We start from the raw sequence: 144,179 nt of genomic DNA, 5'->3' as shown, positions 1-144,179 counted from the left end.
ATTATGTGATCCTTACTAGCTGGAAGTAAGGGAGATGGGGCATGAAGTTATTTCTAGGAGTTGGACACATACAACGTTTAGCTCAGTTCTGGGCATCTTTGAAATACCTATACAAACTTGTTCCTACATAGTAACTTGCATCTTTGAATGAGAATGTGCTTGCTTGCAGCAACGTGCTATATGTTCTGAATGCCCGAATAGGGAATCTGTGTCAAAACTTTGTTAGGAATTATGTGATCCTTACTAGCTGGAAGTAAGGGAGATGGGGCATGAAGTTATTTCTAGGAGTTGGACACATACCAAGTTTAGCTCAGTTCTGGGCATCTTTGAAATACCTATACAAACTTGTTCCTACATAGTAACTTGCATCTTTGAATGAGAATGTGCTTGCTTGCAGCAACGTGCTATATGTTCTGAATGCCCGAATTGGCAATCTGTGTCAAAACTTTGTTAGGAATTATGTGATCCTTACTAGCTGGAAGTAAGGGAGATGGGGCATGAAGTTATTTCTAGGAGTTGGACACATACCAAGTTTAGCTCAGTTCTGGGCATCTTTGAAATACCTATACAAACTTGTTCCTACATAGTAACTTGCATCTTTGAATGAGAATGTGCTTGCTTGCAGCAACGTGCTATATGTTCTGAATGCCCGAATTGGCAATCTGTGTCAAAACTTTGTTAGGAATTATGTGATCCTTACTAGCTGGAAGTAAGGGAGATGGGGCATGACGTTATTTCTAGGAGTTGGACACATACCAAGTTTAGCTCAGTTCTGGGCATCTTTGAAATACCTATACAAACTTGTTCCTACATAGTAACTTGCAACTTTGAATGAAAATGTGCTTGCTTACAGCAACGTGCTATATGTTCTGAATGCCCGAATTGGGAATCTGTGTCAAAACTTTGTTAGGAATTATGTGATCCTTACTAGCTGGAAGTAAGGGAGATGGGGCATGAAGTTATTTCTAGGAGTTGGACACATACCAAGTTTAGCTCAGTTCTGGGCATCTTTGAAATACCTATACAAACTAGTTCCTACATAGTAACTTGCAACTTTGAATGAGAATGTGCTTGCTTACAGCAACGTGCTATATGTTCTGAATGCCCGAATTGGGAATCTGTGTCAAAACTTTGTTAGGAATTATGTGATCCTTACTAGCTGGAAGTAAGGGAGATGGGGCATGAAGTTATTTCTTGGAGTTGGAGACATACCAAGTTTAGCTCAGTTCTGGGCATCTTTGAAATACCTATACAAACTTGTTCCTACATAGTACTTGCAACTTTGAATGAGAATGTGCTTGCTTGCAGCAACGTGCTATATGTTCTGAATGCCCGAATAGGGAATCTGTGTCAAAACTTTGTTAGGAATTATGTGATCCTTACTAGCTGGAAGTAAGGGAGATGGGGCATGAAGTTATTTCTAGGAGTTGGACACATACCAAGTTTAGCTCAGTTCTGGGCATCTTTGAAATAGCTATACAAACTTGTTCCTACATAGTAACTTGCAACTTTGAATGAGAATGTCCTTGCTTACAGCAACGTGCTATATGTTCTGAATGCCCGAATTGGGAATCTGTGTCAAAACTTTGTTAGGAATTATGTGATCCTTACTAGCTGGAAGTAAGGGAGATGGGGCATGAAGTTATTTCTAGGAGTTGAACACATACCAAGTTTAGCTCAGTTCTGGGCATCTTTGAAATACCTATACAAACTTGTTCCTACATAGTAACTTGCATCTTTGAATGAGAATGTGCTTGCTTACAGCAACGTGCTATATGTTCTGAATGCCCGAATTGGGAATCTGTGTCAAAACTTTGTTAGGAATTATGTGATGCTTACTAGCTGGAAGTAAGGGAGATGGGGCATGAAGTTATTTCTAGGAGTTGGACACATACCAAGTTTAGCTCAGTTCTGGGCATCTTTGAAATACCTATACAAACTTGTTCCTAAACAGTAACTTGCAACTTTGAATGAGTATGTGCTTGCTTACAGCAACGGGCTATATGTTCTGAATGCCCGAATTGGGAATCTGTGTCAAAACTTTGTTAGGAATTATGTGATCCTTACTAGCTGGAAGTAAGGGAGATGGGGCATGAAGTTATTTCTAGGAGTTGGACACATACCAAGTTTAGCTCAGTTCTGGGCATCTTTGAAATACCTATACAAACTTGTTCCTACACAGTAACTTGCAACTTTGAATGAGAATGTGCTTGCTTACAGCAACGTGCTATATGTTCTGAATGCCCGAATTGGGAATCTGTGTCAAAACTTTGTTAGGAATTATGTGATCCTTACTAGCTGGAAGTAAGGGAGATGGGGCATGAAGTTATTTCTAGGAGTTGGACACATACCAAGTTTAGCTCAGTTCTGGGCATCTTTGAAATACCTATACCAACTTGTTCCTACATAGTAACTTGCAACTTTGAATGAAAATGTGATTGCTTACAGCAACGTGTTATATGTTCTGAATGCCCGAATAGGGAATCTGTGTCAAAACTTTGTTAGGAATTATGTGATCCTTACTAGCTGGAAGTAAGGGAGATGGGGCATGAAGTTATTTCTAGGAGTTGGACACATACCAAGTTTAGCTCAGTTCTGGGCATCTTTGAAATACCTATACAAACTTGTTCCTACCTAGTAACGTGCAACTTTGAATGAGAATCTGCTTGCTTACAGCAACGTGCTATATGTTCTGAATGCCCGAATTGGGAATCTGTGTCAAAACTTTGTTAGGAATTATGTGATCCTTACTAGCTGGAAGTAAGGGAGATGGGGCATGAAGTTATTTCTAGGAGTTGGACACATACCAAGTTTAGCTCAGTTCTGGGCATCTTTGAAATACCTATACAAACTTGTTCCTACATGGTAACTTGCAACTTTGAATGAAAATGTGCTTGCTTACAGCAACGTGCTATATGTTCTGAATGCCCGAATTGGGAATTTGTGTCAAAACATTGTTAGGAATTATGTGATCCTTACTAGCTGGAAGTAAGGGAGATGGGGCATGAAGTTATTTCTAGGAGTTGGACACATACCAAGTTTAGCTCAGTTCTGGGCATCTTTGAAATACCTATACAAACTTGTTCCTACCTAGTAACTTGCATCTTTGAATGAGAATCTGCTTGCTTACAGCAACGTGCTATATGTTCTGAATGCCCGAATTGGGAATCTGTGTCAAAACTTTGTTAGGAATTATGTGATCCTTACTAGCTGGAAGTAAGGGAGATGGGGCATGAAGTTATTTCTAGGAGTTGGACACATACCAAGTTTAGCTCAGTTCTGGGCATCTTTGAAATACCTATACAAACTTGTTCCTACATAGTAACTTGCAACTTTGAATGAGAATGTGCTTGCTTACAGCAACGTGCTATATGTTCTGAATGCCCGAATTGGGAATCTGTGTCAAAACTTTGTTAGGAATTATGTGATCCTTACTAGCTGGAAGTAAGGGAGATGGGGCATGAAGTTATTTCTAGGAGTTGGACACATACCAAGTTTAGCTCAGTTCTGGGCATCTTTGAAATACCTATACAAACTTGTTCCTACATAGTAACTTGCAACTTTGAATGAGAATGTGCTTGCTTACAGCAACGTGCTATATGTTCTGAATGCCCGAATAGGGAAGCTGTGTCAAAACTTTGTTAGGAATTATGTGATCCTTACTAGCTGGAAGTAAGGGAGATGGGGCATGAAGTTATTTCTTGGAGTTGGAGACATACCAAGTTTAGCTCAGTTCTGGGCATCTTTGAAATACTTATACAAACTTGTTCCTACATAGTAACTTGCATCTTTGAATGAGAATGTGCTTGCTTGCAGCAACGTGCTATATGTTCTGAATGCCCGAATAGGGAATCTGTGTCAAAACTTTGTTAGGAATTATGTGATCCTTACTAGCTGGAAGTAAGGGAGATGGGGCATGAAGTTATTTCTAGGAGTTGGACACATACAACGTTTAGCTCAGTTCTGGGCATCTTTGAAATACCTATACAAACTTGTTCCTACATAGTAACTTGCATCTTTGAATGAGAATGTGCTTGCTTGCAGCAACGTGCTATATGTTCTGAATGCCCGAATAGGGAATCTGTGTCAAAACTTTGTTAGGAATTATGTGATCCTTACTAGCTGGAAGTAAGGGAGATGGGGCATGAAGTTATTTCTAGGAGTTGGACACATACCAAGTTTAGCTCAGTTCTGGGCATCTTTGAAATACCTATACAAACTTGTTCCTACATAGTAACTTGCATCTTTGAATGAGAATGTGCTTGCTTGCAGCAACGTGCTATATGTTCTGAATGCCCGAATTGGCAATCTGTGTCAAAACTTTGTTAGGAATTATGTGATCCTTACTAGCTGGAAGTAAGGGAGATGGGGCATGAAGTTATTTCTAGGAGTTGGACACATACCAAGTTTAGCTCAGTTCTGGGCATCTTTGAAATACCTATACAAACTTGTTCCTACATAGTAACTTGCATCTTTGAATGAGAATGTGCTTGCTTGCAGCAACGTGCTATATGTTCTGAATGCCCGAATTGGCAATCTGTGTCAAAACTTTGTTAGGAATTATGTGATCCTTACTAGCTGGAAGTAAGGGAGATGGGGCATGACGTTATTTCTAGGAGTTGGACACATACCAAGTTTAGCTCAGTTCTGGGCATCTTTGAAATACCTATACAAACTTGTTCCTACATAGTAACTTGCAACTTTGAATGAAAATGTGCTTGCTTACAGCAACGTGCTATATGTTCTGAATGCCCGAATTGGGAATCTGTGTCAAAACTTTGTTAGGAATTATGTGATCCTTACTAGCTGGAAGTAAGGGAGATGGGGCATGAAGTTATTTCTAGGAGTTGGACACATACCAAGTTTAGCTCAGTTCTGGGCATCTTTGAAATACCTATACAAACTAGTTCCTACATAGTAACTTGCAACTTTGAATGAGAATGTGCTTGCTTACAGCAACGTGCTATATGTTCTGAATGCCCGAATTGGGAATCTGTGTCAAAACTTTGTTAGGAATTATGTGATCCTTACTAGCTGGAAGTAAGGGAGATGGGGCATGAAGTTATTTCTTGGAGTTGGAGACATACCAAGTTTAGCTCAGTTCTGGGCATCTTTGAAATACCTATACAAACTTGTTCCTACATAGTAACTTGCAACTTTGAATGAGAATGTGCTTGCTTGCAGCAACGTGCTATATGTTCTGAATGCCCGAATTGGCAATCTGTGTCAAAACTGTTAGGAATTATGTGATCCTTACTAGCTGGAAGTAAGGGAGATGTGGCATGAAGTTATTTCTAGGAGTTGGACACATACCAAGTTTAGCTCAGTTCTGGGCATCTTTGAATTACCTATACAAACTTGTTCCTACATAGTAACTTGCATCTTTGAATGGGAATCTGCTTGCTTACAGCAACGTGCTATATGTTCTGAATGCCCGAATTGGGAATCTGTGTCAAAACTTTGCTAGGAATTATGTGATCCTTACTAGCTGGAAGTAAGGGAGATGTGGCATGAAGTTATTTCTAGGAGTTGGACACATACCAAGTTTAGCTCAGTTCTGGGCATCTTTGAAATACCTATACAAACTTGTTCCTACATAGTAACTTGCATCTTTGAATGAGAATGTGCTTGCTTACAGCAACGTGCTATATGTTCTGAATGCCCGAATTGGGAATCTGTGTCAAAACTTTGTTAGGAATTATGTGATCCTTACTAGCTGGAAGTAAGGGAGATGGGGCATGAAGTTATTTCTTGGAGTTGGAGACATACCAAGTTTAGCTCAGTTCTGGGCATCTTTGAAATACCTATACAAACTTGTTCCTACATAGTAACTTGCAACTTTGAATGAGAATGTGCTTGCTTGCAGCAACGTGCTATATGTTCTGAATGCCCGAATTGGCCATCTGTGTCAAAACTGTTAGGAATTATGTGATCCTTACTAGCTGGAAGTAAGGGAGATGGGGCATGAAGTTATTTCTAGGAGTTGGACACATACCAAGTTTAGCTCAGTTCTGGGCATCTTTGAAATACCTATACAAACTTGTTCCTACATAGTAACTTGCATCTTTGAATGGGAATCTGCTTGCTTACAGCAACGTGCTATATGTTCTGAATGCCCGAATTGGGAATCTGTGTCAAAACTTTGCTAGGAATTATGTGATCCTTACTAGCTGGAAGTAAGGGAGATGGGGCATGAAGTTATTTCTAGGAGTTGGACACATACCAAGTTTAGCTCAGTTCTGGGCATCTTTGAAATACCTATACAAACTTGTTCCTACATAGTAACTTGCATCTTTGAATGAGAATGTGCTTGCTTACAGCAACGTGCTATATGTTCTGAAGGCCCGAATTGGGAATCTGTGTCAAAACTTTGTTAGGAATTATGTCATCCTTACTAGCTGGATGTAAGGGAGATGGGGCATGAAGTTATTTCTAGGAGTTGGACACATACCAAGTTTAGCTCAGTTCTGGGCATCTTTGAAATACCTATACAAACTTGTTCCTACATAGTAACTTGCAACTTTGAATGAGAATGTGCTTGCTTACAGCAACGTGCTATATGTTCTGAATGCCCGAATTGGCAATCTGTGTCAAAACTTTGTTAGGAATTATGTGATCCTTACTAGCTGGAAGTAAGGGAGATGGGGCATGAAGTTATTTCTAGGAGTTGGACACATACCAAGTTTAGCTCAGTTCTGGGCATCTTTGAAATACCTATACAAACTTGTTCCTACATAGTAACATGCAACTTTGAATGAGAATGTGCTTGCTTGCAGCAACGTGCTATATGTTCTGAATGCCCGATTTGGGAATCTGTGTCAAAACTTTGTTAGGAATTATGTGATCCTTACTAGCTGGAAGTAAGGGAGATGGGGCATGAAGTTACTTCTAGGAGTTGGACACATACCAAGTTGAGCTCAGTTCTGGGCATCTTTGAAATACCTATACAAACTTGTTCCTACCTAGTAACTTGCATCCTTGAATGAGAATGTGCTTGCTTGCAGCAACGTGCTATATGTTCTGAATGCCCGAATAGGGAATCTGTGTCAAAACTTTGTTAGAAATTATGTGATCCTTACTAGCTGGAAGTAAGGGAGATGGGGCATGAAGTTACTTCTAGGAGTTGGACACATACCAAGTTGAGCTCAGTTCTGGGCATCTTTGAAATACCTATACAAACTTGTTCCTACCTAGTAACTTGCATCTTTGAATGAGAATCTGCTTGCTTACAGCAACGTGCTATATGTTCTGAATGCCCGAATAGGGAATCTGTGTCAAAACTTTGTTAGGAATTATGTGATCCTTACTAGCTGGAAGTAAGGGAGATGGGGCATGAAGTTACTTCTAGGAGTTGGACACATACCAAGTTGAGCTCAGTTCTGGGCATCTTTGAAATACCTATACAAACTTGTTCCTACCTAGTAACTTGCAACTTTGAATGAAAATGTGCTTGCTTACAGCAACGTGCTATATGTTCTGAATGCCCGAATTGGGAATCTGTGTCAAAACTTTGTTAGGAATTATGTCATCCTTACTAGCTGGAAGTAAGGGAGATGGGGCATGAAGTTATTTCTAGGAGTTGGACACATACCAAGTTTAGCTCAGTTCTGGGCATCTTTGAAATACCTATACAAACTTGTTCCTACATAGTAACTTGCATCTTTGAATGAGAATGTGCTTGCTTACAACAACGTGCTATATGTTCTGAATGCCCGAATTGGCAATCTGTGTCAAAACTTTGTTAGGAATTATGTGATCCTTACTAGCTGGAAGTAATGGAGATGGGGCATGAAGTTATTTCTAGGAGTTGGACACATACCAAGTTTAGCTCAGTTCTGGGCATCTTTGAAATACCTATACAAACTTGTTCCTACATAGTAACTTGCATCTTTGAATGAGAATGTGCTTGCTTGCAGCAACGTGCTATATGTTGTGAATGCCCGAATTGGGAATCTGTGTCAAAACTTTGTTAGGAATTATGTGATCCTTACTAGCTGGAAGTAAGGGAGATGGGGCATGAAGTTATTTCTAGGAGTTGGACAAATACCAAGTTTAGCTCAGTTCTGGGCATCTTTGAAATACCTATACAAACTTGTTCCTACATAGTAACTTGCAACATTGAATGAAAATGTGCTTGCTTACACCAACGTGCTATATGTTCTGAATGCCCGAATTGGGAATCTGTGTGAAAACATTGTTAGGAATTATGTGATCCTTACTAGCTGGAAGTAAGGGAGATGGGGCATGAAGTTATTTCTAGGAGTTGGACACATACCAAGTTTAGCTCAGTTCTGGGCATCTTTGAAATACCTATACAAACTTGTTCCTACATAGTAACTTGCATCTTTGAATGAGAATCTGCTTGCTTACAGCAACGTGCTAGATGTTCTGAATGCCCGAATTGGGAATCTGTGTCAAAACTTTGTTAGGAATTATGTGATCCTTACTAGCTGGAAGTAAGGGAGATGGGGCATGAAGTTATTTCTAGGAGTTGGACACATACCAAGTTTAGCTCAGTTCTGGGCATCTTTGAAATACCTATACAAACTTGTTCCTACATAGTATCTTGCAACTTTGAATGAGAATGTGCTTGCTTATAGCAACGTGCTACATGTTCTGAATGCCCGAATTGGGAATCTGTGTCAAACTTTGTTAGGAATTATGTGATCCTTACTAGCTGGAAGTAAGGGAGATGGGGCATGAAGTTATTTCTAGGAGTTGGACACATACCAAGTTTAGCTCAGTTCTGGGCATCTTTGAAATACCTATACAAACTAGTTCCTACATAGTAACTTGCAACTTTGAATGAGAATGTGCTTGCTTACAGCAACGTGCTATATGTTCTGAATGCCCGAATTGGCAATCTGTGTCAAAACTTTGTTAGGAATTATGTGATCCTTACTAGCTGGAAGTAAGGGAGATGGGGCATGAAGTTATTTCTTGGACTTGGAGACATACCAAGTTTAGCTCAGTTCTGGGCATCTTTGAAATACCTATACAAACTTGTTCCTACATAGTAACTTGCATCTTTGAATGAGAATGTGCTTGCTTACAGCAACGTGCTATATGTTCTGAATGCCCGAATTGGCAATCTGTGTCAAAACTTTGTTAGGAATTATGTGATCCTTACTAGCTGGAAGTAATGGAGATGGGGCATGAAGTTATTTCTAGGAGTTGGACACATACCAAGTTTAGCTCAGTTCTGGGCATCTTTGAAATACCTATACAAACTTGTTCCTACATAGTAACTTGCATCTTTGAATGAGAATGTGCTTGCTTGCAGCAACGTGCTATATGTTCTGAATGCCCGAATTGGGAATCTGTGTCAAAACTTTGTTAGGAATTATGTGATCCTTACTAGCTGGAAGTAAGGGAGATGGGGCATGAAGTTATTTCTAGGAGTTGGACACATACCAAGTTTAGCTCAGTTCTGGGCATCTTTGAAATACCTATACAAACTTGTTCCTACATAGTAACATGCAACTTTGAATGAAAATGTGCTTGCTTACACCAACGTGCTATATGTTCTGAATGCCCGAATTGGGAATCTGTGTGAAAACATTGTTAGGAATTATGTGATCCTTACTAGCTGGAAGTAAGGGAGATGGGGCATGAAGTTATTTCTAGGAGTTGGACACATACCAAGTTTAGCTCAGTTCTGGGCATCTTTGAAATACCTATACAAACTTGTTCCTACATAGTAACTTGCATCTTTGAATGAGAATCTGCTTGCTTACAGCAACCTGCTACATGTTCTGAATGCCCGAATTGGGAATCTGTGTCAAAACTTTGTTAGGAATTATGTGATCCTTACTAGCTGGAAGTAAGGGAGATGGGGCATGAAGTTATTTCTAGGAGTTGGACACATACCAAGTTTAGCTCAGTTCTGGGCATCTTTGAAATACCTATACAAACTTGTTCCTACATAGTATCTTGCAACTTTGAATGAGAATGTGCTTGCTTATAGCAACGTGCTACATGTTCTGAATGCCCGAATTGGGAATCTGTGTCAAAACTTTGTTAGGAATTATGTGATCCTTACTAGCTGGAAGTAAGGGAGATGGGGCATGAAGTTATTTCTAGGAGTTGGACACATACCAAGTTTAGCTCAGTTCTGGGCATCTTTGAAATACCTATACAAACTAGTTCCTACATAGTAACTTGCAACTTTGAATGAGAATGTGCTTGCTTACAGCAACGTGCTATATGTTCTGAATGCCCGAATTGGGAATCTGTGTCAAATCTTTGTTAGGAATTATGTGATCCTTACTAGCTGGAAGTAAGGGAGATGGGGCATGAAATTATTTCTTGGAGTTGGAGACATACCAAGTTTAGCTCAGTTCTGGGCATCTTTGAAATACCTATACAAACTTGTTCCTACATAGTAACTTGCAACTTTGAATGAGAATGTGCTTGCTTGCAGCAACGTGCTATATGTTCTGAATGCCCGAATAGGGAATCTGTGTCAAAACTTTGTTAGGAATTATGTGATCCTTACTAGCTGGAAGTAAGGGAGATGGGGCATGAAGTTATTTCTAGGAGTTGGACACATACCAAGTTTAGCTCAGTTCTGGGCATCTTTGAAATACCTATACAAACTTGTTCCTACATAGTAACTTGCATCTTTGAATGAGAATGTGCTTGCTTACAGCAACGTGCTATATGTTCTGAATGCCCGAATTGGCAATCTGTGTCAAAACTTTGTTAGGAATTATGTGATCCTTACTAGCTGGAAGTAAGGGAGATGGGGCATGAAGTTATTTCTAGGAGTTGGACACATACCAAGTTTAGCTCAGTTCTGGGCATCTTTGAAATACCTATACAAACTTGTTCCTACATAGTAACTTGCAACTTTGAATGAGAATGTGCTTGCTTACAGCAACGTGCTATATGTTCTGAATGCCCGAATTGGGAATCTGTGTCAAAACTTTGTTAGGAATTATGTGATCCTTACTAGCTGGAAGTAAGGGAGCTGGGGCATGAAGTTATTTCTAGGAGTTGGACACATACCAAGTTTAGCTCAGTTCTGGGCATCTTTGAAATGCCTATACAAACTTGTTCCAACATAGTAACTTGCAACTTTGAATGAGAATCTGCTTGCTTGCAGCAACGTGCTATATGTTCTGAATGCACGAATTGGGAATCTGTGTCAAAACTTTGTTAGGAATTATGTGATCCTTACTAGCTGGAAGTAAGGGAGATGGGGCATGAAGTTATTTCTAGGAGTTGGACACATACCAAGTTTAGCTCAGTTCTGGGCATCTTTGAAATACCTATACAAACTTGTTCCTACATAGTAACTTGCATCTTTGAATGAGAATGTGCTTGCTTGCAGCAACGTGCTATATGTTCTGAATGCCCGAATTGGGAATCTGTGTCAAAACTTTGTTAGGAATGATGTGATCCTTACTAGCTGGAAGTAAGGGAGATGGGGCATGAAGTTATTTCTAGGAGTTGGACACATACCAAGTTTAGCTCAGTTCTGGGCATCTTTGAAATACCTATACAAACTTGTTCCTACATAGTAACTTGCATCTTTGAATGAGAATGTGCTTGCTTGCAGCAACGTGCTATATGTTCTGAATGCCCGAATTGGCAATCTGTGTCAAAACTTTGTTAGGAATTATGTGATCCTTACTAGCTGGAAGTAAGGGAGATGGGGCATGAAGTTATTTCTAGGAGTTGGACACATACCAAGTTTAGCTCAGTTCTGGGCATCTTTGAAATACCTATACAAACTTGTTCCTACATAGTAACTTGCAACTTTGAATGAGAATGTGCTTGCTTACAGCAACGTGCTATATGTTCTGAATGCCCGAATTGGGAATCTGTGTCAAAACTTTGTTAGGAATTATGTGATCCTTACTAGCTGGAAGTAAGGGAGATGGGGCATGAAGTTATTTCTAGGAGTTGGACACATACCAAGTTTAGCTCAGTTCTGGGCATCTTTGAAATGCCTATACAAACTTGTTCCTACATAGTAACTTGCAACTTTGAATGAAAATGTGCTTGCTTACAGCAACGTGCTATATGTTCTGAATGCACGAATTGGGAATCTGTGTCAAAACTTTGTTAGGAATTATGTGATCCTTACTAGCTGGAAGTAAGGGAGATGGGGCATGAAGTTATTTCTAGGAGTTGGACACATACCAAGTTTAGCTCAGTTCTGGGCATCTTTGAAATACCTATACAAACTTGTTCCTACATAGTAACTTGCATCTTTGAATGAGAATGTGCTTGCTTGCAGCAACGTGCTATATGTTCTGAATGCCCGAATTGGGAATCTGTGTCAAAACTTTGTTAGGAATTATGTGATCCTTACTAGCTGGAGTTAAGGGAGATGGGGCATGAAGTTATTTCTAGGAGTTGGACACATACCAAGTTTAGCTCAGTTCTGGGCATCTTTGAAATACCTATACAAACTTGTTCCTACATAGTAACTTGCAACTTTGAATGAAAATGTGCTTGCTTACACCAACGTGCTATATGTTCTGAATGCCCGAATTGGGAATCTGTGTGAAAACATTGTTAGGAATTATGTGATCCTTACTAGCTGGAAGTAAGGGAGATGGGGCATGAAGTTATTTCTAGGAGTTGGACACATACCAAGTTTAGCTCAGTTCTGGGCATCTTTGAAATACCTATACAAACTTGTTCCTACATAGTAACTTGCATCTTTGAATGAGAATCTGCTTGCTTACAGCAACGTGCTACATGTTCTGAATGCCCGAATTGGGAATCTGTGTCAAAACTTTGTTAGGAATTATGTGATCCTTACTAGCTGGAAGTAAGGGAGATGGGGCATGAAGTTATTTCTAGGAGTTGGACACATAGCAAGTTTAGCTCAGTTCAGGGCATCTTTGAAATACCTATACAAACTTGTTCCTACATAGTAACTTGCATCTTTGAATGGGAATCTGCTTGCTTACAGCAACGTGCTATATGTTCTGAATGCCCGAATTGGGAATCTGTGTCAAAACTTTGTTAGGAATTATGTCATCCTTACTAGCTGGAAGTAAGGGAGATGGGGCATGAAGTTATTTCTAGGAGTTGGACACATACCAAGTTTAGCTCAGTTCTGGGCATCTTTGAAATACCTATACAAACTTGTTCCTACATAGTAACTTGCAACTTTGAATGAGAATGTGCTTGCTTACAGCAACGTGCTATATGTTCTGAATGCCCGAATTGGGAATCTGTGTCAAAACTTTGTTAGGAATTATGTGATCCTTACTAGCTGGAAGTAAGGGAGATGGGGCATGAAGTTATTTCTAGGAGTTGGACACATAGCAAGTTTAGCTCAGTTCTGGGCATCTTTGAAATACCTATACAAACTTGTTCCTACATAGTAACTTGCATCTTTGAATGAGAATGTGCTTGCTTACAGCAACGTGCTATATGTTCTGAATGCCCGAATTGGAAATCTGTGTCAAAACTTTGCTAGGAATTATGTGATCCTTACTAGCTGGAAGTAAGGGAGATGGGGCATGAAGTTATTTCTAGGAGTTGGACACATACCAAGTTTAGCTCAGTTCTGGGCATCTTTGAAATACCTATACAAACTTGTTCCTACATAGTAACTTGCAACTTTGAATGAGAATGTGCTTGCTTACAGCAACGTGCTATATGTTCTGAATGCCCGAATTGGCAATCTGTGTCAAAACTTTGCTAGGAATTATGTGATCCTTACTAGCTGGAAGTAAGGGAGATGGGGCATGAAGTTATTTCTAGGAGTTGGACACATACCAAGTTTAGCTCAGTTCTGGGCATCTTTGAAATACCTATACAAACTTGTTCCTACATAGTAACTTGCATCTTTGAATGACAATGTGCTTGCTTACAGCAACGTGCTATATGTTCTGAATGCCCGAATTGGCAATCTGTGTCAAAACTTTGTTAGGAATTATGTGATCCTTACTAGCTGGAAGTAAGGGAGATGGGGCATGAAGTTATTTCTAGGAGTTGGACACATAGCAAGTTTAGCTCAGTTCTGGGCATCTTTGAAATACCTATACAAACTTGTTCCTACATAGTAACTTGCATCTTTGAATGAGAATGTGCTTGCTTACAGCAACGTGCTATATGTTCTGAATGCCCGAATAGGGAATCTGTGTCAAAACTGTTAGGAATTATGTGATCCTTACTAGCTGGAGTAAGGGAGATGGGGCATGAAGTTATTTCTAGGAGTTGGACACATACCAAGTTTAGCTCAGTTCTGGGCATCTTTGAAATACCTATACAAACTTGTTCCTACATAGTAACTTGCATCTTTGAATGAGAATGTGCTTGCTTGCAGCAACGTGCTATATGTTCTGAATGCCCGAATAGGGAATCTGTGTCAAAACTTTGTTAGGAATTATGTGATCCTTACTAGCTGGAAGTAAGGGAGATGGGGCATGAAGTTATTTCTAGGAGTTGGACACATACAACGTTTAGCTCAGTTCTGGGCATCTTTGAAATACCTATACAAACTTGTTCCTACATAGTAACTTGCATCTTTGAATGAGAATGTGCTTGCTTGCAGCAACGTGCTATATGTTCTGAATGCCCGAATAGGGAATCTGTGTCAAAACTTTGTTAGGAATTATGTGATCCTTACTAGCTGGAAGTAAGGGAGATGGGGCATGAAGTTATTTCTAGGAGTTGGACACATACCAAGTTTAGCTCAGTTCTGGGCATCTTTGAAATACCTATACAAACTTGTTCCTACATAGTAACTTGCATCTTTGAATGAGAATGTGCTTGCTTGCAGCAACGTGCTATATGTTCTGAATGCCCGAATTGGCAATCTGTGTCAAAACTTTGTTAGGAATTATGTGATCCTTACTAGCTGGAAGTAAGGGAGATGGGGCATGAAGTTATTTCTAGGAGTTGGACACATATCAAGTTTAGCTCAGTTCTGGGCATCTTTGAAATACCTATACAAACTTGTTCCTACATAGAAACTTGCATCTTTGAATGAGAATGTGCTTGCTTGCAGCAACGTGCTATATGTTCTGAATGCCCTAATTGGCAATCTGTGTCAAAACTTTGTTAGGAATTATGTGATCCTTACTAGCTGGAAGTAAGGGAGATGGGGCATGAAGTTATTTCTAGGAGTTGGACACATACCAAGTTTAGCTCAGTTCTGGGCATCTTTGAAATACCTATACAAACTTGTTCCTACATAGTAACTTGCAACTTTGAATGAAAATGTGCTTGCTTACAGCAACGTGCTATATGTTCTGAATGCCCGAATTGGGAATCTGTGTCAAAACTTTGTTAGGAATTATGTGATCCTTACTAGCTGGAAGTAAGGGAGATGGGGCATGAAGTTATTTCTAGGAGTTGGACACATACCAAGTTTAGCTCAGTTCTGGGCATCTTTGAAATACCTATACAAACTTGTTCCTACATAGTAACTTGCAACTTTGAATGAGAATGTGCTTGCTTACAGCAACGTGCTATATGTTCTGAATGCCCGAATTGGGAATCTGTGTCAAAACTTTGTTAGGAATTATGTCATCCTTACTAGCTGAAAGTAACGGAGATGGGGCATGAAGTTATTTCTAGGAGTTGGACACATACCAAGTTTAGCTCAGTTCTGGGCATCTTTGAAATACCTATACAAACTTGTTCCTACATAGTAACTTGCATCTTTGAATGAGAATGTGCTTGCTTACAGCAACGTGCTATATGTTCTGAATGCCCGAATTGGCAATCTGTGTGAAAACTTTGTTAGGAATGATGTGATCCTTACTAGCTGGAAGTAAGGGAGATGGGGCATGAAGTTATTTCTAGGAGTTGGACACATATCAAGTTTAGCTCAGTTCTGGGCATCTTTGAAATACCTATACAAACTTGTTCCTACATAGTAACTTGCATCTTTGAATGAGAATGTGCTTGCTTGCAGCAACGTGCTATATGTTCTGAATGCCCGAATTGGCAATCTGTGTCAAAACTTTGTTAGGAATTATGTGATCCTTACTAGCTGGAAGTAAGGGAGATGTGGCATGAAGTTATTTCTAGGAGTTGGACACATACCAAGTTTAGCTCAGTTCTGGGCATCTTTGAAATACCTATACAAACTTATTCCTACATAGTAACTTGCAACTTTGAATGAGAATGTGCTTGCTTACAGCAACGTGCTATATGTTCTGAATGCCCGAATTGGCAATCTGTGTCAAAACTTTGTTAGGAATTATGTGATCCTTACTAGCTGGAAGTAAGGGAGATGGGGCATGAAGTTATTTCTAGGAGTTGGACACATACCAAGTTTAGCTCAGTTCTGGGCATCTTTGAAATGCCTATACAAACTTGTTCCTACATAGTAACTTGCAACTTTGAATGAAAATGTGCTTGCTTACAGCAACGTGCTATATGTTCTGAATGCCCGAATTGGGAATCTGTGTGAAAACATTGTTAGGAATTATGTGATCCTTACTAGCTGGAAGTAAGGGAGATGGGGCATGAAGTTATTTCTAGGAGTTGGACACATACCAAGTTTAGCTCAGTTCTGGGCATCTTTGAAATACCTATACAAACTTGTTCCTACATAGTAACTTGCATCTTTGAATGAGAATCTGCTTGCTTACAGCAACGTGCTACATGTTCTGAATGCCCGAATTGGGAATCTGTGTCAAAACTTTGTTAGGAATTATGTGATCCTTACTAGCTGGAAGTAAGGGAGATGGGGCATGAAGTTATTTCTAGGAGTTGGACACATAGCAAGTTTAGCTCAGTTCAGGGCATCTTTGAAATACCTATACAAACTTGTTCCTACATAGTAACTTGCATCTTTGAATGGGAATCTGCTTGCTTACAGCAACGTGCTATATGTTCTGAATGCCCGAATTGGGAATCTGTGTCAAAACTTTGTTAGGAATTATGTCATCCTTACTAGCTGGAAGTAAGGGAGATGGGGCATGAAGTTATTTCTAGGAGTTGGACACATACCAAGTTTAGCTCAGTTCTGGGCATCTTTGAAATACCTATACAAACTTGTTCCTACATAGTAACTTGCAACTTTGAATGAGAATGTGCTTGCTTACAGCAACGTGCTATATGTTCTGAATGCCCGAATTGGGAATCTGTGTCAAAACTTTGTTAGGAATTATGTGATCCTTACTAGCTGGAAGTAAGGGAGATGGGGCATGAAGTTATTTCTAGGAGTTGGACACATAGCAAGTTTAGCTCAGTTCTGGGCATCTTTGAAATACCTATACAAACTTGTTCCTACATAGTAACTTGCATCTTTGAATGAGAATGTGCTTGCTTACAGCAACGTGCTATATGTTCTGAATGCCCGAATTGGAAATCTGTGTCAAAACTTTGCTAGGAATTATGTGATCCTTACTAGCTGGAAGTAAGGGAGATGGGGCATGAAGTTATTTCTAGGAGTTGGACACATACCAAGTTTAGCTCAGTTCTGGGCATCTTTGAAATACCTATACAAACTTGTTCCTACATAGTAACTTGCAACTTTGAATGAGAATGTGCTTGCTTACAGCAACGTGCTATATGTTCTGAATGCCCGAATTGGCAATCTGTGTCAAAACTTTGCTAGGAATTATGTGATCCTTACTAGCTGGAAGTAAGGGAGATGGGGCATGAAGTTATTTCTAGGAGTTGGACACATACCAAGTTTAGCTCAGTTCTGGGCATCTTTGAAATACCTATACAAACTTGTTCCTACATAGTAACTTGCATCTTTGAATGACAATGTGCTTGCTTACAGCAACGTGCTATATGTTCTGAATGCCCGAATTGGCAATCTGTGTCAAAACTTTGTTAGGAATTATGTGATCCTTACTAGCTGGAAGTAAGGGAGATGGGGCATGAAGTTATTTCTAGGAGTTGGACACATAGCAAGTTTAGCTCAGTTCTGGGCATCTTTGAAATACCTATACAAACTTGTTCCTACATAGTAACTTGCATCTTTGAATGAGAATGTGCTTGCTTACAGCAACGTGCTATATGTTCTGAATGCCCGAATAGGGAATCTGTGTCAAAACTGTTAGGAATTATGTGATCCTTACTAGCTGGAGTAAGGGAGATGGGGCATGAAGTTATTTCTAGGAGTTGGACACATACCAAGTTTAGCTCAGTTCTGGGCATCTTTGAAATACCTATACAAACTTGTTCCTACATAGTAACTTGCATCTTTGAATGAGAATGTGCTTGCTTGCAGCAACGTGCTATATGTTCTGAATGCCCGAATAGGGAATCTGTGTCAAAACTTTGTTAGGAATTATGTGATCCTTACTAGCTGGAAGTAAGGGAGATGGGGCATGAAGTTATTTCTAGGAGTTGGACACATACAACGTTTAGCTCAGTTCTGGGCATCTTTGAAATACCTATACAAACTTGTTCCTACATAGTAACTTGCATCTTTGAATGAGAATGTGCTTGCTTGCAGCAACGTGCTATATGTTCTGAATGCCCGAATAGGGAATCTGTGTCAAAACTTTGTTAGGAATTATGTGATCCTTACTAGCTGGAAGTAAGGGAGATGGGGCATGAAGTTATTTCTAGGAGTTGGACACATACCAAGTTTAGCTCAGTTCTGGGCATCTTTGAAATACCTATACAAACTTGTTCCTACATAGTAACTTGCATCTTTGAATGAGAATGTGCTTGCTTGCAGCAACGTGCTATATGTTCTGAATGCCCGAATTGGCAATCTGTGTCAAAACTTTGTTAGGAATTATGTGATCCTTACTAGCTGGAAGTAAGGGAGATGGGGCATGAAGTTATTTCTAGGAGTTGGACACATATCAAGTTTAGCTCAGTTCTGGGCATCTTTGAAATACCTATACAAACTTGTTCCTACATAGAAACTTGCATCTTTGAATGAGAATGTGCTTGCTTGCAGCAACGTGCTATATGTTCTGAATGCCCTAATTGGCAATCTGTGTCAAAACTTTGTTAGGAATTATGTGATCCTTACTAGCTGGAAGTAAGGGAGATGGGGCATGAAGTTATTTCTAGGAGTTGGACACATACCAAGTTTAGCTCAGTTCTGGGCATCTTTGAAATACCTATACAAACTTGTTCCTACATAGTAACTTGCAACTTTGAATGAAAATGTGCTTGCTTACAGCAACGTGCTATATGTTCTGAATGCCCGAATTGGGAATCTGTGTCAAAACTTTGTTAGGAATTATGTGATCCTTACTAGCTGGAAGTAAGGGAGATGGGGCATGAAGTTATTTCTAGGAGTTGGACACATACCAAGTTTAGCTCAGTTCTGGGCATCTTTGAAATACCTATACAAACTTGTTCCTACATAGTAACTTGCAACTTTGAATGAGAATGTGCTTGCTTACAGCAACGTGCTATATGTTCTGAATGCCCGAATTGGGAATCTGTGTCAAAACTTTGTTAGGAATTATGTCATCCTTACTAGCTGAAAGTAACGGAGATGGGGCATGAAGTTATTTCTAGGAGTTGGACACATACCAAGTTTAGCTCAGTTCTGGGCATCTTTGAAATACCTATACAAACTTGTTCCTACATAGTAACTTGCATCTTTGAATGAGAATGTGCTTGCTTACAGCAACGTGCTATATGTTCTGAATGCCCGAATTGGCAATCTGTGTGAAAACTTTGTTAGGAATGATGTGATCCTTACTAGCTGGAAGTAAGGGAGATGGGGCATGAAGTTATTTCTAGGAGTTGGACACATATCAAGTTTAGCTCAGTTCTGGGCATCTTTGAAATACCTATACAAACTTGTTCCTACATAGTAACTTGCATCTTTGAATGAGAATGTGCTTGCTTGCAGCAACGTGCTATATGTTCTGAATGCCCGAATTGGCAATCTGTGTCAAAACTTTGTTAGGAATTATGTGATCCTTACTAGCTGGAAGTAAGGGAGATGTGGCATGAAGTTATTTCTAGGAGTTGGACACATACCAAGTTTAGCTCAGTTCTGGGCATCTTTGAAATACCTATACAAACTTATTCCTACATAGTAACTTGCAACTTTGAATGAGAATGTGCTTGCTTACAGCAACGTGCTATATGTTCTGAATGCCCGAATTGGCAATCTGTGTCAAAACTTTGTTAGGAATTATGTGATGCTTACTAGCTGGAAGTAAGGGAGATGGGGCATGAAGTTATTTCTAGGAGTTGGACACATACCAAGTTTAGCTCAGTTCTGGGCATCTTTGAAATGCCTATACAAACTTGTTCCTACATAGTAACTTGCAACTTTGAATGAAAATGTGCTTGCTTACAGCAACTTGCTATATGTTCTGAATGCACGAATTGGGAATCTGTGTCAAAACTTTGTTAGGAATTATGTGATCCTTACTAGCTGGAAGTAAGGGAGATGGGGCATGAAGTTATTTCTAGGAGTTGGACACATAGCAAGTTTAGCTCAGTTCTGGGCATCTTTGAAATACCTATACAAACTTGTTCCTACATAGTAACTTGCATCTTTTAATGAGAATGTGCTTGCTTACAGCAACGTGCTATATGTTCTGAATGCCCGAATTGGCAATCTGTGTCAAAACTTTGTTAGGAATTATGTGATCCTTACTAGCTTGAAGTAAGGGAGATTGGGCATGAAGTTATTTCTTGGAGTTGGAGACATACCAAGTTTAGCTCAGTTCTGGGCATCTTTGAAATACCTATACAAACTTGTTCCTACATAGTAACTTGCAACTTTGAATGAGAATGTGCTTGCTTGCAGCAACGTGCTATATGTTCTGAATGCCCGAATAGGGAATCTGTGTCAAAACTTTGTTAGGAATTATGTGATCCTTACTAGCTGGAAGTAAGGGAGATGGGGCATGAAGTTATTTCTAGGAGTTGGACACATACCAAGTTTAGCTCAGTTCTGGGCATCTTTGAAATACCTATACAAACTTGTTCCTACATAGTAACTTGCATCTTTGAATGAGAATCTGCTTGCTTACAGCAACGTGCTACATGTTCTGAATGCCCGAATTGGGAATCTGTGTCAAAACTTTGTTAGGAATTATGTGATCCTTACTAGCTGGAAGTAAGGGAGATGGGGCATGAAGTTATTTCTAGGAGTTGGACACATAGCAAGTTTAGCTCAGTTCTGGGCATCTTTGAAATACCTATACAAACTTGTTCCTACATAGTAACTTGCATCTTTGAATGAGAATGTGCTTGCTTACAGCAACGTGCTATATGTTCTGAATGCCCGAATTGGCAATCTGTGTCAAAACTTTGCTAGGAATTATGTGATCCTTACTAGCTGGAAGTAAGGGAGATGGGGCATGAAGTTATTTCTAGGAGTTGGACACATACCAAGTTTAGCTCAGTTCTGGGCATCTTTGAAATACCAATACAAACTTGTTCCTACATAGTAACTTGCAACTTTGAATGAGAATGTGCTTGCTTACAGCAACGTGCTATATGTTCTGAATGCCCGAATTGGGAATCTGTGTCAAAACTTTGTTAGGAATTATGTGATCCTTACTAGCTGGAAGTAAGGGAGATGGGGCATGAAGTTATTTCTAGGAGTTGGACACATACCAAGTTTAGCTCAGTTCTGGGCATCTTTGAAATACCTATACAAACTTGTTCCTACCTAGTAACTTGCATCTTTGAATGAGAATGTGCTTGCTTACAGCAACGCGCTATATGTTCTGAATGCCCGAATTGGCAATCTGTGTCAAAACTTTGTTAGGAATTATGTGATCCTTACTAGCTGGAAGTAAGGGAGATGGGGCATGAAGTTATTTCTAGGAGTTGGACACATAGCAAGTTTAGCTCAGTTCTGGGCATCTTTGAAATACCTATACAAACTTGTTCCTACATAGTAACTTGCAACTTTGAATGAAAATGTGATTGCTTACAGCAACGTGCTATATGTTCTGAATGCCCGAATTGGGAATCTGTGTCAAAACTTTGTTAGGAATTATGTGATCCTTACTAGCTGGAAGTAAGGGAGATGGGGCATGAAGTTATTTCTAGGAGTTGGACACATAGCAAGTTTAGCTCAGTTCTGGGCATCTTTGAAATACCTATACAAACTTGTTCCTACATAGTAACTTGCATCTTTGAATGAGAATGTGCTTGCTTACAGCAACGTGCTATATGTTCTGAATGCCCGAATTGGCAATCTGTGTCAAAACTTTGCTAGGAATTATGTGATCCTTACTAGCTGGAAGTAAGGGAGATGGGGCATGAAGTTATTTCTAGGAGTTGGACACATACCAAGTTTAGCTCAGTTCTGGGCATCTTTGAAATACCAATACAAACTTGTTCCTACATAGTAACTTGCAACTTTGAATGAGAATGTGCTTGCTTACAGCAACGTGCTATATGTTCTGAATGCCCGAATTGGGAATCTGTGTCAAAACTTTGTTAGGAATTATGTGATCCTTACTAGCTGGAAGTAAGGGAGATGGGGCATGAAGTTATTTCTAGGAGTTGGACACATACCAAGTTTAGCTCAGTTCTGGGCATCTTTGAAATACCTATACAAACTTGTTCATACATAGTAACTTGCATCTTTGAATGAGAATGTGCTTGCTTACAGCAACGCGCTATATGTTCTGAATGCCCGAATTGGCAATCTGTGTCAAAACTTTGTTAGGAATTATGTGATCCTTACTAGCTGGAAGTAAGGGAGATGGGGCATGAAGTTATTTCTAGGAGTTGGACACATAGCAAGTTTAGCTCAGTTCTGGGCATCTTTGAAATACCTATACAAACTTGTTCCTACATAGTAACTTGCAACTTTGAATGAAAATGTGATTGCTTACAGCAACGTGCTATATGTTCTGAATGCCCGAATTGGGAATCTGTGTCAAAACTTTGTTAGGAATTATGTGATCCTTACTAGCTGGAAGTAAGGGAGATGGGGCATGAAGTTATTTCTAGGAGTTGGACACATACCTAGTTTAGCTCAGTTCTGGGCATCTTTGAAATACCTATACAAACTTGTTCCTACCTAGTAACGTGCAACTTTGAATGAGAATCTGCTTGCTTACAGCAAAGTGCTATAGGTTCTGAATGCCCGAATTGGGAATCTGTGTCAAAACTTTGTTAGGAATTATGTGATCCTTACTAGCTGGAAGTAAGGGAGATGGGGCATGAAGTTATTTCTAGGAGTTGGACACATACCAAGTTTAGCTCAGTTCTGGGCATCTTTGAAATACCTATACAAACTTGTTCCTACATGGTAACTTGCAACTTTGAATGAAAATGTGCTTGCTTACAGCAACGTGCTATATGTTCTGAATGCCCGAATTGGGAATTTGTGTCAAAACATTGTTAGGAATTATGTGATCCTTACTAGCTGGAAGTAAGGGAGATGGGGCATGAAGTTATTTCTAGGAGTTGGACACATACCAAGTTTAGCTCAGTTCTGGGCATCTTTGAAATACCTATACAAACTTTTTCCTACATAGTAACTTGCAACTTTGAATGAGAATGTGCTTGCTTACAGCAACGTGCTATATGTTCTGAATGCCCGAATAGGGAATCTGTGTCAAAACTTTGTTAGGAATTATGTGATCCTTACTAGCTGGAAGTAAGGGAGATGGGGCATGAAGTTATTTCTAGGAGTTGGACACATACCAAGTTTAGCTCAGTTCTGGGCATCTTTGAAATACCTATACAAACTTGTTCCTACCTAGTAACTTGCAACTTTGAATGAGAATGTGCTTGCTTACAGCAACGTGCTATATGTTCTGAATGCCCGAATAGGGAAGCTGTGTCAAAACTTTGTTAGGAATTATGTGATCCTTACTAGCTGGAAGTAAGGGAGATGGGGCATGAAGTTATTTCTTGGAGTTGGAGACATACCAAGTTTAGCTCAGTTCTGGGCATCTTTGAAATACCTATACAAACTTGTTCCTACATAGTAACTTGCATCTTTGAATGAGAATGTGCTTGCTTGCAGCAACGTGCTATATGTTCTGAATGCCCGAATAGGGAATCTGTGTCAAAACTTTGTTAGGAATTATGTGATCCTTACTAGCTGGAAGTAAGGGAGATGGGGCATGAAGTTATTTCTAGGAGTTGGACACATACAACGTTTAGCTCAGTTCTGGGCATCTTTGAAATACCTATACAAACTTGTTCCTACATAGTAACTTGCATCTTTGAATGAGAATGTGCTTGCTTGCAGCAACGTGCTATATGTTCTGAATGCCCGAATAGGGAATCTGTGTCAAAACTTTGTTAGGAATTATGTCATCCTTACTAGCTGGAAGTAAGGGAGATGGGGCATGAAGTTATTTCTAGGAGTTGGACACATACCAAGTTTAGCTCAGTTCTGGGCATCTTTGAAATACCTATACAAACTTGTTCCTACATAGTAACTTGCATCTTTGAATGAGAATGTGCTTGCTTGCAGCAACGTGCTATATGTTCTGAATGCCCGAATAGGGAATCTGTGTCAAAACTTTGTTAGGAATTATGTGATCCTTACTAGCTGGAAGTGAGGGAGATGGGGCATGAAGTTATTTCTAGGAGTTGGACACATACAACGTTTAGCTCAGTTCTGGGCATCTTTGAAATACCTATACAAACTTGTTCCTACATAGAAACTTGCATCTTTGAATGAGAATGTGCTTGCTTGCAGCAACGTGCTATATGTTCTGAATGCCCGAATTGGCAATCTGTGTCAAAACTTTGTTAGGAATTATGTGATCCTTACTAGCTGGAAGTAAGGGAGATGGGGCATGAAGTTATTTCTAGGAGTTGGACACATACCAAGTTTAGCTCAGTTCTGGGCATCTTTGAAATGCCTATACAAACTTGTTCCTACATAGTAACTTGCAACTTTGAATGAAAATGTGCTTGCTTACAGCAACTTGCTATATGTTCTGAATGCACGAATTGGGAATCTGTGTCAAAACTTTGTTAGGAATAATGTGATCCTTACTAGCTGGAAGTAAGGGAGATGGGGCATGATGTTATTTCTAGGAGTTGGACACATAGCAAGTTTAGCTCAGTTCTGGGCATCTTTGAAATACCTATACAAACTTGTTCCTACATAGTAACTTGCATCTTTGAATGAGAATGTGCTTGCTTACAGCAACGTGCTATATGTTCTGAATGCCCGAATTGGGAATCTGTGTCAAAACTTTGTTAGGAATTATGTGATCCTTACTAGCTGGAAGTAAGGGAGATGGGGCATGAAGTTATTTCTTGGAGTTGGAGACATACCAAGTTTAGCTCAGTTCTGGGCATCTTTGAAATACCTATACAAACTTGTTCCTACATAGTAACTTGCAACTTTGAATGAGAATGTGCTTGCTTGCAGCAACGTGCTATATGTTCTGAATGCCCGAATAGGGAATCTGTGTCAAAACTTTGTTAGGAATTATGTGATCCTTACTAGCTGGAAGTAAGGGAGATGGGGCATGAAGTTATTTCTAGGAGTTGGACACATACCAAGTTTAGCTCAGTTCTGGGCATCTTTGAAATACCTATACAAACTTGTTCCTACATAGGAACTTGCATCTTTGAATGAGAATCTGCTTGCTTACAGCAACGTGCTACATGTTCTGAATGCCCGAATTGGGAATCTGTGTCAAAACTTTGTTAGGAATTATGTGATCCTTACTAGCTGGAAGTAAGGGAGATGGGGCATGAAGTTATTTCTAGGAGTTGGACACATAGCAAGTTTAGCTCAGTTCAGGGCATCTTTGAAATACCTATACAAACTTGTTCCTACATAGTAACTTGCATCTTTGAATGGGAATCTGCTTGCTTACAGCAACGTGCTATATGTTCTGAATGCCCGAATTGGGAATCTGTCTCAAAACTTTGTTAGGAATTATGTGATCTTTACTAGCTGGAAGTAAGGGAGATGGGGCATGAAGTTATTTCTAGGAGTTGGACACATACCAAGTTTAGCTCAGTTCTGGGCATCTTTGAAATACCTATACAAACTTGTTCCTACATAGTAACTTGCAACTTTGAATGAGAATGTGCTTGCTTACAGCAACGTGCTATATGTTCTGAATGCCCGAATAGGGAAGCTGTGTCAAAACTTTGTTAGGAATTATGTGATCCTTACTAGCTGGAAGTAAGGGAGATGGGGCATGAAGTTATTTCTAGGAGTTGGACACATACCAAGTTTAGCTCAGTTCTGGGCATCTTTGAAATACCTATACAAACTTGTTCCTACCTAGTAACTTGCATCTTTGAATGAGAATGTGCTTGCTTACAGCAACGTGCTATATGTTCTGAATGCCCGAATTGGGAATCTGTGTCAAAACATTGTTAGGAATTATGTCATCCTTACTAGCTGGAAGTAAGGGAGATGGGGCATGAAGTTATTTCTAGGAGTTGGACACATACCAAGTTTAGCTCAGTTCTGGGCATCTTTGAAATACCTATACAAACTTTTTCCTACATAGTAACTTGCAACTTTGAATGAGAATGTGCTTGCTTACAGCAACGTGCTATATGTTCTGAATGCCCGAATAGGGAATCTGTGTCAAAACTTTGTTAGGAATTATGTGATCCTTACTAGCTGGAAGTAAGGGAGATGGGGCATGAAGTTATTTCTGGAGTTGGACACATACCAAGTTTAGCTCAGTTCTGGGCATCTTTGAAATACCTATACAAACTTGTTCCTACATAGTAACTTGCAACTTTGAATGAGAATGTGCTTGCTTACAGCAACGTGCTATATGTTCTGAATGCCCGAATAGGGAAGCTGTGTCAAAACTTTGTTAGGAATTATGTGATCCTTACTAGCTGGAAGTAAGGGAGATGGGGCATGAAGTTATTTCTTGGAGTTGGAGACATACCAAGTTTAGCTCAGTTCTGGGCATCTTTGAAATACCTATACAAACTTGTTCCTACATAGTAACTTGCATCTTTGAATGAGAATGTGCTTGCTTGCAGCAACGTGCTATATGTTCTGAATGCCCGAATAGGGAATCTGTGTCAAAACTTTGTTAGGAATTATGTGATCCTTACTAGCTGGAAGTAAGGGAGATGGGGCATGAAGTTATTTCTAGGAGTTGGACACATACAACGTTTAGCTCAGTTCTGGGCATCTTTGAAATACCTATACAAACTTGTTCCTACATAGTAACTTGCATCTTTGAATGAGAATGTGCTTGCTTGCAGCAACGTGCTATATGTTCTGAATGCCCGAATAGGGAATCTGTGTCAAAACTTTGTTAGGAATTATGTCATCCTTACTAGCTGGAAGTAAGGGAGATGGGGCATGAAGTTATTTCTAGGAGTTGGACACATACCAAGTTTAGCTCAGTTCTGGGCATCTTTGAAATACCTATACAAACTTGTTCCTACATAGTAACTTGCATCTTTGAATGAGAATGTGCTTGCTTGCAGCAACGTGCTATATGTTCTGAATGCCCGAATAGGGAATCTGTGTCAAAACTTTGTTAGGAATTATGTGATCCTTAATAGCTGGAAGTAAGGGAGATGGTGCATGAAGTTATTTCTAGGAGTTGGACACATACCAAGTTTAGCTCAGTTCTGGGCATCTTTGAAATACCTATACAAACTTGTTCCTACATAGAAACTTGCATCTTTGAATGAGAATGTGCTTGCTTGCAGCAACGTGCTATATGTTCTGAATGCCCGAATTGGCAATCTGTGTCAAAACTTTGTTAGGAATTATGTGATCCTTACTAGCTGGAAGTAAGGGAGATGAGGCATGAAGTTATTTCTAGGAGTTGGACACATACCAAGTTTAGCTCAGTTCTGGGCATCTTTGAAATACCTATACAAACTTGTTCCTACATAGTAACTTGCAACTTTGAATGAAAATGTGCTTGCTTACAGCAACGTGCTATATGTTCTGAATGCCCGATTGGGAATCTGTGTTAAAACTTTGTTAGGAATTATGTGATCCTTACTAGCTGGAAGTAAGGGAGATGGGTCATGAAGTTATTTCTAGGAGTTGGACACATACCAAGTTTAGCTCAGTTCTGGGCATCTTTGAAATACCTATACAAACTAGTTCCTACATAGTAACTTGCAACTTTGAATGAGAATGTGCTTGCTTACAGCAACGTGCTATATGTTCTGAATGCCCGAGTTGGGAATCTGTGTCAAAACTTTGTTAGGAATTATGTGATCCTTACTAGCTGGAAGTAAGGGAGATGGGGCATGAAGTTATTTCTTGGAGTTGGAGACATACCAAGTTTAGCTCAGTTCTGGGCATCTTTGAAATACCTATACAAACTTGTTCCTACATAGTAACTTGCAACTTTGAATGAGAATGTGCTTGCTTGCAGCAACGTGCTATATGTTCTGAATGCCCGAATAGGGAATCTGTGTCAAAACTTTGTTAGGAATTATGTGATCCTTACTAGCTGGAAGTAAGGGAGATGGGGCATGAAGTTATTTCTAGGAGTTGGACACATACCAAGTTTAGCTCAGTTCTGGGCATATTTGAAATACCTATACAAACTTGTTCCTACATAGTAACTTGCATCTTTGAATGAGAATGTGCTTGCTTGCAGCAACGTGCTATATGTTCTGAATGCCCGAATTGGGAATCTGTGTCAAAACTTTGTTAGGAATTATGTGATCCTTACCAGCTGGAAGTAAGGGAGATGGGGCATGAAGTTATTTCTAGGAGTTGGACACATACCAAGTTTAGCTCAGTTCTGGGCATCTTTGAAATACCTATACAAACTTGTTCCTACCTAGTAACTTGCAACTTTGAATGAAAATGTGCTTGCTTACACCAACGTGCTATATGTTCTGAATGCCCGAATTGGGAATCTGTGTGAAAACATTGTTAGGAATTATGTGATCCTTACTAGCTGGAAGTAAGGGAGATGGGGCATGAAGTTATTTCTAGGAGTTGGACACATACCAAGTTTAGCTCAGTTCTGGGCATCTTTGAAATACCTATACAAACTTGTTCCTACATAGTAACTTGCATCTTTGAATGAGAATCTGCTTGCTTACAGCAACCTGCTACATGTTCTGAATGCCCGAATTGGGAATCTGTGTCAAAACTTTGTTAGGAATTATGTGATCCTTACTAGCTGGAAGTAAGGGAGATGGGGCATGAAGTTATTTCTAGGAGTTGGACACATACCAAGTTTAGCTCAGTTCTGGGCATCTTTGAAATACCTATACAAACTTGTTCCTACATAGTAACTTGCATCTTTGAATGAGAATGTGCTTGCTTGCAGCAACGTGCTATATGTTCTGAATGCCCGAATTGGCAATCTGTGTCAAAACTTTGTTAGGAATTATGTGATCCTTACTAGCTGGAAGTAAGGGAGATGGGGCATGAAGTTATTTCTAGGAGTTGGACACATACCAAGTTTAGCTCAGTTCTGGGCATCTTTGAAATACCTATACAAACTTGTTCCTACATAGTAACTTGCAACTTTGAATGAAAATGTGCTTGCTTACAGCAACGTGCTATATGTTCTGAATGCCCGAATTGGGAATCTGTGTCAAAACTTTGTTAGGAATTATGTGATCCTTACTAGCTGGAAGTAAGGGAGATGGGTCATGAAGTTATTTCTAGGAGTTGGACACATACCAAGTTTAGCTCAGTTCTGGGCATCTTTGAAATACCTATACAAACTAGTTCCTACATAGTAACTTGCAACTTTGAATGAGAATGTGCTTGCTTACAGCAACGTGCTATATGTTCTGAATGCCCGAATTGGGAATCTGTGTCAAAACTTTGTTAGGAATTATGTGATCCTTACTAGCTGGAAGTAAGGGAGATGGGGCATGAAGTTATTTCTTGGAGTTGGACACATACCAAGTTTAGCTCAGTTCTGGGCATCTTTGAAATACCTATACAAACTTGTTCCTACATAGTAACTTGCAACTTTGAATGAGAATGTGCTTGCTTGCAGCAACGTGCTATATGTTCTGAATGCCCGAATAGGGAATCTGTGTCAAAACTTTGTTAGGAATTATGTGATCCTTACCAGCTGGAAGTAAGGGAGATGGGGCATGAAGTTATTTCTAGGAGTTGGACACATACCAAGTTTAGCTCAGTTCTGGGCATCTTTGAAATACCTATACAAACTTGTTCCTACATAGTAACTTGCATCTTTGAATGAGAATGTGCTTGCTTGCAGCAACGTGCTATATGTTCTGAATGCCCGAATTGGGAATCTGTGTCAAAACTTTGTTAGGAATTATGTGATCCTTACCAGCTGGAAGTAAGGGAGATGGGGCATGAAGTTATTTCTAGGAGTTGGACACATACCAAGTTTAGCTCAGTTCTGGGCATCTTTGAAATACCTATACAAACTTGTTCCTACCTAGTAACTTGCAACTTTGAATGAAAATGTGCTTGCTTACACCAACGTGCTATATGTTCTGAATGCCCGAATTGGGAATCTGTGTGAAAACATTGTTAGGAATTATGTGATCCTTACTAGCTGGAAGTAAGGGAGATGGGGCATGAAGTTATTTCTAGGAGTTGGACACATACCAAGTTTAGCTCAGTTCTGGGCATCTTTGAAATACCTATACAAACTTGTTCCTACATAGTAACTTGCATCTTTGAATGAGAATCTGCTTGCTTACAGCAACCTGCTACATGTTCTGAATGCCCGAATTGGGAATCTGTGTCAAAACTTTGTTAGGAATTATGTGATCCTTACTAGCTGGAAGTAAGGGAGATGGGGCATGAAGTTATTTCTAGGAGTTGGACACATACCAAGTTTAGCTCAGTTCTGGGCATCTTTGAAATACCTATACAAACTTGTTCCTACATAGTATCTTGCAACTTTGAATGAGAATGTGCTTGCTTATAGCAACGTGCTACATGTTCTGAATGCCCGAATAGGGAATCTGTGTCAAAACTTTGTTAGGAATTATGTGATCCTTACTAGCTGGAAGTAAGGGAGATGGGTCATGAAGTTATTTCTAGGAGTTGGACACATACCAAGTTTAGCTCAGTTCTGGGCATCTTTGAAATACCTATACAAACTAGTTCCTACATAGTAACTTGCAACTTTGAATGAGAATGTGCTTGCTTACAGCAACGTGCTATATGTTCTGAATGCCCGAATTGGGAATCTGTGTCAAAACTTTGTTAGGAATTATGTGATCCTTACTAGCTGGAAGTAAGGGAGATGGGGCATGAAGTTATTTCTTGGAGTTGGAGACATACCAAGTGTAGCTCAGTTCTGGGCATCTTTGAAATACCTATACAAACTTGTTCCTACATAGTAACTTGCAACTTTGAATGAGAATGTGCTTGCTTGCAGCAACGTGCTATATGTTCTGAATGCCCGAATAGGGAATCTGTGTCAAAACTTTGTTAGGAATTATGTGATCCTTACTAGCTGGAAGTAAGGGAGATGGGGCATGAAGTTATTTCTAGGAGTTGGACACATACCAAGTTTAGCTCAGTTCTGGGCATATTTGAAATACCTATACAAACTTGTTCCTACATAGTAACTTGCATCTTTGAATGAGAATGTGCTTGCTTGCAGCAACGTGCTATATGTTCTGAATGCCCGAATTGGGAATCTGTGTCAAAACTTTGTTAGGAATTATGTGATCCTTACCAGCTGGAAGTAAGGGAGATGGGGCATGAAGTTATTTCTAGGAGTTGGACACATACCAAGTTTAGCTCAGTTCTGGGCATCTTTGAAATACCTATACAAACTTGTTCCTACATAGTAACTTGCATCTTTGAATGAGAATCTGCTTGCTTACAGCAACCTGCTACATGTTCTGAATGCCCGAATTGGGAATCTGTGTCAAAACTTTGTTAGGAATTATGTGATCCTTACTAGCTGGAAGTAAGGGAGATGGGGCATGAAGTTATTTCTAGGAGTTGGACACATACCAAGTTTAGCTCAGTTCTGGGCATCTTTGAAATACCTATACAAACTTGTTCCTACATAGTAACTTGCATCTTTGAATGAGAATGTGCTTGCTTGCAGCAACGTGCTATATGTTCTGAATGCCCGAATTGGCAATCTGTGTCAAAACTTTGTTAGGAATTATGTGATCCTTACTAGCTGGAAGTAAGGGAGATGGGGCATGAAGTTATTTCTAGGAGTTGGACACATACCAAGTTTAGCTCAGTTCTGGGCATCTTTGAAATACCTATACAAACTTGTTCCTACATAGTAACTTGCAACTTTGAATGAAAATGTGCTTGCTTACAGCAACGTGCTATATGTTCTGAATGCCCGAATTGGGAATCTGTGTCAAAACTTTGTTAGGAATTATGTGATCCTTACTAGCTGGAAGTAAGGGAGATGGGTCATGAAGTTATTTCTAGGAGTTGGACACATACCAAGTTTAGCTCAGTTCTGGGCATCTTTGAAATACCTATACAAACTAGTTCCTACATAGTAACTTGCAACTTTGAATGAGAATGTGCTTGCTTACAGCAACGTGCTATATGTTCTGAATGCCCGAATTGGGAATCTGTGTCAAAACTTTGTTAGGAATTATGTGATCCTTACTAGCTGGAAGTAAGGGAGATGGGGCATGAAGTTATTTCTTGGAGTTGGACACATACCAAGTTTAGCTCAGTTCTGGGCATCTTTGAAATACCTATACAAACTTGTTCCTACATAGTAACTTGCAACTTTGAATGAGAATGTGCTTGCTTGCAGCAACGTGCTATATGTTCTGAATGCCCGAATAGGGAATCTGTGTCAAAACTTTGTTAGGAATTATGTGATCCTTACTAGCTGGAAGTAAGGGAGATGGGGCATGAAGTTATTTCTAGGAGTTGGACACATACCAAGTTTAGCTCAGTTCTGGGCATCTTTGAAATACCTATACAAACTTGTTCCTACATAGTAACTTGCATCTTTGAATGAGAATGTGCTTGCTTGCAGCAACGTGCTATATGTTCTGAATGCCCGAATTGGGAATCTGTGTCAAAACTTTGTTAGGAATTATGTGATCCTTACCAGCTGGAAGTAAGGGAGATGGGGCATGAAGTTATTTCTAGGAGTTGGACACATACCAAGTTTAGCTCAGTTCTGGGCATCTTTGAAATACCTATACAAACTTGTTCCTACCTAGTAACTTGCAACTTTGAATGAAAATGTGCTTGCTTACACCAACGTGCTATATGTTCTGAATGCCCGAATTGGGAATCTGTGTGAAAACATTGTTAGGAATTATGTGATCCTTACTAGCTGGAAGTAAGGGAGATGGGGCATGAAGTTATTTCTAGGAGTTGGACACATACCAAGTTTAGCTCAGTTCTGGGCATCTTTGAAATACCTATACAAACTTGTTCCTACATAGTAACTTGCATCTTTGAATGAGAATCTGCTTGCTTACAGCAACCTGCTACATGTTCTGAATGCCCGAATTGGGAATCTGTGTCAAAACTTTGTTAGGAATTATGTGATCCTTACTAGCTGGAAGTAAGGGAGATGGGGCATGAAGTTATTTCTAGGAGTTGGACACATACCAAGTTTAGCTCAGTTCTGGGCATCTTTGAAATACCTATACAAACTTGTTCCTACATAGTATCTTGCAACTTTGAATGAGAATGTGCTTGCTTATAGCAACGTGCTACATGTTCTGAATGCCCGAATTGGGAATCTGTGTCAAAACTTTGTTAGGAATTATGTGATCCTTACTAGCTGGAAGTAAGGGAGATGGGGCATGAAGTTATTTCTAGGAGTTGGACACATACCAAGTTTAGCTCAGTTCTGGGCATCTTTGAAATACCTATACAAACTAGTTCCTACATAGTAACTTGCAACTTTGAATGAGAATGTGCTTGCTTACAGCAACGTGCTATATGTTCTGAATGCCCGAATTGGGAATCTGTGTCAAAACTTTGTTAGGAATTATGTGATCCTTACTAGCTGGAAGTAAGGGAGATGGGGCATGAAGTTATTTCTTGGAGTTGGAGACATACCAAGTGTAGCTCAGTTCTGGGCATCTTTGAAATACCTATACAAACTTGTTCCTACATAGTAACTTGCAACTTTGAATGAGAATGTGCTTGCTTGCAGCAACGTGCTATATGTTCTGAATGCCCGAATAGGGAATCTGTGTCAAAACTTTGTTAGGAATTATGTGATCCTTACTAGCTGGAAGTAAGGGAGATGGGGCATGAAGTTATTTCTAGGAGTTGGACACATACCAAGTTTAGCTCAGTTCTGGGCATCTTTGAAATACCTATACAAACTTGTTCCTACATAGTAACTTGCATCTTTGAATGAGAATGTGCTTGCTTGCAGCAACGTGCTATATGTTCTGAATGCCCGAATTGGCAATCTGTGTCAAAACTTTGTTAGGAATTATGTGATCCTTACTAGCTGGAAGTAAGGGAGATGGGGCATGAAGTTATTTCTAGGAGTTGGACACATACCAAGTTTAGCTCAGTTCTGGGCATCTTTGAAATACCTATACAAACTTGTTCCTACATAGTAACTTGCAACTTTGAATGAGAATGTGCTTGCTTACAGCAACGTGCTATATGTTCTGAATGCCCGAATTGGCAATCTGTGTCAAAACTTTGTTAGGAATTATGTGATCCTTACTAGCTGGAAGTAAGGGAGATGGGGCATGAAGTTATTTCTAGGAGTTGGACACATACCAAGTTTAGCTCAGTTCTGGGCATCTTTGAAATGCCTATACAAACTTGTTCCTACATAGTAACTTGCAACTTTGAATGAAAATGTGCTTGCTTACAGCAACGTGCTATATGTTCTGAATGCACGAATTGGGAATCTGTGTCAAAACTTTGTTAGGAATTATGTGATCCTTACTAGCTGGAAGTAAGGGAGATGGGGCATGATGTTATTTCTAGGAGTTGGACACATAGCAAGTTTAGCTCAGTTCTGGGCATCTTTGAAATACCTATACAAACTTGTTCCTACATAGTAACTTGCAACTTTGAATGAGAATGTGCTTGCTTGCAGCAACGTGCTATATGTTCTGAATGCACGAATTGGGAATCTGTGTCAAAACTTTGTTAGGAATTATGTGATCCTTACTAGCTGGAAGTAAGGGAGATGGGGCATGATGTTATTTCTAGGAGTTGGACACATAGCAAGTTTAGCTCAGTTCTGGGCATCTTTGAAATACCTATACAAACTTGTTCCTACATAGTAACTTGCAACTTTGAATGAAAATGTGCTTGCTTACACCAACGTGCTATATGTTCTGAATGCCCGAATTGGGAATCTGTGTGAAAACATTGTTAGGAATTATGTGATCCTTACTAGCTGGAAGTAAGGGAGATGGGGCATGAAGTTATTTCTAGGAGTTGGACACATACCAAGTTTAGCTCAGTTCTGGGCATCTTTGAAATACCTATACAAACTTGTTCCTACATAGTAACTTGCATCTTTGAATGAGAATCTGCTTGCTTACAGCAACCTGCTACATGTTCTGAATGCCCGAATTGGGAATCTGTGTCAAAACTTTGTTAGGAATTATGTGATCCTTACTAGCTGGAAGTAAGGGAGATGGGGCATGAAGTTATTTCTAGGAGTTGGACACATACCAAGTTTAGCTCAGTTCTGGGCATCTTTGAAATACCTATACAAACTTGTTCCTACATAGTATCTTGCAACTTTGAATGAGAATGTGCTTGCTTATAGCAACGTGCTACATGTTCTGAATGCCCGAATAGGGAATCTGTGTCAAAACTTTGTTAGGAATTATGTGATCCTTACTAGCTGGAAGTAAGGGAGATGGGTCATGAAGTTATTTCTAGGAGTTGGACACATACCAAGTTTAGCTCAGTTCTGGGCATCTTTGAAATACCTATACAAACTAGTTCCTACATAGTAACTTGCAACTTTGAATGAGAATGTGCTTGCTTACAGCAACGTGCTATATGTTCTGAATGCCCGAATTGGGAATCTGTGTCAAAACTTTGTTAGGAATTATGTGATCCTTACTAGCTGGAAGTAAGGGAGATGGGGCATGAAGTTATTTCTTGGAGTTGGAGACATACCAAGTGTAGCTCAGTTCTGGGCATCTTTGAAATACCTATACAAACTTGTTCCTACATAGTAACTTGCAACTTTGAATGAGAATGTGCTTGCTTGCAGCAACGTGCTATATGTTCTGAATGCCCGAATAGGGAATCTGTGTCAAAACTTTGTTAGGAATTATGTGATCCTTACTAGCTGGAAGTAAGGGAGATGGGGCATGAAGTTATTTCTAGGAGTTGGACACATACCAAGTTTAGCTCAGTTCTGGGCATATTTGAAATACCTATACAAACTTGTTCCTACATAGTAACTTGCATCTTTGAATGAGAATGTGCTTGCTTGCAGCAACGTGCTATATGTTCTGAATGCCCGAATTGGGAATCTGTGTCAAAACTTTGTTAGGAATTATGTGATCCTTACCAGCTGGAAGTAAGGGAGATGGGGCATGAAGTTATTTCTAGGAGTTGGACACATACCAAGTTTAGCTCAGTTCTGGGCATCTTTGAAATACCTATACAAACTTGTTCCTACATAGTAACTTGCATCTTTGAATGAGAATCTGCTTGCTTACAGCAACCTGCTACATGTTCTGAATGCCCGAATTGGGAATCTGTGTCAAAACTTTGTTAGGAATTATGTGATCCTTACTAGCTGGAAGTAAGGGAGATGGGGCATGAAGTTATTTCTAGGAGTTGGACACATACCAAGTTTAGCTCAGTTCTGGGCATCTTTGAAATACCTATACAAACTTGTTCCTACATAGTAACTTGCATCTTTGAATGAGAATGTGCTTGCTTGCAGCAACGTGCTATATGTTCTGAATGCCCGAATTGGCAATCTGTGTCAAAACTTTGTTAGGAATTATGTGATCCTTACTAGCTGGAAGTAAGGGAGATGGGGCATGAAGTTATTTCTAGGAGTTGGACACATACCAAGTTTAGCTCAGTTCTGGGCATCTTTGAAATACCTATACAAACTTGTTCCTACATAGTAACTTGCAACTTTGAATGAAAATGTGCTTGCTTACAGCAACGTGCTATATGTTCTGAATGCCCGAATTGGGAATCTGTGTCAAAACTTTGTTAGGAATTATGTGATCCTTACTAGCTGGAAGTAAGGGAGATGGGTCATGAAGTTATTTCTAGGAGTTGGACACATACCAAGTTTAGCTCAGTTCTGGGCATCTTTGAAATACCTATACAAACTAGTTCCTACATAGTAACTTGCAACTTTGAATGAGAATGTGCTTGCTTACAGCAACGTGCTATATGTTCTGAATGCCCGAATTGGGAATCTGTGTCAAAACTTTGTTAGGAATTATGTGATCCTTACTAGCTGGAAGTAAGGGAGATGGGGCATGAAGTTATTTCTTGGAGTTGGACACATACCAAGTTTAGCTCAGTTCTGGGCATCTTTGAAATACCTATACAAACTTGTTCCTACATAGTAACTTGCAACTTTGAATGAGAATGTGCTTGCTTGCAGCAACGTGCTATATGTTCTGAATGCCCGAATAGGGAATCTGTGTCAAAACTTTGTTAGGAATTATGTGATCCTTACTAGCTGGAAGTAAGGGAGATGGGGCATGAAGTTATTTCTAGGAGTTGGACACATACCAAGTTTAGCTCAGTTCTGGGCATCTTTGAAATACCTATACAAACTTGTTCCTACATAGTAACTTGCATCTTTGAATGAGAATGTGCTTGCTTGCAGCAACGTGCTATATGTTCTGAATGCCCGAATTGGGAATCTGTGTCAAAACTTTGTTAGGAATTATGTGATCCTTACCAGCTGGAAGTAAGGGAGATGGGGCATGAAGTTATTTCTAGGAGTTGGACACATACCAAGTTTAGCTCAGTTCTGGGCATCTTTGAAATACCTATACAAACTTGTTCCTACCTAGTAACTTGCAACTTTGAATGAAAATGTGCTTGCTTACACCAACGTGCTATATGTTCTGAATGCCCGAATTGGGAATCTGTGTGAAAACATTGTTAGGAATTATGTGATCCTTACTAGCTGGAAGTAAGGGAGATGGGGCATGAAGTTATTTCTAGGAGTTGGACACATACCAAGTTTAGCTCAGTTCTGGGCATCTTTGAAATACCTATACAAACTTGTTCCTACATAGTAACTTGCATCTTTGAATGAGAATCTGCTTGCTTACAGCAACCTGCTACATGTTCTGAATGCCCGAATTGGGAATCTGTGTCAAAACTTTGTTAGGAATTATGTGATCCTTACTAGCTGGAAGTAAGGGAGATGGGGCATGAAGTTATTTCTAGGAGTTGGACACATACCAAGTTTAGCTCAGTTCTGGGCATCTTTGAAATACCTATACAAACTTGTTCCTACATAGTATCTTGCAACTTTGAATGAGAATGTGCTTGCTTATAGCAACGTGCTACATGTTCTGAATGCCCGAATTGGGAATCTGTGTCAAAACTTTGTTAGGAATTATGTGATCCTTACTAGCTGGAAGTAAGGGAGATGGGGCATGAAGTTATTTCTAGGAGTTGGACACATACCAAGTTTAGCTCAGTTCTGGGCATCTTTGAAATACCTATACAAACTAGTTCCTACATAGTAACTTGCAACTTTGAATGAGAATGTGCTTGCTTACAGCAACGTGCTATATGTTCTGAATGCCCGAATTGGGAATCTGTGTCAAAACTTTGTTAGGAATTATGTGATCCTTACTAGCTGGAAGTAAGGGAGATGGGGCATGAAGTTATTTCTTGGAGTTGGAGACATACCAAGTGTAGCTCAGTTCTGGGCATCTTTGAAATACCTATACAAACTTGTTCCTACATAGTAACTTGCAACTTTGAATGAGAATGTGCTTGCTTGCAGCAACGTGCTATATGTTCTGAATGCCCGAATAGGGAATCTGTGTCAAAACTTTGTTAGGAATTATGTGATCCTTACTAGCTGGAAGTAAGGGAGATGGGGCATGAAGTTATTTCTAGGAGTTGGACACATACCAAGTTTAGCTCAGTTCTGGGCATCTTTGAAATACCTATACAAACTTGTTCCTACATAGTAACTTGCATCTTTGAATGAGAATGTGCTTGCTTGCAGCAACGTGCTATATGTTCTGAATGCCCGAATTGGCAATCTGTGTCAAAACTTTGTTAGGAATTATGTGATCCTTACTAGCTGGAAGTAAGGGAGATGGGGCATGAAGTTATTTCTAGGAGTTGGACACATACCAAGTTTAGCTCAGTTCTGGGCATCTTTGAAATACCTATACAAACTTGTTCCTACATAGTAACTTGCAACTTTGAATGAGAATGTGCTTGCTTACAGCAACGTGCTATATGTTCTGAATGCCCGAATTGGCAATCTGTGTCAAAACTTTGTTAGGAATTATGTGATCCTTACTAGCTGGAAGTAAGGGAGATGGGGCATGAAGTTATTTCTAGGAGTTGGACACATACCAAGTTTAGCTCAGTTCTGGGCATCTTTGAAATGCCTATACAAACTTGTTCCTACATAGTAACTTGCAACTTTGAATGAAAATGTGCTTGCTTACAGCAACGTGCTATATGTTCTGAATGCACGAATTGGGAATCTGTGTCAAAACTTTGTTAGGAATTATGTGATCCTTACTAGCTGGAAGTAAGGGAGATGGGGCATGATGTTATTTCTAGGAGTTGGACACATAGCAAGTTTAGCTCAGTTCTGGGCATCTTTGAAATACCTATACAAACTTGTTCCTACATAGTAACTTGCAACTTTGAATGAGAATGTGCTTGCTTGCAGCAACGTGCTATATGTTCTGAATGCACGAATTGGGAATCTGTGTCAAAACTTTGTTAGGAATTATGTGATCCTTACTAGCTGGAAGTAAGGGAGATGGGGCATGATGTTATTTCTAGGAGTTGGACACATAGCAAGTTTAGCTCAGTTCTGGGCATCTTTGAAATACCTATACAAACTTGTTCCTACATAGTAACTTGCAACTTTGAATGAGAATGTGCTTGCTTGCAGCAACGTGCTATATGTTCTGAATGCCCGAATTGGGAATCTGTGTCAAAACTTTGTTAGGAATTATGTGATCCTTACTAGCTGGAAGTAAGGGAGATGGGGCATGAAGTTATTTCTAGGAGTTGGACACATACCAAGTTTAGCTCAGTTCTGGGCATCTTTGAAATACCTATACAAACTTGTTCCTACATAGTAACTTGCATCTTTGAATGAGAATGTGCTTGCTTGCAGCAACGTGCTATATGTTGTGAATGCCCGAATTGGGAATCTGTGTCAAAACTTTGTTAGGAATTATGTGATCCTTACTAGCTGGAAGTAAGGGAGATGGGGCATGAAGTTATTTCTAGGAGTTGGACACATACCAAGTTTAGCTCAGTTCTGGGCATCTTTGAAATACCTATACAAACTTGTTCCTACATAGTAACTTGCAACTTTGAATGAAAATGTGCTTGCTTACACCAACGTGCTATATGTTCTGAATGCCCGAATTGGGAATCTGTGTGAAAACATTGTTAGGAATTATGTGATCCTTACTAGCTGGAAGTAAGGGAGATGGGGCATGAAGTTATTTCTAGGAGTGGACACATACCAAGTTTAGCTCAGTTCTGGGCATCTTTGAAATACCTATACAAACTTGTTCCTACATAGTAACTTGCATCTTTTAATGAGAATCTGCTTGCTTACAGCAACGTGCTACATGTTCTGAATGCCCGAATTGGGAATCTGTGTCAAAACCTTGTTAGGAATTATGTGATCCTTACTAGCTGGAAGTAAGGGAGATGGGGCATGAAGTTATTTCTAGGAGTTGGACACATACCAAGTTTAGCTCAGTTCTGGGCATCTTTGAAATACCTATACAAACTTGTTCCTACATAGTATCTTGCAACTTTGAATGAGAATGTGCTTGCTTATAGCAACGTGCTACATGTTCTGAATGCCCGAATTGGGAATCTGTGTCAAAACTTTGTTAGGAATTATGTGATCCTTACTAGCTGGAAGTAAGGGAGATGGGGCATGAAGTTATTTCTAGGAGTTGGACACATACCAAGTTTAGCTCAGTTCTGGGCATCTTTGAAATACCTATACAAACTAGTTCTTACATAGTAACTTGCAACTTTGAATGAGAATGTGCTTGCTTACAGCAACGTGCTATATGTTCTGAATGCCCGAATTGGGAATCTGTGTCAAAACTTTGTTAGGAATTATGTGATCCTTACTAGCTGGAAGTAAGGGAGATGGGGCATGAAGTTATTTCTTGGAGTTGGAGACATACCAAGTTTAGCTCAGTTCTGGGCATCTTTGAAATACCTATACAAACTTGTTCCTACATAGTAACTTGCAACTTTGAATGAGAATGTGCTTGCTTGCAGCAACGTGCTATATGTTCTGAATGCCCGAATAGGGAATCTGTGTCAAAACTTTGTTAGGAATTATGTGATCCTTACTAGCTGGAAGTAAGGGAGATGGGGCATGAAGTTATTTCTAGGAGTTGGACACATACCAAGTTTAGCTCAGTTCTGGGCATCTTTGAAATACCTATACAAACTTGTTCCTACATAGTAACTTGCATCTTTGAATGAGAATGTGCTTGCTTGCAGCAACGTGCTATATGTTCTGAATGCCCGAATTGGGAATCTGTGTCAAAACTTTGTTAGGAATTATCTGATCCTTACTAGCTGGAAGTAAGGGAGATGGGGCATGAAGTTATTTCTAGGAGTTGGACACATACCAAGTTTAGCTCAGTTCTGGGCATCTTTGAAATACCTATACAAACTTGTTCCTACATAGTAACTTGCATCTTTGAATGAGAATGTGCTTGCTTACAGCAACGTGCTATATGTTCTGAATGCCCGAATTGGCAATCTGTGTCAAAACTTTGTTAGGAATTATGTGATCCTTACTAGCTGGAAGTAAGGGAGATGGGGCATGAAGTTATTGCTAGGAGTTGGACACATACCAAGTTTAGCTCAGTTCTGGGCATCTTTGAAATACCTATACAAACTTGTTCCTACATAGTAACTTGCAACTTTGAATGAGAATGTGCTTGCTTACAGCAACGTGCTATATGTTCTGAATGCCCGAATTGGGAATCTGTGTCAAAACTTTGTTAGGAATTATGTCATCCTTACTAGCTGGAAGTAACGGAGATGGGGCATGAAGTTATTTCTAGGAGTTGGACACATACCAAGTTTAGCTCAGTTCTGGGCATCTTTGAAATACCTATACAAACTTGTTCCTACATAGTAACTTGCATCTTTGAATGAGAATGTGCTTGCTTACAGCAACGTGCTATATGTTCTGAATGCCCGAATTGGCAATCTGTGTCAAAACTTTGTTAGGAATTATGTGATCCTTACTAGCTGGAAGTAAGGGAGATGGGGCATGAAGTTATTTCTAGGAGTTGGAGACATACCAAGTTTAGCTCAGTTCTGGGCATCTTTGAAATACCTATACAAACTTGTTCCTACATAGTAACTTGCAACTTTGAATGAAAATGTGCTTGCTTACAGCAACGTGCTATATGTTCTGAATGCCCGAATTGGGAATCTGTGTCAAAACTTTGTTAGGAATTATGTGATCCTTACTAGCTGGAAGTAAGGGAGATGGGGCATGAAGTTATTTCTAGGAGTTGGACACATACCAAGTTTAGCTCAGTTCTGGGCCTCTTTGAAATGCCTATACAAACTTGTTCCTACATAGTAACTTGCAACTTTGAATGAGAATCTGCTTGCTTGCAGCAACGTGCTATATGTTCTGAATGCACGAATTGGGAATCTGTGTCAAAACTTTGTTAGGAATTATGTGATCCTTACTAGCTGGAAGTAAGGGAGATGGGGCATGAAGTTATTTCTAGGAGTTGGACACATACCAAGTTTAGCTCAGTTCTGGGCATCTTTGAAATACCTATACAAACTTGTTCCTACATAGTAACTTGCATCTTTGAATGAGAATGTGCTTGTTTGCAGCAACGTGCTATATGTTCTGCATACCCGAATTGGGAATCTTTGTCAAAACTTTGTTAGGAATTATGTGATCCTTACTAGCTGGAAGTAAGGGAGATGGGGCATGAAGTTATTTCTAGGAGTTGGACACATACCAAGTTTAGCTCAGTTCTGGGCATCTTTGAAATACCTATACAAACTTGTTCCTACATAGTAACTTGCATCTTTGAATGAGAATGTGCTTGCTTGCAGCAACGTGCTATATGTTCTGAATGCCCGAATTGGCAATCTGTGTCAAAACTTTGTTAGGAATTATGTGATCCTTACTAGCTGGAAGTAAGGGACATGGGGCATGAAGTTATTTCTAGGAGTTGGACACATAGCAAGTTTAGCTCAGTTCTGGGCATCTTTGAAATACCTATACAAACTTGTTCCTACATAGTAACTTGCATCTTTGAATGAGAATGTGCTTGCTTACAGCAACGTGCTATATGTTCTGAATGCCCGAATTGGCAATCTGTGTCAAAACTTTGTTAGGAATTATGTGATCCTTACTAGCTGGAAGTAAGGGAGATGGGGCATGAAGTTATTTCTAGGAGTTGGACGCATACCAAGTTTAGCTCAGTTCTGGGCATCTTTGAAATACCTATACAAACTTGTTCCTACATAGTAACTTGCATCTTTGAATGAGAATGTGCTTGCTTACAGCCACGTGCTATATGTTCTGAATGCCCGAATTGGGAATCTGTGTCAAAACTGTTAGGAATTATGTGATCCTTACTAGCTGGAAGTAAGGGAGATGGGGCATGATGTTATTTCTAGGAGTTGGACACATACCAAGTTTAGCTCAGTTCTGGGCATCTTTGAAATACCTATACAAACTTGTTCCTACATAGTAACTTGCAACTTTGAATGAAAATGTGATTGCTTACAGCAACGTGCTATATGTTCTGAATGCCCGAATTGGGAATCTGTGTCAAAACTTTGTTAGGAATTATGTGATCCTTACTAGCTGGAAGTAAGGGAGATGGGGCATGAAGTTATTTCTAGGAGTTGGACACATACCAAGTTTAGCTCAGTTCTGGGCATCTTTGAAATACCTATACAAACTTGTTCATACATAGTAACTTACAACTTTGAATGAAAATGTGCTTGCTTACAGCAACGTGCTATATGTTCTGAATGCCCGAATTGGGAATCTGTGTCAAAACTTTGTTAGGAATTATGTCATCCTTACTAGCTGGAAGTAAGGGAGATGGGGCATGAAGTTATTTCTAGGAGTTGGACACATACCAAGTTTAGCTCAGTTCTGGGCATCTTTGAAATACCTATACAAACTTGTTCCTACATAGTAACTTGCAACTTTGAATGAAAATGTGCTTGCTTACAGCAACGTGCTATATGTTCTGAATGCCCGAATTGGGAATCTGTGTCAAAACTTTGTTAGGAATTATGTGATCCTTACTAGCTGGAAGTAAGTGAGATGGGGCATGAAGTTATTTCTAGGAGTTGGACACATAGCAAGTTTAGCTCAGTTCTGGGCATCTTTGAAATACCTATACAAACTTGTTCCTACCTAGTAACTTGCATCTTTGAATGAGAATCTGCTTGCATACAGCAACGTGCTATATGTTCTGAATGCCCGAATTGGGAATCTGTGTCAAAACTTTGTTAGGAATTATGTGATCCTTACTAGCTGGAAGTAAGGGAGATGGGGCATGAAGTTATTTCTAGGAGTTGGACACATACCAAGTTTAGCTCAGTTCTGGGCATCTTTGAAATACCTATACAAACTTGTTCCTACATAGTAACTTGCATCTTTGAATAAGAATGTGCTTGCTTGCAGCAACGTGCTATATGTTCTGAATGCCCGAATAGGGAATCTGTGTCAAAACTTTGTTAGGAATTATGTCATCCTTACTAGCTGGAAGTAAGGGAGATGGGGCATGAATTTATTTCTAGGAGTTGGACACATACCAAGTTTAGCTCAGTTCTGGGCATCTTTGAAATACCTATACAAACTTGTTCCTACATAGTAACTTGCATCTTTGAATGAGAATGTGCTTGCTTACAGCAACGTGCTATATGTTCTGAATGCCCGAATTGGCAATCTGTGTCAAAACTTTGTTAGCAATTCTGTGATCCTTACTAGCTGGAAGTAAGGGAGATGGGGCATGAAGTTATTTCTAGGAGTTGGACACATACCAAGTTTAGCTCAGTTCTGGGCATCTTTGAAATACCTATACAAACTTGTTCCTACATAGTAACTTGCAACTTTGAATGAAAATGTGCTTGCTTACAGCAACGTGCTATATGTTCTGAATGCCCGAATTGGGAATCTGTGTCAAAACTTTGTTAGGAATTATGTGATCCTTACTAGCTGGAAGTAAGGGAGATGGGGCATGAAGTTATTTCTAGGAGTTGGACACATACCAAGTTTAGCTCAGTTCTGGGCATCTTTGAAATACCTATACAAACTTGTTCCTACATAGTAACTTGCATCTTTGAATGAGAATGTGCTTGCTTGCAGCAACGTGCTATATGTTCTGAATGCCCGAATTGGGAATCTGTGTCAAAACTTTGTTAGGAATTATGTGATCCTTACTAGCTGGAAGTAAGGGAGATGGGGCATGAAGTTATTTCTAGGAGTTGGACACATACCAAGTTTAGCTCAGTTCTGGGCATCTTTGAAATACCTATACAAACTTGTTCCTACATAGTAACTTACATCTTTGAATGAGAATGTGCTTGCTTGCAGCAACGTGCTATATGTTCTGAATGCCCGAATAGGGAATCTGTGTCAAAACTTTGTTAGGAATTATGTCATCCTTACTAGCTGGAAGTAAGGGAGATGGGGCATGAAGTTATTTCTAGGAGTTGGACACATACCAAGTTTAGCTCAGTTCTGGGCATCTTTGAAATGCCTATACAAACTTGTTCCTACATAGTAACTTGCAACTTTGAATGAAAATGTGCTTGCTTACAGCAACGTGCTATATGTTCTGAATGCACGAATTGGGAATCTGTGTCAAAACTTTGTTAGGAATTATGTGATCCTTACTAGCTGGACGTAAGGGAGATGGGGCATGATGTTATTTCTAGGAGTTGGACACATACCAAGTTTAGCTCAGTTCTGGGCATCTTTGAAATACCTATACAAACTTGTTCCTACATAGTAACTTGCAACTTTGAATGAGAATGTGCTTGCTTGCAGCAACGTGCTATATGTTCTGAATGCCCGAATAGGGAATCTGTGTCAAAACTTTGTTAGGAATTATGTGATCCTTACTAGCTGGAAGTAAGGGAGATGGGGCATGAAGTTATTTCTAGGAGTTGGACACATACCAAGTTTAGCTCAGTTCTGGGCATCTTTGAAATACCTATACAAACTTGTTCCTACATAGTAACTTGCATCTTTGAATGAGAATGTGCTTGCTTGCAGCAACGTGCTATATGTTGTGAATGCCCGAATTGGGAATCTGTGTCAAAACTTTGTTAGGAATTATGTGATCCTTACTAGCTGGAAGTAAGGGAGATGGGGCATGAAGTTATTTCTAGGAGTTGGACACATACCAAGTTTAGCTCAGTTCTGGGCATCTTTGAAATACCTATACAAACTTGTTCCTACATAGTAACTTGCAACTTTGAATGAAAATGTGCTTGCTTACACCAACGTGCTATATGTTCTGAATCCCCGAATTGGGAATCTGTGTGAAAACATTGTTAGGAATTATGTGATCCTTACTAGCTGGAAGTAAGGGAGATGGGGCATGAAGTTATTTCTAGGAGTGGACACATACCAAGTTTAGCTCAGTTCTGGGCATCTTTGAAATACCTATACAAACTTGTTCCTACATAGTAACTTGCATCTTTTAATGAGAATCTGCTTGCTTACAGCAACGTGCTACATGTTCTGAATGCCCGAATTGGGAATCTGTGTCAAAACTTTGTTAGGAATTATGTGATCCTTACTAGCTGGAAGTAAGGGAGATGGGGCATGAAGTTATTTCTAGGAGTTGGACACATACCAAGTTTAGCTCAGTTCTGGGCATCTTTGAAATACCTATACAAACTTGTTCCTACATAGTATCTTGCAACTTTGAATGAGAATGTGCTTGCTTATAGCAACGTGCTACATGTTCTGAATGCCCGAATTGGGAATCTGTGTCAAAACTTTGTTAGGAATTATGTGATCCTTACTAGCTGGAAGTAAGGGAGATGGGGCATGAAGTTATTTCTAGGAGTTGGACACATACCAAGTTTAGCTCAGTTCTGGGCATCTTTGAAATACCTATACAAACTAGTTCCTACATAGTAACTTGCAACTTTGAATGAGAATGTGCTTGCTTACAGCAACGTGCTATATGTTCTGAATGCCCGAATTGGGAATCTGTGTCAAAACTTTGTTAGGAATTATGTGATCCTTACTAGCTGGAAGTAAGGGAGATGGGGCATGAAGTTATTTCTTGGAGTTGGAGACATACCAAGTTTAGCTCAGTTCTGGGCATCTTTGAAATACCTATACAAACTTGTTCCTACATAGTAACTTGCAACTTTGAATGAGAATGTGCTTGCTTGCAGCAACGTGCTATATGTTCTGAATGCCCGTATAGGGAATCTGTGTCAAAACTTTGTTAGGAATTATGTGATCCTTACTAGCTGGAAGTAAGGGAGATGGGGCATGAAGTTATTTCTAGGAGTTGGACACATACCAAGTTTAGCTCAGTTCTGGGCATCTTTGAAATACCTATACAAACTTGTTCCTACATAGTAACTTGCAACTTTGAATGAGAATGTGCTTGCTTGCAGCAACGTGCTATATGTTCTGAATGCCCGAATAGGGAATCTGTGTCAAAACTTTGTTAGGAATTATGTGATCCTTACTAGCTGGAAGTAAGGGAGATGGGGCATGAAGTTATTTCTAGGAGTTGGACACATACCAAGTTTAGCTCAGTTCTGGGCATCTTTGAAATACCTATACAAACTTGTTCCTACATAGTAACTTGCATCTTTGAATGAGAATGTGCTTGCTTACAGCAACGTGCTATATGTTCTGAATGCCCGAATTGGCAATCTGTGTCAAAACTTTGTTAGGAATTATGTGATCCTTACTAGCTGGAAGTAAGGGAGATGGGGCATGAAGTTATTTCTAGGAGTTGGACACATACCAAGTTTAGCTCAGTTCTGGGCATCTTTGAAATACCTATACAAACTTGTTCCTACATAGTAACTTGCAACTTTGAATGAGAATGTGCTTGCTTACAGCAACGTGCTATATGTTCTGAATGCCCGAATTGGGAATCTGTGTCAAAACTTTGTTAGGAATTATGTCATCCTTACTAGCTGGAAGTAACGGAGATGGGGCATGAAGTTATTTCTAGGAGTTGGACACATACCAAGTTTAGCTCAGTTCTGGGCATCTTTGAAATACCTATACAAACTTGTTCCTACATAGTAACTTGCATCTTTGAATGAGAATGTGCTTGCTTACAGCAACGTGCTATATGTTCTGAATGCCCGAATTGGCAATCTGTGTCAAAACTTTGTTAGGAATTATGTGATCCTTACTAGCTGGAAGTAAGGGAGATGGGGCATGAAGTTATTTCTAGGAGTTGGACACATACCAAGTTTAGCTCAGTTCTGGGCATCTTTGAAATACCTATACAAACTAGTTCCTACATAGTAACTTGCAACTTTGAATGAGAATGTGCTTGCTTACAGCAACGTGCTATATGTTCTGAATGCCCGAATTGGGAATCTGTGTCAAAACTTTGTTAGGAATTATGTGATCCTTACTAGCTGGAAGTAAGGGAGATGGGGCATGAAGTTATTTCTTGGAGTTGGAGACATACCAAGTTTAGCTCAGTTCTGGGCATCTTTGAAATACCTATACAAACTTGTTCCTACATAGTAACTTGCAACTTTGAATGAGAATGTGCTTGCTTGCAGCAACGTGCTATATGTTCTGAATGCCCGTATAGGGAATCTGTGTCAAAACTTTGTTAGGAATTATGTGATCCTTACTAGCTGGAAGTAAGGGAGATGGGGCATGAAGTTATTTCTAGGAGTTGGACACATACCAAGTTTAGCTCAGTTCTGGGCATCTTTGAAATACCTATACAAACTTGTTCCTACATAGTAACTTGCAACTTTGAATGAGAATGTGCTTGCTTGCAGCAACGTGCTATATGTTCTGAATGCCCGAATAGGGAATCTGTGTCAAAACTTTGTTAGGAATTATGTGATCCTTACTAGCTGGAAGTAAGGGAGATGGGGCATGAAGTTATTTCTAGGAGTTGGACACATACCAAGTTTAGCTCAGTTCTGGGCATCTTTGAAATACCTATACAAACTTGTTCCTACATAGTAACTTGCATCTTTGAATGAGAATGTGCTTGCTTACAGCAACGTGCTATATGTTCTGAATGCCCGAATTGGCAATCTGTGTCAAAACTTTGTTAGGAATTATGTGATCCTTACTAGCTGGAAGTAAGGGAGATGGGGCATGAAGTTATTTCTAGGAGTTGGACACATACCAAGTTTAGCTCAGTTCTGGGCATCTTTGAAATACCTATACAAACTTGTTCCTACATAGTAACTTGCAACTTTGAATGAGAATGTGCTTGCTTACAGCAACGTGCTATATGTTCTGAATGCCCGAATTGGGAATCTGTGTCAAAACTTTGTTAGGAATTATGTCATCCTTACTAGCTGGAAGTAACGGAGATGGGGCATGAAGTTATTTCTAGGAGTTGGACACATACCAAGTTTAGCTCAGTTCTGGGCATCTTTGAAATACCTATACAAACTTGTTCCTACATAGTAACTTGCATCTTTGAATGAGAATGTGCTTGCTTACAGCAACGTGCTATATGTTCTGAATGCCCGAATTGGCAATCTGTGTCAAAACTTTGTTAGGAATTATGTGATCCTTACTAGCTGGAAGTAAGGGAGATGGGGCATGAAGTTATTTCTAGGAGTTGGACACATACCAAGTTTAGCTCAGTTCTGGGCATCTTTGAAATACCTATACAAACTTGTTCCTACATAGTAACTTGCAACTTTGAATGAAAATGTGCTTGTTACAGCAACGTGCTATATGTACTGAATGCCCGAATTAGGAATCTGTGTCAAAACTTTGTTAGGAATTATGTGATCCTTACTAGCTGGAAGTAAGGGAGATGGGGCATGAAGTTATTTCTAGGAGTTGGACACATACCAAGTTTAGCTCAGTTCTGGGCCTCTTTGAAATGCCTATACAAACTTGTTCCTACATAGTAACTTGCAACTTTGAATGAGAATCTGCTTGCTTGCAGCAACGTGCTATATGTTCTGAATGCACGAATTGGGAATCTGTGTCAAAACTTTGTTAGGAATTATGTGATCCTTACTAGCTGGAAGTAAGGGAGATGGGGCATGAAGTTATTTCTAGGAGTTGGACACATACCAAGTTTAGCTCAGTTCTGGGCATCTTTGAAATACCTATACAAACTTGTTCCTACATAGTAACTTGCATCTTTGAATGAGAATGTGCTTGCTTGCAGCAACGTGCTATATGTTCTGCATGCCCGAATTGGGAATCTGTGTCAAAACTTTGTTAGGAATTATGTGATCCTTACTAGCTGGAAGTAAGGGAGATGGGGCATGAAGTTATTTCTAGGAGTTGGACACATACCAAGTTTAGCTCAGTTCTGGGCATCTTTGAAATACCTATACAAACTTGTTCCTACATAGTAACTTGCATCTTTGAATGAGAATGTGCTTGCTTGCAGCAACGTGCTATATGTTCTGAATGCCCGAATTGGCAATCTGTGTCAAAACTTTGTTAGGAATTATGTGATCCTTACTCGCTGGAAGTAAGGGAGATGGGGCATGAAGTTATTTCTAGGAGTTGGACACATACCAAGTTTAGCTCAGTTCTGGGCATCTTTGAAATACCTATACAAACTTGTTCCTACATAGTAACTTGCAACTTTGAATGAGAATGTGCTTGCTTACAGCAACGTGCTATATGTTCTGAATGCCCGAATTGGGAATCTTTGTCAAAACTTTGTTAGGAATTATGTGATCCTTACTAGCTGGAAGTAAGGGAGATGGGGCATGAAGTTATTTCTAGGAGTTGGACACATACCAAGTTTAGCTCAGTTCTGGGCATCTTTGAAATGCCTATACAAACTTGTTCCTACATAGTAACTTGCAACTTTGAATGAAAATGTGCTTGCTTACAGCAACGTGCTATATGTTCTGAATGCACGAATTGGGAATCTGTGTCAAAACTTTGTTAGGAATTATGTGATCCTTACTAGCTGGAAGTAAGGGACATGGGGCATGAAGTTATTTCTAGGAGTTGGACACATAGCAAGTTTAGCTCAGTTCTGGGCATCTTTGAAATACCTATACAAACTTGTTCCTACATAGTAACTTGCATCTTTGAATGAGAATGTGCTTGCTTACAGCAACGTGCTATATGTTCTGAATGCCCGAATTGGCAATCTGTGTCAAAACTTTGTTAGGAATTATGTGATCCTTACTAGCTGGAAGTAAGGGAGATGGGGCATGAAGTTATTTCTAGGAGTTGGACGCATACCAAGTTTAGCTCAGTTCTGGGCATCTTTGAAATACCTATACAAACTTGTTCCTACATAGTAACTTGCATCTTTGAATGAGAATGTGCTTGCTTACAGCAACGTGCTATATGTTCTGAATGCCCGAATTGGGAATCTGTGTCAAAACTGTTAGGAATTATGTGATCCTTACTAGCTGGAAGTAAGGGAGATGGTGCATGATGTTATTTCTAGGAGTTGGACACATACCAAGTTTAGCTCAGTTCTGGGCATCTTTGAAATACCTATACAAACTTGTTCCTACATAGTAACTTGCAACTTTGAATGAAAATGTGATTGCTTACAGCAACGTGCTATATGTTCTGAATGCCCGAATTGGGAATCTGTGTCAAAACTTTGTTAGGAATTATGTGATCCTTACTAGCTGCAAGTAAGGGAGATGGGGCATGAAGTTATTTCTAGGAGTTGGACACATACCAAGTTTAGCTCAGTTCTGGGCATCTTTGAAATACCTATACAAACTTGTTCCTGCATAGTAACTTACAACTTTGAATGAAAATGTGCTTGCTTACAGCAACGTGCTATATGTTCTGAATGCCCGAATTGGGAATCTGTGTCAAAACTTTGTTAGGAATTATGTGATCCTTACTAGCTGGAAGTAAGGTAGATGGGGCATGAAGTTATTTCTAGGAGTTGGACACATACCAAGTTTAGCTCAGTTCTGGGCATCTTTGAAATGCCTATACAAACTTGTTCCTACATAGTAACTTGCAACTTTGAATGAGAATCTGCTTGCTTGTAGCAACGTGCTATATGTTCTGAATGCACGAATTGGGAATCTGTGTCAAAACTTTGTTAGGAATTATGTGATCCTTACTAGCTGGAAGTAAGGGAGATGGGGCATGAAGTTATTTCTAGGAGTTGGACACATACCAAGTTTAGCTCAGTTCTGGGCATCTTTGAAATGCCTATACAAACTTGTTCCTACATAGTAACTTGCAACTTTGAATGAGAATCTGCTTGCTTGCAGCAACGTGCTATATGTTCTGAATGCCCGAATTGGGAATCTGTGCCAAACTTTGTTAGGAATTATGTGATCCTTACTAGCTGGAAGTAAGGGAGATGGGGCATGAAGTTATTTCTAGGAGTTGGACACATACCAAGTTTAGCTCAGTTCTGGGCATCTTTGAAATACCTATACAAACTTGTTCCTACATAGTAACTTGCATCTTTGAATGAGAATGTGCTTGCTTGCAGCAACGTGCTATATGTTCTGAATGCCCGAATTGGCAATCTGTGTCAAAACTTTGTTAGGAATTATGTGATCCTTACTAGCTGGAAGTAAAGGAGATGGGGCATGAAGTTATTTCTAGGAGTTGGACACATACCAAGTTTAGCTCAGTTCTGGGCATCTTTGAAATACCTATACAAACTTGTTCCTACATAGTAACTTGCAACTTTGAATGAGAATGTGCTTGCTTACAGCAACGTGCTATATGTTCTGAATGCCCGAATTGGCAATCTGTGTCAAAACTTTGTTAGGAATTATGTGATCCTTACTAGCTGGAAGTAAGGGAGATGGGGCATGAAGTTATTTCTAGGAGTTGGACACATACCAAGTTTAGCTCAGTTCTGGGCATCTTTGAAATGCCTATACAAACTTGTTCCTACATAGTAACTTGCAACTTTGAATGAAAATGTGCTTGCTTACAGCAACGTGCTATATGTTCTGAATGCACGAATTGGGAATCTGTGTCAAAACTTTGTTAGGAATTATGTGATCCTTACTAGCTGGAAGTAAGGGAGATGGGGCATGATGTTATTTCTAGGAGTTGGACACATAGCAAGTTTAGCTCAGTTCTGGGCATCTTTGAAATACCTATACAAACTTGTTCCTACATAGTAACTTGCAACTTTGAATGAGAATGTGCTTGCTTGCAGCAACGTGCTATATGTTCTGAATGCACGAATTGGGAATCTGTGTCAAAACTTTGTTAGGAATTATGTGATCCTTACTAGCTGGAAGTAAGGGAGATGGGGCATGATGTTATTTCTAGGAGTTGGACACATAGCAAGTTTAGCTCAGTTCTGGGCATCTTTGAAATACCTATACAAACTTGTTCCTACATAGTAACTTGCAACTTTGAATGAGAATGTGCTTGCTTGCAGCAACGTGCTATATGTTCTGAATGCCCGAATTGGGAATCTGTGTCAAAACTTTGTTAGGAATTATGTGATCCTTACTAGCTGGAAGTAAGGGAGATGGGGCATGAAGTTATTTCTAGGAGTTGGACACATACCAAGTTTAGCTCAGTTCTGGGCATCTTTGAAATACCTATACAAACTTGTTCCTACATAGTAACTTGCATCTTTGAATGAGAATGTGCTTGCTTGCAGCAACGTGCTATATGTTGTGAATGCCCGAATTGGGAATCTGTGTCAAAACTTTGTTAGGAATTATGTGATCCTTACTAGCTGGAAGTAAGGGAGATGGGGCATGAAGTTATTTCTAGGAGTTGGACACATACCAAGTTTAGCTCAGTTCTGGGCATCTTTGAAATACCTATACAAACTTGTTCCTACATAGTAACTTGCAACTTTGAATGAAAATGTGCTTGCTTACACCAACGTGCTATATGTTCTGAATGCCCGAATTGGGAATCTGTGTGAAAACATTGTTAGGAATTATGTGATCCTTACTAGCTGGAAGTAAGGGAGATGGGGCATGAAGTTATTTCTAGGAGTGGACACATACCAAGTTTAGCTCAGTTCTGGGCATCTTTGAAATACCTATACAAAATTGTTCCTACATAGTAACTTGCATCTTTTAATGAGAATCTGCTTGCTTACAGCAACGTGCTACATGTTCTGAATGCCCGAATTGGGAATCTGTGTCAAAACCTTGTTAGGAATTATGTGATCCTTACTAGCTGGAAGTAAGGGAGATGGGGCATGAAGTTATTTCTAGGAGTTGGACACATACCAAGTTTAGCTCAGTTCTGGGCATCTTTGAAATACCTATACAAACTTGTTCCTACATAGTATCTTGCAACTTTGAATGAGAATGTGCTTGCTTATAGCAACGTGCTACATGTTCTGAATGCCCGAATTGGGAATCTGTGTCAAAACTTTGTTAGGAATTATGTGATCCTTACTAGCTGGAAGTAAGGGAGATGGGGCATGAAGTTATTTCTAGGAGTTGGACACATACCAAGTTTAGCTCAGTTCTGGGCATCTTTGAAATACCTATACAAACTAGTTCCTACATAGTAACTTGCAACTTTGAATGAGAATGTGCTTGCTTACAGCAACGTGCTATATGTTCTGAATGCCCGAATTGGGAATCTGTGTCAAAACTTTGTTAGGAATTATGTGATCCTTACTAGCTGGAAGTAAGGGAGATGGGGCATGAAGTTATTTCTTGGAGTTGGAGACATACCAAGTTTAGCTCAGTTCTGGGCATCTTTGAAATACCTATACAAACTTGTTCCTACATAGTAACTTGCAACTTTGAATGAGAATGTGCTTGCTTGCAGCAACGTGCTATATGTTCTGAATGCCCGAATAGGGAATCTGTGTCAAAACTTTGTTAGGAATTATGTGATCCTTACTAGCTGGAAGTAAGGGAGATGGGGCATGAAGTTATTTCTAGGAGTTGGACACATACCAAGTTTAGCTCAGTTCTGGGCATCTTTGAAATACCTATACAAACTTGTTCCTACATAGTAACTTGCATCTTTGAATGAGAATGTGCTTGCTTGCAGCAACGTGCTATATGTTCTGAATGCCCGAATTGGGAATCTGTGTCAAAACTTTGTTAGGAATTATGTGATCCTTACTAGCTGGAAGTAAGGGAGATGGGGCATGAAGTTATTTCTAGGAGTTGGACACATACCAAGTTTAGCTCAGTTCTGGGCATCTTTGAAATACCTATACAAACTTGTTCCTACATAGTAACTTGCATCTTTGAATGAGAATGTGCTTGCTTACAGCAACGTGCTATATGTTCTGAATGCCCGAATTGGCAATCTGTGTCAAAACTTTGTTAGGAATTATGTGATCCTTACTAGCTGGAAGTAAGGGAGATGGGGCATGAAGTTATTGCTAGGAGTTGGACACATACCAAGTTTAGCTCAGTTCTGGGCATCTTTGAAATACCTATACAAACTTGTTCCTACATAGTAACTTGCAACTTTGAATGAGAATGTGCTTGCTTACAGCAACGTGCTATATGTTCTGAATGCCCGAATTGGGAATCTGTGTCAAAACTTTGTTAGGAATTATGTCATCCTTACTAGCTGGAAGTAACGGAGATGGGGCATGAAGTTATTTCTAGGAGTTGGACACATACCAAGTTTAGCTCAGTTCTGGGCATCTTTGAAATACCTATACAAACTTGTTCCTACATAGTAACTTGCATCTTTGAATGAGAATGTGCTTGCTTGAAGCAACGTGCTATATGTTCTGAATGCCCGAATTGGCAATCTGTGTCAAAACTTTGTTAGGAATTATGTGATCCTTACTAGCTGGAAGTAAGGGACATGGGGCATGAAGTTATTTCTAGGAGTTGGACACATAGCAAGTTTAGCTCAGTTCTGGGCATCTTTGAAATACCTATACAAACTTGTTCCTACATAGTAACTTGCATCTTTGAATGAGAATGTGCTTGCTTACAGCAACGTGCTATATGTTCTGAATGCCCGAATTGGCAATCTGTGTCAAAACTTTGTTAGGAATTATGTGATCCTTACTAGCTGGAAGTAAGGGAGATGAGGCATGAAGTTATTTCTAGGAGTTGGACGCATACCAAGTTTAGCTCAGTTCTGGGCATCTTTGAAATACCTATACAAACTTGTTCCTACATAGTAACTTGCATCTTTGAATGAGAATGTGCTTGCTTACACCCACGTGCTATATGTTCTGAATGCCCGAATTGGGAATCTGTGTCAAAACTGTTAGGAATTATGTGATCCTTACTAGCTGGAAGTAAGGGAGATGGGGCATGATGTTATTTCTAGGAGTTGGACACATACCAAGTTTAGCTCAGTTCTGGGCATCTTTGAAATACCTATACAAACTTGTTCCTACATAGTAACTTGCAACTTTGAATGAAAATGTGATTGCTTACAGCAACGTGCTATATGTTCTGAATGCCCGAATTGGGAATCTGTGTCAAAACTTTGTTAGGAATTATGTGATCCTTACTAGCTGGAAGTAAGGGAGATGGGGCATGAAGTTATTTCTAGGAGTTGGACACATACCAAGTTTAGCTCAGTTCTGGGCATCTTTGAAATACCTATACAAACTTGTTCCTACATAGTAACTTACAACTTTGAATGAAAATGTGCTTGCTTACAGCAACGTGCTATATGTTCTGAATGCCCGAATTGGGAATCTGTGTCAAAACTTTGTTAGGAATTATGTCATCCTTACTAGCTGGAAGTAAGGGAGATGGGGCATGAAGTTATTTCTAGGAGTTGGACACATACCAAGTTTAGCTCAGTTCTGGGCATCTTTGAAATACCTATACAAACTTGTTCCTACATAGTAACTTGCAACTTTGAATGAAAATGTGCTTGCTTACAGCAACGTGCTATATGTTCTGAATGCCCGAATTGGGAATCTGTGTCAAAACTTTGTTAGGAATTATGTGATCCTTACTAGCTGGAAGTAAGTGAGATGGGGCATGAAGTTATTTCTAGGAGTTGGACACATACCAAGTTTAGCTCAGTTCTGGGCATCTTTGAAATACCTATACAAACTTGTTCCTACCTAGTAACTTGCATCTTTGAATGAGAATCTGCTTGCATACAGCAACGTGCTATATGTTCTGAATGCCCGAATTGGGAATCTGTGTCAAAACTTTGTTAGGAATTATGTGATCCTTACTAGCTGGAAGTAAGGGAGATGGGGCATGAAGTTATTTCTAGGAGTTGGACACATACCAAGTTTAGCTCAGTTCTGGGCATCTTTGAAATACCTATACAAACTTGTTCCTACATAGTAACTTGCATCTTTGAATAAGAATGTGCTTGCTTGCAGCAACGTGCTATATGTTCTGAATGCCCGAATAGGGAATCTGTGTCAAAACTTTGTTAGGAATTATGTCATCCTTACTAGCTGGAAGTAAGGGAGATGGGGCATGAAGTTATTTCTAGGAGTTGGACACATACCAAGTTTAGCTCAGTTCTGGGCATCTTTGAAATACCTATACAAACTTGTTCCTACATAGTAACTTGCATCTTTGAATGAGAATGTGCTTGCTTACAGCAACGTGCTATATGTTCTGAATGCCCGAATTGGCAATCTGTGTCAAAACTTTGTTAGGAATTCTGTGATCCTTACTAGCTGGAAGTAAGGGAGATGGGGCATGAAGTTATTTCTAGGAGTTGGACACATACCAAGTTTAGCTCAGTTCTGGGCATCTTTGAAATACCTATACAAACTTGTTCCTACATAGTAACTTGCAACTTTGAATGAGAATGTGCTTGCTTACAGCAACGTGCTATATGTTCTGAATGCCCGAATTGGGAATCTGTGTCAAAACTTTGTTAGGAATTATGTGATCCTTACTAGCTGGAAGTAAGGGAGATGGGGCATGAAGTTATTTCTAGGAGTTGGACACATACCAAGTTTAGCTCAGTTCTGGGCATCTTTGAAATACCTATACAAACTTGTTCCTACATAGTAACTTGCATCTTTGAATGAGAATGTGCTTGCTTGCAGCAACGTGCTATATGTTCTGAATGCCCGAATTGGGAATCTGTGTCAAAACTTTGTTAGGAATTATGTGATCCTTACTAGCTGGAAGTAAGGGAGATGGGGCATGAAGTTATTTCTAGGAGTTGGACACATACCAAGTTTAGCTCAGTTCTGGGCATCTTTGAAATACCTATACAAACTTGTTCCTACATAGTAACTTGCATCTTTGAATGAGAATGTGCTTGCTTGCAGCAACGTGCTATATGTTCTGAATGCCCGAATAGGGAATCTGTGTCAAAACTTTGTTAGGAATTATGTCATCCTTACTAGCTGGAAGTAAGGGAGATGGGGCATGAAGTTATTTCTAGGAGTTGGACACATACCAAGTTTAGCTCAGTTCTGGGCATCTTTGAAATGCCTATACAAACTTGTTCCTACATAGTAACTTGCAACTTTGAATGAAAATGTGCTTGCTTACAGCAACGTGCTATATGTTCTGAATGCACGAATTGGGAATCTGTGTCAAAACTTTGTTAGGAATTATGTGATCCTTACTAGCTGGACGTAAGGGAGATGGGGCATGATGTTATTTCTAGGAGTTGGACACATACCAAGTTTAGCTCAGTTCTGGGCATCTTTGAAATACCTATACAAACTTGTTCCTACATAGTAACTTGCAACTTTGAATGAGAATGTGCTTGCTTGCAGCAACGTGCTATATGTTCTGAATGCCCGAATAGGGAATCTGTGTCAAAACTTTGTTAGGAATTATGTGATCCTTACTAGCTGGAAGTAAGGGAGATGGGGCATGAAGTTATTTCTAGGAGTTGGACACATACCAAGTTTAGCTCAGTTCTGGGCATCTTTGAAATACCTATACAAACTTGTTCCTACATAGTAACTTGCATCTTTGAATGAGAATGTGCTTGCTTGCAGCAACGTGCTATATGTTGTGAATGCCCGAATTGGGAATCTGTGTCAAAACTTTGTTAGGAATTATGTGATCCTTACTAGCTGGAAGTAAGGGAGATGGGGCATGAAGTTATTTCTAGGAGTTGGACACATACCAAGTTTAGCTCAGTTCTGGGCATCTTTGAAATACCTATACAAACTTGTTCCTACATAGTAACTTGCAACTTTGAATGAAAATGTGCTTGCTTACACCAACGTGCTATATGTTCTGAATGCCCGAATTGGGAATCTGTGTGAAAACATTGTTAGGAATTATGTGATCCTTACTAGCTGGAAGTAAGGGAGATGGGGCATGAAGTTATTTCTAGGAGTGGACACATACCAAGTTTAGCTCAGTTCTGGGCATCTTTGAAATACCTATACAAACTTGTTCCTACATAGTAACTTGCATCTTTTAATGAGAATCTGCTTGCTTACAGCAACGTGCTACATGTTCTGAATGCCCGAATTGGGAATCTGTGTCAAAACTTTGTTAGGAATTATGTGATCCTTACTAGCTGGAAGTAAGGGAGATGGGGCATGAAGTTATTTCTAGGAGTTGGACACATACCAAGTTTAGCTCAGTTCTGGGCATCTTTGAAATACCTATACAAACTTGTTCCTACATAGTATCTTGCAACTTTGAATGAGAATGTGCTTGCTTATAGCAACGTGCTACATGTTCTGAATGCCCGAATTGGGAATCTGTGTCAAAACTTTGTTAGGAATTATGTGATCCTTACTAGCTGGAAGTAAGGGAGATGGGGCATGAAGTTATTTCTAGGAGTTGGACACATACCAAGTTTAGCTCAGTTCTGGGCATCTTTGAAATACCTATACAAACTAGTTCCTACATAGTAACTTGCAACTTTGAATGAGAATGTGCTTGCTTACAGCAACGTGCTATATGTTCTGAATGCCCGAATTGGAAATCTGTGTCAAAACTTTGTTAGGAATTATGTGATCCTTACTAGCTGGAAGTAAGGGAGATGGGGCATGAAGTTATTTCTTGGAGTTGGAGACATACCAAGTTTAGCTCAGTTCTGGGCATCTTTGAAATACCTATACAAACTTGTTCCTACATAGTAACTTGCAACTTTGAATGAGAATGTGCTTGCTTGCAGCAACGTGCTATATGTTCTGAATGCCCGTATAGGGAATCTGTGTCAAAACTTTGTTAGGAATTATGTGATCCTTACTAGCTGGAAGTAAGGGAGATGGGGCATGAAGTTATTTCTAGGAGTTGGACACATACCAAGTTTAGCTCAGTTCTGGGCATCTTTGAAATACCTATACAAACTTGTTCCTACATAGTAACTTGCAACTTTGAATGAGAATGTGCTTGCTTGCAGCAACGTGCTATATGTTCTGAATGCCTGAATAGGGAATCTGTGTCAAAACTTTGTTAGGAATTATGTGATCCTTACTAGCTGGAAGTAAGGGAGATGGGGCATGAAGTTATTTCTAGGAGTTGGACACATACCAAGTTTAGCTCAGTTCTGGGCATCTTTGAAATACCTATACAAACTTGTTCCTACATAGTAACTTGCATCTTTGAATGAGAATGTGCTTGCTTACAGCAACGTGCTATATGTTCTGAATGCCCGAATTGGCAATCTGTGTCAAAACTTTGTTAGGAATTATGTGATCCTTACTAGCTGGAAGTAAGGGAGATGGGGCATGAAGTTATTTCTAGGAGTTGGACACATACCAAGTTTAGCTCAGTTCTGGGCATCTTTGAAATACCTATACAAACTTGTTCCTACATTGTAACTTGCAACTTTGAATGAGAATGTGCTTGCTTACAGCAACGTGCTATATGTTCTGAATGCCCGAATTGGGAATCTGTGTCAAAACTTTGTTAGGAATTATGTCATCCTTACTAGCTGGAAGTAACGGAGATGGGGCATGAAGTTATTTCTAGGAGTTGGACACATACCAAGTTTAGCTCAGTTCTGGGCATCTTTGAAATACCTATACAAACTTGTTCCTACATAGTAACTTGCATCTTTGAATGAGAATGTGCTTGCTTACAGCAACGTGCTATATGTTCTGAATGCCCGAATTGGCAATCTGTGTCAAAACTTTGTTAGGAATTATGTGATCCTTACTAGCTGGAAGAAAGGGAGATGGGGCATGAAGTTATTTCTAGGAGTTGGACACATACCAAGTTTAGCTCAGTTCTGGGCATCTTTGAAATACCTATACAAACTTGTTCCTACATAGTAACTTGCAACTTTGAATGAAAATGTGCTTGCTTACAGCAACGTGCTATATGTTCTGAATGCCCGAATTGGGAATCTGTGTCAAAACTTTGTTAGGAATTATGTGATCCTTACTAGCTGGAAGTAAGGGAGATGGGGCATGAAGTTATTTCTAGGAGTTGGACACATACCAAGTTTAGCTCAGTTCTGGGCCTCTTTGAAATGCCTATACAAACTTGTTCCTACATAGTAACTTGCAACTTTGAATGAGAATCTGCTTGCTTGCAGCAACGTGCTATATGTTCTGAATGCACGAATTGGGAATCTGTGTCAAAACTTTGTTAGGAATTATGTGATCCTTACTAGCTGGAAGTAAGGGAGATGGGGCATGAAGTTATTTCTAGGAGTTGGACACATACCAAGTTTAGCTCAGTTCTGGGCATCTTTGAAATACCTATACAAACTTGTTCCTACATAGTAACTTGCATCTTTGAATGAGAATGTGCTTGCTTGCAGCAACGTGCTATATGTTCTGCATGCCCGAATTGGGAATCTGTGTCAAAACTTTGTTAGGAATTATGTGATCCTTACTAGCTGGAAGTAAGGGAGATGGGGCATGAAGTTATTTCTAGGAGTTGGACACATACCAAGTTTAGCTCAGTTCTGGGCATCTTTGAAATACCTATACAAACTTGTTCCTACATAGTAACTTGCATCTTTGAATGAGAATGTGCTTGCTTGCAGCAACGTGCTATATGTTGTGAATGCCCGAATTGGGAATCTGTGTCAAAACTTTGTTAGGAATTATGTGATCCTTACTAGCTGGAAGTAAGGGAGATGGGGCATGAAGTTGTTTCTAGGAGTTGGACACATACCAAGTTTAGCTCAGTTCTGGGCATCTTTGAAATACCTATACAAACTTGTTCCTACATAGTAACTTGCAACTTTGAATGAAAATGTGCTTGCTTACACCAACGTGCTATATGTTCTGAATGCCCGAATTGGGAATCTGTGTGAAAACATTGTTAGGAATTATGTGATCCTTACTAGCTGGAAGTAAGGGAGATGGGGCATGAAGTTATTTCTAGGAGTGGACACATACCAAGTTTAGCTCAGTTCTGGGCATCTTTGAAATACCTATACAAACTTGTTCCTACATAGTAACTTGCATCTTTTAATGAGAATCTGCTTGCTTACAGCAACGTGCTACATGTTCTGAATGCCCGAATTGGGAATCTGTGTCAAAACCTTGTTAGGAATTATGTGATCCTTACTAGCTGGAAGTAAGGGAGATGGGGCATGAAGTTATTTCTAGGAGTTGGACACATACCAAGTTTAGCTCAGTTCTGGGCATCTTTGAAATACCTATACAAACTTGTTCCTACATAGTATCTTGCAACTTTGAATGAGAATGTGCTTGCTTATAGCAACGTGCTACATGTTCTGAATGCCCGAATTGGGAATCTGTGTCAAAACTTTGTTAGGAATTATGTGATCCTTACTAGCTGGAAGTAAGGGAGATGGGGCATGAAGTTATTTCTAGGAGTTGGACACATACCAAGTTTAGCTCAGTTCTGGGCATCTTTGAAATACCTATACAAACTAGTTCCTACATAGTAACTTGCAACTTTGAATGAGAATGTGCTTGCTTACAGCAACGTGCTATATGTTCTGAATGCCCGAATTGGGAATCTGTGTCAAAACTTTGTTAGGAATTATGTGATCCTTACTAGCTGGAAGTAAGGGAGATGGGGCATGAAGTTATTTCTTGGAGTTGGAGACATACCAAGTTTAGCTCAGTTCTGGGCATCTTTGAAATACCTATACAAACTTGTTCCTACATAGTAACTTGCAACTTTGAATGAGAATGTGCTTGCTTGCAGCAACGTGCTATATGTTCTGAATGCCCGAATAGGGAATCTGTGTCAAAACTTTGTTAGGAATTATGTGATCCTTACTAGCTGGAAGTAAGGGAGATGGGGCATGAAGTTATTTCTAGGAGTTGGACACATACCAAGTTTAGCTCAGTTCTGGGCATCTTTGAAATACCTATACAAACTTGTTCCTACATAGTAACTTGCATCTTTGAATGAGAATGTGCTTGCTTGCAGCAACGTGCTATATGTTCTGAATGCCCGAATTGGGAATCTGTGTCAAAACTTTGTTAGGAATTATGTGATCCTTACTAGCTGGAAGTAAGGGAGATGGGGCATGAAGTTATTTCTAGGAGTTGGACACATACCAAGTTTAGCTCAGTTCTGGGCATCTTTGAAATACCTATACAAACTTGTTCCTACATAGTAACTTGCATCTTTGAATGAGAATGTGCTTGCTTACAGCAACGTGCTATATGTTCTGAATGCCCGAATTGGCAATCTGTGTCAAAACTTTGTTAGGAATTATGTGATCCTTACTAGCTGGAAGTAAGGGAGATGGGGCATGAAGTTATTGCTAGGAGTTGGACACATACCAAGTTTAGCTCAGTTCTGGGCATCTTTGAAATACCTATACAAACTTGTTCCTACATAGTAACTTGCAACTTTGAATGAGAATGTGCTTGCTTACAGCAACGTGCTATATGTTCTGAATGCCCGAATTGGGAATCTGTGTCAAAACTTTGTTAGGAATTATGTCATCCTTACTAGCTGGAAGTAACGGAGATGGGGCATGAAGTTATTTCTAGGAGTTGGACACATACCAAGTTTAGCTCAGTTCTGGGCATCTTTGAAATACCTATACAAACTTGTTCCTACATAGTAACTTGCATCTTTGAATGAGAATGTGCTTGCTTACAGCAACGTGCTATATGTTCTGAATGCCCGAATTGGCAATCTGTGTCAAAACTTTGTTAGGAATTATGTGATCCTTACTAGCTGGAAGTAAGGGAGATGGGGCATGAAGTTATTTCTAGGAGTTGGAGACATACCAAGTTTAGCTCAGTTCTGGGCATCTTTGAAATACCTATACAAACTTGTTCCTACATAGTAACTTGCAACTTTGAATGAAAATGTGCTTGCTTACAGCAACGTGCTATATGTTCTGAATGCCCGAATTGGGAATCTGTGTCAAAACTTTGTTAGGAATTATGTGATCCTTACTAGCTGGAAGTAAGGGAGATGGGGCATGAAGTTATTTCTAGGAGTTGGACACATACCAAGTTTAGCTCAGTTCTGGGCCTCTTTGAAATGCCTATACAAACTTGTTCCTACATAGTAACTTGCAACTTTGAATGAGAATCTGCTTGCTTGCAGCAACGTGCTATATGTTCTGAATGCACGAATTGGGAATCTGTGTCAAAACTTTGTTAGGAATTATGTGATCCTTACTAGCTGGAAGTAAGGGAGATGGGGCATGAAGTTATTTCTAGGAGTTGGACACATACCAAGTTTAGCTCAGTTCTGGGCATCTTTGAAATACCTATACAAACTTGTTCCTACATAGTAACTTGCATCTTTGAATGAGAATGTGCTTGTTTGCAGCAACGTGCTATATGTTCTGCATACCCGAATTGGGAATCTTTGTCAAAACTTTGTTAGGAATTATGTGATCCTTACTAGCTGGAAGTAAGGGAGATGGGGCATGAAGTTATTTCTAGGAGTTGGACACATACCAAGTTTAGCTCAGTTCTGGGCATCTTTGAAATACCTATACAAACTTGTTCCTACATAGTAACTTGCATCTTTGAATGAGAATGTGCTTGCTTGCAGCAACGTGCTATATGTTCTGAATGCCCGAATTGGCAATCTGTGTCAAAACTTTGTTAGGAATTATGTGATCCTTACTAGCTGGAAGTAAGGGACATGGGGCATGAAGTTATTTCTAGGAGTTGGACACATAGCAAGTTTAGCTCAGTTCTGGGCATCTTTGAAATACCTATACAAACTTGTTCCTACATAGTAACTTGCATCTTTGAATGAGAATGTGCTTGCTTACAGCAACGTGCTATATGTTCTGAATGCCCGAATTGGCAATCTGTGTCAAAACTTTGTTAGGAATTATGTGATCCTTACTAGCTGGAAGTAAGGGAGATGAGGCATGAAGTTATTTCTAGGAGTTGGACGCATACCAAGTTTAGCTCAGTTCTGGGCATCTTTGAAATACCTATACAAACTTGTTCCTACATAGTAACTTGCATCTTTGAATGAGAATGTGCTTGCTTACAGCCACGTGCTATATGTTCTGAATGCCCGAATTGGGAATCTGTGTCAAAACTGTTAGGAATTATGTGATCCTTACTAGCTGGAAGTAAGGGAGATGGGGCATGATGTTATTTCTAGGAGTTGGACACATACCAAGTTTAGCTCAGTTCTGGGCATCTTTGAAATACCTATACAAACTTGTTCCTACATAGTAACTTGCAACTTTGAATGAAAATGTGATTGCTTACAGCAACGTGCTATATGTTCTGAATGCCCGAATTGGGAATCTGTGTCAAAACTTTGTTAGGAATTATGTGATCCTTACTAGCTGGAAGTAAGGGAGATGGGGCATGAAGTTATTTCTAGGAGTTGGACACATACCAAGTTTAGCTCAGTTCTGGGCATCTTTGAAATACCTATACAAACTTGTTCCTACATAGTAACTTACAACTTTGAATGAAAATGTGCTTGCTTACAGCAACGTGCTATATGTTCTGAATGCCCGAATTGGGAATCTGTGTCAAAACTTTGTTAGGAATTATGTCATCCTTACTAGCTGGAAGTAAGGGAGATGGGGCATGAAGTTATTTCTAGGAGTTGGACACATACCAAGTTTAGCTCAGTTCTGGGCATCTTTGAAATACCTATACAAACTTGTTCCTACATAGTAACTTGCATCTTTGAATAAGAATGTGCTTGCTTGCAGCAACGTGCTATATGTTCTGAATGCCCGAATAGGGAATCTGTGTCAAAACTTTGTTAGGAATTATGTCATCCTTACTAGCTGGAAGTAAGGGAGATGGGGCATGAAGTTATTTCTAGGAGTTGGACACATACCAAGTTTAGCTCAGTTCTGGGCATCTTTGAAATACCTATACAAACTTGTTCCTACATAGTAACTTGCATCTTTGAATGAGAATGTGCTTGCTTACAGCAACGTGCTATATGTTCTGAATGCCCGAATTGGCAATCTGTGTCAAAACTTTGTTAGGAATTCTGTGATCCTTACTAGCTGGAAGTAAGGGAGATGGGGCATGAAGTTATTTCTAGGAGTTGGACACATACCAAGTTTAGCTCAGTTCTGGGCATCTTTGAAATACCTATACAAACTTGTTCCTACATAGTAACTTGCAACTTTGAATGAGAATGTGCTTGCTTACAGCAACGTGCTATATGTTCTGAATGCCCGAATTGGGAATCTGTGTCAAAACTTTGTTAGGAATTATGTGATCCTTACTAGCTGGAAGTAAGGGAGATGGGGCATGAAGTTATTTCTAGGAGTTGGACACATACCAAGTTTAGCTCAGTTCTGGGCATCTTTGAAATACCTATACAAACTTGTTCCTACATAGTAACTTGCATCTTTGAATGAGAATGTGCTTGCTTGCAGCAACGTGCTATATGTTCTGAATGCCCGAATTGGGAATCTGTGTCAAAACTTTGTTAGGAATTATGTGATCCTTACTAGCTGGAAGTAAGGGAGATGGGGCATGAAGTTATTTCTAGGAGTTGGACACATACCAAGTTTAGCTCAGTTCTGGGCATCTTTGAAATACCTATACAAACTTGTTCCTACATAGTAACTTGCATCTTTGAATGAGAATGTGCTTGCTTGCAGCAACGTGCTATATGTTCTGAATGCCCGAATAGGGAATCTGTGTCAAAACTTTGTTAGGAATTATGTCATCCTTACTAGCTGGAAGTAAGGGAGATGGGGCATGAAGTTATTTCTAGGAGTTGGACACATACCAAGTTTAGCTCAGTTCTGGGCATCTTTGAAATGCCTATACAAACTTGTTCCTACATAGTAACTTGCAACTTTGAATGAAAATGTGCTTGCTTACAGCAACGTGCTATATGTTCTGAATGCACGAATTGGGAATCTGTGTCAAAACTTTGTTAGGAATTATGTGATCCTTACTAGCTGGACGTAAGGGAGATGGGGCATGATGTTATTTCTAGGAGTTGGACACATACCAAGTTTAGCTCGGTTCTGGGCATCTTTGAAATACCTATACAAACTTGTTCCTACATAGTAACTTGCAACTTTGAATGAGAATGTGCTTGCTTGCAGCAACGTGCTATATGTTCTGAATGCCCGAATAGGGAATCTGTGTCAAAACTTTGTTAGGAATTATGTGATCCTTACTAGCTGGAAGTAAGGGAGATGGGGCATGAAGTTATTTCTAGGAGTTGGACACATACCAAGTTTAGCTCAGTTCTGGGCATCTTTGAAATACCTATACAAACTTGTTCCTACATAGTAACTTGCATCTTTGAATGAGAATGTGCTTGCTTGCAGCAACGTGCTATATGTTGTGAATGCCCGAATTGGGAATCTGTGTCAAAACTTTGTTAGGAATTATGTGATCCTTACTAGCTGGAAGTAAGGGAGATGGGGCATGAAGTTATTTCTAGGAGTTGGACACATACCAAGTTTAGCTCAGTTCTGGGCATCTTTGAAATACCTATACAAACTTGTTCCTACATAGTAACTTGCAACTTTGAATGAAAATGTGCTTGCTTACACCAACGTGCTATATGTTCTGAATGCCCGAATTGGGAATCTGTGTGAAAACATTGTTAGGAATTATGTGATCCTTACTAGCTGGAAGTAAGGGAGATGGGGCATGAAGTTATTTCTAGGAGTGGACACATACCAAGTTTAGCTCAGTTCTGGGCATCTTTGAAATACCTATACAAACTTGTTCCTACATAGTAACTTGCATCTTTTAATGAGAATGTGCTTGCTTACAGCAACGTGCTACATGTTCTGAATGCCCGAATTGGGAATCTGTGTCAAAACTTTGTTAGGAATTATGTGATCCTTACTAGCTGGAAGTAAGGGAGATGGGGCATGAAGTTATTTCTAGGAGTTGGACACATACCAAGTTTAGCTCAGTTCTGGGCATCTTTGAAATACCTATACAAACTTGTTCCTACATAGTATCTTGCAACTTTGAATGAGAATGTGCTTGCTTATAGCAACGTGCTACATGTTCTGAATGCCCGAATTGGGAATCTGTGTCAAAACTTTGTTAGGAATTATGTGATCCTTACTAGCTGGAAGTAAGGGAGATGGGGCATGAAGTTATTTCTAGGAGTTGGACACATACCAAGTTTAGCTCAGTTCTGGGCATCTTTGAAATACCTATACAAACTAGTTCCTACATAGTAACTTGCAACTTTGAATGAGAATGTGCTTGCTTACAGCAACGTGCTATATGTTCTGAATGCCCGAATTGGGAATCTGTGTCAAAACTTTGTTAGGAATTATGTGATCCTTACTAGCTGGAAGTAAGGGAGATGGGGCATGAAGTTATTTCTTGGAGTTGGAGACATACCAAGTTTAGCTCAGTTCTGGGCATCTTTGAAATACCTATACAAACTTGTTCCTACATAGTAACTTGCAACTTTGAATGAGAATGTGCTTGCTTGCAGCAACGTGCTATATGTTCTGAATGCCCGTATAGGGAATCTGTGTCAAAACTTTGTTAGGAATTATGTGATCCTTACTAGCTGGAAGTAAGGGAGATGGGGCATGAAGTTCTTTCTAGGAGTTGGACACATACCAAGTTTAGCTCAGTTCTGGGCATCTTTGAAATACCTATACAAACTTGTTCCTACATAGTAACTTGCAACTTTGAATGAGAATGTGCTTGCTTGCAGCAACGTGCTATATGTTCTGAATGCCCGAATAGGGAATCTGTGTCAAAACTTTGTTAGGAATTATGTGATCCTTACTAGCTGGAAGTAAGGGAGATGGGGCATGAAGTTATTTCTAGGAGTTGGACACATACCAAGTTTAGCTCAGTTCTGGGCATCTTTGAAATACCTATACAAACTTGTTCCTACATAGTAACTTGCATCTTTGAATGAGAATGTGCTTGCTTACAGCAACGTGCTATATGTTCTGAATGCCCGAATTGGCAATCTGTGTCAAAACTTTGTTAGGAATTATGTGATCCTTACTAGCTGGAAGTAAGGGAGATGGGGCATGAAGTTATTTCTAGGAGTTGGACACATACCAAGTTTAGCTCAGTTCTGGGCATCTTTGAAATACCTATACAAACTTGTTCCTACATAGTAACTTGCAACTTTGAATGAGAATGTGCTTGCTTACAGCAACGTGCTATATGTTCTGAATGCCCGAATTGGGAATCTGTGTCAAAACTTTGTTAGGAATTATGTCATCCTTACTAGCTGGAAGTAACGGAGATGGGGCATGAAGTTATTTCTAGGAGTTGGACACATACCAAGTTTAGCTCAGTTCTGGGCATCTTTGAAATACCTATACAAACTTGTTCCTACATAGTAACTTGCATCTTTGAATGAGAATGTGCTTGCTTACAGCAACGTGCTATATGTTCTGAATGCCCGAATTGGCAATCTGTGTCAAAACTTTGTTAGGAATTATGTGATCCTTACTAGCTGGAAGTAAGGGAGATGGGGCATGAAGTTATTTCTAGGAGTTGGACACATACCAAGTTTAGCTCAGTTCTGGGCATCTTTGAAATACCTATACAAACTTGTTCCTACATAGTAACTTGCAACTTTGAATGAAAATGTGCTTGCTTACAGCAACGTGCTATATGTTCTGAATGCCCGAATTAGGAATCTGTGTCAAAACTTTGTTAGGAATTATGTGATCCTTACTAGCTGGAAGTAAGGGAGATGGGGCATGAAGTTATTTCTAGGAGTTGGACACATACCAAGTTTAGCTCAGTTCTGGGCCTCTTTGAAATGCCTATACAAACTTGTTCCTACATAGTAACTTGCAACTTTGAATGAGAATCTGCTTGCTTGCAGCAACGTGCTATATGTTCTGAATGCACGAATTGGGAATCTGTGTCAAAACTTTGTTAGGAATTATGTGATCCTTACTAGCTGGAAGTAAGGGAGATGGGGCATGAAGTTATTTCTAGGAGTTGGACACATACCAAGTTTAGCTCAGTTCTGGGCATCTTTGAAATACCTATACAAACTTGTTCCTACATAGTAACTTGCATCTTTGAATGAGAATGTGCTTGCTTGCAGCAACGTGCTATATGTTCTGCATGCCCGAATTGGGAATCTGTGTCAAAACTTTGTTAGGAATTATGTGATCCTTACTAGCTGGAAGTAAGGGAGATGGGGCATGAAGTTATTTCTAGGAGTTGGACACATACCAAGTTTAGCTCAGTTCTGGGCATCTTTGAAATACCTATACAAACTTGTTCCTACATAGTAACTTGCATCTTTGAATGAGAATGTGCTTGCTTGCAGCAACGTGCTATATGTTCTGAATGCCCGAATTGGCAATCTGTGTCAAAACTTTGTTAGGAATTATGTGATCCTTACTCGCTGGAAGTAAGGGAGATGGGGCATGAAGTTATTTCTAGGAGTTGGACACATACCAAGTTTAGCTCAGTTCTGGGCATCTTTGAAATACCTATACAAACTTGTTCCTACATAGTAACTTGCAACTTTGAATGAGAATGTGCTTGCTTACAGCAACGTGCTATATGTTCTGAATGCCCGAATTGGGAATCTTTGTCAAAACTTTGTTAGGAATTATGTGATCCTTACTAGCTGGAAGTAAGGGAGATGGGGCATGAAGTTATTTCTAGGAGTTGGACACATACCAAGTTTAGCTCAGTTCTGGGCATCTTTGAAATGCCTATACAAACTTGTTCCTACATAGTAACTTGCAACTTTGAATGAAAATGTGCTTGCTTACAGCAACGTGCTATATGTTCTGAATGCACGAATTGGGAATCTGTGTCAAAACTTTGTTAGGAATTATGTGATCCTTACTAGCTGGAAGTAAGGGACATGGGGCATGAAGTTATTTCTAGGAGTTGGACACATAGCAAGTTTAGCTCAGTTCTGGGCATCTTTGAAATACCTATACAAACTTGTTCCTACATAGTAACTTGCATCTTTGAATGAGAATGTGCTTGCTTACAGCAACGTGCTATATGTTCTGAATGCCCGAATTGGCAATCTGTGTCAAAACTTTGTTAGGAATTATGTGATCCTTACTAGCTGGAAGTAAGGGAGATGGGGCATGAAGTTATTTCTAGGAGTTGGACGCATACCAAGTTTAGCTCAGTTCTGGGCATCTTTGAAATACCTATACAAACTTGTTCCTACATAGTAACTTGCATCTTTGAATGAGAATGTGCTTGCTTACAGCAACGTGCTATATGTTCTGAATGCCCGAATTGGGAATCTGTGTCAAAACTGTTAGGAATTATGTGATCCTTACTAGCTGGAAGTAAGGGAGATGGTGCATGATGTTATTTCTAGGAGTTGGACACATACCAAGTTTAGCTCAGTTCTGGGCATCTTTGAAATACCTATACAAACTTGTTCCTACATAGTAACTTGCAACTTTGAATGAAAATGTGATTGCTTACAGCAACGTGCTATATGTTCTGAATGCCCGAATTGGGAATCTGTGTCAAAACTTTGTTAGGAATTATGTGATCCTTACTAGCTGGAAGTAAGGGAGATGGGGCATGAAGTTATTTCTAGGAGTTGGACACATACCAAGTTTAGCTCAGTTCTGGGCATCTTTGAAATACCTATACAAACTTGTTCCTACATAGTAACTTACAACTTTGAATGAAAATGTGCTTGCTTACAGCAACGTGCTATATGTTCTGAATGCCCGAATTGGGAATCTGTGTCAAAACTTTGTTAGGAATTATGTGATCCTTACTAGCTGGAAGTAAGGGAGATGGGGCATGAAGTTATTTCTAGGAGTTGGACACATACAACATTTAGCTCAGTTCTGGGCATCTTTGAAATACCTATACAAACTTGTTCCTACATAGTAACTTGCATCTTTGAATGAGAATGTGCTTGCTTGCAGCAACGTGCTATATGTTCTGAATGCCCGAATTGGGAATCTGTGTCAAAACTTTGTTAGGAATTATGTGATCCTTACTAGCTGGAAGTAAGGGAGATGGGGCATGAAGTTATTTCTAGGAGTTGGACACATACCAAGTTTAGCTCAGTTCTGGGCATCTTTGAAATACCTATACAAACTTGTTCCTACATAGTAACTTGCATCTTTGAATGAGAATGTGCTTGCTTACAGCAACGTGCTATATGTTCTGAAGGCCCGAATTGGGAATCTGTGTCAAAACTTTGTTGGGAATTATGTGATCCTTACTAGCTGGATGTAAGGGAGATGGGTCATGAAGTTATTTCTAGGAGTTGGACACATAGCAAGTTTAGCTCAGTTCTGGGCATCTTTGAAATACCTATACAAACTTGTTCCTACATAGTAACTTGCAACTTTGAATGAGAATGTGCTTGCTTACAGCAACGTGCTATATGTTCTGAATGCCCGAATTGGGAATCTTTGTCAAAACTTTGTTAGGAATTATGTGATCCTTACTAGCTGGAAGTAAGGGAGATGGGGCATGAAGTTATTTCTAGGAGTTGGACACATACCAAGTTTAGCTCAGTTCTGGGCATCTTTGAAATGCCTATACAAACTTGTTCCTACATAGTAACTTGCAACTTTGAATGAAAATGTGCTTGCTTACAGCAACGTGCTATATGTTCTGAATGCACGAATTGGGAATCTGTGTCAAAACTTTGTTAGGAATTATGTGATCCTTACTAGCTGGAAGTAAGGGACATGGGGCATGAAGTTATTTCTAGGAGTTGGACACATAGCAAGTTTAGCTCAGTTCTGGGCATCTTTGAAATACCTATACAAACTTGTTCCTACATAGTAACTTGCATCTTTGAATGAGAATGTGCTTGCTTACAGCAACGTGCTATATGTTCTGAATGCCCGAATTGGCAATCTGTGTCAAAACTTTGTTAGGAATTATGTGATCCTTACTAGCTGGAAGTAAGGGAGATGGGGCATGAAGTTATTTCTAGGAGTTGGACGCATACCAAGTTTAGCTCAGTTCTGGGCATCTTTGAAATACCTATACAAACTTGTTCCTACATAGTAACTTGCATCTTTGAATGAGAATGTGCTTGCTTACAGCAACGTGCTATATGTTCTGAATGCCCGAATTGGGAATCTGTGTCAAAACTGTTAGGAATTATGTGATCCTTACTAGCTGGAAGTAAGGGAGATGGTGCATGATGTTATTTCTAGGAGTTGGACACATACCAAGTTTAGCTCAGTTCTGGGCATCTTTGAAATACCTATACAAACTTGTTCCTACATAGTAACTTGCAACTTTGAATGAAAATGTGATTGCTTACAGCAACGTGCTATATGTTCTGAATGCCCGAATTGGGAATCTGTGTCAAAACTTTGTTAGGAATTATGTGATCCTTACTAGCTGGAAGTAAGGGAGATGGGGCATGAAGTTATTTCTAGGAGTTGGACACATACCAAGTTTAGCTCAGTTCTGGGCATCTTTGAAATACCTATACAAACTTGTTCCTACATAGTAACTTACAACTTTGAATGAAAATGTGCTTGCTTACAGCAACGTGCTATATGTTCTGAATGCCCGAATTGGGAATCTGTGTCAAAACTTTGTTAGGAATTATGTGATCCTTACTAGCTGGAAGTAAGGGAGATGGGGCATGAAGTTATTTCTAGGAGTTGGACACATACAACATTTAGCTCAGTTCTGGGCATCTTTGAAATACCTATACAAACTTGTTCCTACATAGTAACTTGCATCTTTGAATGAGAATGTGCTTGCTTGCAGCAACGTGCTATATGTTCTGAATGCCCGAATTGGGAATCTGTGTCAAAACTTTGTTAGGAATTATGTGATCCTTACTAGCTGGAAGTAAGGGAGATGGGGCATGAAGTTATTTCTAGGAGTTGGACACATACCAAGTTTAGCTCAGTTCTGGGCATCTTTGAAATACCTATACAAACTTGTTCCTACATAGTAACTTGCATCTTTGAATGAGAATGTGCTTGCTTACAGCAACGTGCTATATGTTCTGAAGGCCCGAATTGGGAATCTGTGTCAAAACTTTGTTGGGAATTATGTGATCCTTACTAGCTGGATGTAAGGGAGATGGGTCATGAAGTTATTTCTAGGAGTTGGACACATAGCAAGTTTAGCTCAGTTCTGGGCATCTTTGAAATACCTATACAAACTTGTTCCTACATAGTAACTTGCAACTTTGAATGAGAATGTGCTTGCTTACAGCAACGTGCTATATGTTCTGAATGCCCGAATTGGGAATTTGTGTCAAAACATTGTTAGGAATTATGTGATCCTTACTAGCTGGAAGTAAGGGAGATGGGGCATGAAGTTATTTCTAGGAGTTGGAGTCATACAACGTTTAGCTCAGTTCTGGGCATCTTTGAAATACCTATACAAACTTGTTCCTACATAGTAACTTGCAACTTTGAATGAGAATGTGCTTGCTTACAGCAACGTGCTATATGTTCTGAATGCCCGAATTGGCAATCTGTGTCAAAACTTTGTTAGGAATTATGTGATCCTTACTAGCTGGAAGTAAGGGAGATGGGGCATGAAGTTATTTCTAGGAGTTGGACGCATACCAAGTTTAGCTGAGTTCTGGGCATCTTTGAAATACCTATACAAACTTGTTCCTACATAGTAACTTGCATCTTTGAATGAGAATGTGCTTGCTTACAGCAACGTGCTATATGTTCTGAATGCCCGAATTGGGAATCTGTGTCAAAACTGTTAGGAATTATGTGATCCTTACTAGCTGGAAGTAAGGGAGATGGTGCATGATGTTATTTCTAGGAGTTGGACACATACCAAGTTTAGCTCAGTTCTGGGCATCTTTGAAATACCTATACAAACTTGTTCCTACATAGTAACTTGCAACTTTGAATGAAAATGTGATTGCTTACAGCAACGTGCTATATGTTCTGAATGCCCGAATTGGGAATCTGTGTCAAAACTTTGTTAGGAATTATGTGATCCTTACTAGCTGGAAGTAAGGGAGATGGGGCATGAAGTTATTTCTAGGAGTTGGACACATACCAAGTTTAGCTCAGTTCTGGGCATCTTTGAAATACCTATACAAACTTGTTCCTACATAGTAACTTACAACTTTGAATGAAAATGTGCTTGCTTACAGCAACGTGCTATATGTTCTGAATGCCCGAATTGGGAATCTGTGTCAAAACTTTGTTAGGAATTATGTGATCCTTACTAGCTGGAAGTAAGGGAGATGGGGCATGAAGTTATTTCTAGGAGTTGGACACATACAACATTTAGCTCAGTTCTGGGCATCTTTGAAATACCTATACAAACTTGTTCCTACATAGTAACTTGCATCTTTGAATGAGAATGTGCTTGCTTGCAGCAACGTGCTATATGTTCTGAATGCCCGAATTGGGAATCTGTGTCAAAACTTTGTTAGGAATTATGTGATCCTTACTAGCTGGAAGTAAGGGAGATGGGGCATGAAGTTATTTCTAGGAGTTGGACACATACCAAGTTTAGCTCAGTTCTGGGCATCTTTGAAATACCTATACAAACTTGTTCCTACATAGTAACTTGCATCTTTGAATGAGAATGTGCTTGCTTACAGCAACGTGCTATATGTTCTGAAGGCCCGAATTGGGAATCTGTGTCAAAACTTTGTTGGGAATTATGTGATCCTTACTAGCTGGATGTAAGGGAGATGGGTCATGAAGTTATTTCTAGGAGTTGGACACATAGCAAGTTTAGCTCAGTTCTGGGCATCTTTGAAATACCTATACAAACTTGTTCCTACATAGTAACTTGCAACTTTGAATGAGAATGTGCTTGCTTACAGCAACGTGCTATATGTTCTGAATGCCCGAATTGGGAATCTTTGTCAAAACTTTGTTAGGAATTATGTGATCCTTACTAGCTGGAAGTAAGGGAGATGGGGCATGAAGTTATTTCTAGGAGTTGGACACATACCAAGTTTAGCTCAGTTCTGGGCATCTTTGAAATGCCTATACAAACTTGTTCCTACATAGTAACTTGCAACTTTGAATGAAAATGTGCTTGCTTACAGCAACGTGCTATATGTTCTGAATGCACGAATTGGGAATCTGTGTCAAAACTTTGTTAGGAATTATGTGATCCTTACTAGCTGGAAGTAAGGGACATGGGGCATGAAGTTATTTCTAGGAGTTGGACACATAGCAAGTTTAGCTCAGTTCTGGGCATCTTTGAAATACCTATACAAACTTGTTCCTACATAGTAACTTGCATCTTTGAATGAGAATGTGCTTGCTTACAGCAACGTGCTATATGTTCTGAATGCCCGAATTGGCAATCTGTGTCAAAACTTTGTTAGGAATTATGTGATCCTTACTAGCTGGAAGTAAGGGAGATGGGGCATGAAGTTATTTCTAGGAGTTGGACGCATACCAAGTTTAGCTCAGTTCTGGGCATCTTTGAAATACCTATACAAACTTGTTCCTACATAGTAACTTGCATCTTTGAATGAGAATGTGCTTGCTTACAGCAACGTGCTATATGTTCTGAATGCCCGAATTGGGAATCTGTGTCAAAACTGTTAGGAATTATGTGATCCTTACTAGCTGGAAGTAAGGGAGATGGTGCATGATGTTATTTCTAGGAGTTGGACACATACCAAGTTTAGCTCAGTTCTGGGCATCTTTGAAATACCTATACAAACTTGTTCCTACATAGTAACTTGCAACTTTGAATGAAAATGTGATTGCTTACAGCAACGTGCTATATGTTCTGAATGCCCGAATTGGGAATCTGTGTCAAAACTTTGTTAGGAATTATGTGATCCTTACTAGCTGGAAGTAAGGGAGATGGGGCATGAAGTTATTTCTAGGAGTTGGACACATACCAAGTTTAGCTCAGTTCTGGGCATCTTTGAAATACCTATACAAACTTGTTCCTACATAGTAACTTACAACTTTGAATGAAAATGTGCTTGCTTACAGCAACGTGCTATATGTTCTGAATGCCCGAATTGGGAATCTGTGTCAAAACTTTGTTAGGAATTATGTGATCCTTACTAGCTGGAAGTAAGGGAGATGGGGCATGAAGTTATTTCTAGGAGTTGGACACATACAACATTTAGCTCAGTTCTGGGCATCTTTGAAATACCTATACAAACTTGTTCCTACATAGTAACTTGCATCTTTGAATGAGAATGTGCTTGCTTGCAGCAACGTGCTATATGTTCTGAATGCCCGAATTGGGAATCTGTGTCAAAACTTTGTTAGGAATTATGTGATCCTTACTAGCTGGAAGTAAGGGAGATGGGGCATGAAGTTATTTCTAGGAGTTGGACACATACCAAGTTTAGCTCAGTTCTGGGCATCTTTGAAATACCTATACAAACTTGTTCCTACATAGTAACTTGCATCTTTGAATGAGAATGTGCTTGCTTACAGCAACGTGCTATATGTTCTGAAGGCCCGAATTGGGAATCTGTGTCAAAACTTTGTTGGGAATTATGTGATCCTTACTAGCTGGATGTAAGGGAGATGGGTCATGAAGTTATTTCTAGGAGTTGGACACATAGCAAGTTTAGCTCAGTTCTGGGCATCTTTGAAATACCTATACAAACTTGTTCCTACATAGTAACTTGCAACTTTGAATGAGAATGTGCTTGCTTACAGCAACGTGCTATATGTTCTGAATGCCCGAATTGGGAATCTTTGTCAAAACTTTGTTAGGAATTATGTGATCCTTACTAGCTGGAAGTAAGGGAGATGGGGCATGAAGTTATTTCTAGGAGTTGGACACATACCAAGTTTAGCTCAGTTCTGGGCATCTTTGAAATGCCTATACAAACTTGTTCCTACATAGTAACTTGCAACTTTGAATGAAAATGTGCTTGCTTACAGCAACGTGCTATATGTTCTGAATGCACGAATTGGGAATCTGTGTCAAAACTTTGTTAGGAATTATGTGATCCTTACTAGCTGGAAGTAAGGGACATGGGGCATGAAGTTATTTCTAGGAGTTGGACACATAGCAAGTTTAGCTCAGTTCTGGGCATCTTTGAAATACCTATACAAACTTGTTCCTACATAGTAACTTGCATCTTTGAATGAGAATGTGCTTGCTTACAGCAACGTGCTATATGTTCTGAATGCCCGAATTGGGAATCTGTGTCAAAACTGTTAGGAATTATGTGATCCTTACTAGCTGGAAGTAAGGGAGATGGTGCATGATGTTATTTCTAGGAGTTGGACACATACCAAGTTTAGCTCAGTTCTGGGCATCTTTGAAATACCTATACAAACTTGTTCCTACATAGTAACTTGCAACTTTGAATGAAAATGTGATTGCTTACAGCAACGTGCTATATGTTCTGAATGCCCGAATTGGGAATCTGTGTCAAAACTTTGTTAGGAATTATGTGATCCTTACTAGCTGGAAGTAAGGGAGATGGGGCATGAAGTTATTTCTAGGAGTTGGACACATACCAAGTTTAGCTCAGTTCTGGGCATCTTTGAAATACCTATACAAACTTGTTCCTACATAGTAACTTGCAACTTTGAATGAAAATGTGCTTGCTTACAGCAACGTGCTATATGTTCTGAATGCCCGAATTGGGAATCTGTGTCAAAACTTTGTTAGGAATTATGTGATCCTTACTAGCTGGAAGTAAGGGAGATGGGGCATGAAGTTATTTCTAGGAGTTGGACACATACAACATTTAGCTCAGTTCTGGGCATCTTTGAAATACCTATACAAACTTGTTCCTACATAGTAACTTGCATCTTTGAATGAGAATGTGCTTGCTTGCAGCAACGTGCTATATGTTCTGAATGCCCGAATTGGGAATCTGTGTCAAAACTTTGTTAGGAATTATGTGATCCTTACTAGCTGGAAGTAAGGGAGATGGGGCATGAAGTTATTTCTAGGAGTTGGACACATACCAAGTTTAGCTCAGTTCTGGGCATCTTTGAAATACCTATACAAACTTGTTCCTACATAGTAACTTGCATCTTTGAATGAGAATGTGCTTGCTTACAGCAACGTGCTATATGTTCTGAAGGCCCGAATTGGGAATCTGTGTCAAAACTTTGTTGGGAATTATGTGATCCTTACTAGCTGGATGTAAGGGAGATGTGTCATGAAGTTATTTCTAGGAGTTGGACACATACCAAGTTTAGCTCAGTTCTGGGCATCTTTGAAATACCTATACAAACTTGTTCCTACATAGTAACTTGCAACTTTGAATGAGAATGTGCTTGCTTACAGCAACGTGCTATATGTTCTGAATGCCCGAATTGGCAATCTGTGTCAAAACTTTGTTAGGAATTATGTGATCCTTACTAGCTGGAAGTAAGGGAGATGGGGCATGAAGTTATTTCTAGGAGTTGGACACATACCAAGTTTAGCTCAGTTCTGGGCATCTTTGAAATACCTATACAAACTTGTTCCTACATAATAACATGCAACTTTGAATGAGAATGTGCTTGCTTGCAGCAACGTGCTATATGTTCTGAATGCCCGATTTGGGAATCTGTGTCAAAACTTTGTTAGGAATTATGTGATCCTTACTAGCTGGAAGTAAGGGAGATGGGGCATGAAGTTACTTCTTGGAGTTGGACACATACCAAGTTTAGCTCAGTTCTGGGCATCTTTGAAATACCTATACAAACTTTTCCTACCTAGTAACTTGCATCTTTGAATGAGAATGTGCTTGCTTGCAGCAACGTGCTATATGTTCTGAATGCCCGAATTGGCAATCTGTGTCAAAACTTTGTTAGGAATTATGTGATCCTTACTAGCTGGAAGTAAGGGAGATGGGGCATGAAGTTACTTCTAGGAGTTGGACACATACCAAGTTGAGCTCAGTTCTGGGCATCTTTGAAATACCTATACAAACTTGTTCCTACCTAGTAACTTGCATCTTTGAATGAGAATCTGCTTGCTTACAGCAACGTGCTATATGTTCTGAATGCCTGAATAGGGAATCTGTGTCAAAACTTTGTTAGGAATTATGTGATCTTTACTAGCTGGAAGTAAGGGAGATGGGGCATGAAGTTACTTCTAGGAGTTGGACACATACCAAGTTGAGCTCAGTTCTGGGCATCTTTGAAATACCTATACAAACTTGTTCCTACATAGTAACTTGCAACTTTGAATGAAAATGTGATTGCTTACAGCAACGTGCTATATGTTCTGAATGCCCGAATTGGGAATCTGTGTCAAAACTTTGTTAGGAATTATGTGATCCTTACTAGCTGGAAGTAAGGGAGATGGGGCATGAAGTTATTTCTAGGAGTTGGACACATACCAAGTTTAGCTCAGTTCTGGGCATCTTTGAAATACCTATACAAACTTGTTCCTACATAGTAACTTACAACTTTGAATGAAAATGTGCTTGCTTACAGCAACGTGCTATATGTTCTGAATGCCCGAATTGGGAATCTGTGTCAAAACATTGTTAGGAATTATGTCATCCTTACTAGCTGGAAGTAAGGGAGATGGGGCATGAAGTTATTTCTAGGAGTTGGACACATACCAAGTTTAGCTCAGTTCTGGGCATCTTTGAAATACCTATACAAACTTGTTCCTACATAGTAACTTGCAACTTTGAATGAAAATGTGCTTGCTTACAGCAACGTGCTATATGTTCTGAATGCCCGAATTGGGAATCTGTGTCAAAACTTTGTTAGGAATTATGTGATCCTTACTAGCTGGAAGTAAGGGAGATGGGGCATGAAGTTATTTCTAGGAGTTGGACAAATACCAAGTTTAGCTCAGTTCTGGGCATCTTTGAAATACCTATACAAACTTGTTCCTACCTAGTAACTTGCATCTTTGAATGAGAATCTGCTTGCATACAGCAACGTGCTATATGTTCTGAATGCCCGAATTGGGATTCTGTGTCAAAACTTTGTTAGGAATTATGTCATCCTTACTAGCTGGAAGTAAGGGAGATGGGGCATGAAGTTATTTCTAGGAGTTGGACACATACCAAGTTTAGCTCAGTTCTGGGCATCTTTGAAATACCTATACAAACTTGTTCCTACATAGTAACTTGCAACTTTGAATGAGAATGTGCTTGCTTACAGCAACGTGCTATATGTTCTGAATGCCCGAATTGGGAATCTGTGTCAAAACTTTGTTAGGAATTATGTGATCCTTACTAGCTGGAAGTAAGGGAGATGGGGCATGAAGTTATTTCTAGGAGTTGGACACATACCAAGTTTAGCTCAGTTCTGGGCATCTTTGAAATACCTATACAAACTTGTTCCTACATAGTAACTTGCAACTTTGAATGAAAATGTGCTTGCTTGCAGCAACGTGCTATATGTTCTGAATGCCCGAATAGGGAAGCTGTGTCAAAACTTTGTTAGGAATTATGTGATCCTTACTAGCTGGAAGTAAGGGAGATGGGGCATGAAGTTATTTCTTGGAGTTGGAGACATACCAAGTTTAGCTCAGTTCTGGGCATCTTTGAAATACCTATGCAAACTTGTTCCTACATAGTAACTTGCATCTTTGAATGAGAATGTGCTTGCTTGCAGCAACGAGCTATATGTTCTGAATGCCCGAATAGGGAATCTGTGTCAAAACTTTGTTAGGAATTATGTGATCCTTACTAGCTGGAAGTAAGGGAGATGGGGCATGAAGTTATTTCTAGGAGTTGGACACATACCAAGTTTAGCTCAGTTCTGGGCATCTTTGAAATACCTATACAAACTTGTTCCTACATAGTAACTTGCATCTTTGAATGAGAATGTGCTTGCTTGCAGCAACGTGCTATATGTTCTGAATGCCCGAATAGGGAATCTGTGTCAAAACTTTGTTAGGAATTATGTGATCCTTACTATCTGGAAGTAAGGGAGATGGGGCATGAAGTTATTTCTAGGAGTTGGACACATACCAAGTTTAGCTCAGTTCTGGGCATCTTTGAAATACCTATACAAACTTGTTCCTACATAGTAACTTGCATCTTTGAATGAGAATGTGCTTGCTTACAGCAACGTGCTATATGTTCTGAAGGCCCGAATTGGGAATCTGTGTCAAATCTTTGTTGGGAATTATGTGATCCTTACTAGCTGGATGTAAGAGAGATGGGTCATGAAGTTATTTCTAGGAGTTGGACACATACCAAGTTTAGCTCAGTTCTGGGCATCTTTGAAATACCTATACAAACTTGTTCCTACATAGTAACTTGCAACTTTGAATGAGAATGTGCTTGCTTACAGCAACGTGCTATATGTTCTGAATGCCCGAATTGGCAATCTGTGTCAAAACTTTGTTAGGAATTATGTGATCCTTACTAGCTGGAAGTAAGGGAGATGGGGCATGAAGTTATTTCTAGGAGTTGGACACATACCAAGTTTAGCTCAGTTCTGGGCATCTTTGAAATACCTATACAAACTTGTTCCTACATAATAACATGCAACTTTGAATGAGAATGTGCTTGCTTGCAGCAACGTGCTATATGTTCTGAATGCCCGATTTGGGAATCTGTGTCAAAACTTTGTTAGGAATTATGTGATCCTTACTAGCTGGAAGTAAGGGAGATGGGGCATGAAGTTACTTCTTGGAGTTGGACACATACCAAGTTTAGCTCAGTTCTGGGCATCTTTGAAATACCTATACAAACTTGTTCCTACCTAGTAACTTGCATCTTTGAATGAGAATGTGCTTGCTTGCAGCAACGTGCTATATGTTCTGAATGCCCGAATAGGGAATCTGTGTCAAAACTTTGTTAGAAATTATGTGATCCTTACTAGCTGGAAGTAAGGGAGATGGGGCATGAAGTTACTTCTAGGAGTTGGACACATACCAAGTTGAGCTCAGTTCTGGGCATCTTTGAAATACCTATACAAACTTGTTCCTACCTAGTAACTTGCATCTTTGAATGAGAATCTGCTTGCTTACAGCAACGTGCTATATGTTCTGAATGCCTGAATAGGGAATCTGTGTCAAAACTTTGTTAGGAATTATATGATCTTTACTAGCTGGAAGTAAGGGAGATGGGGCATGAAGTTACTTCTAGGAGTTGGACACATACCAAGTTGAGCTCAGTTCTGGGCATCTTTGAAATACCTATACAAACTTGTTCCTACCTAGTAACTTGCAACTTTGAATGAAAATGTGCTTGCTTACAGCAACGTGCTATATGTTCTGAATGCCCGAATTGGGAATCTGTGTCAAAACTTTGTTAGGAATTATGTGATCCTTACTAGCTGGAAGTAAGGGAGATGGGGCATGAAGTTATTTCTAGGAGTTGGACACATACCAAGTTTAGCTCAGTTCTGGGCATCTTTTAAATACCTATACAAACTTGTTCCTACATAGTAACTTGCATCTTTGAATGAGAATGTGCTTGCTTACAGCAAAGTGCTATATGTTCTGAATGCCCGAATTGGCAATCTGTGTCAAAACTTTGTTAGGAATTATGTGATCCTTACTAGCTGGAAGTAATGGAGATGGGGCATGAAGTTATTTCTAGGAGTTGGACACATACCAAGTTTAGCTCAGTTCTGGGCATCTTTGAAATACCTATACAAACTTGTTCCTACATAGTAACTTGCATCTTTGAATGAGAATGTGCTTGCTTACAGCAACGTGCTATATGTTCTGAATGCCCGAATTGGGAATCTGTGTCAAAACTGTTAGCAATTATGTGATCCTTACTAGCTGGAAGTAAGGGAGATGGGGCATGAAGTTATTTCTAGGAGTTGGACACATACCAAGTTTAGCTCAGTTCTGGGCATCTTTGAAATACCTATACAAACTTGTTCCTACATAGTAACTTGCAACTTTGAATGAGAATGTGCTTGCTTACAGCAACGTGCTATATGTTCTGAATGCCCGAATTGGCAATCTGTGTCAAAACATTGTTAGGAATTATGTGATCCTTACTAGCTGGAAGTAAGGGAGATTGGGCATGAAGTTATTTCTAGGAGTTGGACACATAGCAAGTTTAGCTCAGTTCTGGGCATCTTTGAAATACCTATACAAACTTGTTCCTACATAGTAACTTGCATCTTTGAATGAGAATGTGCTTGCTTACAACAACGTGCTATATGTTCTGAATGCCCGAATTGGCAATCTGTGTCAAAACTTTGTTAGGAATTATGTGATCCTTACTAGCTGGAAGTAAGGGAGATGGGGCATGAAGTTATTTCTAGGAGTTGGACACATACCAAGTTTAGCTCAGTTCTGGGCATCTTTGAAATACCTATACAAACTTGTTCCTACATAGTAACTTGCATCTTTGAATGAGAATGTGCTTGCTTACAGCAACGTGCTATATGTTCTGAATGCCCGAATTGGCAATCTGTGTCAAAACTTTGTTAGGAATTATGTGATCCTTACTAGCTGGAAGTAAGGGAGATGGGGCATGAAGTTATTTCTAGGAGTTGGACACATATCAAGTTTAGCTCAGTTCTGGGCATCTTTGAAATACCTATACAAACTTGTTCCTACATAGTAACTTGCATCTTTGAATGAGAATGTGCTTGCTTACAGCAACGTGCTATATGTTCTGAATGCCCGAATTGGGAATCTGTGTCAAAACTTTGTTAGGAATTATGTGATCCTTACTAGCTGGAAGTAAGGGAGATGGGGCATGAAGTTATTTCTAGGAGTTGGACACATAGCAAGTTTAGCTCAGTTCAGGGCATCTTTGAAATACCTATACAAACTTGTTCCTACATAGTAACTTGCATCTTTGAATGGGAATCTGCTTGCTTACAGCAACGTGCTATATGTTCTGAATGCCCGAATTGGGAATCTGTGTCAAAACTTTGTTAGGAATTATGTGATCCTTACTAGCTGGAAGTAAGGGAGATGGGGCATGAAGTTATTTCTAGGAGTTGGACACATACCAAGTTTAGCTCAGTTCTGGGCATCTTTGAAATACCTATACAAACTTGTTCCTACATAGTAACTTGCAACTTTGAATGAGAATGTGCTTGCTTACAGCAACGTGCTATATGTTCTGAATGCCCGAATTGGGAATCTGTGTCAAAACTTTGTTAGGAATTATGTGATCCTTACTAGCTGGAAGTAAGGGAGATGGGGCATGAAGTTATTTCTAGGAGTTGGACACATAGCAAGTTTAGCTCAGTTCTGGGCATCTTTGAAATACCTATACAAACTTGTTCCTACATAGTAACTTGCATCTTTGAATGAGAATGTGCTTGCTTACAGCAACGTGCTATATGTTCTGAATGCCCGAATTGGCAATCTGTGTCAAAACTTTGCTAGGAATTATGTGATCCTTACTAGCTGGAAGTAAGGGAGATGGGGCATGAAGTTATTTCTAGGAGTTGGACACATACCAAGTTTAGCTCAGTTCTGGGCATCTTTGAAATACCTATACAAACTTGTTCCTACATAGTAACTTGCAACTTTGAATGAGAATGTGCTTGCTTACAGCAACGTGCTATATGTTCTGAATGCCCGAATTGGGAATCTGTGTCAAAACTTTGTTAGGAATTATGTGATCCTTACTAGCTGGAAGTAAGGGAGATGGGGCATGAAGTTATTTCTAGGAGTTGGACACATACCAAGTTTAGCTCAGTTCTGGGCATCTTTGAAATACCTATACAAAATTGTTCATACATAGTAACTTGCATCTTTGAATGAGAATGTGCTTGCTTACAGCAACGTGCTATATGTTCTGAATGCCCGAATTGGCAATCTGTGTCAAAACTTTGTTAGGAATTATGTGATCCTTACTAGCTGGAAGTAAGGGAGATGGGGCATGAAGTTATTTCTAGGAGTTGGACACATAGCAAGTTTAGCTCAGTTCTGGGCATCTTTGAAATACCTATACAAACTTGTTCCTACATAGTAACTTGCATCTTTGAATGAGAATGTGCTTGCTTACAGCAACGTGCTATATGTTCTGAATGCCCGAATTGGGAATCTGTGTCAAAACTGTTAGGAATTATGTGATCCTTACTAGCTGGAAGTAAGGGAGATGGGGCATGAAGTTATTTCTAGGAGTTGGACACATACCAAGTTTAGCTCAGTTCTGGGCATCTTTGAAATACCTATACAAACTTGTTCCTACATAGTAACTTGCAACTTTGAATGAAAATGTGATTGCTTACAGCAACGTGCTATATGTTCTGAATGCCTGAATTGGGAATCTGTGTCAAAACTTTGTTAGGAATTATGTGATCCTTACTAGCTGGAAGTAAGGGAGATGGGGCATGAAGTTATTTCTAGGAGTTGGACACATACCAAGTTTAGCTCAGTTCTGGGCATCTTTGAAATGCCTATACAAACTTGTTCCTACATAGTAACTTGCATCTTTGAATGAGAATGTGCTTGCTTACAGCAACGTGCTATATGTTCTGAATGCCCGAATTGGCAATCTGTGTCAAAACTTTGCTAGCAATTATGTGATCCTTACTAGCTGGAAGTAAGGGAGATGGGGCATGAAGTTATTTCTAGGAGTTGGACACATACCAAGTTTAGCTCAGTTCTGGGCATCTTTGAAATACCTATACAAACTTGTTCCTACATAGTAACTTGCAACTTTGAATGAGAATGTGCTTGCTTACAGCAACGTGCTATATGTTCTGAATGCCCGAATTGGGAATCTGTGTCAAAACTTTGTTAGGAATTATGTGATCCTTACTAGCTGGAAGTAAGGGAGATGGGGCATGAAGTTATTTCTAGGAGTTGGACACATACCAAGTTTAGCTCAGTTCTGGGCATCTTTGAAATACCTATACAAAATTGTTCATACATAGTAACTTGCATCTTTGAATGAGAATGTGCTTGCTTACAGCAACGTGCTATATGTTCTGAATGCCCGAATTGGCAATCTGTGTCAAAACTTTGTTAGGAATTATGTGATCCTTACTAGCTGGAAGTAAGGGAGATGGGGCATGAAGTTATTTCTAGGAGTTGGACACATAGCAAGTTTAGCTCAGTTCTGGGCATCTTTGAAATACCTATACAAACTTGTTCCTACATAGTAACTTGCATCTTTGAATGAGAATGTGCTTGCTTACAGCAACGTGCTATATGTTCTGAATGCCCGAATTGGGAATCTGTGTCAAAACTGTTAGGAATTATGTGATCCTTACTAGCTGGAAGTAAGGGAGATGGGGCATGAAGTTATTTCTAGGAGTTGGACACATACCAAGTTTAGCTCAGTTCTGGGCATCTTTGAAATACCTATACAAACTTGTTCCTACATAGTAACTTGCAACTTTGAATGAAAATGTGATTGCTTACAGCAACGTGCTATATGTTCTGAATGCCCGAATTGGGAATCTGTGTCAAAACTTTGTTAGGAATTATGTGATCCTTACTAGCTGGAAGTAAGGGAGATGGGGCATGAAGTTATTTCTAGGAGTTGGACACATACCAAGTTTAGCTCAGTTCTGGGCATCTTTGAAATACCTATACAAACTTGTTCCTACCTAGTAACGTGCAACTTTGAATGAGAATCTGCTTGCTTACAGCAACGTGCTATATGTTCTGAATGCCCGAATTGGGAATCTGTGTCAAAACTTTGTTAGGAATTATGTGATCCTTACTAGCTGGAAGTAAGGGAGATGGGGCATGAAGTTATTTCTAGGAGTTGGACACATAGCAAGTTTAGCTCAGTTCTGGGCATCTTTGAAATACCTATACAAACTTGTTCCTACATAGTAACTTGCATCTTTGAATGAGAATGTGCTTGCTTACAGCAACGTGCTATATGTTCTGAATGCCCGAATTGGCAATCTGTGTCAAAACTTTGCTAGGAATTATGTGATCCTTACTAGCTGGAAGTAAGGGAGATGGGACATGAAGTTATTTCTAGGAGTTGGACACATAGCAAGTTTAGCTCAGTTCTGGGCATCTTTGAAATACCTATACAAACTTGTTCCTACATAGTAACTTGCAACTTTGAATGAGAATGTGCTTGCTTACAGCAACGTGCTATATGTTCTGAATGCCCGAATTGGGAATCGGTGTCAAAACTTTGTTAGGAATTATGTGATCCTTACTAGCTGGAAGTAAGGGAGATGGGGCATGAAGTTATTTCTAGGAGTTGGACACATACCAAGTTTAGCTCAGTTCTGGGCATCTTTGAAATACCTATACAAACTTGTTCCTACATAGTAACTTGCATCTTTGAATGAGAATGTGCTTGCTTACAGCAACGTGCTATATGTTCTGAATGCCCGAATTGGCAATCTGTGTCAAAACTTTGTTAGGAATTATGTGATCCTTACTAGCTGGAAGTAAGGGAGATGGGGCATGAAGTTATTTCTAGGAGTTGGACACATAGCAAGTTTAGCTCAGTTCTGGGCATCTTTGAAATACCTATACAAACTTGTTCCTACATAGTAACTTGCATCTTTGAATGAGAATGTGCTTGCTTACAGCAACGTGCTATATGTTCTGAATGCCCGAATTGGGAATCTGTGTCAAAACTGTTAGGAATTATGTGATCCTTACTAGCTGGAAGTAAGGGAGATGGGGCATGAAGTTATTTCCAGGAGTTGGACACATACCAAGTTTAGCTCAGTTCTGGGCATCTTTGAAATACCTATACAAACCTGTTCCTACATAGTAACTTGCAACTTTGAATGAAAATGTGATTGCTTACAGCAACGTGCTATATGTTCTGAATGCCCGAATTGGGAATCTGTGTCAAAACTTTGTTAGGAATTATATGATCCTTACTAGCTGTAAGTAAGGGAGATGGGGCATGAAGTTATTTCTAGGAGTTGGACACATACCAAGTTTAGCTCAGTTCTGGGCATCTTTGAAATACCTATACAAACTTGTTCCTACCTAGTAACGTGCAACTTTGAATGAGAATCTGCTTGCTTACAGCAACGTGCTATATGTTCTGAATGCCCGAATTGGGAATCTGTGTCAAAACTTTGTTAGGAATTATGTGATCCTTACTAGCTGGAAGTAAGGGAGATGGGGCATGAAGTTATTTCTAGGAGTTGGACACATACCAAGTTTAGCTCAGTTCTGGGCATCTTTGAAATACCTATACAAACTTGTTCCTACATGGTAACTTGCAACTTTGAATGAAAATGTGCTTGCTTACAGCAACGTGCTATATGTTCTGAATGCCCGAATTGGGAATTTGTGTCAAAACATTGTTAGGAATTATGTGATCCTTACTAGCTGGAAGTAAGGGAGATGGGGCATGAAGTTATTTCTAGGAGTTAGACACATACCAAGTTTAGCTCAGTTCTGGGCATCTTTGAAATACCTATACAAACTTGTTCCTACCTAGTAACTTGCATCTTTGAATGAGAATCTGCTTGCTTACAGCAACGTGCTATATGTTCTGAATGCCCGAATTGGGAATCTGTGTCAAAACTTTGTTAGGAATTATGTCATCCTTACTAGCTGGAAGTAAGGGAGATGGGGCATGAAGTTATTTCTAGGAGTTGGACACATACCAAGTTTAGCTCAGTTCTGGGCATCTTTGAAATACCTATACAAACTTTTTCCTACATAGTAACTTGCAACTTTGAATGAGAATGTGCTTGCTTACAGCAACGTGCTATATGTTCTGAATGCCCGAATTGGGAATCTGTGTCAAAACTTTGTTAGGAATTATGTGATCCTTACTAGCTGGAAGTAAGGGAGATGGGGCATGAAGTTATTTCTAGGAGTTGGACACATACCAAGTTTAGCTCAGTTCTGGGCATCTTTGAAATACCTATACAAACTTGTTCCTACATAGTAACTTGCAACTTTGAATGAGAATGTGCTTGCTTACAGCAACGTGCTATATGTTCTGAATGCCCGAATAGGGAAGCTGTGTCAAAACTTTGTTAGGAATTATGTGATCCTTACTAGCTGGAAGTAAGGGAGATGGGGCATGAAGTTATTTCTTGGAGTTGGAGACATACCAAGTTTAGCTCAGTTCTGGGCATCTTTGAAATACCTATACAAACTTGTTCCTACATAGTAACTTGCATCTTTGAATGAGAATGTGCTTGCTTGCAGCAACGTGCTATATGTTCTGAATGCCCGAATAGGGAATCTGTGTCAAAACTTTGTTAGGAATTATGTGATCCTTACTAGCTGGATGTAAGGGAGATGGGGCATGAAGTTATTTCTAGGAGTTGGACACATACAACGTTTAGCTCAGTTCTGGGCATCTTTGAAATACCTATACAAACTTGTTCCTACATAGTAACTTGCATCTTTGAATGAGAATGTGCTTGCTTGCAGCAACGTGCTATATGTTCTGAATGCCCGAATAGGGAATCTGTGTCAAAACTTTGTTAGGAATTATGTGATCCTTACTAGCTGGGAGTAAGGGAGATGGGGCATGAAGTTATTTCTAGGAGTTGGACACATACCAAGTTTAGCTCAGTTCTGGGCATCTTTGAAATACCTATACAAACTTGTTCCTACATAGTAACTTGCATCTTTGAATGAGAATGTGCTTGCTTGCAGCAACGTGCTATATGTTCTGAATGCCCGAATTGGGAATCTGTGTCAAAACTTTGTTAGGAATTATGTGATCCTTACTAGCTGGAAGTAAGGGAGATGGGGCATGAAGTTATTTCTAGGAGTTGGACACATACCAAGTTTAGCTCAGTTCTGGGCATCTTTGAAATACCTATACAAACTTGTTCCTACATGGTAACTTGCAACTTTGAATGAGAATGTGCTTGCTTACAGCAGCGTGCTATATGTTCTGAATGCCCGAATTGGGAATCTGTGTCAAAACTTTGTTAGGAATTATGTCATCCTTACTAGCTGGAAGTAAGGGAGATGGGGCATGAAGTTATTTCTAGGAGTTGTACACATACCAAGTTTAGCTCAGTTCTGGGCATCTTTGAAATACCTATACAAACTTGTTCCTACATAGTAACTTGCATCTTTGAATGAGAATGTGCTTGCTTACAGCAACGTGCTATATGTTCTGAATGCCCGAATTGGGAATCTGTGTCAAAACTTTGCTAGGAATTATGTGATCCTTACTAGCTGGAAGTAAGGGAGATGGGGCATGAAGTTATTTCTAGGAGTTGGACACATAGCAAGTTTAGCTCAGTTCAGGGCATCTTTGAAATACCTATACAAACTTGTTCCTACATAGTAACTTGCATCTTTGAATGGGAATCTGCTTGCTTACAGCAACGTGCTATATGTTCTGAATGCCCGAATTGGGAATCTGTGTCAAAACTTTGTTAGGAATTATGTGATCCTTACTAGCTGGAAGTAAGGGAGATGGGGCATGAAGTTATTTCTAGGAGTTGGACACATACCAAGTTTAGCTCTGTTCTGGGCATCTTTGAAATACCTATACAAACTTGTTCCTACATAGTAACTTGCAACTTTGAATGAGAATGTGCTTGCTTACAGCAACGTGCTATATGTTCTGAATGCCCGAATTGGGAATCTGTGTCAAAACTTTGTTAGGAATTATGTGATCCTTACTAGCTGGAAGTAAGGGAGATGGGGCATGAAGTTATTTCTAGGAGTTGGACACATAGCAAGTTTAGCTCAGTTCTGGGCATCTTTGAAATACCTATACAAACTTGTTCCTACATAGTAACTTGCATCTTTGAATGAGAATGTGCTTGCTTACAGCAACGTGCTATATGTTCTGAATGCCCGAATTGGCAATCTGTGTCAAAACTTTGCTAGGAATTATGTGATCCTTACTAGCTGGAAGTAAGGGAGATGGGGCATGAAGTTATTTCTAGGAGTTGGACACATACCAAGTTTAGCTCAGTTCTGGGCATCTTTGAAATACCTATACAAACTTGTTCCTACATAGTAACTTGCAACTTTGAATGAGAATGTGCTTGCTTACAGCAACGTGCTATATGTTCTGAATGCCCGAATTGGGAATCTGTGTCAAAACTTTGTTAGGAATTATGTGATCCTTACTAGCTGGAAGTAAGGGAGATGGGGCATGAAGTTATTTCTAGGAGTTGGACACATACCAAGTTTAGCTCAGTTCTGGGCATCTTTGAAATACCTATACAAACTTGTTCCTACATAGTAACTTGCATCTTTGAATGAGAATGTGCTTGCTTACAGCAACGTGCTATATGTTCTGAATGCACGAATTGGGAATCTGTGTCAAAACTTTGTTAGGAATTATGTGATCCTTACTAGCTGGAAGTAAGGGAGATGGGGCATGAAGTTATTTCTAGGAGTTGGACACATAGCAAGTTTAGCTCAGTTCTGGGCATCTTTGAAATACCTATACAAACTTGTTCCTACATAGTAACTTGCATCTTTGAATGAGAATGTGCTTGCTTACAGCAACGTGCTATATGTTCTGAATGCCCGAATTGGGAATCTGTGTCAAAACTTTGTTAGGAATTATGTGATCCTTACTAGCTGGAAGTAAGGGAGATGGGGCATGAAGTTATTTCTAGGAGTTGGACACATACCAAGTTTAGCTCAGTTCTGGGCATCTTTGAAATACCTATACAAACTTGTTCCTACATAGTAACTTGCAACTTTGAATGAAAATGTGATTGCTTACAGCAACGTGCTATATGTTCTGAATGCCCGAATTGGGAATCTGTGTCAAAACTTTGTTAGGAATTATGTGATCCTTACTAGCTGGAAGTAAGGGAGATGGGGCATGAAGTTATTTCTAGGAGTTGGACACATACCAAGTTTAGCTCAGTTCTGGGCATCTTTGAAATACCTATACAAACTTGTTCCTACCTAGTAACGTGGAACTTTGAATGAGAATCTGCTTGCTTACAGCAACGTGCTATATGTTCTGAATGCCCGAATTGGGAATCTGTGTCAAAACTTTGTTAGGAATTATGTGATCCTTACTAGCTGGAAGTAAGGGAGATGGGGCATGAAGTTATTTCTAGGAGTTGGACACATACCAAGTTTAGCTCAGTTCTGGGCATCTTTGAAATACCTATACAAACTTGTTCCTACATGGTAACTTGCAACTTTGAATGAAAATGTGCTTGCTTACAGCAACGTGCTATATGTTCTGAATGCCCGAATTGGGAATTTGTGTCAAAACATTGTTAGGAATTATGTGATCCTTACTAGCTGGAAGTAAGGGAGATGGGGCATGAAGTTATTTCTAGGAGTTGGACACATACCAAGTTTAGCTCAGTTCTGGGCATCTTTGAAATACCTATACAAACTTGTTCCTACCTAGTAACTTGCATCTTTGATTGAGAATCTGCTTGCTTACAGCAACGTGCTATATGTTCTGAATGCCCGAATTGGGAATCTGTGTCAAAACTTTGTTAGGAATTATGTCATCCTTACTAGCTGGAAGTAAGGGAGATGGGGCATGAAGTTATTTCTAGGAGTTGGACACATACCAAGTTTAGCTCAGTTCTGGGCATCTTTGAAATACCTATACAAACTTTTTCCTACATAGTAACTTGCAACTTTGAATGAGAATGTGCTTGCTTACAGCAACGTGCTATATGTTCTGAATGCCCGAATTGGGAATCTGTGTCAAAACTTTGTTAGGAATTATGTGATCCTTACTAGCTGGAAGTAAGGGAGATGGGGCATGAAGTTATTTCTAGGAGTTGGACACATATCAAGTTTAGCTCAGTTCTGGGCATCTTTGAAATACCTATACAAACTTGTTCCTACATAGTAACTTGCAACTTTGAATGAGAATGTGCTTGCTTACAGCAACGTGCTATATGTTCTGAATGCCCGAATAGGGAAGCTGTGTCAAAACTTTGTTAGGAATAATGTGATCCTTACTAGCTGGAAGTAAGGGAGATGGGGCATGAAGTTATTTCTAGGAGTTGGACACATAGCAAGTTTAGCTCAGTTCTGGGCATCTTTGAAATACCTATACAAACTTGTTCCTACATAGTAACTTGCATCTTTGAATGAGAATGTGCTTGCTTACAGCAACGTGCTATATGTTCTGAATGCCCGAATTGGCAATCTGTGTCAAAACTTTGTTAGGAATTATGTGATCCTTACAAGCTGGAAGTAAGGGAGATGGGGCATGAAGTTATTTCTAGGAGTTGGACACATACCAAGTTTAGCTCAGTTCTGGGCATCTTTGAAATACCTATACAAACTTGTTCCTACATAGTAACTTGCAACTTTGAATGAGAATGTGCTTGCTTACAGCAACGTGCTTTATGTTCTGAATGCCCGAATTGGCAATCTGTGTCAAAACTTTGTTAGGAATTATGTGATCCTTACTAGCTGGAAGTAAGGGAGATGGGGCATGAAGTTATTTCTAGGAGTTGGACACATACCAAGTTTAGCTCAGTTCTGGGCCTCTTTGAAATACCTATACAAACTTGTTCCTACATAGTAACTTGCATCTTTGAATGAGAATGTGCTTGCTTACAGCAACGTGCTATATGTTCTGAATGCCCGAATTGGGAATCTGTGTCAAAACTTTGTTAGGAATTATGTGATCCTTACTAGCTGGAAGTAAGGGAGATGGGGCATGAAGTTATTTCTAGGAGTTGGACACATACCAAGTTTAGCTCAGTTCTGGGCATCTTTGAAATACCTATACAAACTTGTTCCTACATAGTAACTTGCAACTTTGAATGAAAATGTGATTGCTTACAGCAACGTGCTATATGTTCTGAATGCCCGAATTGGGAATCTGTGTCAAAACTTTGTTAGGAATTATGTGATCCTTACTAGCTGGAAGTAAGGGAGATGGGGCATGAAGTTATTTCTAGGAGTTGGACACATACCAAGTTTAGCTCAGTTCTGGGCATCTTTGAAATACCTATACAAACTTGTTCCTACCTAGTAACGTGGAACTTTGAATGAGAATCTGCTTGCTTACAGCAACGTGCTATATGTTCTGAATGCCCGAATTGGGAATCTGTGTCAAAACTTTGTTAGGAATTATGTGATCCTTACTAGCTGGAAGTAAGGGAGATGGGGCATGAAGTTATTTCTAGGAGTTGGACACATAGCAAGTTTAGCTCAGTTCTGGGCATCTTTGAAATACCTATACAAACTTGTTCCTACATGGTAACTTGCAACTTTGAATGAAAATGTGCTTGCTTACAGCAACGTGCTATATGTTCTGAATGCCCGAATTGGGAATTTGTGTCAAAACATTGTTAGGAATTATGTGATCCTTACTAGCTGGAAGTAAGGGAGATGGGGCATGAAGTTATTTCTAGGAGTTGGACACATACCAAGTTTAGCTCAGTTCTGGGCATCTTTGAAATACCTATACAAACTTGTTCCTACCTAGTAACTTGCATATTTGATTGAGAATCTGCTTGCTTACAGCAACGTGCTATATGTTCTGAATGCCCGAATTGGGAATCTGTGTCAAAACTTTGTTAGGAATTATGTCATCCTTACTAGCTGGAAGTAAGGGAGATGGGGCATGAAGTTATTTCTAGGAGTTGGACACATACCAAGTTTAGCTCAGTTCTGGGCATCTTTGAAATACCTATACAAACTTGTTCCTACATAGTAACTTGCAACTTTGAATGAGAATGTGCTTGCTTACAGCAACGTGCTATATGTTCTGAATGCCCGAATTGGGAATCTGTGTCAAAACTTTGTTAGGAATTATGTGATCCTTACTAGCTGGAAGTAAGGGAGATGGGGCATGAAGTTATTTCTAGGAGTTGGACACATACCAAGTTTAGCTCAGTTCTGGGCATCTTTGAAATACCTATACAAACTTGTTCCTACATAGTAACTTGCAACTTTGAATGAGAATGTGCTTGCTTACAGCAACGTGCTATATGTTCTGAATGCCCGAATAGGGAAGCTGTGTCAAAACTTTGTTAGGAATTATGTGATCCTTACTAGCTGGAAGTAAGGGAGATGGGGCATGAAGTTATTTCTTGGAGTTGGAGACATACCAAGTTTAGCTCAGTTCTGGGCATCTTTGAAATACCTATACAAACTTGTTCCTATATAGTAACTTGCATCTTTGAATGAGAATGTGCTTGCTTGCAGCAACGTGCTATATGTTCTGAATGCCCGAATAGGGAATCTGTGTCAAAACTTTGTTAGGAATTATGTGATCCTTACTAGCTGGAAGTAAGGGAGATGGGGCATGAAGTTATTTCTAGGAGTTGGACACATACAACGTTTAGCTCAGTTCTGGGCATCTTTGAAATACCTATACAAACTTGTTCCTACATAGTAACTTGCATCTTTGAAAGAGAATGTGCTTGCTTGCAGCAACGTGCTATATGTTCTGAATGCCCGAATAGGGAATCTGTGTCAAAACTTTGTTAGGAATTATGTGATCCTTACTAGCTGGAAGTAAGGGAGATGGGGCATGAAGTTATTTCTAGGAGTTGGACACATAGCAAGTTTAGCTCAGTTCTGGGCATCTTTGAAATACCTATACAAACTTGTTCCTACATAGTAACTTGCATCTTTGAATGAGAATGTGCTTGCTTGCAGCAACGTGCTATATGTTCTGAATGCCCGAATTGGCAATCTGTGTCAAAACTTTGTTAGGAATTATGTGATCCTTACTAGCTGGAAGTAAGGGAGATGGGGCATGAAGTTATTTCTAGGAGTTGGACACATACCAAGTTTAGCTCAGTTCTGGGCATCTTTGAAATACCTATACAAACTTGTTCCTACATAGAAACTTGCATCTTTGAATGAGAATGTGCTTGCTTGCAGCAACGTGCTATATGTTCTGAATGCCCGAATTGGCAATCTGTGTCAAAACTTTGTTAGGAATTATGTGATCCTTACTAGCTGGAAGTAAGGGAGATGGGGCATGAAGTTATTTCTAGGAGTTGGACACATACCAAGTTTAGCTCAGTTCTGGGCATCTTTGAAATACCTATACAAACTTGTTCCTACATAGTAACTTGCATCTTTGAATGAGAATGTGCTTGCTTACAGCAACGTGCTATATGTTCTGAATGCCCGAATTGGCAATCTGTGTTAAACTGTTAATAATTATGTGATCCTTACTAGCTGGAATTAAGGGAGATGGGGCATGAAGTCATTTCTAGGAGTTGGACACATACCAAGTTTAGCTCAGTTCTGGGCATCTTTGAAATACCTATACAAACTTGTTCCTACATAGTAACTTGCATCTTTGAATGGGAATCTGCTTGCTTACAGCAACGTGCTATATGTTCTGAATGCCCGAATTGGGAATCTGTGTCAAAACTTTGCTAGGAATTATGTGATCCTTACTAGATGGAAGTAAGGGAGATGGGGCATGAAGTTATTTCTAGGAGTTGGACACATACCAAGTTTAGCTCAGTTCTGGGCATCTTTGAAATACCTATACAAACTTGTTCCTACATAGTAACTTGCATCTTTCAATGAGAATGTGCTTGCTTACAGCAACGTGCTATATGTTCTGAAGGAACAAATTGGGAATCTGTGTCAAAACTTTGTTAGGAATTCTGTCATCCTTACTAGCTGGATGTAAGGGAGATGGGGCATGAAGTTATTTCTAGGAGTTGGACACATACCAAGTTTAGCTCAGTTCTGGGCATCTTTGAAATACCTATACAAACTTGTTCCTACATAGTAACTTGCAACTTTGAATGAGAATGTGCTTGCTTGCAGCAACGTGCTATATGTTCTGAATGCCCGAATTGGCAATCTGTGTCAAAACTTTGTTAGGAATGATGTGATCCTTACTAGCTGGAAGTAAGGGAGATGGGGCATGAAGTTATTTCTAGGAGTTGGACACATACCAAGTTTAGCTCAGTTCTGGGCATCTTTGAAATACCTATACAAACTTGTTCCTACATAGTAACATGCAACTTTGAATGAGAATGTGCTTGCTTGCAGCAACGTGCTATATGTTCTGAATGCCCGAATTGGGAATCTGTGTCAAAACTTTGTTAGGAATTATGTGATCCTTACTAGCTGGAAGTAAGGGAGATGGGGCATGAAGTTACTTCTAGGAGTTGGACACATACCAAGTTGAGCTCAGTTCTGGGCATCTTTGAAATACCTATACAAACTTGTTCCTACCTAGTAACTTGCATCTTTGAATGAGAATGTGCTTGCTTGCAGCAACGTGCTATATGTTCTGAATGCCCGAATAGGGAATCTGTGTCAAAACTTTGTTAGAAATTATGTGATCCTTACTAGCTGGAAGTAAGGGAGATGGGGCATGAAGTTACTTCTAGGAGTTGGACACATACCAAGTTGAGCTCAGTTCTGGGCATCTTTGAAATACCTATACAAACTTGTTCCTACCTAGTAACTTGCATCTTTGAATGAGAATCTGCTTGCTTACAGCAACGTGCTATATGTTCTGAATGCCCGAATAGGGAATCTGTGTCAAAACTTTGTTAGGAATTATGTGATACTTACTAGCTGGAAGTAAGGGAGATGGGGCATGAAGTTACTTCTAGGAGTTGGACACATACCAAGTTGAGCTCAGTTCTGGGCATCTTTGAAATACCTATACAAACTTGTTCCTACCTAGTAACTTGCAACTTTGAATGAAAATGTGCTTGCTTACAGCAACGTGCTATATGTTCTGAATGCCCGAATTGGGAATCTGTGTCAAAACTTTGTTAGGAATTATGTGATCCTTACTAGCTGGAAGTAAGGGAGATGGGGCATGAAGTTATTTCTAGGAGTTGGACACATACCAAGTTTAGCTCAGTTCTGGGCATCTTTGAAATACCTATACAAACTTGTTCCTACATAGTAACTTGCATCTTTGAATGAGAATGTGCTTGCTTACAGCAACGTGCTATATGTTCTGAATGCCCGAATTGGCAATCTGTGTCAAAACTTTGTTAGGAATTATGTGATCCTTACTAGCTGGAAGTAATGGAGATGGGGCATGAAGTTATTTCTAGGAGTTGGACACATACCAAGTTTAGCTCAGTTCTGGGCATCTTTGAAATACCTATACAAACTTGTTCCTACATAGTAACTTGCATCTTTGAATGAGAATGTGCTTGCTTACAGCAACGTGCTATATGTTCTGAATGCCCGAATTGGGAATCTGTGTCAAAACTGTTAGGAATTATGTGATCCTTACTAGCTGGAAGTAAGGGAGATGGGGCATGAAGTTTTTTCTAGGAGTTGGACACATACCAAGTTTAGCTCAGTTCTGGGCATCTTTGAAATACCTATACAAACTTGTTCCTACATAGTAACTTGCATCTTTGAATGAAAATGTGATTGCTTACAGCAACGTGCTATATGTTCTGAATGCCCGAATTGGGAATCTGTGTCAAAACTTTGTTAGGAATTATGTGATCCTTACTAGCTGGAAGTAAGGGAGATGGGGCATGAAGTTATTTCTAGGAGTTGGACACATACCAAGTTTAGCTCAGTTCTGGGCATCTTTGAAATACCTATACAAACTTGTTCCTACATAGTAACTTGCAACTTTGAATGAGAATGTGCTTGCTTACAGCAACGTGCTATATGTTCTGAATGCCCTAATTGGCAATCTGTGTCAAAACTTTGTTAGGAATTATGTGATCCTTACTAGCTGGAAGTAAGGGAGATGGGGCATGAAGTTATTTCTAGGAGTTGGACACATAGCAAGTTTAGCTCAGTTCTGGGCATCTTTGAAATACCTATACAAACTTGTTCCTACATAGTAACTTGCATCTTTGAATGAGAATGTGCTTGCTTACAGCAACGTGCTATATGTTCTGAATGCCCGAATTGGCAATCTGTGTCAAAACTTTGTTAGGAATTATGTGATCCTTACTAGCTGGAAGTAAGGGAGATGGGGCATGAAGTTATTTCTAGGAGTTGGACACATACCAAGTTTAGCTCAGTTCTGGTCATCTTTGAAATACCTATACAAACTTGTTCCTACAAAGTAACTTGCAACTTTGAATGAAAATGTGCTTGCTTACAGCAACCTGCTACATGTTCTGAATGCCCGAATTGGGAATCTGTGTCAAAACTTTGTTAGGAATTATGTGATCCTTACTAGCTGGAAGTAAGGGAGATGGGGCATGAAGTTATTTCTAGGAGTTGGACACATACCAAGTTTAGCTCAGTTCTGGGCATCTTTGAAATACCTATACAAACTTGTTCCTACATAGTAACTTGCAACTTTGAATGAGAATGTGCTTGCTTACAGCAACGTGCTATATGTTCTGAATGCCCGAATAGGGAAGCTGTGTCAAAACTTTGTTAGGAATTATGTGATCCTTACTAGCTGGAAGTAAGGGAGATGGGGCATGAAGTTATTTCTTGGAGTTGGAGACATACCAAGTTTAGCTCAGTTCTGGGCATCTTTGAAATACCTATACAAACTTGTTCCTACATAGTAACTTGCATCTTTGAATGAGAATGTGCTTGCTTGCAGCAACGTGCTATATGTTCTGAATGCCCGAATAGGGAATCTGTGTCAAAACTTTGTTAGGAATTATGTGATCCTTACTAGCTGGAAGTAAGGGAGATGGGGCATGAAGTTTTTTCTAGGAGTTGGACACATAGCAAGTTTAGCTCAGTTCTGGGCATCTTTGAAATACCTATACAAACTTGTTCCTACATAGTAACTTGCATCTTTGAATGAGAATGTGCTTGCTTACAGCAACGTGCTATATGTTCTGAATGCCCGAATTGGCAATCTGTGTCAAAACTTTGCTAGGAATTATGTGATCCTTACTAGCTGGAAGTAAGGGAGATGGGGCATGAAGTTATTTCTAGGAGTTGGACACATACCAAGTTTAGCTCAGTTCTGGGCATCTTTGAAATACCTATACAAACTTGTTCCTACATAGTAACTTGCAACTTTGAATGAGAATGTGCTTGCTTACAGCAACGTGCTATATGTTCTGAATGCCCGAATTGGGAATCTGTGTCAAAACTTTGTTAGGAATTATGTGATCCTTACTAGCTGGAAGTAAGGGAGATGGGGCATGAAGTTATTTCTAGGAGTTGGACACATACCAAGTTTAGCTCAGTTCTGGGCATCTTTGAAATACCTATACAAACTTGTTCCTACCTAGTAACTTGCATCTTTGAATGAGAATGTGCTTGCTTACAGCAACGTGCTATATGTTCTGAATGCCCGAATTGGCAATCTGTGTCAAAACTTTGTTAGGAATTATGTGATCCTTACAAGCTGGAAGTAAGGGAGATGGGGCATGAAGTTATTTCTAGGAGTTGGACACATACCAAGTTTAGCTCAGTTCTGGGCATCTTTGAAATACCTATACAAACTTGTTCCTACATAGTAACTTGCAACTTTGAATGAGAATGTGCTTGCTTACAGCAACGTGCTTTATGTTCTGAATGCCCGAATTGGCAATCTGTGTCAAAACTTTGTTAGGAATTATGTGATCCTTACTAGCTGGAAGTAAGGGAGATGGGGCATGAAGTTATTTCTAGGAGTTGGACACATACCAAGTTTAGCTCAGTTCTGGGCATCTTTGAAATACCTATACAAACTTGTTCCTACATAGTAACTTGCAACTTTGAATGAGAATGTGCTTGCTTACAGCAACGTGCTATATGTTCTGAATGCCCGAATTGGGAATCTGTGTCAAAACTTTGTTAGGAATTATGTGATCCTTACTAGCTGGAAGTAAGGGAGATGGGGCATGAAGTTATTTCTAGGAGTTGGACACATACCAAGTTTAGCTCAGTTCTGGGCATCTTTGAAATACCTATACAAACTTCTTCCTACATAGTAACTTGCATCTTTGAATGAGAATCTGCTTGCTTACAGCAACGTGCTATATGTTCTGAATGCCCGAATTGGGAATCTGTGTCAAAACTTTGTTAGGAATTATGTGATCCTTACTAGCTGGAAGTAAGGGACATGGGGAATGATGTTATTTCTAGGAGTTGGACACATACCAAGTTTAGCTCAGTTCTGGGCATCTTTGAAATACCTATACAAACTTGTTCCTACATAGTAACTTGCATCTTTGAATGAGATTGTGCTTGCTTACAGCAACGTGCTATATGCTCTGAATGCCCGAATTGGGAATCTGTGTCAAAACTTTGTTAGGAATTATGTGATCCTTACTAGCTGGAAGTAAGGGAGATGGGGCATGAAGTTATTTCTAGGAGTTGGACACATACCAAGTTTAGCTCAGTTCTGGGCATCTTTGAAATACCTATACAAACTTGTTCCTACATAGTAACTTGCAACTTTGAATGAGAATCTGCTTGCTTACAGAAACGTGCTATATGTTCTGAATGCCCGAATTGGGAATCTGTGTCAAAACTTTGTTAGGAATTATGTGATCCTTACTAGCTGGAAGTAAGGGAGATGGGGCATGAAGTTATTTCTAGGAGTTGGACACATACCAAGTTTAGCTCAGTTCTGGGCCTCTTTGAAATACCTATACAAACTTGTTCCTACATAGTAACTTGCATCTTTGAATGAGAATGTGCTTGCTTGCAGCAACGTGCTATATGTTCTGAAAGCCCGAATTGGGAATCTGTGTCAAAACTTTGTTAGGAATTATGTGATCCTTACTAGCTGGAAGTAAGGGAGATGGGGCATGAAGTTATTTCTAGGAGTTGGACACATACCAAGTTTAGCTCAGTTCTGGGCCTCTTTGAAATACCTATACAAACTTGTTCCTACATAGTAACTTGCATCTTTGAATGAGAATGTGCTTGCTTGCAGCAACGTGCTATATGTTCTGAATGCCCGAATTGGGAATCTGTGTCAAAACTTTGTTAGGAATTATGTGATCCTTACTAGCTGGAAGTAAGGGAGATGGGGCATGAAGTTATTTCTAGGAGTTGGACACATACCAAGTTTAGCTCAGTTCTGGGCCTCTTTGAAATACCTATACAAACTTGTTCCTACATAGCAACTTGCATCTTTGAATGAGAATGTGCTTGCTTACAGCAACGTGCTATATGTTCTGAAAGCCCGAATTGGGAATCTGTGTCAAAACTTTGTTAGGAATTATGTGATCCTTACTAGCTGGAAGTAAGGGAGATGGGGCATGAAGTTATATCTAGGAGTTGGACACATACCAAGTTTAGCTCAGTTCTGGGCATCTTTGAAATACCTATACAAACTTGTTCCTACATAGTAACTTGCATCTTTGAATGAGAATGTGCTTGCTTGCAGCAACGTGCTATATGTTCTGAATGCCCGAATTGGGAATCTGTGTCAAAACTTTGTTAGGAATTATGTGATCCTTACTAGCTGGAAGTAAGGGAGATGGGACATGAAGTTATTTCTAGGAGTTGGACACATACCAAGTTTAGCTCAGTTCTGGGCATCTTTGAAATACCTATACAAACTTGTTCCTACCTAGTAACTTGCATCTTTGAATGAGAATCTGCTTGCTTACAGCACGTGTTATATGTTCTGAATGCCCGAATTGGGAATCTGTGTCAAAACTTTGTTAGGAATTATGTGATCCTTACTAGCTGGAAGTAAGGGAGATGGGGCATGAAGTTATTTCTAGGAGTTGGACACATACCAAGTTTAGCTCAGTTCTGGGCATCTTTGAAATACCTATACAAACTTGTTCCTACATAGTAACTTGCATCTTTGAATGAGAATCTGCTTGCTTACAGCAACGTGCTATATGTTCTGAATGCCCGAATTGGGAATCTGTGTCAAAACTTTGTTAGGAATTATGTGATCCTTACTAGCTGGAAGAAAGGGAGATGGGGCATGAAGTTATTTCTAGGAGTTGGACACATACCAAGTTTAGCTCAGTTCTGGGCATCTTCGAAATACCTATACAAACTTGTTCCTACATAGTAACTTGCAACTTTGAATGAGAATCTGCTTGCTTACAGCAACGTGCTATATGTTCTGAATGCCCGAATTGGGAATCTGTGTCAAAACTTTGTTAGGAATTATGTGATCCTTAGTAGCTGGAAGTAAGGGAGATGGGGCATGAAGTTATTTCTAGGAGTTGGACACATACCAAGTTTAGCTCAGTTCTGGGCATCTTTGAAATACCTATACAAACTTGTTCCTACATAGTAACTTGCATCTTTGAATGAGAATGTGCTTGCTTACAGCAACGTGCTATATGTTCTGAATGCCCGAATTGGGAATCTGTGTCAAAAGTTTGTTAGGAATTATGTGATCCTTACTAGCTGGAAGTAAGGGAGATGGGACATGAAGTTATTTCTAGGAGTTGGACACATACCAAGTTTAGCTCAGTTCTGGGCATCTTTGAAATACCTATACAAACTTGTTCCTACATAGTAACTTGCATCTTTGAATGAGAATGTGCTTGCTTGCAGCAACGTGCTATATGTTCTGAATGCCCGAATTGGGAATCTGTGTCAAAAGTTTGTTAGGAATTATGTGATCCTTACTAGCTGGAAGTAAGGGAGATGGGACATGAAGTTATTTCTAGGAGTTGGACACATACCAAGTTTAGCTCAGTTCTGGGCATCTTTGAAATACCTATACAAACTTGTTCCTACCTAGTAACTTGCATCTTTGAATGAGAATCTGCTTGCTTACAGCACGTGTTATATGTTCTGAATGCCCGAATTGGGAATCTGTGTCAAAACTTTGTTAGGAATTATGTGATCCTTACTAGCTGGAAGTAAGGGAGATGGGGCATGAAGTTATTTCTAGGAGTTGGACACATACCAAGTTTAGCTCAGTTCTGGGCATCTTTGAAATACCTATACAAACTTGTTCCTACATAGTAACTTGCATCTTTGAATGAGAATCTGCTTGCTTACAGCAACGTGCTATATGTTCTGAATGCCCGAATTGGGAATCTGTGTCAAAACTTTGTTAGGAATTATGTGATCCTTACTAGCTGGGAGAAAGGGAGATGGGGCATGAAGTTATTTCTAGGAGTTGGACACATACCAAGTTTAGCTCAGTTCTGGGCATCTTCGAAATACCTATACAAACTTGTTCCTACATAGTAACTTGCAACTTTGAATGAGAATCTGCTTGCTTACAGCAACGTGCTATATGTTCTGAATGCCCGAATTGGGAATCTGTGTCAAAACTTTGTTAGGAATTATGTGATCCTTAGTAGCTGGAAGTAAGGGAGATGGGGCATGAAGTTATTTCTAGGAGTTGGACACATACCAAGTTTAGCTCAGTTCTGGGCATCTTTGAAATACCTATACAAACTTGTTCCTACATAGTAACTTGCATCTTTGAATGAGAATGTGCTTGCTTACAGCAACGTGCTATATGTTCTGAATGCCCGAATTGGGAATCTGTGTCAAAACTTTGTTAGGAATTATGTGATCCTTACTAGCTGGAAGTAAGGGAGATGGGGCATGAAGTTATTTCTTGGAGTTGGACACATACCAAATTTAGCTCAGTTCTGGGCATCTTTGAAATACCTATACAAACTTGTTCCTACATAGTAACTTGCAACTTTGAATGAGAATGTGCTTGCTTGCAGCAACGTGCTATATGTTCTGAATGCCCGAATAGGGAATCTGTGTCAAAACTTTGTTAGGAATTATGTGATCCTTACTAGCTGGAAGTAAGGGAGATGGGGCATGAAGTTATTTCTAGGAGTTGGACACATACCAAGTTTAGCTCAGTTCTGGGCATCTTTGAAATACCTATACAAACTTGTTCCTACATAGTAACTTGCAACTTTGAATGAGAATGTGCTTGCTTACAGCAACGTGCTTTATGTTCTGAATGCCCGAATTGGGAATCTGTGTCAAAACTTTGTTAGGAATTATGTGATCCTTACTAGCTGGAAGTAAGGGAGATGGGGCATGAAGTTATTTCTAGGAGTTGGACACATACCAAGTTTAGCTCAGTTCTGGGCATCTTTGAAATACCTATACAAACTTGTTCCTACATAGTAACTTGCAACTTTGAATGAAAATGTGCTTGCTTACAGCAACGTGCTATATGTTCTGAATGCCCGAATTGGGAATCTGTGTCAAAACTTTGTTAGGAATTATGTGATCCTTACTAGCTGGAAGTAAGGGAGATGGGGCATGAAGTTATTTCTAGGAGTTGGACACATACCAAGTTTAGCTCAGTTCTGGGCATCTTTGAAATACCTATACAAACTTGTTCCTACATAGTAACTTGCATCTTTGAATGAGAATCTGCTTGCTTACAGCAACGTGATATATGTTCTGAATGCCCGAATTGGGAATCTGTGTCAAAACTTTGTTAGGAATTATGTGATCCTTACTAGCTGGAAGTAAGGGAGATGGGGCATGATGTTATTTCTAGGAGTTGGACACATACCAAGTTTAGCTCAGTTCTGGGCATCTTTGAAATACCTATACAAACTTGTTCCTACATAGTAACTTGCATCTTTGAATGAGAATGTGCTTGCTTACAGCAACGTGCTATATGTTCTGAATGCCCGAAGTGGGAATCTGTGTCAAAACTTTGTTAGGAATTATGTGATCCTTACTAGCTGGAAGTAAGGGAGATGGGGCATGAAGTTATTTCTAGGAGTTGGACACATACCAAGTTTAGCTCAGTTCTGGGCATCTTTGAAATACCTATACAAACTTGTTCCTACATAGTAACTTGCAACTTTGAATGAGAATGTGCTTGCTTAGAGCAACGTGCTATATGTTCTGAATGCCCGAATTGGGAATCTGTGTCAAAACTTTGTTAGGAATTATGTGATCCTTACTAGCTGGAAGTAAGGGAGATGGGGCATGAAGTTATTTCTAGGTGTTGGACACATACCAAGTTTAGCTCAGTTCTGGGCATCTTTGAAATACCTATACAAACTTGTTCCTACATAGTAACTTGCATCTTTGAATGAGAATGTGCTTGCTTACAGCAACGTGCTATATGTTCTGAATGCCCGAATTGGGAATCTGTGTCAAAACTTTGTTAGGAATTATGTGATCCTTACTAGCTGGAAGTAAGGGAGATGGGGCATGAAGTTATTTCTAGGAGTTGGAGACATACAACGTTTAGCTCAGTTCTGGGCATCTTTGAAATACCTATACAAACTTGTTCCTACATAGTAACTTGCAACTTTGAATGAGAATGTGCTTGCTTACAGCAACGTGCTATATGTTCTGAATGCCCGAATTGGGAATCTGTGTCAAAACTTTGTTAGGAATTATGTGATCCTTACTAGCTGGAAGTAAGGGAGATGGGGCATGAAGTTATTTCTAGGAGTTGGACACATACCAAGTTTAGCTCAGTTCTGGGCATCTTTGAAATACCTATACAAACTTGTTCCTACCTAGTAACTTGCATCTTTGAATGAGAATGTGCTTGCTTACAGCAACGTGCTATATGTTCTGAATGCCCGAATTGGGAATCTGTGTCAAAACTTTGTTAGGAATTATGTGATCCTTACTAGCTGGAAGTAAGGGAGATGGGGCATGATGTTATTTCTAGGAGTTGGACACATACGAAGTTTAGCTCAGTTCTGGGCCTCTTTGAAATACCTATACAAACTTGTTCCTACATAGTAACTTGCATCTTTGAATGAGAATGTGCTTGCTTACAGCAACGTGCTATATGTTCTGAAAGCCCGAATTGGGAATCTGTGTCAAAACTTTGTTAGAAATTATGTGATCCTTACTAGCTGGAAGTAACGGAGATGGGGCATGAAGTTATTTCTAGGAGTTGGACACATACCAAGTTTAGCTCAGTTCTGGGCATCTTTGAAATACCTATACAAACTTGTTCCTACATAGTAACTTGCATCTTTGAATAAGAATGTGCTTGCTTACAGCAACGTGCTATATGTTCTGAATGCCCGAATTGGGAATCTGTGTCAAAACTTTGTTAGGAATTATGTGATCCTTACTAGCTGGAAGTAAGGGAGATGGGGCATGAAGTTATTTCTAGGAGTTGGACACATACCAAGTTTAGCTCAGTTCTGGGCATCTTTGAAATACCTATACAAACTTGTTCCTACATAGTAACTTGCAACTTTGAATGAGAATGTGCTTGCTTACAGCAACGTGCTATATGTTCTGAATGCCCGAATTGGAAATCTGTGTCAAAACTTTGTTAGGAATTATGTGATCCTTACTAGCTGGAAGTAAGTGAGATGGGGCATGAAGTTATTTCTAGGAGTTGGACACATACCAAGTTTAGCTCAGTTCTGGGCATCTTTGAAATACCTATACAAACTTGTTCCTACATAGTAACTTGCATCTTTGAATGAGAATGTGCTTGCTTAGAGCAACGTGCTATATGTTCTGAATGCCCGAATTGGGAATCTGTGTCAAAACTTTGTTAGGAATTATGTGATCCTTACTAGCTGGAAGTAAGGGAGATGGGGCCTGAATTTATTTCTAGGTGTTGGACACATACCAAGTTTAGCTCAGTTCTGGGCATCTTTGAAATACCTATACAAACTTGTTCCTACATAGTAACTTGCATCTTTGAATGAGAATGTGCTTGCTTACAGCAACGTGCTATATGTTCTGAATGCCCGAATTGGGAATCTGTGTCAAAACTTTGTTAGGAATTATGTGATCCTTACTAGCTGGAAGTAAGGGAGATGGGGCATGAAGTTATTTCTAGGAGTTGGAGACATACAACGTTTAGCTCAGTTCTGGGCATCTTTGAAATACCTATACAAACTTGTTCCTACATAGTAACTTGCAACTTTGAATGAGAATGTGCTTGCTTACAGCAACGTGCTATATGTTCTGAATGCCCGAATTGGGAATCTGTGTCAAAACTTTGTTAGGAATTATGTGATCCTTACTAGCTGGAAGTAAGGGAGATGGGGCATGAAGTTATTTCTAGGAGTTGGACACATACCAAGTTTAGCTCAGTTCTGGGCATCTTTGAAATACCTATACAAACTTGTTCCTACCTAGTAACTTGCATCTTTGAATGAGAATGTGCTTGCTTACAGCAACGTGCTATATGTTCTGAATGCCCGAATTGGCAATCTGTGTCAAAACTTTGTTAGGAATTATGTGATCCTTACAAGCTGGAAGTAAGGGAGATGGGGCATGAAGTTATTTCTAGGAGTTGGACACATACCAAGTTTAGCTCAGTTCTGGGCATCTTTGAAATACCTATACAAACTTGTTCCTACATAGTAACTTGCAACTTTGAATGAGAATGTGCTTGCTTACAGCAACGTGCTTTATGTTCTGAATGCCCGAATTGGCAATCTGTGTCAAAACTTTGTTAGGAATTATGTGATCCTTACTAGCTGGAAGTAAGGGAGATGGGGCATGAAGTTATTTCTAGGAGTTGGACACATACCAAGTTTAGCTCAGTTCTGTGCCTCTTTGAAATACCTATACAAACTTGTTCCTACATAGTAACTTGCATCTTTGAATGAGAATCTGCTTGCTTACAGCACGTGCTATATGTTCTGAATGCCCGAATTGGGAATCTGTGTCAAAACTTTGTTAGGAATTATGTGATCCTTACTAGCTGGAAGTAAGGGAGATGGGGCATGAAGTTATTTCTTGGAGTTGGACACATACCAAGTTTAGCTCAGTTCTGGGCATCTTTGAAATACCTATACAAACTTGTTCCTACATAGTAACTTGCAACTTTGAATGAGAATGTGCTTGCTTGCAGCAACGTGCTATATGTTCTGAATGCCCGAATAGGGAATCTGTGTCAAAACTTTGTTAGGAATTATGTGATCCTTACTAGCTGGAAGTAAGGGAGATGGGGCATGAAGTTATTTCTAGGAGTTGGACACATACCAAGTTTAGCTCAGTTTTGGGCATCTTTGAAATACCTATACAAACTTGTTCCTACTTAGTAACTTGCATCTTTGAATGAGAATCTGCTTGCTTACAGCAACGTGCTATATGTTCTGAATGCCCGAATTGGGAATCTGTGTCAAAACTTTCTTAGGAATTATGTGATCCTTACTAGCTGGAAGTAAGGGAGATGGGGCATGAAGTTATTTCTAGGAGTTGGACACATACCAAGTTTAGCTCAGTTCTGGGCATCTTTGAAATACCTATACAAACTTGTTCCTACATAGTAACTTGCAACTTTGAATGAGAATGTGCTTGCTTACAGCAACGTGCTATATGTTCTGAATGCCCGATTGGGAATCTGTGTCAAAACTTTGTTAGGAATTATGTGATCCTTACTAGCTGGAAGTAAGGGAGATGGGGCATGAAGTTATTTCTAGGAGTTGGACACATACCAAGTTTAGCTCAATTCTGGGCATCTTTGAAATACCAATACAAACTTGTTCCTACATAGTAACTTGCAACTTTGAATGAGAATGTGCTTGCTTACAGCAACGTGCTATATGTTCTGAATGCCCGAATTTGGAATCTGTGTCAAAACTTTGTTAGGAATTATGTGATCCTTACAAGCTGGAAGTTAGGGAGATGGGGCATGAAGTTATTTCTAGGAGTTGGACACATACCAAGTTTAGCTCAGTTCTGGGCATCTTTGAAATACCTATACAAACTTGTTCCTACATAGTAACTTGCAACTTTGAATGAGAATGTGCTTGCTTACAGCAACGTGCTATATGTTCTGAATGCCCGAATTGGGAATCTGTGTCAAAACTTTGTTAGGAATTATGTGATCCTTACTAGCTGGAAGTAAGGGAGATGGGGCATGAAGTTATTTCTAGGAGTTGGACACATACCAAGTTTAGCTCAGTTCTGGGCATCTTTGAAATACCTATACAAACTTGTTCCTACATAGTAACTTGCAACTTTGAATGAGAATGTGCTTGCTTACAGCAACGTGCTATATGTTCTGATTGCCCGAATTGGGAATCTGTGTCAAAACTTTGTTAGGAATTATGTGATCCTTACTAGCTGGAAGTAAGGGAGATGGGGCATGAAGTTATTTCTAGGAGTTGGACACATACCAAGTTTAGCTCAGTTCTGGGCATCTTTGAAATACCTATACAAACTTGTTCCTACATAGTAACTTGCATCTTTGAATGAGAATGTGCTTGCTTACAGCAACGTGCTATATGTTCTGAGTGCCCGAATTGGGAATCTGTGTCAAATCTTTGTTAGGAATTATGTGATCCTTACTAGCTGGAAGTAAGGGAGATGGGGCATGAAGTTATTTCTAGGAGTTGGACACATACCAAGTTTAGCTCAGTTCTGGGCATCTTTGAAATACCTATACAAACTTGTTCCTACATAGTAACTTGCATCTTTGAATGAGAATGTGCTTGCTTACAGCAACGTGCTATATGTTCTGAATGCCCGAATTGGGAATCTGTGTCAAAACTTTGTTAGGAATTATGTGATCCTTACTAGCTGGAAGTAAGGGAGATGGGGCAAGAAGTTATTTCTAGGAGTTGGACACATACCAAGTTTAGCTCAGTTCTGGGCATCTTTGAAATACCTATACAAACTTGTTCCTACATAGTAACTTGCAACTTTGAATGAGAATGTGCTTGCTTACAGCAACGTGCTATATGTTCTGAATGCCCGAATTGGGAATCTGTGTCAGAACTTTGTTAGGAATTATGTGATCCTTACTAGCTGGAAGTAAGTGAGATGGGGCATGAAGTTATTTCTAGGAGTTGGACACATACCAAGTTTAGCTCAGTTCTGGGCATCTTTGAAATACCTATACAAACTTGTTCCTACCTAGTAACTTGCATCTTTGAATGAGAATGTGCTTGCTTACAGCAACGTGCTATATGTTCTGAATGCCCGAATTGGCAATCTGTGTCAAAACTTTGTTAGGAATTATGTGATCCTTACAAGCTGGAAGTAAGGGAGATGGGGCAAGAAGTTATTTCTAGGAGTTGGACACATACCAAGTTTAGCTCAGTTCTGGGCATCTTTGAAATACCTACACAAACTTGTTCCTACATAGTAACATGCAACTTTGAATGAGAATGTGCTTGCTTACAGCAACGTGCTTTATGTTCTGAATGCCCGAATTGGCAATCTGTGTCAAAACTTTGTTAGGAATTATGTGATCCTTACTAGCTGGAAGTAAGGGAGATGGGGCATGAAGTTATTTCTAGGAGTTGGACACATACCAAGTTTAGCTCAGTTCTGGGCATCTTTGAAATACCTATACAAACTTGTTCCTACATAGTAACTTGCAACTTTGAATGAAAATGTGCTTGCTTACAGCAACGTGCTATATGTTCTGAATGCCCGAATTGGGAATCTGTGTCAAAACTTTGTTAGGAATTATGTGATCCTTACTAGCTGGAAGTAAGGGAGATGGGGCATGAAGTTATTTCTAGGAGTTGGACACATACCAAGTTTAGCTCAGTTCTGGGCATCTTTGAAATACCTATACAAACTTGTTCCTACATAGTAACTTGCATCTTTGAATGAGAATCTGCTTGCTTACAGCAACGTGCTATATGTTCTGAATGCCCGAATTGGGAATCTGTGTCAAAACTTTGTTAGGAATTATGTGATGCTTACTAGCTGGAAGTAAGGGAGATGGGGCATGATGTTATTTCTAGGAGTTGGACACATACCAAGTTTAGCTCAGTTCTGGGCATCTTTGAAATACCTATACAAACTTGTTCCTACATAGTAACTTGCAACTTTGAATGAGAATGTGCTTGCTTACAGCAACGTGCTTTATGTTCTGAATGCCCGAATTGGCAATCTGTGTCAGAACTTTGTTAGGAATTATGTGATCCTTACTAGCTGGAAGTAAGGGAGATGGGGCATGAAGTTATTTCTAGGAGTTGGACACATACCAAGTTTAGCTCAGTTCTGGGCATCTTTGAAATACCTATACAAACTTGTTCCTACATAGTAACTTGCATCTTTGAATGAGAATGTGCTTGCTTACAGCAACGTGCTATATGATCTGAATGCCGGAATTGGGAATCTGTGTCAAAACTTTGTTAGGAATTATGTGATCCTTACTAGCTGGAAGTAAGGGAGATGGGGCATGAAGTTATTTCTAGGAGTTGGACACATACCAAGTTTAGCTCAGTTCTGGGCATCTTTGAAATACCTATACAAACTTGTTCCTACATAGTAACTTGCATCTTTGAATGAGAATGTGATTGCTTACAGCAACGTGCGATATGTTCTGAATGCCCGAATTGGGAATCTGTGTCAAAACTTTGTTAGGAATTATGTGATCCTTACTAGCTGGAAGTAAGGGAGATGGGGCAAGAAGTTATTTCTAGGAGTTGGACACATACCAAGTTTAGCTCAGTTCTGGGCATCTTTGAAATACCTATACAAACTTGTTCCTACCTAGTAACTTGCAACTTTGAATGAGAATGTGCTTGCTTACAGCAACGTGCTATATGTTCTGAATGCCCGAATTGGGAATCTGTGTCAAAACTTTGTTAGGAATTATGTGATCCTTACTAGCTGGAAGTAAGGGAGATGGGGCATGAAGTTATTTCTAGGAGTTGGACACATACCAAGTTTAGCTCAGTTCTGGGCATCTTTGAAATACCTATACAAACTTGTTCCTACCTAGTAACTTGCATCTTTGAATGAGAATGTGCTTGCTTACAGCAACGTGCTATATGTTCTGAATGCCCGAATTGGCAATCTGTGTCAAAACTTTGTTAGGAATTATGTGATCCTTACAAGCTGGAAGTAAGGGAGATGGGGCAAGAAGTTATTTCTAGGAGTAGGACACATACCAAGTTTAGCTCAGTTCTGGGCATCTTTGAAATACCTATACAAACTTGTTCCTACATAGTAACTTGCAACTTTGAATGAGAATGTGCTTGCTTACAGCAACGTGCTTTATGTTCTGAATGCCCGAATTGGGAATCTGTGTCAAAACTTTGTTAGGAATTATGTGATCCTTACTAGCTGGAAGTAAGGGAGATGGGGCATGAAGTTATTTCTAGGAGTTGGACACATACCAAGTTTAGCTCAGTTCTGGGCATCTTTGAAATACCTATACAAACTTGTTCCTACATAGTAACTTGCATCTTTGAATGAGAATCTGCTTGCTTACAGCAACGTGCTATATGTTCTGAATGCCCGAATTGGGAATCTGTGTCAAAACTTTGTTAGGAATTATGTGATCCTTACTAGCTGGAAGTAAGGGAGATGGGGCATGATGTTATTTCTAGGAGTTGGACACATACCAAGTTTAGCTCAGTTCTGGGCATCTTTGAAATACCTATACAAACTTGTTCCTACATAGTAACTTGCATCTTTGAATGAGAATGTGCTTGCTTACAGCAACGTGCTATATGTTCTGAATGCCCGAATTGGGAATCTGTGTCAAAACTTTGTTAGGAATTATGTGATCCTTACTAGCTGGAAGTAAGGGAGATGGGGCATGAAGTTATTTCTAGGAGTTGGACACATACCAAGTTTAGCTCAGTTCTGGGCATCTTTGAAATACCTATACAAACTTGTTCCTACATAGTAACTTGCAACTTTGAATGAGAATGTGCTTGCTTACAGCAACGTGCTATATGTTCTGAATGCCCGAATTGGGAATCTGTGTCAAAACTTTGTTAGGAATTATGTGATCCTTACTAGCTGGAAGTAAGGGAGATGGGGCATGAAGTTATTTCTAGGAGTTGGACACATACCAAGTTTAGCTCAGTTCTGGGCATCTTTGAAATACCTATACAAACTTCTTCCTACATAGTAACTTGCATCTTTGAATGAGAATCTGCTTGCTTACAGCAACGTGCTATATGTTCTGAATGCCCGAATTGGGAATCTGTGTCAAAACTTTGTTAGGAATTATGTGATCCTTACTAGCTGGAAGTAAGGGACATGGGGAATGATGTTATTTCTAGGAGTTGGACACATACCAAGTTTAGCTCAGTTCTGGGCATCTTTGAAATACCTATACAAACTTGTTCCTACATAGTAACTTGCATCTTTGAATGAGAATGTGCTTGCTTACAGCAACGTGCTATATGCTCTGAATGCCCGAATTGGGAATCTGTGTCAAAACTTTGTTAGGAATTATGTGATCCTTACTAGCTGGAAGTAAGGGAGATGGGGCATGAAGTTATTTCTAGGAGTTGGACACATACCAAGTTTAGCTCAGTTCTGGGCATCTTTGAAATACCTATACAAACTTGTTCCTACATAGTAACTTGCAACTTTGAATGAGAATCTGCTTGCTTACAGAAACGTGCTATATGTTCTGAATGCCCGAATTGGGAATCTGTGTCAAAACTTTGTTAGGAATTATGTGATCCTTACTAGCTGGAAGTAAGGGAGATGGGGCATGAAGTTATTTCTAGGAGTTGGACACATACCAAGTTTAGCTCAGTTCTGGGCCTCTTTGAAATACCTATACAAACTTGTTCCTACATAGTAACTTGCATCTTTGAATGAGAATGTGCTTGCTTGCAGCAACGTGCTATATGTTCTGAAAGCCCGAATTGGGAATCTGTGTCAAAACTTTGTTAGGAATTATGTGATCCTTACTACCTGGAAGTAAGGGAGATGGGGCATGAAGTTATTTCTAGGAGTTGGACACATACCAAGTTTAGCTCAGTTCTGGGCCTCTTTGAAATACCTATACAAACTTGTTCCTACATAGTAACTTGCATCTTTGAATGAGAATGTGCTTGCTTGCAGCAACGTGCTATATGTTCTGAATGCCCGATTTGGAATCTGTGTCAAAACTTTGTTAGGAATTATGTGATCCTTACTAGCTGGAAGTAAGGGAGATGGGGCATGAAGTTATTTCTAGGAGTTGGACACATACCAAGTTTAGCTCAGTTCTGGGCCTCTTTGAAATACCTATACAAACTTGTTCCTACATAGCAACTTGCATCTTTGAATGAGAATGTGCTTGCTTACAGCAACGTGCTATATGTTCTTAAAGCCCGAATTGGGAATCTGTGTCAAAACTTTGTTAGGAATTATGTGATCCTTACTAGATGGAAGTAAGGGAGATGGGGCATGAAGTTATTTCTAGGAGTTGGACACATACCAAGTTTAGCTCAGTTCTGGGCCTCTTTGAAATACCTATACAAACTTGTTCCTACATAGTAACTTGCATCTTTGAATGAGAATGTGCTTGCTTGCAGCAACGTGCTATATGTTCTGAATGCCCGAATTGGGAATCTGTGTCAAAAGTTTGTTAGGAATTATGTGATCCTTACTAGCTGGAAGTAAGGGAGATGGGGCATGAAGTTATTTCTAGGAGTTGGACACATACCAAGTTTAGCTCAGTTCTGGGCATCTTTGAAATACCTATACAAACTTGTTCCTACATAGTAACTTGCATCTTTGAATGAGAATCTGCTTGCTTACAGCACGTGCTATATGTTCTGAATGCCCGAATTGGGAATCTGTGTCAAAACTTTGTTAGGAATTATGTGATCCTTACTAGCTGGAAGTAAGGGAGATGGGGCATGAAGTTATTTCTAAGAGTTGGACACATACCAAGTTTAGCTCAGTTCTGGGCATCTTTGAAATACCTATACAAACTTGTTCCTACATAGTAACTTGCATCTTTGAATGAGAATCTGCTTGCTTACAGCAACGTGCTATATGTTCTGAATGCCCGAATTGGGAATCTGTGTCAAAACTTTGTTAGGAATTATGTGATCCTTACTAGCTGGAAGAAAGGGAGATGGGGCATGAAGTTATTTCTAGGAGTTGGACACATACCAAGTTTAGCTCAGTTCTGGGCATCTTCGAAATACCTATACAAACTTGTTCCTACATAGTAACTTGCAACTTTGAATGAGAATCTGCTTGCTTACAGCAACGTGCTATATGTTCTGAATGCCCGAATTGGGAATCTGTGTCAAAACTTTGTTAGGAATTATGTGATCCTTAGTAGCTGGAAGTAAGGGAGATGGGGCATGAAGTTATTTCTAGGAGTTGGACACATACCAAGTTTAGCTCAGTTCTGGGCATCTTTGAAATACCTATACAAACTTGTTCCTACATAGTAACTTGCATCTTTGAATGAGAATGTGCTTGCTTACAGCAACGTGCTATATGTTCTGAATGCCCGAATTGGGAATCTGTGTCAAAACTTTGTTAGGAATTATGTGATCCTTACTAGCTGGAAGTAAGGGAGATGGGGCATGAAGTTATTTCTTGGAGTTGGACACATACCAAATTTAGCTCAGTTCTGGGCATCTTTGAAATACCTATACAAACTTGTTCCTACATAGTAACTTGCAACTTTGAATGAGAATGTGCTTGCTTGCAGCAACGTGCTATATGTTCTGAATGCCCGAATAGGGAATCTGTGTCAAAACTTTGTTAGGAATTATGTGATCCTTACTAGCTGGAAGTAAGGGAGATGGGGCATGAAGTTATTTCTAGGAGTTGGACACATACCAAGTTTAGCTCAGTTCTGGGCCTCTTTGAAATACCTATACAAACTTGTTCCTACTTAGTAACTTGCATCTTTGAATGAGAATCTGCTTGCTTACAGCAACGTGCTATATGTTCTGAATGCCCGAGTTGGGAATCTGTGTCAAAACTTTGTTAGGAATTATGTGATCCTTACTAGCTGGAAGTAAGGGAGATGGGGCATGAAGTTATTTCTAGGAGTTGGACACATACCAAGTTTAGCTCAGTTCTGGGCATCTTTGAAATACCTATACAAACTTGTTCCTACATAGTAACTTGCAACTTTGAATGAGAATGTGCTTGCTTACAGCAACGTGCTTTATGTTCTGAATGCCCGAATTGGCAATCTGTGTCAAAACTTTGTTAGGAATTATGTGATCCTTACTAGCTGGAAGTAAGGGAGATGGGGCATGAAGTTATTTCTAGGAGTTGGACACATACCAAGTTTAGCTCAGTTCTGGGCATCTTTGAAATACCTATACAAACTTGTTCCTACATAGTAACTTGCATCTTTGAATGAGAATGTGCTTGCTTACAGCAACGTGCTATATGATCTGAATGCCGGAATTGGGAATCTGTGTCAAAACTTTGTTAGGAATTATGTGATCCTTACTAGCTGGAAGTAAGGGAGATGGGGCATGAAGTTATTTCTAGGAGTTGGACACATACCAAGTTTAGCTCAGTTCTGGGCATCTTTGAAATACCTATACAAACTTGTTCCTACATAGTAACTTGCATCTTTGAATGAGAATGTGATTGCTTACAGCAACGTGCTATATGTTCTGAATGCCCGAATTGGGAATCTGTGTCAAAACTTTGTTAGGAATTATGTGATCCTTACTAGCTGGAAGTAAGGGAGATGGGGCAAGAAGTTATTTCTAGGAGTTGGACACATACCAAGTTTAGCTCAGTTCTGGGCATCTTTGAAATACCTATACAAACTTGTTCCTACATAGTAACTTGCAACTTTGAATGAGAATGTGCTTGCTTACAGCAACGTGCTATATGTTCTGAATGCCCGAATTGGGAATCTGTGTCAAAACTTTGTTAGGAATTATGTGATCCTTACTAGCTGGAAGTAAGGGAGATGGGGCATGAAGTTATTTCTAGGAGTTGGACACATACCAAGTTTAGCTCAGTTCTGGGCCTCTTTGAAATACCTATACAAACTTGTTCCTACATAGTAACTTGCATCTTTGAATGAGAATGTGCTTGCTTGCAGCAACGTGCTATATGTTCTGAAAGCCCGAATTGGGAATCTGTGTCAAAACTTTGTTAGGAATTATGTGATCCTTACTAGCTGGAAGTAAGGGAGATGGGGCATGAAGTTATTTCTAGGAGTTGGACACATACCAAGTTTAGCTCAGTTCTGGGCCTCTTTGAAATACCTATACAAACTTGTTCCTACATAGTAACTTGCATCTTTGAATGAGAATGTGCTTGCTTGCAGCATCGTGCTATATGTTCTGAATGCCCGAATTGGGAATCTGTGGCAAAACTTTGTTAGGAATTATGTGATCCTTACTAGCTGGAAGTAAGGGAGATGGGGCATGAAGTTATTTCTAGGAGTTGGACACATACCAAGTTTAGCTCAGTTCTGGGCCTCTTTGAAATACCTATACAAACTTGTTCCTACATAGCAACTTGCATCTTTGAATGAGAATGTGCTTGCTTACAGCAACGTGCTATATGTTCTGAAAGCCCGAATTGGGAATCTGTGTCAAAACTTTGTTAGGAATTATGTGATCCTTACTAGCTGGAAGTAAGGGAGATGGGGCATGAAGTTATTTCTAGGAGTTGGACACATACCAAGTTTAGCTCAGTTCTGGGCCTCTTTGAAATACCTATACAAACTTGTTCCTACATAGTAACTTGCATCTTTGAATGAGAATGTGCTTGCTTGCAGCAACGTGCTATATGTTCTGAATGCCCGAATTGGGAATCTGTGTCAAAAGTTTGTTAGGAATTATGTGATCCTTACTAGCTGGAAGTAAGGGAGATGGGGCATGAAGTTATTTCTAGGAGTTGGACACATACCAAGTTTAGCTCAGTTCTGGGCATCTTTGAAATACCTATACAAACTTGTTCCTACATAGTAACTTGCATCTTTGAATGAGAATCTGCTTGCTTACAGCACGTGCTATATGTTCTGAATGCCCGAATTGGGAATCTGTGTCAAAACTTTGTTAGGAATTATGTGATCCTTACTAGCTGGAAGTAAGGGAGATGGGGCATGATGTTATTTCTAAGAGTTGGACACATACCAAGTTTAGCTCAGTTCTGGGCATCTTTGAAATACCTATACAAACTTGTTCCTACATAGTAACTTGCATCTTTGAATGAGAATCTGCTTGCTTACAGCAACGTGCTATATGTTCTGAATGCCCGAATTGGGAATCTGTGTCAAAACTTTGTTAGGAATTATGTGATCCTTACTAGCTGGAAGAAAGGGAGATGGGGCATGAAGTTATTTCTAGGAGTTGGACACATACCAAGTTTAGCTCAGTTCTGGGCATCTTCGAAATACCTATACAAACTTGTTCCTACATAGTAACTTGCAACTTTGAATGAGAATCTGCTTGCTTACAGCAACGTGCTATATGTTCTGAATGCCCGAATTGGGAATCTGTGTCAAAACTTTGTTAGGAATTATGTGATCCTTAGTAGCTGGAAGTAAGGGAGACGGGGCATTAAGTTATTTCTAGGAGTTGGACACATACCAAGTTTAGCTCAGTTCTGGGCATCTTTGAAATACCTATACAAACTTGTTCCTACATAGTAACTTGCATCTTTGAATGAGAATGTGCTTGCTTACAGCAACGTGCTATATGTTCTGAATGCCCGAATTGGGAATCTGTGTCAAAACTTTGTTAGGAATTATGTGATCCTTACTAGCTGGAAGTAAGGGAGATGGGGCATGAAGTTATTTCTTGGAGTTGGACACATACCAAATTTAGCTCAGTTCTGGGCATCTTTGAAATACCTATACAAACTTGTTCCTACATAGTAACTTGCAACTTTGAATGAGAATGTGCTTGCTTGCAGCAACGTGCTATATGTTCTGAATGCCCGAATAGGGAATCTGTGTCAAAACTTTGTTAGGAATTATGTGATCCTTACTAGCTGGAAGTAAGGGAGATGGGGCATGAAGTTATTTCTAGGAGTTGGACACATACCAAGTTTAGCTCAGTTCTGGGCATCTTTGAAATACCTATACAAACTTGTTCCTACATAGTAACTTGCAACTTTGAATGAGAATGTGCTTGCTTACAGCAACGTGCTTTATGTTCTGAATGCCCGAATTGGCAATCTGTGTCAAAACTTTGTTAGGAATTATGTGATCCTTACTAGCTGGAAGTAAGGGAGATGGGGCATGAAGTTATTTCTAGGAGTTGGACACATACCAAGTTTAGCTCAGTTCTGGGCATCTTTGAAATACCTATACAAACTTGTTCCTACATAGTAACTTGCATCTTTGAATGAGAATGTGCTTGCTTACAGCAACGTGCTATATGATCTGAATGCCGGAATTGGGAATCTGTGTCAAAACTTTGTTAGGAATTATGTGATCCTTACTAGCTGGAAGTAAGGGAGATGGGGCATGAAGTTATTTCTAGGAGTTGGACACATACCAAGTTTAGCTCAGTTCTGGGCATCTTTGAAATACCTATACAAACTTGTTCCTACATAGTAACTTGCATCTTTGAATGAGAATGTGATTGCTTACAGCAACGTGCTATATGTTCTGAATGCCCGAATTGGGAATCTGTGTCAAAACTTTGTTAGGAATTATGTGATCCTTACTAGCTGGAAGTAAGGGAGATGGGGCAAGAAGTTATTTCTAGGAGTTGGACACATACCAAGTTTAGCTCAGTTCTGGGCATCTTTGAAATACCTATACAAACTTGTTCCTACATAGTAACTTGCAACTTTGAATGAGAATGTGCTTGCTTACAGCAACGTGCTATATGTTCTGAATGCCCGAATTGGGAATCTGTGTCAAAACTTTGTTAGGAATTATGTGATCCTTACTAGCTGGAAGTAAGGGAGATGGGGCATGAAGTTATTTCTAGGAGTTGGACACATACCAAGTTTAGCTCAGTTCTGGGCATCTTTGAAATACCTATACAAACTTGTTCCTACATAGTAACTTGCAACTTTGAATGAGAACCTGCTTGCTTACAGCAACGTGCTATATGTTCTGAATGCCCGAATTGGGAATCTGTGTCAAAACTTTGTTAGGAATTATGTGATCCTTACTAGCTGGAAGTAAGGGAGATGGGGCATGAAGTTATTTCTAGGAGTTGGACACATACCAAGTTTAGCTCAGTTCTGGGCCTCTTTGAAATACCTATACAAACTTGTTCCTACATAGTAACTTGCATCTTTGAATGAGAATGTGCTTGCTTACAGCAACGTGCTATATGTTCTGAAAGCCCGAATTGGGAATCTGTGTCAAAACTTTGTTAGGAATTATGTGATCCTTACTAGCTGGAAGTAACGGAGATGGGGCATGAAGTTATTTCTAGGAGTTGGACACATACCAAGTTTAGCTCAGTTCTGGGCATCTTTGAAATACCTATACAAACTTGTTCCTACATAGTAACTTGCATCTTTGAATGAGAATGTGCTTGCTTACAGCAACGTGCTATATGTTCTGAATGCCCGAATTGGGAATCTGTGTCAAAACTTTGTTAGGAATTATGTGATCCTTACTAGCTGGAAGTAAGGGAGATGGGGCATGAAGTTATTTCTAGGAGTTGGAGACATACAACGTGTAGCTCAGTTCTGGGCATCTTTGAAATACCTATACAAACTTGTTCCTACATAGTAACTTGCAACTTTGAATGAGAATGTGCTTGCTTACAGCAACGTGCTATATGTTCTGAATGCCCGAATTGGGAATCTGTGTCAAAACTTTGTTAGGAATTATGTGATCCTTACTAGCTGGAAGTAAGGGAGATGGGGCATGAAGTTATTTCTAGGAGTTGGACACATACCAAGTTTAGCTCAGTTCTGGGCATCTTTGAAATACCTATACAAACTTGTTCCTACCTAGTAACTTGCATCTTTGAATGAGAATGTGCTTGCTTACAGCAACGTGCTATATGTTCTGAATGCCCGAATTGGCAATCTGTGTCAAAACTTTGTTAGGAATTATGTGATCCTTACAAGCTGGAAGTAAGGGAGATGGGGCATGAAGTTATTTCTAGGAGTTGGACACATACCAAGTTTAGCTCAGTTCTGGGCATCTTTGAAATACCTATACAAACTTGTTCCTACATAGTAACTTGCAACTTTGAATGAGAATGTGCTTGCTTACAGCAACGTGCTTTATGTTCTGAATGCCCGAATTGGCAATCTGTGTCAAAACTTTGTTAGGAAATATGTGATCCTTACTAGCTGGAAGTAAGGGAGATGGGGCATGAAGTTATTTCTAGGAGTTGGACACATACCAAGTTTAGCTCAGTTCTGGGCATCTTTGAAAAACCTATACAAACATGTTCCTACATAGTAACTTGCAACTTTGAATGAAAATGTGCTTGCTTACAGCAACGTGCTATATGTTCTGAATGCCCGAATTGGGAATCTGTGTCAAAACTTTGTTAGGAATTATGTGATCCTTACTAGCTGGAAGTAAGGGAGATGGGGCATGAAGTTATTTCTAGGAGTTGGACACATACCAAGTTTAGCTCAGTTCTGGGCATCTTTGAAATACCTATACAAACTTGTTCCTACATAGTAACTTGCATCTTTGAATGAGAATCTGCTTGCTTACAGCAACGTGCTATATGTTCTGAATGCCCGAATTGGGAATCTGTGTCAAAACTTTGTTAGGAATTATGTGATCCTTACTAGCTGGAAGTAAGGGAGATGGGGCATGATGTTATTTCTAGGAGTTGGACACATACCAAGTTTAGCTCAGTTCTGGGCATCTTTGAAATACCTATACAAACTTGTTCCTACATAGTAACTTGCATCTTTGAATGAGAATGTGCTTGCTTACAGCAACGTGCTATATGTTCTGAATGCCCGAATTGGGAATCTGTGTCAAAACTTTGTTAGGAATTATGTGATCCTTACTAGCTGGAAGTAAGGGAGATGGGGCATGAAGTTATTTCTAGGAGTTGGACACATACCAAGTTTAGCTCAGTTCTGGGCATCTTTGAAATACCTATACAAACTTGTTCCTACATAGTAACTTGCAACTTTGAATGAGAACCTGCTTGCTTACAGCAACGTGCTATATGTTCTGAATGCCCGAATTGGGAATCTGTGTCAAAACTTTGTTAGGAATTATGTGATCCTTACTAGCTGGAAGTAAGGGAGATGGGGCATGAAGTTATTTCTAGGAGTTGGACACATACCAAGTTTAGCTCAGTTCTGGGCCTCTTTGAAATACCTATACAAACTTGTTCCTACATAGTAACTTGCATCTTTGAATGAGAATGTGCTTGCTTACAGCAACGTGCTATATGTTCTGAAAGCCCGAATTGGGAATCTGTGTCAAAACTTTGTTAGGAATTATGTGATCCTTACTAGCTGGAAGTAACGGAGATGGGGCATGAAGTTATTTCTAGGAGTTGGACACATACCAAGTTTAGCTCAGTTCTGGGCATCTTTGAAATACCTATACAAACTTGTTCCTACATAGTAACTTGCATCTTTGAATGAGAATGTGCTTGCTTACAGCAACGTGCTATATGTTCTGAATGCCCGAATTGGGAATCTGTGTCAAAACTTTGTTAGGAATTATGTGATCCTTACTAGCTGGAAGTAAGGGAGATGGGGCATGAAGTTATTTCTAGGAGTTGGACACATACCAAGTTTAGCTCAGTTCTGGGCATCTTTGAAATACCTATACAAACTTGTTCCTACATAGTAACTTGCAACTTTGAATGAGAATGTGCTTGCTTACAGCAACGTGCTATATGTTCTGAATGCCCGAATTGGGAATCTGTGTCAAAACTTTGTTAGGAATTATGTGATCCTTACTAGCTGGAAGTAAGGGAGATGGGGCATGAAGTTATTTCTAGGAGTTGGACACATACCAAGTTTAGCTCAGTTCTGGGCATCTTTGAAATACCTATACAAACTTGTTCCTACATAGTAACTTGCATCTTTGAATGAGAATGTGCTTGCTTAGAGCAACGTGCTATATGTTCTGAATGCCCGAATTGGGAATCTGTGTCAAAACTTTGTTAGGAATTATGTGATCCTTACTAGCTGGAAGTAAGGGAGATGGGGCATGAAGTTATTTCTAGGTGTTGGACACATACCAAGTTTAGCTCAGTTCTGGGCATCTTTGAAATACCTATACAAACTTGTTCCTACATAGTAACTTGCATCTTTGAATGAGAATGTGCTTGCTTACAGCAACGTGCTATATGTTCTGAATGCCCGAATTGGCAATCTGTGTCAAAACTTTGTTAGGAATTATGTGATCCTTACTAGCTGGAAGTAAGGGAGATGGGGCATGAAGTTATTTCTAGGAGTTGGAGACATACAACGTTTAGCTCAGTTCTGGGCATCTTTGAAATACCTATACAAACTTGTTCCTACATAGTAACTTGCAACTTTGAATGAGAATGTGCTTGCTTACAGCAACGTGCTATATGTTCTGAATGCCCGAATTGGGAATCTGTGTCAAAACTTTGTTAGGAATTATGTGATCCTTACTAGCTGGAAGTAAGGGAGATGGGGCATGAAGTTATTTCTAGGAGTTGGACACATACCAAGTTTAGCTCAGTTCTGGGCATCTTTGAAATACCTATACAAACTTGTTCCTACCTAGTAACTTGCATCTTTGAATGAGAATGTGCTTGCTTACAGCAACGTGCTATATGTTCTGAATGCCCGAATTGGCAATCTGTGTCAAAACTTTGTTAGGAATTATGTGATCCTTACAAGCTGGAAGTAAGGGAGATGGGGCAAGAAGTTATTTCTAGGAGTTGGACACATACCAAGTTTAGCTCAGTTCTGGGCATCTTTGAAATACCTATACAAACTTGTTCCTACATAGTAACTTGCAACTTTGAATGAGAATGTGCTTGCTTACAGCAACGTGCTTTATGTTCTGAATGCCCGAATTGGCAATCTGTGTCAAAACTTTGTTAGGAATTATGTGATCCTTACTAGCTGGAAGTAAGGGAGATGGGGCATGAAGTTATTTCTAGGAGTTGGACACATACCAAGTTTAGCTCAGTTCTGGGCATCTTTGAAATACCTATACAAACTTGTTCCTACATAGTAACTTGCAACTTTGAATGAGAATGTGCTTGCTTACAGCAACGTGCTATATGTTCTGAATGCCCGAATTGGGAATCTGTGTCAAAACTTTGTTAGGAATTATGTGATCCTTACTAGCTGGAAGTAAGGGAGATGGGGCATGAAGTTATTTCTAGGAGTTGGACACATACCAAGTTTAGCTCAGTTCTGGGCATCTTTGAAATACCTATACAAACTTCTTCCTACATAGTAACTTGCATCTTTGAATGAGAATCTGCTTGCTTACAGCAACGTGCTATATGTTCTGAATGCCCGAATTGGGAATCTGTGTCAAAACTTTGTTAGGAATTATGTGATCCTTACTAGCTGGAAGTAAGGGACATGGGGAATGATGTTATTTCTAGGTGTTGGACACATACCAAGTTTAGCTCAGTTTTGGGCATCTTTGAAATACCTATACAAACTTGTTCCTACATAGTAACTTGCATCTTTGAATGAGAATGTGCTTGCTTACAGCAACGTGCTATATGCTCTGAATGCCCGAATTGGGAATCTGTGTCAAAACTTTGTTAGGAATTATGTGATCCTTACTAGCTGGAAGTAAGGGAGATGGGGCATGAAGTTATTTCTAGGAGTTGGACACATACCAAGTTTAGCTCAGTTCTGGGCATCTTTGAAATACCTATACAAACTTGTTCCTACATAGTAACTTGCAACTTTGAATGAGAATCTGCTTGCTTACAGAAACGTGCTATATGTTCTGAATGCCCGAATTGGGAATCTGTGTCAAAACTTTGTTAGGAATTATGTGATCCTTACTAGCTGGAAGTAAGGGAGATGGGGCATGAAGTTATTTCTAGGAGTTGGACACATACCAAGTTTAGCTCAGTTCTGGGCCTCTTTGAAATACCTATACATACTTGTTCCTACATAGTAACTTGCATCTTTGAATGAGAATGTGCTTGCTTGCAGCAACGTGCTATATGTTCTGAAAGCCCGAATTGGGAATCTGTGTCAAAACTTTGTTAGGAATTATGTGATCCTTACTAGCTGGAAGTAAGGGAGATGGGGCATGAAGTTATTTCTAGGAGTTGGACACATACCAAGTTTAGCTCAGTTCTGGGCCTCTTTGAAATACCTATACAAACTTGTTCCTACATAGTAACTTGCATCTTTGAATGAGAATGTGCTTGCTTGCAGCAACGTGCTATATGTTCTGAATGCCCGAATTGGGAATCTGTGTCAAAACTTTGTTAGGAATTATGTGATCCTTACTAGCTGGAAGTAAGGGAGATGGGGCATGAAGTTATTTCTAGGAGTTGGACACATACCAAGTTTAGCTCAGTTCTGGGCCTCTTTGAAATACCTATACAAACTTGTTCCTACATAGTAACTTGCATCTTTGAATGAGAATGTGCTTGCTTACAGCAACGTGCTATATGTTCTGAATGCCCGAATTGGGAATCTGTGTCAATACTTTGTTAGGAATTATGTGATCCTTACTAGCTGGAAGTAAGGGAGATGGGGCATGAAGTTATTTCTAGGAGTTGGACACATACCAAGTTTAGCTCAGTTCTGGGCATCTTTGAAATACCTATACAAACTTGTTCCTACATAGTAACTTGCATCTTTGAATGAGAATGTGCTTGCTTACAGCAACGTGCTATATGTTCTGAATGCCCGAATTGGGAATCTGTGTCAAAACTTTGTTAGGAATTATGTGATCCTTACTAGCTGGAAGTAAGGGAGATGGGGCATGAAGTTATTTCTAGGAGTTGGACACATACCAAGTTTAGCTCAGTTCTGGGCATCTTTGAAATACCTATACAAACTTGTTCCTACATAGTAACTTGCAACTTTGAATGAGAATGTGCTTGCTTGCAGCAACGTGCTATATGTTCTGAATGCCCGAATAGGGAATCTGTGTCAAAACTTTGTTAGGAATTATGTGATCCTTACTAGCTGGAAGTAAGGGAGATGGGGCATGAAGTTATTTCTAGGAGTTGGACACATACCAAGTTTAGCTCAGTTTTGGGCATCTTTGAAATACCTATACAAACTTGTTCCTACTTAGTAACTTGCATCTTTGAATGAGAATCTGCTTGCTTACAGCAACGTGCTATATGTTCTGAATGCCCGAATTGGGAATCTGTGTCAAAACTTTCTTAGGAATTATGTGATCCTTACTAGCTGGAAGTAAGGGAGATGGGGCATGAAGTTATTTCTAGGAGTTGGACACATACCAAGTTTAGCTCAGTTCTGGGCATCTTTGAAATACCTATACAAACTTGTTCCTACATAGTAACTTGCAACTTTGAATGAGAATGTGCTTGCTTACAGCAACGTGCTATATGTTCTGAATGCCCGAATTGGGAATCTGTGTCAAAACTTTGTTAGGAATTATGTGATCCTTACTAGCTGGAAGTAAGGGAGATGGGGCATGAAGTTATTTCTAGGAGTTGGACACATACCAAGTTTAGCTCAATTCTGGGCATCTTTGAAATACCAATACAAACTTGTTCCTACATAGTAACTTGCAACTTTGAATGAGAATGTGCTTGCTTACAGCAACGTGCTATATGTTCTGAATGCCCGAATTGGGAATCTGTGTCAAAACTTTGTTAGGAATTATGTGATCCTTACAAGCTGGAAGTTAGGGAGATGGGGCATGAAGTTATTTCTAGGAGTTGGACACATACCAAGTTTAGCTCAGTTCTGGGCATCTTTGAAATACCTATACAAACTTGTTCCTACATAGTAACTTGCAACTTTGAATGAGAATGTGCTTGCTTACAGCAACGTGCTATATGTTCTGAATGCCCGAATTGGGAATCTGTGTCAAAACTTTGTTAGGAATTATGTGATCCTTACTAGCTGGAAGTAAGGGAGATGGGGCATGAAGTTATTTCTAGGAGTTGGACACATACCAAGTTTAGCTCAGTTCTGGGCATCTTTGAAATACCTATACAAACTTGTTCCTACATAGTAACTTGCAACTTTGAATGAGAATGTGCTTGCTTACAGCAACGTGCTATATGTTCTGATTGCCCGAATTGGGAATCTGTGTCAAAACTTTGTTAGGAATTATGTGATCCTTACTAGCTGGAAGTAAGGGAGATGGGGCATGAAGTTATTTCTAGGAGTTGGACACATACCAAGTTTAGCTCAGTTCTGGGCATCTTTGAAATACCTATACAAACTTGTTCCTACATAGTAACTTGCATCTTTGAATGAGAATGTGCTTGCTTACAGCAACGTGCTATATGTTCTGATTGCCCGAATTGTCAATCTGTGTCAAAACTTTGTTAGGAATTATGTGATCCTTACTAGCTGGAAGTAAGGGAGATGGGGCAAGAAGTTATTTCTAGGAGTTGGACACATACCAAGTTTAGCTCAGTTCTGGGCATCTTTGAAATACCTATACAAACTTGTTCCTACATAGTAACTTGCAACATTGAATGAGAATGTGCTTGCTTACAGCAACGTGCTATATGTTCTGAATGCCCGAATTGGGAATCTGTGTCAGAACTTTGTTAGGAATTATGTGATCCTTACTAGCTGGAAGTAAGGGAGATGGGGCATGAAGTTATTTCTAGGAGTTGGACACATACCAAGTTTAGCTCAGTTCTGGGCATCTTTGAAATACCTATACAAACTTGTTCCTACCTAGTAACTTGCATCTTTGAATGAGAATGTGCTTGCTTACAGCAACGTGCTATATGTTCTGAATGCCCGAATTGGCAATCTGTGTCAAAACTTTGTTAGGAATTATGTGATCCTTACAAGCTGGAAGTAAGGGAGATGGGGCAAGAAGTTATTTCTAGGAGTTGGACACATACCAAGTTTAGCTCAGTTCTGGGCATCTTTGAAATACCTACACAAACTTGTTCCTACATAGTAACATGCAACTTTGAATGAGAATGTGCTTGCTTACAGCAACGTGCTTTATGTTCTGAATGCCCGAATTGGCAATCTGTGTCAAAACTTTGTTAGGAATTATGTGATCCTTACTAGCTGGAAGTAAGGGAGATGGGGCATGAAGTTATTTCTAGGAGTTGGACACATACCAAGTTTAGCTCAGTTCTGGGCATCTTTGAAATACCTATACAAACTTGTTCCTACATAGTAACTTGCATCTTTGAATGAGAATGTGCTTGCTTACAGCAACGTGCTATATGTTCTGAATGCCCGAATTGGGAATCTGTGTCAAAACTTTGTTAGGAATTATGTGATCCTTACTAGCTGGAAGTAAGGGAGATGGGGCAAGAAGTTATTTCTAGGAGTTGGACACATACCAAGTTTAGCTCAGTTCTGGGCATCTTTGAAATACCTATACAAACTTGTTCCTACCTAGTAACTTTCAACTTTGAATGAGAATGTGCTTGCTTACAGCAACGTGCTATATGTTCTGAATGCCCGAATTGGGAATCTGTGTCAAAACTTTGTTAGGAATTATGTGATCCTTACTAGCTGGAAGTAAGGGAGATGGGGCATGAAGTTATTTCTAGGAGTTGGACACATACCAAGTTTAGCTCAGTTCTGGGCATCTTTGAAATACCTATACAAACTTGTTCCTACCTAGTAACTTGCATCTTTGAATGAGAATGTGCTTGCTTACAGCAACGTGCTATATGTTCTGAATGCCCGAATTGGCAATCTGTGTCAAAACTTTGTTAGGAATTATGTGATCCTTACAAGCTGGAAGTAAGGGAGATGGGGCAAGAAGTTATTTCTAGGAGTTGGACACATACCAAGTTTAGCTCAGTTCTGGGCATCTTTGAAATACCTATACAAACTTGTTCCTACATAGTAACTTGCAACTTTGAATGAGAATGTGCTTGCTTACAGCAACGTGCTTTATGTTCTGAATGCCCGAATTGGGAATCTGTGTCAAAACTTTGTTAGGAATTATGTGATCCTTACTAGCTGGAAGTAAGGGAGATGGGGCATGAAGTTATTTCTAGGAGTTGGACACATACCAAGTTTAGCTCAGTTCTGGGCCTCTTTGAAATACCTATACAAACTTGTTCCTACATAGTAACTTGCATCTTTGAATGAAAATGTGCTTGCTTACAGCAACGTGCTATATGTTCTGAATGCCCGAATTGGGAATCTGTGTCAAAACTTTGTTAGGAATTATGTGATCCTTACTAGCTGGAAGTAAGGGAGATGGGGCATGAAGTTATTTCTAGGAGTTGGACACATACCAAGTTTAGCTCAGTTCTGGGCCTCTTTGAAATACCTATACAAACTTGTTCCTACATAGCAACTTGCATCTTTGAATGAGAATGTGCTTGCTTACAGCAACGTGCTATATGTTCTGAAAGCCCGAATTGGGAATCTGTGTCAAAACTTTGTTAGGAATTATGTGATCCTTACTAGCTGGAAGTAAGGGAGATGGGGCATGAAGTTATTTCTAGGAGTTGGACACATACCAAGTTTAGCTCAGTTCTGGGCCTCTTTGAAATACCTATACAAACTTGTTCCTACATAGTAACTTGCATCTTTGAATGAGAATGTGCTTGCTTACAGCAACGTGCTATATGTTCTGAATGCCCGAATTGGGAATCTGTGTCAATACTTTGTTAGGAATTATGTGATCCTTACTAGCTGGAAGTAAGGGAGATGGGGCATGAAGTTATTTCTAGGAGTTGGACACATACCAAGTTTAGCTCAGTTCTGGGCATCTTTGAAATACCTATACAAACTTGTTCCTACATAGTAACTTGCATCTTTGAATGAGAATGTGCTTGCTTACAGCAACGTGCTATATGTTCTGAATGCCCGAATTGGGAATCTGTGTCAAAACTTTGTTAGGAATTATGTGATCCTTACTAGCTGGAAGTAAGGGAGATGGGGCATGAAGTTATTTCTTGGAGTTGGACACATACCAAGTTTAGCTCAGTTCTGGGCATCTTTGAAATACCTATACAAACTTGTTCCTACATAGTAACTTGCAACTTTGAATGAGAATGTGCTTGCTTGCAGCAACGTGCTATATGTTCTGAATGCCCGAATAGGGAATCTGTGTCAAAACTTTGTTAGGAATTATGTGATCCTTACTAGCTGGAAGTAAGGGAGATGGGGCATGAAGTTATTTCTAGGAGTTGGACACATACCAAGTTTAGCTCAGTTTTGGGCATCTTTGAAATACCTATACAAACTTGTTCCTACTTAGTAACTTGCATCTTTGAATGAGAATCTGCTTGCTTACAGCAACGTGCTATATGTTCTGAATGCCCGAATTGGGAATCTGTGTCAAAACTTTCTTAGGAATTATGTGATCCTTACTAGCTGGAAGTAAGGGAGATGGGGCATGAAGTTATTTCTAGGAGTTGGACACATACCAAGTTTAGCTCAGTTCTGGGCATCTTTGAAATACCTATACAAACTTGTTCCTACATAGTAACTTGCAACTTTGAATGAGAATGTGCTTGCTTACAGCAACGTGCTATATGTTCTGAATGCCCGAATTGGGAATCTGTGTCAAAACTTTGTTAGGAATTATGTGATCCTTACTAGCTGGAAGTAAGGGAGATGGGGCATGAAGTTATTTCTAGGAGTTGGACACATACCAAGTTTAGCTCAATTCTGGGCATCTTTGAAATACCAATACAAACTTGTTCCTACATAGTAACTTGCAACTTTGAATGAGAATGTGCTTGCTTACAGCAACGTGCTATATGTTCTGAATGCCCGAATTGGGAATCTGTGTCAAAACTTTGTTAGGAATTATGTGATCCTTACAAGCTGGAAGTTAGGGAGATGGGGCATGAAGTTATTTCTAGGAGTTGGACACATACCAAGTTTAGCTCAGTTCTGGGCATCTTTGAAATACCTATACAAACTTGTTCCTACATAGTAACTTGCAACTTTGAATGAGAATGTGCTTGCTTACAGCAACGTGCTATATGTTCTGAATGCCCGAATTGGGAATCTGTGTCAAAACTTTGTTAGGAATTATGTGATCCCTACTAGCTGGAAGTAAGGGAGATGGGGCATGAAGTTATTTCTAGGAGTTGGACACATACCAAGTTTAGCTCAGTTCTGGGCATCTTTGAAATACCTATACAAACTTGTTCCTACATAGTAACTTGCATCTTTGAATGAGAATGTGCTTGCTTACAGCAACGTGCTATATGTTCTGAATGCCCGAATTGGCAATCTGTGTCAAAACTTTGTTAGGAATTATGTGATCCTTACAAGCTGGAAGTAAGGGAGATGGGGCAAGAAGTTATTTCTAGGAGTTGGACACATACCAAGTTTAGCTCAGTTCTGGGCATCTTTGAAATACCTATACAAACTTGTTCCTACCTAGTAACTTGCAACTTTGAATGAGAATGTGCTTGCTTACAGCAACGTGCTATATGTTCTGAATGCCCGAATTGGGAATCTGTGTCAAAACTTTGTTAGGAATTATGTGATCCTTACTAGCTGGAAGTAAGGGAGATGGGGCATGAAGTTATTTCTAGGAGTTGGACACATACCAAGTTTAGCTCAGTTCTGGGCATCTTTGAAATACCTATACAAACTTGTTCCTACCTAGTAACTTGCATCTTTGAATGAGAATGTGCTTGCTTACAGCAACGTGCTATATGTTCTGAATGCCCGAATTGGCAATCTGTGTCAAAACTTTGTTAGGAATTATGTGATCCTTACAAGCTGGAAGTAAGGGAGATGGGGCAAGAAGTTATTTCTAGGAGTTGGACACATACCAAGTTTAGCTCAGTTCTGGGCATCTTTGAAATACCTATACAAACTTGTTCCTACATAGTAACTTGCAACTTTGAATGAGAATGTGCTTGCTTACAGCAACGTGCTTTATGTTCTGAATGCCCGAATTGGGAATCTGTGTCAAAACTTTGTTAGGAATTATGTGATCCTTACTAGCTGGAAGTAAGGGAGATGGGGCATGAAGTTATTTCTAGGAGTTGGACACATACCAAGTTTAGCTCAGTTCTGGGCATCTTTGAAATACCTATACAAACTTGTTCCTACATAGTAACTTGCAACTTTGAATGAAAATGTGCTTGCTTACAGCAACGTGCTATATGTTCTGAATGCCCGAATTGGGAATCTGTGTCAAAACTTTGTTAGGAATTATGTGATCCTTACTAGCTGGAAGTAAGGGAGATGGGTCATGAAGTTATTTCTAGGAGTAGGACACATACCAAGTTTAGCTCAGTTCTGGGCATCTTTGAAATACCTATACAAACTTGTTCCTACATAGTAACTTGCATCTTTGAATGAGAATCTGCTTGCTTACAGCAACGTGCTATATGTTCTGAATGCCCGAATTGGGAATCTGTGTCAAAACTTTGTTAGGAATTATGTGATCCTTACTAGCTGGAAGTAAGGGAGATGGGGCATGATGTTATTTCTAGGAGTTGGACACATACCAAGTTTAGCTCAGTTCTGGGCATCTTTGAAATACCTATACAAACTTGTTCCTACATAGTAACTTGCATCTTTGAATGAGAATGTGCTTGCTTACAGCAACGTGCTATATGTTCTGAATGCCCGAATTGGGAATCTGTGTCAAAACTTTGTTAGGAATTATGTGATCCTTACTAGCTGGAAGTAAGGGAGATGGGGCATGAAGTTATTTCTAGGAGTTGGACACATACCAAGTTTAGCTCAGTTCTGGGCATCTTTGAAATACCTATACAAACTTGTTCCTACATAGTAACTTGCAACTTTGAATGAGAACCTGCTTGCTTACAGCAACGTGCTATATGTTCTGAATGCCCGAATTGGGAATCTGTGTCAAAACTTTGTTAGGAATTATGTGATCCTTACTAGCTGGAAGTAAGGGAGATGGGGCATGAAGTTATTTCTAGGAGTTGGACACATACCAAGTTTAGCTCAGTTCTGGGCCTCTTTGAAATACCAATAGAAACTTGTTCCTACATAGTAACTTGCATCTTTGAATGAGAATGTGCTTGCTTGCAGCAACGTGCTATATGTTCTGAAAGCCCGAATTGGGAATCTGTGTCAAAACTTTGTTAGGAATTATGTGATCCTTACTAGCTGGAAGTAAGGGAGATGGGGCATGAAGTTATTTCTAGGAGTTGGACACATACCAAGTTTAGCTCAGTTCTGGGCCTCTTTGAAATACCTATACAAACTTGTTCCTACATAGTAACTTGCATCTTTGAATGAGAATGTGCTTGCTTGCAGCAACGTGCTATATGTTCTGAATGCCCGAATTGGGAATCTGTGTCAAAACTTTGTTAGGAATTATGTGATCCTTACTAGCTGGAAGTAAGGGAGATGGGGCATGAAGTTATTTCTAGGAGTTGGACACATACCAATTTTAGCTCAGTTCTGGGCATCTTTGAAATACCTATACAAACTTGTTCCTACATAGTAACTTGCATCTTTGAATGAGAATCTGCTTGCTTACAGCACGTGCTATATGTTCTGAATGCCCGAATTGGGAATCTGTGTCAAAACTTTGTTAGGAATTATGTGATCCTTACTAGCTGGAAGTAAGGGAGATGGGGCATGAAGTTATTTCTAGGAGTTGGACACATACCAAGTTTAGCTCAGTTCTGGGCATCTTTGAAATACCTATACAAACTTGTTCCTACATAGTAACTTGCATCTTTGAATGAGAATCTGCTTGCTTACAGCAACGTGCTATATGTTCTGAATGCCCGAATTGGGAATCTGTGTCAAAACTTTGTTAGGAATTATGTGATCCTTACTAGCTGGAAGAAAGGGAGATGGGGCATGAAGTTATTTCTAGGAGTTGGACACATACCAAGTTTAGCTCAGTTCTGGGCATCTTCGAAATACCTATACAAACTTGTTCCTACATTGTAACTTGCAACTTTGAATGAGAATCTGCTTGCTTACAGCAACGTGCTATATGTTCTGAATGCCCGAATTGGGAATCTGTGTCAAAACTTTGTTAGGAATTATGTGATCCTTAGTAGCTGGAAGTAAGGGAGATGGGGCATGAAGTTATTTCTAGGAGTTGGACACATACCAAGTTTAGCTCCGTTCTGGGCATCTTTGAAATACCTATACAAACTTGTTCCTACATAGTAACTTGCATCTTTGAATGAGAATGTGCTTGCTTACAGCAACGTGCTATATGTTCTGAATGCCCGAATTGGGAATCTGTGTCAAAACTTTGTTAGGAATTATGTGATCCTTACTAGCTGGAAGTAAGGGAGATGGGGCATGAAGTTATTTCTTGGAGTTGGACACATACCAAATTTAGCTCAGTTCTGGGCATCTTTGAAATACCTATACAAACTTGTTCCTACATAGTAACTTGCAACTTTGAATGAGAATGTGCTTGCTTGCAGCAACGTGCTATATGTTCTGAATGCCCGAATAGGGAATCTGTGTCAAAACTTTGTTAGGAATTATGTGATCCTTACTAGCTGGAAGTAAGGGAGATGGGGCATGAAGTTATTTCTAGGAGTTGGACACATACCAAGTTTAGCTCAGTTTTGGGCATCTTTGAAATACCTATACAAACTTGTTCCTACTTAGTAACTTGCGTCTTTGAATGAGAATCTGCTTGCTTACAGCAACATGCTATATGTTCTGAATGCCCGAATTGGGAATCTGTGTCAAAACTTTGTTAGGAATTATGTGATCCTTACTAGCTGGAAGTAAGGGAGATGGGGCATGAAGTTATTTCTAGGAGTTGGACACATACCAAGTTTAGCTCAGTTCTGGGCATCTTTGAAATACCTATACAAACTTGTTCCTACATAGTAACTTGCAACTTTGAATGAGAATGTGCTTGCTTACAGCAACGTTCTATATGTTCTGAATGCCCGAATTGGGAATCTGTGTCAAAACTTTGTTAGGAATTATGTGATCCTTACTAGCTGGAGGTATGGGAGATGGGGCAAGAAGTTATTTCTAGGAGTTGGACACATACCAAGTTTAGCTCAGTTCTGGGCATCTTTGAAATACCTATACAAACTTGTTCCTACATAGTAACTTGCAACTTTGAATGAGAATGTGCTTGCTTACAGCAACGTGCTATATGTTCTGAATGCCCGAATTGGGAATCTGTGTCAAAACTTTGTTAGGAATTATGTGATCCTTACTAGCTGGAAGTAAGGGAGATGGGGCATGAAGTTGTTTCTAGGAGTTGGACACATACCAAGTTTAGCTCAGTTCTGGGCATCTTTGAAATACCTATACAAACTTGTTCCTACATAGTAACTTGCAACTTTGAATGAGAATGTGCTTGCTTACAGCAACGTGCTATATGTTCTGAATGCCCGAATTGGGAATCTGTGTCAAAACTTTGTTAGGAATTATGTGATCCTTACTAGCTGGAAGTAAGGGAGATGGGGCATGAAGTTATTTCTTGGAGTTGGAGACATACCAAGTTTAGCTCAGTTCTGGGCATCTTTGAAATACCTATACAAACTTGTTCCTACATAGTAACTTGCATCTTTGAATGAGAATGTGCTTGCTTACAGCAACGTGCTATATGTTCTGAATGCCCGAATTGGGAATCTGTGTCAAAACTTTGTTAGGAATTATGTGATCCTTACTAGCTGGAAGTAAGGGAGATGGGGCATGAAGTTATTTCTAGGAGTTGGACACATACCAAGTTTAGCTCAGTTCTGGGCATCTTTGAAATACCTATACAAACTTGTTCCTACATAGTAACTTGCAACTTTGAATGAGAATGTGCTTGCTTACAGCAACGTGCTATATGTTCTGAATGCCCGAATTGGGAATCTGTGTCAAAAATTTGTTAGGAATTATGTGATCCTTACTAGCTGGAAGTAAGGGAGATGGGGCATGAAGTTGTTTCTAGGAGTTGGACACATACCAAGTTTAGCTCAGTTCTGGGCATCTTTGAAATACCTATACAAACTTGTTCCTACATAGTAACTTGCAACTTTGAATGAGAATGTGCTTGCTTACAGCAACGTGCTATATGTTCTGAATGCCCGAATTGGGAATCTGTGTCAAAACTTTGTTAGGAATTATGTGATCCTTACTAGCTGGAAGTAAGGGAGATGGGGCATGAAGTTATTTCTTGGAGTTGGAGACATACCAAGTTTAGCTCAGTTCTGGGCATCTTTGAAATACCTATACAAACTTGTTCCTACATAGTAACTTGCATCTTTGAATGAGAATGTGCTTGCTTGCAGCAACGTGCTATATGTTCTGAATGCCCGATTTGGGAATCTGTGTCAAAACTTTGTTAGGAATTATGTGATCCTTACTAGCTGGAAGTAAGGGAGATGGAGCATGAAGTTATTTCTAGGAGTTGGACACATACCAAGTTTAGCTCAGTTCTGGGCATCTTTGAAATACCTATACAAACTTGTTCCTACATAGTAACTTGCATCTTTGAATGAGAATGTGCTTGCTTACAGCAACGTGCTATATGTTCTGAATGCCCGAATTGGCAATCTGTGTCAAAACTTTGTTAGGAATTATGTGATCCTTACTAGCTGGAAGTAAGGGAGATGGGGCATGAAGTTATTTCTAGGAGTTGGACACATACCAAGTTTAGCTCAGTTCTGGGCATCTTTGAAATACCTATACAAACTTGTTCCTACATAGTAACTTGCATCTTTGAATGAGAATGTGCTTGCTTACAGCAACGTGCTATATGTTCTGAATGCCCGAATTGGGAATCTGTGTCAAAACTTTGTTAGGAATTATGTGATCCTTACTAGCTGGAAGTAAGGGAGATGGGGCATGAAGTTATTTCTAGGAGTTGGACACATACCAAGTTTAGCTCAGTTCTGGGCATCTTTGAAATACCTATACAAACTTGTTCCTACATAGTAACTTGCAACTTTGAACGAGAATGTGCTTGCTTACAGCAACGTGCTATATGTTCTGAATGCCCGAATTGGGAATCTGTGTCAAAACTTTGTTAGGAATTATGTGATCCTTACTAGCTGGAAGTAAGAGAGATGGGGCATGAAGTTATTTCTAGGAGTTGGACACATACCAAGTTTAGCTCAGTTCTGGGCATCTTTGAAATACCTATACAAACTTGTTCCTACATAGTAACTTGCAACTTTGAAATAGAATGTGCTTGCTTGCAGCAACGTGCTATATGTTCTGAATGCCCGAATTGGGAATCTGTGTCAAAACTTTGTTAGGACTTGTGTGATCCTTACTAGCTGGAAGTAAGGGAGATGGGGCATGAAGTTATTTCTAGGAGTTGGACACATACCAAGTTTAGCTCAGTTCTGGGCATCTTTGAAATACCTATACAAACTTGTTCCTACATAGTAACTTGCATCTTTGAATGAGAATGTGCTTGCTTACAGCAACGTGCTATATGTTCTGAATGCCCGAATTGGGAATCTGTGTCAAAACTTTGTTAGGAATTATGTGATCCTTACTAGGTGGAAGTAAGGGAGATGGGGCATGAAGTTATTTCTAGGAGTTGGACACATACCAAGTTTAGCTCAGTTCTGGGCATCTTTGAAATACCTATACAAACTTGTTCCTACATAGTAACTTGCATCTTTAATGAGAATGTGCTTGCTTACAGCAACGTGCTATATGTTCTGAATGCCCGAATTGGGAATCTGTGTCAAAACTTTGTTAGGAATTATGTGATCCTTACTAGCTGGAAGTAAGGGAGATGGGGCATGAAGTTATTTCTAGGAGTTGGACACATACCAAGTTTAGCTCAGTTCTGGGCATCTTTGAAATACCTATACAAACTTGTTCCTACATAGTAACTTGCAACTTCGAACGAGAATGTGCTTGCTTACAGCAACGTGCTATATGTTCTGAATGCCCGAATTGGGAATCTGTGTCAAAACTTTGTTAGGAATTATGTGATCCTTACTAGCTGGAAGTAAGGGAGATGGGGCATGAAGTTATTTCTAGGAGTTGGAGACATACAACGTTTAGCTCAGTTCTGGGCATCTTTGAAATACCTATACAAACTTGTTCCTACATAGTAACTTGCATCTTTGAATGAGAATGTGCTTGCTTACAGCAACGTGCTATATGTTCTGAAAACCCGAATTGGGAATCTGTGTCAAAACTTTGTTAGGAATTATGTGATCCTTACTAGCTGGAAGTAATGGAGATGGGGCTTGAAGTTATTTCTAGGAGTTGGAGACATACAACGTTTAGCTCAGTTCTGGGCATCTTTGAAATACCTATACAAACTTGTTCCTACATAGTAACTTGCAACTTTGAATGAGAATGTGCTTGCTTACAGCAACGTGCTATATGTTCTGAATGCCCGAATTGGGAATCTGTGTCAAAACTTTGTTAGGAATTATGTGATCCTTACTAGCTGGAAGTAAGGGAGATGGGGCATGAAGTTATTTCTAGGAGTTGGAGACATACAACGTTTAGCTCAGTTCTGGGCATCTTTGAAATACCTATACAAACTTGTTCCTACATAGTAACTTGCAACTTTGAATGATAATGTGCTTGCTTACAGCAACGTGCTATATGTTCTGAATGCCCGAATTGGGAATCTGTGTCAAAACTTTGTTAGGAATTATGTGATCCTTACTAGCTGGAAGTAAGGGAGATGGGGCATGAAGTTATTTCTAGAGTTTGGAGACATACCAAGTTTAGCTCAGTTCTGGGCATCTTTGAAATACCTATACACACTTGTTCCTACATAGTAACTTGCAACTTTGAATGTGAATGCGCTTGCTTACAGCAACGTGCTATATGTTCTGAATGCCCGAATTGGGAATCTCTGTCAAAACTTTGTTAGGAATTATGTGATCCTTACTAGCTGGAAGTAAGGGAGATGGGGCATGAAGTTATTTCTAGGAGTTGGAGACATACAACGTTTAGCTCAGTTCTGGGCATCTTTGAAATACCTATACAAACTGGTTCCTTCATAGTAACTTGCAACTTTGAATGAGAATGTGCTTGCTTACAGCAACGTGCTATATGTTCTGAATGCCCGAATTGGGAATCTGTGTCAAAACTTTGTTAGGAATTATGTGATCCTTACTAGCTGGAAGTAAGGGAGATGGGGCATGAAGTTATTTCTAGGAGTTGGAGACATACAACGTTTAGCTCAGTTCTGGGCATCTTTGAAATACCTATACAAACTTGTTCCTACATAGTAACTTGCAACTTTGAATGAGAATGTGCTTGCTTACAGCAACGTGCTATATGTTCTGAATGCCCGAATTGGGAATCTGTGTCAAAACTTTGTTAGGAATTATGTGATCCTTACTAGCTGGAAGTAAGGGAGATGGGGCATGAAGTTATTTCTAGGAGTTGGAGACATACAACGTTTAGCTCAGTTCTGGGCATCTTTGAAATACCTATACAAACTTGTTCCTACATAGTAACTTGCAACTTTGAATGAGAATGTGCTTGCTTACAGCAACGTGCTATATGTTCTGAATGCCCGAATTGGGAATCTGTGTCAAAACTTTGTTAGGAATTATGTGATCCTTACTAGCTGGAAGTAAGGGAGATGGGGCATGAAGTTATTTCTAGGAGTTGGAGACAAACAACGTTTAGCTCAGTTCTGGGCATCTTTGAAATACCTATACAAACTTGTTCCTACATAGTAACTTGCAACTTTGAATGAGAATGTGCTTGCTTACAGCAACGTGCTATATGTTCTGAATGCCCGAATTGGGAATCTGTGTCAAAACTTTGTTAGGAATTATGTGATCCTTACTAGCTGGAAGTAAGGGAGATGGGGCATGAAGTTATTTCTAGGAGTTGGAGACATACAACGTTTAGCTCAGTTCTGGGCATCTTTGAAATACCTATACAAACTTGTTCCTACATAGTAACTTGCAAATTTGAATGAGAATGAGCTTGCTTACAGCAACGTGCTATATGTTCTGATGCCCGAATTGGGAATCTGTGTCAAAACTTTGTTAGGAATTATGTGATCCTTACTAGCTGGAAGTAAGGGAGATGGGGCATGAAGTTATTTCTAGGAGTTGGAGACATACAACGTTTAGCTCAGTTCTGGGCATCTTTGAAATACCTATACAAACTTGTTCCTACATAGTAACTTGCAACTTTGAATGAGAATGTGCTTGCTTACAGCAACGTGCTATATGTTCTGAATGCCCGAATTGGGAATCTGTGTCAAAACGTTGTTAGAAATTATGTGATCCTTACTAGCTGGAAGTAAGGGAGATGGGGCATGAAGTTATTTCTAGGAGTTGGAGACATACAACGTTTAGCTCAGTTCTGGGCATCTTTGAAATACCTATACAAACTTCTTCCTACACAGTAACTTGCAACTTTGAATGAGAATGTGCTTGCTTACAGCAACGTGCTATATGTTCTGAATGCCCGAATTGGGAATCTGTGTCAAAACTTTGTTAGGAATTATGTGATCCTTACTAGCTGGAAGTAAGGGAGATGGGGCATGAAGTTATTTCTAGGAGTTGGAGACATACAACGTTTAGCTCAGTTCTGGGCATCTTTGAAATACCTATACAAACTTGTTCCTACATAGTAACTTGCATCTTTGAATGAGAATGTGCTTGCTTACAGCAACGTGCTATATGTTCTGAAAACCCGAATTGGGAATCTGTGTCAAAACTTTGTTAGGAATTATGTGATCCTTACTAGCTGGAAGTAAGGGAGATGGGGCATGAAGTTATTTCTAGGAGTTGGAGACATACAACGTTTAGCTCAGTTCTGGGCATCTTTGAAATACCTATACAAACTTGTTCCTACATAGTAACTTGCAACTTTGAATGAGAATGTGCTTGCTTACAGCAACGTGCTATATGTTCTGAATGCCCGAATTGGGAATCTGTGTCAAAACTTTGTTAGGAATTATGTGATCCTTACTAGCTGGAAGTAAGGGAGATGGGGCATGAAGTTATTTCTAGGAGTTGGAGACATACAACGTTTAGCTCAGTTCTGGGCATCTTTGAAATACCTATACAAACTTGTTCCTACATAGTAACTTGCAACTTTGAATGATAATGTGCTTGCTTACAGCAACGTGCTATATGTTCTGAATGCCCGAATTGGGAATCTGTGTCAAAACTTTGTTAGGAATTATGTGATCCTTACTAGCTGGAAGTAAGGGAGATGGGGCATGAAGTTATTTCTAGAGTTTGGAGACATGCCAAGTTTAGCTCAGTTCTGGGCATCTTTGAAATACCTATACACACTTGTTCCTACATAGTAACTTGCAACTTTGAATGAGAATGCGCTTGCTTACAGCAACGTGCTATATGTTCTGAATGCCCGAATTGGGAATCTCTGTCAAAACTTTGTTAGGAATTATGTGATCCTTACTAGCTGGAAGTAAGGGAGATGGGGCATGAAGTTATTTCTAGGAGTTGGAGACATACAACGTTTAGCTCAGTTCTGGGCATCTTTGAAATACCTATACAAACTGGTTCCTTCATAGTAACTTGCAACTTTGAATGAGAATGTGCTTGCTTACAGCAACGTGCTATATGTTCTGAATGCCCGAATTGGGAATCTGTGTCAAAACTTTGTTAGGAATTATGTGATCCTTACTAGCTGGAAGTAAGGGAGATGGGGCATGAAGTTATTTCTAGGAGTTGGACACATACCAAGTTTAGCTCAGTTCTGGGCATCTTTGAAATACCTATACAAACTTGTTCCTACATAGTAACTTGCAACTTCGAACGAGAATGTGCTTGCTTACAGCAACGTGCTATATGTTCTGAATGCCCGAATTGGGAATCTGTGTCAAAACTTTGTTAGGAATTATGTGATCCTTACTAGCTGGAAGTAAGGGAGATGGGGCATGAAGTTATTTCTAGGAGTTGGAGACATACAACGTTTAGCTCAGTTCTGGGCATCTTTGAAATACCTATACAAACTTGTTCCTACATAGTAACTTGCATCTTTGAATGAGAATGTGCTTGCTTACAGCAACGTGCTATATGTTCTGAAAACCCGAATTGGGAATCTGTGTCAAAACTTTGTTAGGAATTATGTGATCCTTACTAGCTGGAAGTAATGGAGATGGGGCATGAAGTTATTTCTAGGAGTTGGAGACATACAACGTTTAGCTCAGTTCTGGGCATCTTTGAAATACCTATACAAACTTGTTCCTACATAGTAACTTGCAACTTTGAATGAGAATGTGCTTGCTTACAGCAACGTGCTATATGTTCTGAATGCCCGAATTGGGAATCTGTGTCAAAACTTTGTTAGGAATTATGTGATCCTTACTAGCTGGAAGTAAGGGAGATGGGGCATGAAGTTATTTCTAGGAGTTGGAGACATACAACGTTTAGCTCAGTTCTGGGCATCTTTGAAATACCTATACAAACTTGTTCCTACATAGTAACTTGCAACTTTGAATGATAATGTGCTTGCTTACAGCAACGTGCTATATGTTCTGAATGCCCGAATTGGGAATCTGTGTCAAAACTTTGTTAGGAATTATGTGATCCTTACTAGCTGGAAGTAAGGGAGATGGGGCATGAAGTTATTTCTAGAGTTTGGAGACATACCAAGTTTAGCTCAGTTCTGGGCATCTTTGAAATACCTATACACACTTGTTCCTACATAGTAACTTGCAACTTTGAATGTGAATGCGCTTGCTTACAGCAACGTGCTATATGTTCTGAATGCCCGAATTGGGAATCTCTGTCAAAACTTTGTTAGGAATTATGTGATCCTTACTAGCTGGAAGTAAGGGAGATGGGGCATGAAGTTATTTCTAGGAGTTGGAGACATACAACGTTTAGCTCAGTTCTGGGCATCTTTGAAATACCTATACAAACTGGTTCCTTCATAGTAACTTGCAACTTTGA

The sequence above is a fragment of the Diceros bicornis genome, chromosome 36 (genome assembly GCF_020826845.1).
Source record: "Diceros bicornis minor isolate mBicDic1 chromosome 36, mDicBic1.mat.cur, whole genome shotgun sequence".
Lineage (NCBI taxonomy): Eukaryota > Metazoa > Chordata > Mammalia > Perissodactyla > Rhinocerotidae > Diceros > Diceros bicornis.
The sequence above is the reverse complement of the archived record's forward strand: the minus strand, read 5'-3'. Positions refer to the sequence as shown.